At 33.6% G+C, this 117,005-nt stretch overlaps 6 protein-coding genes, 1 long non-coding RNA gene and 1 pseudogene across 9 annotated transcripts; 2 read left to right on the plus strand and 6 right to left on the minus strand.

Moving 5' to 3' along the window:
- Positions 1-4,930: 4,930 nt before the first annotated feature.
- LOC147410394 (uncharacterized) lies at positions 4,931-9,276 on the plus strand. The gene is made up of 3 exons (XR_015176570.1): positions 4,931-5,278; positions 5,735-5,805; positions 8,674-9,276. It is a non-coding gene; the product is annotated as an uncharacterized LOC147410394 (long non-coding RNA).
- A 2,148-nt stretch (positions 9,277-11,424) lies between these two features.
- Positions 11,425-28,652, minus strand: LOC147410395 (uncharacterized). The gene is made up of 7 exons (XM_086434894.1): positions 26,705-28,652; positions 24,841-25,274; positions 23,857-24,018; positions 22,442-22,517; positions 14,897-15,052; positions 13,003-13,170; positions 11,425-11,951 (listed from the first exon to the last, which is right to left on the minus strand). The coding sequence occupies exons 1-6, from the start codon at positions 28,565-28,567 to the stop codon at positions 13,048-13,050; spliced, it is 2,814 nt and encodes a 937-aa protein (XP_086291020.1). The 5' UTR covers positions 28,568-28,652; the 3' UTR covers positions 11,425-11,951; positions 13,003-13,047.
- A 4,193-nt stretch (positions 28,653-32,845) lies between these two features.
- Positions 32,846-38,616, minus strand: LOC147410396 (MOB kinase activator-like 1A). The gene is made up of 7 exons (XM_086434906.1): positions 38,423-38,616; positions 35,795-35,843; positions 35,584-35,692; positions 34,558-34,651; positions 33,638-33,771; positions 33,393-33,556; positions 32,846-33,110 (listed from the first exon to the last, which is right to left on the minus strand). The coding sequence occupies exons 1-7, from the start codon at positions 38,446-38,448 to the stop codon at positions 33,039-33,041; spliced, it is 648 nt and encodes a 215-aa protein (XP_086291032.1). The 5' UTR covers positions 38,449-38,616; the 3' UTR covers positions 32,846-33,038.
- Positions 37,056-37,262, minus strand: LOC147410397 (small nucleolar RNA U3; annotated as a pseudogene).
- Positions 38,617-46,192: 7,576 nt separating the features above from the next.
- LOC147410398 (auxin-binding protein ABP19a-like) lies at positions 46,193-47,035 on the minus strand. Its single transcript, XM_086434917.1, has one exon. The coding sequence runs from the start codon at positions 47,013-47,015 to the stop codon at positions 46,380-46,382; it is 636 nt and encodes a 211-aa protein (XP_086291043.1). The 5' UTR covers positions 47,016-47,035; the 3' UTR covers positions 46,193-46,379.
- An 8,130-nt stretch (positions 47,036-55,165) lies between these two features.
- Positions 55,166-66,510, minus strand: SLOMO (F-box family protein). Its single transcript, XM_086434931.1, has 17 exons — positions 65,613-66,510; positions 65,044-65,308; positions 64,820-64,952; positions 64,089-64,185; positions 63,792-63,989; positions 63,446-63,716; positions 62,978-63,076; positions 62,779-62,867; positions 62,589-62,688; positions 62,322-62,492; positions 60,212-60,364; positions 59,745-59,905; positions 59,434-59,632; positions 56,805-57,250; positions 56,629-56,692; positions 55,683-55,769; positions 55,166-55,545 (listed from the first exon to the last, which is right to left on the minus strand). Exons 1-17 carry the CDS (start codon positions 66,056-66,058, stop codon positions 55,465-55,467), a joined length of 3,060 nt encoding a protein of 1,019 aa, XP_086291057.1. The 5' UTR covers positions 66,059-66,510; the 3' UTR covers positions 55,166-55,464.
- Positions 66,511-85,538: 19,028 nt separating this feature from the next.
- LOC147410400 (growth-regulating factor 1-like) lies at positions 85,539-89,271 on the plus strand. 3 transcript variants are annotated; one of them, XM_086434949.1, is made up of 5 exons: positions 85,539-86,247; positions 86,655-87,054; positions 87,158-87,275; positions 87,354-87,648; positions 89,012-89,271. In XM_086434949.1, the coding sequence occupies exons 1-4, from the start codon at positions 86,076-86,078 to the stop codon at positions 87,633-87,635; spliced, it is 972 nt and encodes a 323-aa protein (XP_086291075.1). In that variant the 5' UTR covers positions 85,539-86,075; the 3' UTR covers positions 87,636-87,648; positions 89,012-89,271. The 3 variants fall into 3 exon arrangements, with proteins under 3 accessions (XP_086291075.1, XP_086291072.1, XP_086291080.1); XM_086434946.1 differs by having other exon boundaries at positions 85,541-86,247; positions 86,652-87,054; XM_086434954.1 differs by having other exon boundaries at positions 85,545-86,247; positions 86,652-87,054; positions 87,167-87,275.
- A 13,911-nt stretch (positions 89,272-103,182) lies between these two features.
- Positions 103,183-107,188, minus strand: LOC147410401 (AP2-like ethylene-responsive transcription factor ANT). The gene is made up of 8 exons (XM_086434963.1): positions 106,689-107,188; positions 105,962-106,592; positions 105,546-105,628; positions 105,184-105,272; positions 104,996-105,069; positions 104,740-104,790; positions 104,484-104,560; positions 103,183-103,908 (listed from the first exon to the last, which is right to left on the minus strand). The coding sequence occupies exons 1-8, from the start codon at positions 106,897-106,899 to the stop codon at positions 103,364-103,366; spliced, it is 1,761 nt and encodes a 586-aa protein (XP_086291089.1). The 5' UTR covers positions 106,900-107,188; the 3' UTR covers positions 103,183-103,363.
- Between the last annotated feature and the right edge of the window lie 9,817 nt (positions 107,189-117,005).

Here is a 117,005-nt window from a genome sequence, read left to right on the forward strand (position 1 = left end):
AAATAATTGTCCCTGAGTTTTCTTTGAGTTTCAATCCAGTTTTTGTCATTATTTAAATCTAGTAGCCGAGTTTGTCAATCAATGTTTTCAATTCCAATAAAATATAGAAGCTTCTGATTATCATACGTGTAATAATGATTTGAGCATAATATCTAACATGAGGATTGACTTAGAGCTCACTAATCAAACTTAATAAATATTGGAATTAAAGAGTACACTTAAGAAGTGTAAATGGGCACTACATTTTCCTTAGCAGAACATGAGAGAGTAGTAAACTTACTTGAGAAATTCAACAATGTTTCTTGCATGATCTCATAAGGATATATGGATGGATTGTATAAAAATATAGATCAAGACATAAAGTCGAGTGATTTCAAAGTCAAAGATTATTGGTCAAAAATGATATAGCTTAAAGCATCGACAAAGACACTAAGACTTACAAGTGGATCTACCAGGTTTCTCACTCAAAGAGGAGAATTTTCATTCATAAGAGAATAAAAGATTTTCTCAAAGTTTTAGAGTTAGAAAACTCAATCATACTCGATTTCACAAAAGAAGACTGAAGAATATTCATTCTCAAAAGAAGACCTTGTTCGACAGAGCAATTCAGATATCGAATTCCTGAAACTTTGACCAAGTCAAGCAGCATTCACCAAAGGAGGCCTTCTTTGGTCGAACAATCATCCTGTCTTACCAAAAAAGAAAAAAAAAAACCTTCTTTAGCCCTCGCAGCCTTTTAAAAGAAAAATAAAAGCAGTAGCCTCTTCTTTCTAAACCATACCGACCAACCTTGGGAGGGAATCTTAGTATGAACTACGTTTTGACCTAATCCCAAAAGGAAAAAAGAAATATTTGGGGTACGTAGGCAACCTGAGAAGTTACTTCAGGCCCGGTCATTAAAAGAAAATGTATTCTCCTAGGAAAGTGTCATCCAAAAGAAAAATCTACTATTGAAATGTTCAAAAGAAAGAATGCCAAACTAAGGGCATTAGAAAAAAGAATCAAAAGAATTGATAAAAAGAAAAGAATGCCAAACTAGGGGCATTTAAAAAAAAATCAAAATAATCGATAGAAAAGAGAGAATATCAAACTAGGGGCATTTTGGGAAGTTGAGCCATATATCTTTTCTTCCTAAACCATATCCTAAGCCCACCTATTAAGTCCTCCTGAAGGCTAATTGACTCGGTTAAGGTGCAGGAAACTGAGAAGTTGTCGAGTTGGTTATACAAGATCATCAACAAAAAAAAAAAAACAACCCGCTAAGTCGAAACCCTGAAAAGGCGGCTTAGGCAAAATTTAGGGCATAACCATAAAAAAGAAAGCCTGCTAGGTTGAAAACCTGAAAAGGCGACCTAGGCAAAAATCAAGGCATCATCAGAAAAAAAAAAAAAAAAAACAAGCCCGCTAGATTGAAAACCTAAAAAGGCGATCTAGGCAAAAATTAGGACATCATCAAATGGGAGGAAAGGTCCCGTCAAGAAGAAAAATTCAAAGGAAGCTTGTGCAGAAACTGCAGAACCATTCAAGCCACGATATTTGTCTTTTAGCCAAGAGCTCACATCCGACAAAGACAATATTGAAGTCGAAAAAAATCAGAAGTCATCTTGAACATTGTAGGATCTTCAAAAGTATGTTTACTTGTTCAAGTGTTCGCTAATGGAAGATGTAGAATCATCAACCACTTTGAAGAGGAAGATTTTTATTCTAATATTTATCAAGATTTTTTAAGTCCAGCTCAAGCATTTTTCAAAAGAAATTCGAAAGAAAATGATCAATTCTTTATTACGCATATGATAATCTTAAGAGTCTTAAATTTAAGAGAATGTCAGTTCTTCTATCTATCATACATCAGAGTCCATATTTTTCAAGCGTAATCCATTCCATCAGTCTCGTAGTCAAGTCCCAGTTAAAGCCAACCTTGAAACTAGGGACATTTTTGAAGGTCATTTAATTCCAAAGTTTTTGTTCTTAATCACATGATAAAAAGAAAATCATACAAAAGCTTAAAAGTCCGGCGAAATCCAATGATAATTACGAATCTAGATGCATGATAAGCCAATAAAGGCCTGATCTTTCAAATTTTGAACTCGATTTTGAATCATATAATCAATTAATAGGATTGTTTAAGTTCCTATAAATCTAAGCTCGAGAAACGTGGCTTAGTAAATTCGAGTCTGAGAAGCGAGATTCCAACTTTTTGAATCATAGAATGAATAGGCTTTTTGAAGTGCCTACAAACCTAAGTTCGATTCCGAGAAACGAGACTCCAACTTGTTGAATCATAAAATGAATAGGCTTTTTGAAGTGCCTACAAACCCAAGTTCGAGTCCGAGAAACGAGACTCTAACTTTTTGAATCATAGAATGAATAGGCTTTTTGAAGTGCCTACAAACCTAAGTTCGAGTCCGAGAAACGAGACTTCAACTTGTTGAATCATAGAATGAATAGGCTTTTTGAAGTGCCTACAAACCTAAGTTCGAGTCCGAGAAACGAGACTCCAACTTTTTGAATAATAAATAGGCTTTTTGAAGTGTCTATAAACCTAAGTTCGAGTCCGAGAAACGAGACTTCAATTTTAATAGGATTGTTTAAGTTCCTGTAAACCTTAGCCAGAGTCCGAGAAACGAGACTCCAGCTTTGTTTGAAATCATATTGAATTAATAGGATTGTTTAAGTTCCTTAGCCTGAGAAGCTTGGCTACAATAGGCTCCAGTCCGATAAATGAGACTCAAACTTTTTCAAACTCTAAAAAGAATTTCAAATAGGATTTAACGAAGTTCCTACAATGTTATAACTCCAATTACCTTTGTTAAACCTTACTATGATTGTTTTCGTTGCATAAGTGCATCTCAATTTTGAATCATTATTGTCAGTGAGAGAAGATCTCTAGGACCTGGCACATTTTTACTCAGTTTCACACAGCATCACACCATTGCACACACGTGCACTTTTGCATTAGTCAGGGAGAATTTTCTAAAATTCGAGGATCTGACATCGTCAGTGAGAGTTCAAGCTCGAGGACCTAACAACCTTTTAGTTCGAGGAGAGTTTTACCCTCAAGGATCCGAACGTCCCGACGAATTGCTAAATCAGGCTGCAAAATGAACTGTCACTAGCTTTGGCATTCGGATATCGCACTATCTACCAAAATAGATTTGCTATCTAGTTTGCTTCAACCCTCTGCCAAAGAGGGGCATCTGTAGACACCCCATTTTTGCATCCGCCTGATTAATCAACTCGTCAATCCGATTGCAATGATTCCCAATGATGGATGTGTATTCCATTGCTTTATTTTGTTACCAGATATGTTTCAGAAATCCGGATGAGGTATCTCAAATTGACAAAACCTTAGAAACCACGCTACGATAGGAAAATACGACCCCAGAAACATAGAAATCATCATCTGCAAACCAAAAGAAGCTTCACGATAAAAATCACTAAAAATTGACCAAATTACCAAAATACCCCTAACATCAAAACAGCCCTAGAGCCTACATTACGCTTAGGAAACACTCATTCAAACACATAAAATAATAAATCATTTCGCTAATTTTCACAGAATTCGACAAAATTACGAAAATGCCCCTCATAAAGTTCACGACCATTTCACACAAAAATTTCATAAATAACACAAAATAATATTTCCATTGAATTCCTTACGAAAAATCGATTCTAAAACATCCTAGAACATTAAAAATTGACTTAAAAACGTGTGAAAAGTCCTCTCCGGGGGTAAAATGGTAATTTCACAATTTCATAATTAAAAAATTCAAAATTAATAAATAAAACATTAAATAATTAAAGTGAAACATTAATGAAATTAATTTAAAATTTTGAACCTAAAAAATCGATTATTAATCGGACTCTCAGGCAAAATTGTTGAGGGTTCGTGGGATATTTCTTAAGGACCCCTCCATTTGGGGGTCCAAAGAATTAAAGAAATAATGGAGGGGGGTTCTCAAAAATTAAAAGTAAATCAAGCAAGACTAAAGTCAAGGTATTAAAGTCAATCAAGTGAGACTGAAGTCAAAATTAAAGTCAATTAAGCAAGACTGAAGTCAAGATATTAAAAGTCAATCAATTAAGACTAAAGTCAAAACATTAAAAGTCAATCAAATAAGACCAAAAGTCATAATAGAATTCTAATTAAATAATAACTCTATCTAATAGAGTTCTAACTTAAAAACAATTCTACCTAAAACATTCTAATTAAAACACAATTCTACCTAAAATAAGTCTAACTAAAACACAACTCTAATTAAAAAATCTCTAATTAAACACTAACTCTATCCAAATCAACCCTAAAAAACATCTATAAATAGAGGTGCTCATACCCTATTTTCGTATAAAATCATAAATCCTAGGAGAAGTAAGTCTAGAAGCTCCCCTAGCCCCCCATAAACCTTAGTTTTGGAGTCCCAACTCCTTACCTAACATCCCTCCTTCAATTTTAGTCTAGAAAACACCTAAAATCCCTCCAAAAACACCTCCAAATCCGCAACAAACTTGAAGAGTTCAGATTCAAAACAAGGAGATACCTTGATCTAGGAGATCCGAAGTCAAATCCGGAGACAGAACGAAGCAAGGGAGTACAGTACAAGGAGTTCTTTTTGTCAGATCTGAGGGAGCAAAATCCTTGCTATCGGAAAGGTATCAGTTTTTTTTTATTTTTATTTCTATCTAGGTTTTTAGCAATGTGATTTACTTGGAAAGTTAGTAGAGACCGGCTTTGGCCGGGCGGGGTTGGTGCCTAACACCTTCCAACCCCGTAACGTGATCCCCGGACTCTTTTTCTCTTTCGTAGATTAGTTTGCCTTTTTTAGAATCAGTTTGGTTCCTAGACCTTAACAACTAGGTGGCGACTCCCAAACCTCAAGGGTCAAAAGCGGATCCGCGCACCCCACGGATCGAGGGCGCTTTCAGATATTTTGTGAAGAAATTGACTATAAAATCCTTCAATGTTGAAATAGAAACCCTAGTTTCGAGAAAGATATGGAAGAGAGACGACTCTAGGGTTTCTTTGTTTCTTTCGATCATCTTCGAAGCCAATTGACTCTGAAAAATCTAATTAAACTTTTTCTTTCTTTGATTGTTGAATACTCTATGGTGAGTGTCTGTTATTTCTATAAATCTTTGTTGTTTTTCTTCTCATTTTGATTTTATTACTCTTCTGTTATTTGAGAGCATCATCCTCTGAAGGAACATTGGTTGCAGCGTGCTTTTCAACCTTATTTTTCAATTTAAAACTGTCCAATTCTGGTGATTTGATCTGTATCAGGTATGTTTAACCCCATAGAATCAATGGATATGTTAAGGTGACATGATTATTAGTACTGAAAAAATTGAAACATTTCGGAAGAGATTTTCATACTTTTTTTCTTCTAATTTTTTATTTTTGGTTTAATTTATTTTTAATGACCTCCAGACAATATTTTGAGTTCATTAACGATTCAAGGTGACTTTCGATAATGAGTGCAGAAGTTCGGAAGAAATTTCATATTTTAATCCAAATTTTAGTTTTTAATCTGTTCATAATGGCCTAAATACCTTGTTTTTGAGTTCATGAACGCTTTAAGAAATTTTCTTACCTTAATCCTAATCTCTCTATCCTCCGGTGTTCATTTAGGTTTCTCTCTCTCATTATTAGTTTTGGTTATCGATTTCATGATTGAAGTATCTCTGAATTGGAAAACTTCAAGCTTTTGTTTCTAAGAAATGTTTTTGGGAATTTCAGGGTTTTAGTTCGTCTATTAGGATTTCTGAACCCCTTCAATGGAGGTATTAACAATGAAATACAACTTGTAGGTAATCTCTCGAAAGTATCTTGTTATGATTTCAAGGTTTTTTTTAGGATGTTTATGATTCGAGATTAAATTTTACTTATTTGTATTAAATTCAGTTGAGATTTTATGATTTTGGAATAATTTTTGTTGTTTTGTATTAAACTCAGTTGAGGTTTTTAAATTTGGATTGGGAAAACTCTTCTTCAAATAACATTGGCTAATGATTATAAATAATAATAATAATAATAATAATAGTAATAATAAAAAGTTCCTTAAGCCTATTTTCAAGCATGTTGTGCCCTTCACCTCCCCATGGTCGGATGAGCAGTAAATCCCATTGTTACTGACTTTTAACTAAAAATATTATGGGTGCTTGGCATTACAGGAGAGTCTCTTGGGTAAACAAATCAAGTTTTTCAAATCTCTTTTCAATTTAATGGCTATATGCTTGTTGTTGCAAACATCTTTAAAAAACACCTAACTTCTCTCTACAACACCTATAGGAAACTCTATGTCCCTTCTATGTTTATGTTAGTATTGCTTAATAGTTGTATTCTTGCATTCATCATAATCATGAGTTTTATTGGGAGAATTTCAACACAACTATTCTCAGTTCCAATGTTTAAGTAAATCTACTACGTATCTCTTTTTTATGTCATTTCATTTCATTAGCATAACGTTAAATGCGATCATAATCAATATGCACATATGAATCTACATGGGTCATGTCACTGGTTGTTATTAACATGTTGGCATGGACCTGGGTTTAGCTTTGGTCTGCTATATGGTCATTTGTTTCTTGATATTACAGTAATTTCTTATATATAAAAAATACACCCACACCCACACTGTACTCCGCAAAATGCGAGGTAACCAGGTAACTAATCAGATTTGAGAGGTAACCCAGTAAGTTGTCTAGTTCTTGGCTAAGTAGGGTGTCCTATTGATGCAAGTTCATAATAGTTCTGATCTCTTATAAATCTTATTATTGTGTGGTTTCTTGTATTGAATTTACTTCCACGCATGTTATGTTAATATTATCTCCTGCCTGCTATACAAACCCAATAACCTTATTTAAAACCTTGATTGATTTATTCCAGTAGAGGCCTCAAAGATGTTCTTCATGGAATGATGGGTGAGGTAATAAGAAAAGTTCTGAACGGCACATTCTTTGGTAGAATTAGAAACCAACAAAAGGCCCTTTATCTATGCCCACCCTATCTCTTTGACCAAGCATTGACCATTACTTTATGATCTTAACCCATTAATCATAGAGAAGGATGAAAAGAACTTACATGTGCTCGATGGATGTGCCACTTATTAAGAATTATTATACTTAATTTAGCGGTAGTAACCGTGTTACTATTATGTCATTCCATAATACATAACCCCTTCATGCATTGTGCTCACTACACCATACATCCAAACCAACAAGGTGCATTATTTTTTTCTTTCCAAGTATTCTTTGGTTTGTTGTTGCTTGGTCCTATGGACTGGCTCTTGAATTGAAGGAAATGGGTAGGATCAATGGGTTGTGCTTGATTGTTGATCTTTTATGCTTGATAGTAGTTTTTAAATCCTTGTTTTATCTGATTTGGAATTTGGAAAGTGACAGACTCATTGTAAGGAAGTTCTTTTATTTTAGAAATTGATGCCTGCTATTATTTTATTTCATTCTGATTTTTAGGCATCTCTCTGCTTTTAATCTTACTTCCCTTACCTTTGGGTATACATATAATGTACAAATGAATCCCTATACTTTGTAAAGCCAAACCACAGTTGAAAAACCTTCTAGCTAATAATAGTCTCTATTGCAATTTGTCTTCTCTCCTAACTTAGTCTTGAGGGGCAACTTAAAATGAACCCAAATTTCTTGCTGGGATTGTAGGACTCTATGCTTGGCGATGTGTTTCTCTTCTCATCTTTTAAATTTTGAGCTAAAGATGAGTTTTTGTGGCACTTGTTATGTTTCTATAAGTTCAGAAACATTGATTCCTGGCGTCCTAGCTCAACGCCTGTATATGTGGCCTATCTATGCAACATCAATTTGGCTGATTGATGACATAGATTCTTTTGTTCAATGGCATCAATTTGGCTGATTGATGATATACATGAAGTTATATTCATGCACATCAACATAGGACAAATTTTGGCTCCCTAATGTTGGCTGTTGAATGGGACCCTACATGTGTGTGTGCATATATATATATGGCTAAGTACTAAAATATATAGGCGATGTTCTGAAAATTGGTATGCATATAATTGTTGCGTTCGTGTCCTGGCATTGTTGATTGTGCCATTTATCTATCTGTTATTGTCTTAATGATTATAATTTTATTTTCTATGGGATTAGAGTTGGGTCATTGTAAGTACCCCAATGTTGTTCTGCCCACTAAGCGTATGTTCATTATTCATCCTCTTTTATCTATAGTGATAACATATGTTACCGTTCAGGTTTTTTATGTGTGTGTTTGTGAAAGTGTCATTTTCCACATCATGCCTAAGGCTTACCATGTCTTGTTTATTATTTAGGAATCACAATCATTGAATTTTTGATAAATGTTGGATGCCTGTAATACTCTCATCCATGCCTCAATATAATTTTCTAAAGACTTGTAATATACCGTCTTTCTTTTTGTGCAACACATTCACTCCCTTCTCTATTCAGTGGAACTACAGGTCTATGTTTCATTCCTTTTTATTCTTATCATTTTTGCTGAATTTCTCATAAAATGCTATAAATTCAGCAAAAAGGATAATAAAAAGGAGTGAAAGATGATAAGCAGATTTCCTGATAATGAAGAATAAATCAGCAAAAATGAATTTAAAGTAGCTGTCACCCATGTAACATCGAACAAGAATCAAAATTTAATACCAATCTACAAATTAGTTGGTCACCTCAGAAGTAAGGAGCACTCTGTCACTTCTATCCATGAAGAGCAACAACTTGAGGAAGATGCCATCACCTCAGAAGTGAAAGGTTTGCTGGTTGACTCGGGTTTCTCTAGTGAACTCCAAAACATCAGCCATGCTTTGACACAAGTATCAACTGAATCAAGCAAGTGCAAAGAGAAAATTCAACCCGATGAAGATCCACAACAACACACTATGTACATAAGGTCACAATCACTTTCACTGGCTAGTATCTTCAGTTAGGGTCTCTACCCACAACGAACCTCTTTATATGATCGGATACGTGAGGGAGAGCAAAATTCAAAGGATCCTTTTGGATTGTGGATTTGCAGTCAACATTATGTCAATTCGTACCATGAAATAAATTGGCATCTCAGTGGATCAGTTTGCTCGTAGTAAATTGATGATTCAAGAATTCAACCTAAGTGGTTAGAGAGTTATTGACATGATAAGAGTGAAGCTCTCTATTGCGGATTTAGAATTAATAGCGCTCTTTCATGTGATTGATTGTAAGACTTTGTATCACTTACTTCTTGATCGGTTATGGCTTTAAGAAACTAGAGTAGTACTGTTTACGTTACACCAATACTTCCAATATTATCAAGATAGTGTGCAAAAGCACATAGTAACTAAAGACCAGTCGTTCAATAAGATGGAAGCCCATTTCACCAATGCAAAGTTCTATTTGCAAGATGATATCATTCAAGAAGCGCTCTCAATTTCGATACCTTCCTCTAATAAACAAAGAGTAGACAAAGGTAAACATACCCCCACTCCTCAATTTCAGAAGGAAATGGTAGAAAAGCACAAACCAGAGATTGTGCAAACAAGGGTAAGTCAATCAAAGTCAAGTGCATCACCTACAACTGTGAAATCGACTCCAATACTCCGTTACATACCACAATCATGACGGAAACTAGGGTAATCTCCTTTCGAAAAGACTTTGTCAGAACTCAAGTCAATTATCTTTAAAGTTAAACTGAAAATGTTGAAGAAGAGTTAACATTTCCGGTTATACCTTTTGTGAAATTTAACACTGTAAGGCCACCCATCGGAGGATTTACCCCATCTACATCAGTCGCAAAAAACCATAAAGACATCCCTCACAAAGGTAGAGTCCAAAAGTTGGTTCGGTTCTAAAGTTACAAAGTTATTTAAGATCATCGATTATGAAAAAGGTGAACCTGTACGACTGGAAAAAGTACCACCAATCGATCAAATTCACAGCTTAACTGTAATGCAAGTCAAGCTGGTGAGAGAGTCTCATTCACATGAGCAGGTTTAGGTTATATTTCAAAGGCCCCTATCAAAATTTCAAGGATGAAGACAACTTCTTCGCAACATACTACAATGAAGGTCATCATTGGGTCTGAAGAAGAAATATCAATTCCTTGCACATTTATTTTTAAACATGTTTCACAATCAACTGGCAAGGATTCCCACTTTAATAACCTCAGTTGCTTGCTTACCAATGATCATATTTGTATGCCAACACATTTACCTCTTTTACGAACTATTCCGTTCAGCATATTTGTGTGATATCTTCCATGGACAAACTTTATTGATCATGGTGATGATGATTCCATTGAAGCGCGTGTTTCTTTTAAAAAGAAACAAGGAAGTTATTTTACTAATTTCATTATTTTCTAAATTGCATAGTACTTGATATATTAGTTAATTATGTGATTATTGTTTTTCTTATTTTATATGTTTCTAAAAACATTTCTTTACTTGAGTCGTAAGTTGGGTTGCTACATTATCTTGTATCCATACTTTTTGGTGACCAAGAATTCTAAAAATATAGACAACACAAGAGAATAATTTTCTTGATTTTTTTCACAAAAATCCATCATCTTCCAAGTTTTTAAACCTATTCAACTTGATCATCTTTAATCCAACGACTTCAACCTTTTGAAGAAAATCTTTTTTTTTTTTTTTTTTAATTTTAATCATGCATAAAATAAGGAGTTAGTACCATACTTATTTAAACAAAAATAATCTTATTCATAAGCTAAGATTAAATATCTAGCGAGTAACATGCTTACTTTCCTAATAAATAGAAATCTCTGATACCACAACATTAAAAAGAGATCCAAAAAGAGGCATAAGTTGGGAAGCTTATCTTCCAAATCCTCCATTTTTTCAGCCCTCTTTTTTAAACTCAAAGAAGCTTGCCCAAAGGATGATTATCATTTCTGATCATCATGATTCTCCCAATATTGCATATAAAGCATTTTCTTTTACAAACAAAACTCTTCAGAGGACAATCAGTTACAAATGTAGTCTGACTAAAATACCTTTGGTTCAATATTTTATTGAGAACTTGTTTAATGGGTTATTGTCATTCCAACTAAACAAATACCTTTGAAATTAAACGATTCCATACATTTAGCAAAAAAAATTGCTTCCATTTAGACCACGTGGATTGTCACATTGATTCAAACAACAACTCATCCCTCTACAATTAATGGTTTAGATCAGGTTGGAAATTTTTTAATTTAGATTTTTTTTTTTTTTTCAAATGTCTTGGAATTTTATGCTCTACAACCATATGGCAACCAAATATACGATTGGGTGCTATATGATTTCATAACCACTATTATATTTGAATACATGGTTGATAAAAATTAGAGGTTTCATAATTGATTATTTATTTTGAGGATTTTGGCTGTTTGGTTTCAGTAATACGTTCAAATAATTGATAATGACAAACAAATAAAAAAAGTCATTCTATTAATAGAAAACTTTAGTTTCTCATTACTGATACTAAGAATTAACAGATAATTTGACTAATTTTTTAAACAAAAACAGCTTTCATTTGCCAAACCGGTCAAAATATAGTTATTTTAAGAGCACTGATTTGAATGGTAGGAGTGTTTCTAAACAAGATTTTCCCACTCATTAAAGCATCAGATTCCAATTGATTAATAGAAAAGAATATCTTTCAATTTTCCACCAAAACAGATACCCCACCCCCCACCCACCACCCACCATCCATCATCAATATCTCAAACTTCATGAATACGCCCAAATCCTATCATCTACTCAGGAATAAAATCTTCCAACTTTCTGGAAGGATTCTCCAGATAGCCCTTCTAATAAACTGTGATTAGTAGTATTAACTTATTTGAAATCCCAGACGAGTCTTCTTTCCAGACAAGATCAAAAGAAATTCTGATAGTTGTTTATGATCGATCACCCAGAAGATTAGCAATGGATAGCTAGCCGGGACAATCCAAAATGTTGGTCTCTCACCTACAAAACACAGAAATTAGAAAGAAAATCAAGATTAGATTAAGAATCTCTTACTAATGGGGGTATAATCGTAATTGCACACGCCAGAAGCATCTATAACTATTCGCGTAAATGAACACAAAAAAGGCCTCTCCATCATATGCAGTTCTCGAAGGAGCTATAGTTGTATGGGTGGAAGGCCTTCTTCCAATGAGAAACTAGTGGCCATATGCTTGGCCCTTCTCGCTGTGCTCTCACCACTTTATATTGACCAAGAACCATCAATCGAATCAGAAGACGATGTCCAGTTCATCAACGTTGCTTCTTGGCTACCACTGCTGGTAGTGGTCTTGATTGTGTCCATCTTCGTATCACGTAAGTTAGACCAGAGTTTTACAAGGTTTGATCCTAACTGGATACACAGAGTAGGAGGTTCTTCATGTGGGATCATCTTCCTTCTCATGATGCTTGCATTGGTCTTGAAATGCAAAGGTTTTCTGAGGAATTGGGATGGCTGAAAGAGGTCTTGTGGGGGAAAAACTGACTTGGAACCCCAGGGAAGAGAGTTGTTAGATTGTTTATCTTTTCACCAATGTTATTGTAATACTGTGTTTAAAGTAACAAAGCTTGTAACATTCAGCTAGCTATCACCACAAAACTGTTTCTCGTTCGACAAAAAAAATTTATGTAAGTATCATCCATATTTACAAAAGAAAAATAAATGATATTTTTGCATTTTCTGCAACATCATCTTCCTTAATATAGTTTAATCTCGATTGCTCAATTTAGCAAAATAAACATTCCAGCGTCAGAGATTTAGAGGAAGCTGGATGTCCCTACAACAAATCAGAGACTAACTTCAAGCACCATTTCAGGGAAGATAAAGTCAAGAATACATTGTTGGTTTACATATTTGAATGGGTAGAAAGACTTGATTTTTCATACAAAATATGGTGGTTCATTTATGGGATTTCTATATGCAAATCATGTCTTAAGCATGAGCTTCTTTTCAAAAAGAAACACAGGCGTATTTTCTGAACAAGAAGGATTGCAAACTAACAGCATCACACACCTGGGAGTCATGCAAACTTTGGGATTATGTATGCCAAGGCACAGATTAATAACGCAATGGGGCTTCCGGACGATCAAGCACATTGAGATGTTCTAGTATTGGAGTCAACTTTAATCCAATGATCCGCACAAGGGGATTTGAGTGGCCATTAAAAAATGTGTTTGTAATCTGTCAAGGAACAACAAACCATTGCATCTTAACATCAGTCTACATTAATTTCTTTGATTACCTACTTCAAATTATTTAATCATTTCCCAACATTTAAAGAAATAATACATCGAACATGTGTTGATTGAGAGGCATATTCAGAGAAATCCTAGGTATATTTTAAGAGGGAAGCAGGTGGGACTAGCATGAGTACTAAAAGGCTTACACTGGCCCTCTGATTAACAAGTGTCCTTCTGAGAGCACTTAATCCAATAAACCTTATATTGCTCATATACTACAGACAAACAAGACATAAAGGAGCTCTACTTACATAATTTGAGCTAGAATTCATTTCATAATATATTAGAAGTAAGAATCAAAATTTTCGGAAACAGATTGATTGGTCAATCCAAATAAACTCTGGGACTATAGTTGGGACCACCAGATCAGTAAGACTGTTGCAAGTGGTGCATCCAGGAGGCAGCCCACCTATTGGACCATTCACTTTTTATGAGATGCAAAAAACACAAATTCAGTGACCCTCCAATCACAAATTTTTCCATGCTCAAATTGTTGAAATATATTATTATATATTATCGAGAAGTTTCCTGTGCTAAGATGAACTCTCGAGTCTTGCCCCCATAAAATTAGTGATTTACATATGAATTAGGCTGGCATTAGCAAAAGTTAGTGTGGCAATAGAAGCTCTCTAAAATAATCTGAGTAAAAATATCTGGAAAATTTTCTAGCCCGATTCCTAGAAAAATCCCTATACTAATAATTGTTGATTCCATTGACATGGAAAGCATGCACATGAATTGGGAAGTTGACATAGTACAAAAAGAACCTCAAACAGAGATGTGGGTAACCATGTGAATTCGAGAAACAAGGAAAACTATACCAATTAGACAAATTGCATTAATTTTGGACCATCTCTCTACTCTTTTTCTTTTTTCTTTTTTCTTTTTTTAATAAGTAAAAGATTTTATAAATATCAAAGGAGAAGAGTACAAAGGAGGCCGAGATAGCCCCCAAACAAAAAAAAGGAAAATAGCAACTAAAGAACAAGCATAAGCAAAATTAAGAGTTAAAACCATAGAATGGTTATGACAAATTTAAAGGTAGCTTTTTCAAATCGGTGATTGTTTGTTAGTTCCATCAGCTAATAATTTAAGGAATGACGCAACTTTTGGACATTCCAAAATGATAATCATTTCCCACATAAGTATTTCATCTACATCAGACAGGAAATTCTGTATACCTGCCCTACAACGAAGTAGGCATATTGGGTATGCCTGTAGCTAGTCAAACACCAAGATTTACCTATGGTATGACACCTGATAATCAAACATGCTCATTGTACCAGTATTGACATGATGAAGTACCAAATTGGTCACTGTGATTGTAAGCATACTTCGATGTAAAAGTTTTCTCAGGTCCTACTGTGCTACTGATTACTTTTCAACCCTCAGCAGTTTCCTTATCAGTTTATCAACAAAATATATAGATAGTAAAATGTAGCAAAGATTATTGTATTAAGTTTTGTAACATTACAAGCTACATAAATCTATCATGATGTAACACTGAAAAAGATACTTGAAAATATGCATCTGGGCCATTATAGCATAATCAAAAATATTTTGAAGGGATTTTAAAGCATGCTTTGATACCAGTCGTGTTTCATAGGTCAGTAAACCAGTATTTAGCTTGCCAAAATAATAATTGGCCTGTGATCGGGAGCGCTTACCTGAGTGCATCCAAACAGTTTGAGCACCCTCAGCGATGAACAGTTATCCACGATTAACCCTACTGCCTCGTCAGCCAAATTGCGGCACCAAGACAGATCCAAACTTAGCAAATTTTTTGAACACCTTGCAAGTGATATAGCTGTATTGTGGCCAACCTGCAATAAATCACTCATGAGAACGTAGGTAAACTTAACTTTGTGCTGAAAAGGCCAAAGGTGAAAAGCTTTACAGCCTGAGCTGGTCAGAGCTTGGCCGGCAAAGTGAAGGGACCAGAATCCAAGCAAAACCATTGACAGATAACAGACAATGTGTGTGTTTTGTCCCCTTAGATATCATTTTATAACTCACTGCATTTTTCATCTCCCTCGGATGTAAGACAAGGTTTTGTAAAGGAAGTGATACTCTTTATAGGTTTCAACTTTGAATCTTATATTGGTTACAATTTCATCTTTAAAAGTTTTAGTAGCAAAATATTAAAAAGTCCCCAATTCAAGTTGATTTATTGGTAGGAAATACATTTGGATTATTGTCAGTGAGACCATTCAAGGAGTAGGTGTGGAATACAATTAGAGGGAGGGATAGTGATAAAACTATAGGACTGGATGGATATTATTTTGTCTTTCTCAAATATAGTAAGACAGTGTTATTGGAAATAATCTAGTTGTTATTTTAGTTCTAGTTGTTTTTTTGGAAATAGTTTTTTATTTATTTCTTATATGTAAGGGCAGTTTTGTCTTTTGACTCTTTTTATTATTATAAATTCCTGTCAAGCTTTCAAATTGAGACTTGAGTTTATTCCTCTCAATTTCTTCTTGGTATCAAAGCCAAGGAATCCCCCCGACCCCTTCCTTGGTTCCTCTCCTTCTCTTTATTCACTAAACCCCAACCTAGAGCAGCCTCATTCGATCTTCTACCCTTCGAGGGTCTTTTAATTTTCTTTTTTTATTTTATCACATGCTACGATAATCTTTCTGCGCTGTGTTTCTACCCTATGTTAGGGTTTGTTCATTCAAATCAACTTTTTTTCCGTGATAATCACTACGATAAGTGGCTGTTTTTGTGGTGTGTGATAGCAACTAAACCTGGGACAGTAACTAAGCCACAGCAGTGGCTGTTTTTTTGTTCTGCGACAGCAACTTCTAGTAGGATTCTGCCTTGCAACAGCACTGAGAGTGCTGGGACAGCAACTAAGCCACAGCAGTGGCCGTTTTTTTGGTGCTGCGACAGCAACTGCTGGTAGGATTCTGCCCTGCAACAGCACTGGGAGTACTGTTGGGATGATTTATTACCTAAGACAGCAACCCTTGGGAGCTTTACAGCCTGCAACAGCAACCATTGCTCAACTTCTGCCTTACGACAACATTGGGAGGATCAACAGCCCTGCGACAGTTATTGGAAGACCTATGGCAACATCTGCACAGCCTAGAGAAGCTTGCGATTGCACCTAGGGTGCCCGTAAAAATTTTTTTTTTTTTTTGCCCTCCAAATTTTTGCTTCAGACCTCCCTTCAAACCAAAGCAATGTCTTCGGAACAAGCAATTACGATTTTAACTACAAAACTTGGGTCTAACTATTCAGCCCAATTAAGTACCGCTGCTCTTCTCGATGGTTGAAACTTTCAGTCATGGTCTCAATATGTGCGACTCTACCTAGGTGGTAGAGGGAAATCTGGATAGCTTTTTGGGACCATTACTAAACCACCACTTATTGATTTAAATTTGAATCAAGGGAGATCGACAACTGCAGTATCCTTGTATGGCTATTAAACTCCATGGAGCAACGCATCTATACAATGTTCATGTACCATGAGACTATCCTATCTTTATGGTCACTACTTACTCAAACATAAGCACATGCCAGGAATGACTCGAGGATTTGTGAGTTTTATCGAGACATTACCCAGACTACCCAAGGGACTCAGAGTGTAGCAGACTAGTTTGGATTCTTTCAATCACATTGGGAGGAACTTTCTCATTATGAGTCTATGACTAAATTGTCTTCAGAGGCAACCGATCATGTAGTTAAGAGGATTGCTCAATATCAAACCTACCAGTTTCTTATGGGTCTACGTCTTGAGCTTGAGACACTTTGGACACAGATCCTCAACACCACTCATTTACCTTCTCTATTTGAGATATTTGCGACCATTGACAATGATGAGCGTCATCGTAGTATTGTTCGTACTCAGACTCAAGTCCTTGGCATTCTTTCTGCTCCAACTAAAGATTAGATAGCCTTAGTTGCCAACTCAAATTTCTCTTGACTATCGTACCCCTGGACCAGGAAATCGTAATCTTGGTAGCCATAGTCGTGGTAAAGGGAATGGCTACTTGCAGTCATTGTGGAAAAACTGACCATGAGAAGGCCCGTTACTTTCAGCTCTATCCTCATTTGATACCACGTTCTCCCTCCATTTCGTCTTTGGGACAGTCGGCTCCTCGTGCCACTATAGTGGAGTCATCATCTATTCCTTTCATTGATCCTCCTTCACTTGGCACGATTGACTTGCAACAATTACAGACTCAGATTGCCACTATTATCTGAAATCAAAATCTTGCTCACACTCACTCCTCTTCCACTGTAACTTCTGTTACTACATCTGTTTCTCATGTCACCCAGTCTGGCTCTGATCCTCTGACATGGGTTATTAATTCCAGTGCCTCTAATCACATGACCGGTGAATCTAACCATGTTACTTCTTCTATTTTCTTACCACTCATAGGGAGGTTCTCCTTGCTGATGGATCTCTTACACCTATCCACAACAAGTGTATCATCCCCTTATCCTCTAGGATTTCACTAAATTGTGTGTTTCATGTCCTTCACCTATCTCTCAATCTTTTTTCTATGAGTAGTATTACTAAATCTCTAAATTGCTCAATTATTTTTTTCCTATTCACTGTATTTTTCAGGACCTGATTTCAAAGAGGATTTTTGGCATGGGTTATGAGAGGGATGGGCTATACTTGTTTCAATCTCAACCTACTGTTATTCCAACTTTTGTGCTTCCTTCCTCTGGGAGTCACATGTTTTCATCTCAAACTCTAAACTTATGTCATGCTCGTTTAGGACATGCCAATTTTCAACACTTATGTTCTTCGTTTCCTACTTTAAAAAATGTTTGTAGTGACCATAAATTTCAGAGCTCCATGTGAACTTTCTAAACGCGCGTACTTATATTCCTTGTATGCATCAATTTAATGCAATGTTTGATTTAGTTCATTTTGATGTTTGGGGCCTTCCCCTCTTACTGCTTTTAATGGTCATAGATATTATGTTACGTTTATTGATAACTATTCTTATTGTACTTAGGTTTATCTGATGCATTATCGCTCTGAAGTGCTCCCTATCTTTATCAATTTTCTTAAAATGATTCAGACTCGGTACAATATTACCATTAAATCTCTTAAGTCTAATAATGGAGGGAAATATATATCTGATGGGATTCACTCACATCTTCATGAGCAAGGTATACTTCATCAGTTGACTTGTCTTTATACTCCTGAGCAGAACGGGATGACGAAACGTAAGAATCGCCACCTCATGAATATTGTTCGATGTCTTCTTCGAGGAATGCATGTTCCTAATGCATATTGGAATATGACAATCCTCACTGCGACTTTTCTTATTAATCACATCCAGAGTTGCACCTTAAAGGGACAAGTGTCCCTCCATGTCCTTCAACCTGATAGTATATTTTTCACCATTACACCTTGAGTCTTTTGGTGCACGTGTTTTGTTCTGGACAGAATCCCTAACCGCACGAAAGTGGATGATAAAGTTATTCGGTGTGTTCTTCTATGTCAAAAGGATATCGGTGTTGCGAACTAATTTCTCACCATGTTATACACTCCTGATGTTACTTTCTTTGAAAATGTTTCATACTTTCGTGCCACATCTACTTTGCAGGACTCTTCTATCTTGCAGGACCCGTCTCCTATAGTATTGCCTTCTCAAATCTTTTCTCCATCATTGCCGACGCTTAAGGTCTACACTCGTCGCTCTCACTCTCTTCCACCTATGCCAACCTCTTCTTTGGATTCAAGTACATCGCCTCCTACCTCTACACATATACCTGTCCTTACCCCTTCTATTTCTGACTCTCACTTGCCTATTGCCATTTGCAAAGGTAAGCGAGGGTGTGTGACTGATCACCCTATTGCCCAGTTTGTATCTTATCAGGATCTTTCTTCCTCGTACAAGGCATACCTTGCAACCATTGATTCTATCTGCGTTCCTCGGTCCATATCAGAGTCTTTGCGCGATTCTCAGTGGACTAGAACTATGACTGCTAAGAAGGATGCTTTGTAGAAAAATAATATTTGGAAACTTGCTATCCTTCCATCTGGGGAGTGGACCATTAGTTGTAAATGGGTCTTCACTGTGAAATATCTCGTCGATAGGATTGTTGATCTGTATAAGGCACACCTCGTTGCTAAGGGGTTTACACAAACTCCTAGAAAAGATTTTAGTGCCACATTTGCTCTGGTTGCCAAACTTTCCACTATTCGACTTCTTATCTTTTTAGTTGCATGTCACTCCTGACCAATTCACCAACTTGAAGTGAAGAACGCATTTCTGAATGGTGATTTGACTGAGATTATTTATATAGATCCCCCTCCTGGGTTTCGTCTTCAGGGGGAGTGTTCTGAAAAGATATGCCGCCTTCTTAAATCTCTGTATGGCCTAAAACAGTCCCTGCGAACCTGATTTCAGTATTTTTCTGAGGTTATTTTATCTATAAAATTTTCTAGATGTCACTCAGATCATACTTGTTTTATTCGTCGAGGAGTTGATGGTCGTTGTACCATTGTCTTGATTTATGTGGATGATATTATTGTGATTGGTGATAATGCACAATGGATTAATAGAGTTAAGATGTTATTGGGTCGTGCTTTTGAGGTTAAGGGCTTGGATCCACTCAAGTACTTCTTGGGGATAGAAGTGGCCAGCTCTAACCGTGGTATTTCGCTATCTCAGTGTAAATACACATTGGATCTTCTTCAGAACCCTGGAATGCTTAGTTGTCGTTCTGCTTCGTCCCCTATGGATCAGAATCATCGTCTTCAGATCGACTCTGGTGATCTTTTATCAGATCCTTCTTTTTATCAGAGCCTTGTAGGTCGTCTGATTTATTTGACCAACACTAGACCAGACTTGTCCTTTGCTATTAGTATGGCCAGTCAGTTCATGCATACTCCGCGTATTTCTCACCTTAATGTCGTTTATCGTATTCTTTGCTACTTGAAATCTTGTCCTGGTCTTGGATTTTTTTACTCTTTCACTACTCAATCTCATTTTTCTTGTTTTACAGATGTTGATTATGATGGTTCTCTCACAGATAGGAAATCTACCTCTGATTTCTGCATTTTTTATGATAATAACCTTATCTCGTGAAAAAGTAAGAAATAGAATATAATTTCTCGTTCTTCTACTGAAGCTGAGTATCGTATTATGGCCCTTGGCACATGTGACCTACTTTGACTTCGATTTTTACTGACAAAGTTGGGATTTCATGTTTCTGGCTCTTCTACTTTATTCTGTGACAACAAATCTGCTATCATGCTTGCTACTGATTCAGATCTTCACGTAAAAACTAAGCATATTGAGGTTGATATTCATTTTCTCAGGGAGAAAGTTCGATCTAGTGATCTTCAGACAATCTTCATACCTTCTTCAGATTAATTTGTCGACATGCTTACAAAGTATGTTGGTCCTTCTATCACTAATTCTCACCTTGTCAAGTTAAGTTTAATATATTTGCCTCAGCTTGAGGGGGATTGGAAATAATCTAGTTGTTATTTTAGTTCTAATTTTTTTTTTTTAATAGTTTTTTATTTATTTCTTATATATAAGGGCAGTTTTGTCTTTTGACTATTTTTATTATTATAAATTCCTACCAAACTCTCAGATTGAGACTTGACTTTATTCCTCTCAAATTCTTCTGGTGTAAGGAGAGGACTTAATGTTGGTGAAGAAAGAATTCCAGGAAGAAACCTATCTCGATTATGTTTCAAATAGCACATTTATTTTGTTAGACTCTAAGAAGACGCTTTTTATGATATTAAAATTTTGAAACTGAGTAGCCTGGTTGTTGTAGCACGTACCATTAGGTTGCTAAAATGTCAATCTCAAGCTCAGAGTAGTATTACCTTCCATTACTAGCAAGGAACAAGGAACTTCCGTGAGAGGTAAACAAGTTATACCATCAACTTATTCCAAAGATGGCAACCATGGGCCTTTGACACTAGTAATAGGATTCTATGAAAATCAGTACCAATTGAGTTGGTGGGGTGGGCCTCGAGTGTCTTAGAGTTAAGGACGGTTATCACAGCACCCTTCCAATTTATTTATTCTTCTTTCTTGGTGAACAATTTCTTTACACATAAAAAAAATTTGTAGGGATAAGTGTATGAATGTTAGAAATCTTTCCGTGTCATGAATTTAATGTAGAGAAAATGTATGAATGTTAGAAGTCTTTCAGTGCCATAAATTTGTTCCATCTTCCTGAGATTTACTAGTAGAAAATCCCACTAACAAACCTCGACAAAAAAAATTTTAAAAAAAATTCTTGAGTAGATGTCCAATTGCTTCAAGAGCTGAAGAGATTCCCTGCTGCTATCAACAACAGAAGCCTTATGCTCTTATTCACTTTATCCACAATTTGTAAGCTAGAGACTCAAAGTGGTTGTTCAATTGTTGTCCTATAGGACAACTTCCAGAGGTAAACTAGGGTAGTTTGTGACAACACAGCCTTTTAATTTGAAGAAATTTACCAGTCTTAGAACAAATCAGTCCTAGAATGCAGCAGTCCCTTCCCTAAATCTTCAGAGACGTAAGAAGAGGTGTTGGTGATTTCCATCACTATAGTTTTGTAGGCAAACCTTGCATCGCAACATAAAAGGAGCACAAGAGTGAAGTTTGGACCTAAAGGAACCATTTGGCCTAGAAGTCTGTTCTAAGGACAGCACATGGTCTTCTTTTATAATTATAGGTAGCCAGCTCATATTCTTAACAAACATAAATGTTGAACATCTTGATCCTGCATGCTAGACAATGAAACCCTAGACAAAGGTAAAGTGGGGCAGGTTTGAGCTGGTCAGGACATCTCACAATCCAATTTTGGCCACACAAAGATACAATCATAGATTTCAATTTAAAAAGAAAATGACAGTGAAAAGCTTGATTGTCTGTCTGGTGACTTTAATTGGATCTTGCAATTTCAGGAAGAGAATATGAGATACATATATAGAATTCTCACGGTTCTCTATGTTATAGGAACAAAACTACATTAAGTTTTTAGTTTAAACAAGGACTTTGATAATGATGGTAAAAATGGGGAAGGGTAAAGCAGGTCTAGTTATTAAATCAAACCAGATTATAATGATACGAAAAAACGAGAAAAATGATGAGAACTTGTGAAAAGGGAAACAAAAAATAACCATATTATAATTATATCTACATATTGACAACAGCAAGTTTCTTCTGATTTATAAATAGACAAAAAATCAAGAAGAAACACAATACTTCACGTAATTGCCATACCCTCTTAACATTATTGAGTGAAAGTTCTTTTAAGGACTCCCCAGAGGCTTCGAGAAATGCAGCAATAGATTCATCACTGTCACACAAATAAGTTTGTACAGTTACTTTGACAGAAAGAGGGAAAAAAATTGATAATTAACAGAAAAATGAAAATCAAAGGACATAAAACTTGAACCGCATGAGAGTGAAGACTACATTAACTAACCCATGACTATAATAAAACCATGCAGTTATCTTCAAGGTATAAAACCTCAGTTCAAGGCGATGTTTCAGACAGGAGAAAAATCGATAGTCTCAACCGAAATTTTTTGAGACATTCAATGTTTCAGGGTCAAAGTTTTGTTATGGTTTCCACTGAAACTGGGATGTTCTGCCAAAACGGTACATAATTTTGAATGATGGTTATCATACAATCCTTTCAGAATAAGTTGTAACCAGCCAAGAAGTAAGAGGACAAGTACCTCGATCGAACATCACTCTGGAATCATTTTTATAACATGTGAAGTTTAGTGACTAGGATAAAATGGGTTAGACGCACTCATAAACGAACAAAAACAATGGGGACACACCACAAAAAAGGAAGCAATGTAGCTCACACACGAGGTTTCAGAATACATGTTAGGGGAATGTGCGTGGGGCATAGACTACCAGTTCATAAAAAATAGTCGAAAAACTCTGTCAGGCAAGCGAATCAGAAGTGTTGCTAAAATCTGACAACCCAATCCTCCATTTGAAACTCTGTAGTGCCAATATTTCAAGGTCTAGAAAACCCACCACATAACCCTTCTCATATGACTAGTCAATACTCTTATTAGACATGATAATAACCCTTCTAGAGATACATCAAAATTATTCTTAATTTCTTATATATTTGCTGAATTCCATGGGCCATACAAGTAACTGGACACCCATTGATAGAACTAAAGCCTTCAACATAGCATAATGACACCAATGAGCTTGATACCAATGCAAAAGGGCCCCAAAAATCTAATTCAGCATACAAGAGGAAGACCATCGAATACTTAGGAGGTGAATGCTAGATAACAAAAATTAAACATTTTAATGTGCAAATAAATCAATCCCTAAAGGTTATTTAATGTATTCACTTTTTTCTCTTATCGATATAACTGAAATGTCCCAATCCAATTTACGGGTGAATATAAAAAATTGATGGACATGGAGACAGATGGGGCAGATGAAATGCCAAGTTAACTTTTTGATTAATGGCAAGCGTATGGAAACAGAATATAAATTTTAGAGCTATAAGAGTAAGATAGTTTGTTTTCTTCTTAACAGGTTATTGTTAGCTACTTGGACACTCGCAAACCGCCTCAATCATCCATGAAGATTGATATAGATCATGCATTCATGGAATCTGTAAAGTGAAAACTACTATATCCAGAAGTATCAAAAACCTGAATGCATTGCGACAAAGTTTGAGTGTTTGAATTGATTGACATCCATTAGCAAGATGACCTATTGCAACATCAGTCAATTTGTGCAAGTTAACAAGGTCTAGAGCACATAATCCAGAGCAACTTTCAGCAATGACTTTCAGGGAAGTATCAGTCAATTTCCTGCATCCAATGAAAAGCACTTGGCAACATTAAAGGATGGTGAGACTATATGCATCTTTCCGACTATAATGTGATTATGAGAGGAGGCAGAGTAGAAGTGGTTTGACACCAAATTTTGGATTACAAAAATCCCCCCACTTTAACATTTAAATTTAAAATAATGATGGTCATTTTGGTCAAAAAACAAGAAAATTGCAATCACGCATCACTAAAATCATGTTGGTTAGTTTTAAAAATTACAAAAAAAAAAAAAATCCTTTTTACTATGTAATCTTCAAAACCATCCTTTAATTTTTATTTTAAATTACAAATAAGCCTTTCAGATACATGTGCATTTGCACATGCCACCTTCTAGTATTATTAAGAAATTTTGGCTTTTCTAGAGAAATTTTACCTCTTCCACAGCATGTTTTGTCATTCAGAAAAATGTACTATGGAACCTAAATGATGAAACTGTTGCAGAAGAGTAACACATTCTCTGAAAATCAATTCTCTTTTCTGTTCTTTTTTTATAACTATTTTTTTATGAATATAGAAAATACAATCAAAAGGAGGTCGAGGAAACCAACCTCAATACAGAATGAGGTATATTATGCTCAGAATATGTTAAATTCCCATAAGAAAATTCAAATTTGTGAATTACTACGAAATATATTATGCCCCCAAAATTTGCTTGTAAAAGGAAACAAAAATTCAAACCAAAATAAATGAATTTTTTTTTAGCAAGATACTCACTCTTTTATAAAATCATATTAGGTAATACGGGAAATTTTAAAGAGAAATCCCCTTAAATGTACGAGGATAACGAATCAAGGAATTTACCCACAATTGGCCAAAACAAGCTCCTTCATATTTGAGCCACATACAGTAATGAAACCATGGATAAAAGCATCACAAACAGTTTGAATGTCTGCTACAGACAACACTTCCAGATGTTCTAGCTTCTTCAATGCAGGGAGAATTAGCATTGCATCTATGCTTTGGCAATCATCGATATACAATTCCCTCAGTACTGTTCCCAAAGAATCAGCAACATTGTTGATCCCAATTGAGGTTAGAAGGGAGCACTGGCCCAAGTTTAAAGACCTTAGGGCAGGTGCTGAAGCAACAAGTGCATTGAGTCCAACATCTGTAATGCGGCATCCACCTCTCAATGATATAGAAACTAATGCAGCCAAACTACTTGGTGAACGGGCTAAAGTAGCACGCAATATATAATCAGGCATACAGCGTCCACACTGGTCGAGTTGTAGAACCTAATTTCACCAAATGAGACAAAGTTTGATCAGCCAGAATGCTATATGTGAGAAGAATCTAATAGTCTAAAAACGACAAACTAGGCAGATCGTGTAAGATCCAGCCCACAGAGAATTAAAAAATGGCATTGAAACAAAAATATCAACGTCTCAGTCTTGTTGACTTAAAGAAAGGAAAAAATGTACCCATCTTGAAGACTTGGCAAGATATCTCAGAGAGACATCTCAGCAAGCCCTCCAAAAGAGTATCATTTCAAATAACTGCCACAACTGGGCCAAATGATTGCTGCAAAAGCTAGTTTAGGGATTTGGCTATTGGCAGACAAAATTTTAAAAGAGCAACACAAAAGGATTTCTGATTTGTGTGGGACCACATGTAGTAAACTGAGTAAATTTCCAGCTAAGCATCCCATTCTTGAGCAAAGATAGGCATCTCAAAATGCATATTATGTGTCGCCAAATAACACAAGTTGCTAGATTTCATTCTCTGAATGGAACAAAATTAAGGACATGACCACAATAACAAGGATAAGCTCCTGTTTGGTAATAATGCTGATGTAGTGAACTAATTAACTAGTTTATCACTTTATCCTAACTCACCATCTGAGGTCTACAAGGAATGCATTAAACCAATATCATTTGTTTCATGCCTGAATCAAGTGACTATGAGCCATTCAGCATAAAATTTAAACATTTGTGCAGCTAAACATGTTAATCCTAGTAAACAAAAGGGTGCCATCGAAATAAATATGTGATTAATAAAGGAGAACTATTTTGAAAACTAGAGCGAATCAAACGACTGAACCATTCAGCATTAAATTTAAATATTTGTGCAGCTAAATGTGTTGATCCTAGTAAACTAAAGGGTGACAGAGAAATAAATACGTGATTAAGAAAGGAGAACCATTTTGGAAAAATAGAGTGAATCAAGTGACAATGAGCCACTCAGCAAAAAATTTAACTATTTGTGCAGCTAAATGTGATGGTCCTGGTAAACTAAAGGGTGACAGAGAAATAAACAGGTGGTTGAGAAAGGAGAACCATTTTGGAAAAGAAAGTGAATCGAATGATTATGAGCCATTCAGCATAAAATTTAAATAATTGTGCAGCTAAATGTGTTGATCCTAGTAAACTAAAGGGTGACATAGAAATAAATAGGTGATTAAGGAAGGAGAACCATTTTGAAAAATAGAGTACAACTGCCACACTACTTACTAAACATACAACCCACATTATTATAATTTCAACATGGAAATTGTATAGAGTAACATTCTCTTGCATAAGATAGAGAATTGTACTTATCAAAAAAAAAAGATAGAGAATTGTACAGTTTCAGGGGCTTCATCTAAGAAACATTCTTATAGTTTAAACATAGAAACAAAACAATGGTACAAGAAATCAAAGCCATCAAAAGAGTAAGAATAACGTACAGTTAAGTTGTTTGTGTCACAAGCCCCAAAAATTTTAGTGGCCTCTTCCTCTGTCATCCACGAACAATCCTTTACACATATCTCCGAAGGAGACCCACGACCAAGGAGGTCAACAAAATGACAATCCATCCTCCGGGAATCACATAGTAACTGACTGAGTTTATTTCTCATGCCATCCGGGACATCTTTGAGCGATGTGATAGCTTCAGCATTCTTAGCAAGAATGTTCATGGACAGATCTCTCAGCGAGGGAACCAAGGGCCTTGAACGGTTCTGTCCTTCATTATTCGAGGGTTTCCATTCAATCACCGGTGCAGGATTGGTCACACCTGAAGTGGAATTCATCTGTCGACCGTTCTGTTTTGCGGCTCTGTCCCTAATAATCTTCATTGCAGTAGAAAACGGACCGGGCCAATCTTCGATTTCCTCGTTAGGTTCTGGCAATGGCGCAATGTAATCCTCGTCTTCAGGTTGGAAATGAGCGAAACGAGACGCACTTTGTCGGGCTGCATCTTGAAACCTTCCCCTATCTAACCTTCTTCTCATCGCCTTCATCCTAACTCTCGTCTTCGCAATCTGCCTTTCATGCTCCACTGCTGAAATTTCCTGCAATTGTACCAAACCTGAAGCCGCATCAGGAATTAAACCCGAAACCGCATCCTCGAGTAAATTCTCTTCTTCAGGTTTCAAGTCCAATTCCACGGGATCTATACCGATCGACAACCAAGTATCCTTAATCAATCTTCCCTTCCCCTTTTCCTCTCTAGTATATCTTTTTTTCACATTTGAAGGACCCATTTCATCGGCAATTGTGTTCGGGTTTACTTCCAATATTACCACATCATCATCTTCTTCAATTGCATCAGCAAATTTTCGCTCTCCTTCTTTATCTTTCTCTTTACTTTCTCTCTCACTTGAAGCTAATTTCTCACCAACATTGTCGATTCCATTTGAATCAACCCTAATTCCCTCAATCTTTCTCTTGGAAATTCTTGCTCCTGATCGTAAATTAAAGAACCCTTTGTCACTTCCATCAGAATTCCCTAAATCCAAAGGCGGTGAATTAAGATCAAACTCCAATTTTCTCTTTCCTTGCCCCTTTGTAGAACTCCCAAGCCTCTCACTTCTCCGCCTTGGTCCGACTTTCGAAATTACAGAATCCAGTGCTACTTCTTCTTTTTCCCCATCTCCATTTGAGCCCAGTCCATCAAAAACCCTAGTCCTCTCCCTTGAAACACTTTCCTTCTTTTTCATAGAATCAAAAACTATACCTTTCTTCAATCTCGAACTCGAAACCCTAGTGTTTCTTTTCCCTTGATTCTTCCCCTTCTCGTCCGAGTCCTCACTGCTCCTACTCCCATCACCTACACTCAAATCCACACCATTTTCCACAGAAGTAATCGAAATCTTACCCGGATCATCATCCACGGAATCAAAAGCCCTACCTTTCTTCAATCCCAAACTCGAATCCCTAGTGTTTCTCTTCCCTTGATTGTTTCCCTTCTCATCTGAATCCTCACCGTTCCTACTCTCATCATCTACAATCAAATCCACACTATTTTCCACAGAAGTAATCGAAATCTTACCCGGATCATTATCCATTGCGATCTTCGATTTCAAAGCAGTTTGCAATCGAAGACTCCTTCTCACACCGATCCTCAAAGAAGAAGAATTGGGATCCGAAACAACCCTCGATCCTAGAAGCTCTGGTTTAGGTTCAGTAGAAGGAGTTGAAGACAACATTGTAGAATCCGGTTTAGCTTTTTCTTGGATTATCAAAGGAGTCGAGGGTTCGATTTTGCGAGATTTTAGGGTTTTGGGATGACACTTGGGAACTATTTCTCGAGATCTTAAGATCGTCATTTGCTAGTTTCAGAAGAAATAAATAAGAAGAGTGGAGAGACACAAAGGATGAGTGAGTGAGGAAAAGGTGGCGCCGCGGTCAGTGTGTCATGGCTTCTAAAAGAAGCTTGGCTTTCCCGCGCAAATTAGGGTAAATGATTTGGTGCTTTTATATCGATTTAAATTATGTGTGTCGTTAACTATCAATTAATCTTAAGTATTGATTCATTTCTTTATCTACCAAATTTGGCACCTTTGGATGTCCTCTATTTTTTTTTTCAATAGAAAATTATGAACAATTATCGCAAAGACCTATTTTTTAAAAATATGTAACAAAAAATCTCTTCTAAAAAAATATGAACTCCTTAGTACCCAATTTATCAAATATTAATCTAAAAATGATTTTTGAAGCGAAAATACTATAATTACTCTTTCAATGATTTTTGTTTAAATAAACATATTTATTTGAAAATATTTGAGCAATTCCTATGTTTTATAATTAATGACATGCCCTTTAACTACGGTCATCTCTTATAGATCAATTTAAAAAAAAAAAACTTGTTTCACTTACCAAAACTAGTAATTTTTAAATCAAATAGATGATGATGACGATGGAGATGAGTATGATCAACTTCAAATTGATTTGGTCTATGAATATTAGATTTATTAAAATATATAAATAATTTAAACATAATTTTAAAACTCGACTTGAATGTTTATCGAATTGATTCAACTCAAAAATTAGCAAGTCAACACAAATGGTCAGTACTCTTTAGTAGGGGACTATTCGGAATATATTCTCAATAAAGAATCCCTCAAAGTCATTCTCCCTATAAATTATGCTAGGGATATACATTTTAGGTTTTGGGAAAATTCGAACGAAAAATGATCTTAGAAGAAAAATATGAGGAATTACGACTAGTTGCTAGTGATTTTGACTTCATGCAAACAAGTTCCACCTTGCAATCTCAATTGAGAATAAATTTTTAGATCGATATATGATATGGTGTAATGGAATTATTATCGCATTTAGTACTTTTTTTTAATATTCGGCTCATTGTCGAGCCACTTTGGATAAGCTCATTATTTGTTAGCAAAGGAATAAGAAGATTGTTGTTTTTATTAATTTATGTATCTTTGTTTGGTTGGTCTTTCTGTAGTGAACTTTCTGTATATTTCAAATTGTTGTTTTATTTGAAAGTGTCTTTTGTTGACTGTACTGTGAATGAGACTTCAATGAGTTTTAGCAATAAATTTACATTAACTAAATATTTAATTCAACTTATGTATGAATATAAGTATGGTTTTAAAACTCGTTTTCATGTCTCGTCTCATCCATGCTCAATACCGAGTTGTCTTAGGCGAATTATCTAGTTTCGTTCGATTCGTCTCGTTCAATAACGAGAAAATGATTTTAAATCATTTAAAAAATCTAGAAAATTTCTGATTTTATTTAATAAGAACTTTTATAGGTAAGAGAAAAAGTGAGATTATTTTATTTGGAGGAAGATAAAACAAACACTCTACAATTTAGAGGAGGAAGATGAATTTTTTTATCAAACCCCTTTCTTCTGTAGTTCACTTGGTTGAGAAGAGAAGAAAAAAAAAACGATTTAGGAGTGTGAAAGGATAGGGTTTAGAGATGAAAACAGAGGAGATCTTGTTCGTCTAGAAAATCTCGGACGATATTTTCAATATCTCATCCAATACATATTGCGTGTCTCAACTTTAGGCGATACCAAGATGACTATGGCAATATGTCTTCTTCTAAGACGAGTTTTAAAACCACAAATTAATGAATATGAGTCACTTGCCATTCCAACCCAGTTTCAACAATTCACTTCTCAGGTTAAAAAAAAAAAAAAAGAAAAGAGTATATATCCTCACGAATCTAACTTTTGCATTTTCTTGAAAAATTTTCATGTTGAATAGACTAATAGAACTTCTTCTTTTGGTATTTCCTAATTACAAGATTTTCTAGGAATTTCATTTTTCAAATAAAACATTTTTAGGAAGATCATACATGCTCAAGGAATAATTTAAAATCCCCATGAAATTTTACAAACATGATTGATGGATGACTTAGATAGGTAGGACAATGGAGCATGTCCCCACCTAAATAATTGCCTCAGATTGCATGGTAAGGAAGTACTTTATGAGGTTGATTTTAACATCTAGTAGGAAGAAAATTTAGTAAGACAGACATGAAATGATGGTCGAAGCCACACATTATGTCCCTTTTTTTTCTTTTTTATGGTGTGCTAGGTTCCACATCAAAAGTGTGTTTTGGAAGTAAACAGCCTAGATTTGTCAGTGGGGCTTCCATCAAATTTTTTCTTTTTTTGATAAATTAAAATTTATTGACTAGAAGAAAAAGTCATCGAAAGAGATACGCTGACAACTACTCCTTAATTACAGTTTCCCACCTAAACATAAGGTCTTCGAAGAAAAAACCCCTAAAGTCGTAGAATATGAAGATAATTTAGAAATACCCTCCGTGTTTCGATGAATATGTGAGATATCTTTTTTTTTTTAAATTAGTGATATGCCCCTTGATCCCAATCTCAACTAATAGAAAATAATCTAAATACCATTCTTTTCGATCTCTAATGAAAAATCCATGTTTTTTCTTCTTAAAACCAGTCAACGTCAACTCTTCCTTGAAAGTTACTTAAAATTTTTCAAAAAGTAATGATTTTATCATTATTTGATCATCATGCCTCATCACAAATTGTCAAAATAAATCGAAAGTTATATCTAAATCTTTGGAAGTAAGAAAAAAAAATTTGTGAGAAAGAGTATTTTCTAGGGGTGCACCTTGGTTCGGTTCAGTTCGGTTTGAGGTCAAATTGGAATCGAACCGACATATGTCGGTTCTACTAAATAAGAACCAGAACCGAACCAAATTTCATTAGAACCAAACCAACTCAAACCGAATGCAAGTCGGTTTGCTTCGATTCGGCTCCACGGATTGCAAATATTTTATAAATTATAAGTAATATTTTTTAATGAAAATATAAACATAAAATTTTATATAATAAATCACAAATCTATCTACAAAAAGTCATTAGTTTCTCCATAAAAGATCACTAATCTATGTACTAACTCTTAAAATAATTCTTAATAATTATTATATACATATATATATATATTTATTGCATAGGAGTTCGATTATGGGTTTGGTTCGGTTCTATACAAGCTTGATTCGAGAACCGAACCAAATTGATCGGTTCTCCATTTTCATAATCCGGAAAGAGTATTTTCAGTACTTTTGAGCTTTGGTTAGGGTGTGAGGGATGGTTAAGAACAAATTATATAAACTATAGTTAAGAGATAGTTATTAACTGAATTAAATAGTTTTTCTTACATTTATTCTATTATTCATAGTTTTGAAGATAATAATTATAAGATAACTCATCGCATAGTCCATTATCACCCTTTTCCTTGTACAAAGCTAATTATATTATTCAAAAGTACTAAAATAATGCTAAATGCACTTTTTTTTTTCCTTTTGAAAATCGAATGCGCCATAATCATGTGAGACAAAATCCAAATGTAATATATATCTGGGTCCCTCTATACTTATTTTTTATTTATATTCTGACTTGTGAGATCCATATGGATAATATTTTAGATTCTCTCATGCCTTACATCACTTGATGTTTACGCTCTAACTTGTGGGATCCATATGGATAATATTTTAAACCATCTTACGCAACGTTGAATCCCTTTCAACATTATGATCAGTCACCAAAATTCAAGACATTCTAATATTAACATCACCACTTAATTTTTTTATTTTTTATTTTATAAAAAGTCTTAAATTAAAAGAACTGCTATTGCCACACCAACTTTGCTAATGTCACACTATTTCCTATGCAAATCACCAAGGGTGAATCTTCATTTCGTGAGCTGACTATGACAAAATGCACTGCTCATTTTTATTCTCAAAACATGCATTCATCATTTTTATAACCTACGAACTTGTGAGTTTGTGACTATTAATATCTATGAATTCGTAGATATACCAGTGAATTCATTGACTATAATATAAGTGACGAATTCACTCGAAATACATGTTTTGGGAATTAAAACGAATAATACACCAAAACTGGAATTTGGACAAAAGTTGCGCACATTTTTTGGGGAAAATCCCAATCACCAAAGAATTGCACACAGTTGGTGTGGTGTTAGCAAAAGTGGGTGTGGCAATAGCAGCTCTCTAAATTAATTGTTTAAATGAACAAACCAAATCAAGTCAAGTTTAATGAAATATGTATGAAGGATTGGAGAGAGAGAGAGAGGAATAACATTCACCGAATCAATCAATCTGCCAAAACAGGATGTTCTAAAAAAATGTGTGCACAAAATTAACAATAAAGAATAAAAATAATCCAAAGAACAACCATCGATGAGGCAGATTGAACACAAGTCCAGTCATTATTTGAAATGCCCAGTTTTTGTACTGGTCACTTCCACTGATACGAATCTCTCATAATGAAAGGATGGACTCGATGAGGTCGTATAGAGGAGCAAGTTCACTCTTGTCGATCAAACGGAATTCCTGCATCACATAACAGTCACCTTAAGACCATGAAGACTAAATTTGGATCACAAGTTCTTGTCATCGTTATTTCAAGAGTTCAAACACTTATAAGGCCCTGGATTCAATGATGTTCTAAACCCTAAACCATGTGTAACCCCTTTGACCAATTTGTGTTTCACTCGTATTAGAAGAACCCAAAGAAATTAGAAACAATTCTAGACCAAATCAATCAGAATTTCTAATTAATATTTGGGCAAAGAATCATTTAAATATGCATCAAATTGAACAGTGCGAACTCACCCATGTGAATAAAATAAAATGTTTAAAGCAAGTGTTGAGATGAGCTTCTTCTTTGAGACTCACTATCTTCTGAAAATGTGAGTGATAAATGTGGGCATACACTCGGAACAAACGTTTGAAGATTGTCTTCACAACCTCTTGGAAATTATGAGGAAATGGTGTTCCTGCAGTGGATAACAAGTCAAAATCAAAATTCTTTAATTGAGAAACATTAGTGCTTAGTTATATCAAGAAATTTTACATACCCAATTTTTGAGGAAATATTGACTCATTGTCAAGCTGAATTTCAATCCAGTCCATCAGATATTCTACATATTTTGGTGCAGAAACCTCTATGGGTTTCTTTATTTGAACCCCGTCAGCCCATCTATACTCGTACCTGTGGAGTTTTTTTCATTTTCCGTAGAGCAATTGCTCATCAATACTTAACAAAAACTTGCAATTCTGAGAAAATAGTCTCTGTAATTTATCCAAAGTAATGTATATATACTCAACATGCTTCATAAGGTAGAGAAACAGACAATTCAGTCGAACTTTTTTTTTTTTGGATAATTAAAAGTTTTATTTGATTTTGAAAGGATGTCGAGATGACCCACCAAAATACAAACATACTGAGCACATAGAATCCTATTTAAAAACAAACTCCTCAACAAAAAAACAAAAAAAAACCCACCTCAAAGTCCAAATAAATCTAATTTAAATAAATTAGTAAAACACTAGTCCAAGAAAACATAAATGGGCACATAGTATCCACTTCTGCATATTTCATTTCCTTGACTATTCTCTTTTACATAAACTTTACAATGATTATTGATCCATGTTATTAACCTTGTTTTTATATGCACTATTATTTCAATTTTATGCTTGTACACTAACTAGAGTAAATGAAAAGGCCTTGCATGCCCCATCCAAATAGTTAGGATAAGGCTTTGTTGATTTTTGATTGATAGAGTTCTGAAATTTTCTCTATCTTGATTAGGATTGCCTAGAAGTGCAAAATGGAATAAAAAAGATCCATAAAAATCTATTTCAGATCAAAGAAAGCTTGCATCTTAGAACAATATATACTAGGGAACCGAATCTTAGACAAAAATTCCAAACTGCACCTCCTTTCATATATTAAAATCGGAAAGAGAATTTACAGGAGGGTTTATTAGAATGATACTTTGGTCCCGCAGTCATTGTTGGACAGCTGGATGATGTGCAGAATTCAGTAAGAGTTCCGTACAGAATATTCACCTGATTGAAGAAGTCTACCGCTGTAAAGAAAGAACAAATAAAATGCATTAAAATGCCAAGTTGCATGGCCATTTTGCAGAAAATCCATAAAAATCAAAACATTTATAAAACTAAATAAACAAACTTGAGATGTTATCAGGCACAGACAAAAAGCGTCAAGCACAACCACCCTAGGAAACCAGACTCATAAAATTCTCTTAAACTTGGTAACATATATTTTTTCTTTTAACAGGTAACATTGAAAGATATATCAGTACATATATATTAATTCACAGAAGCATAACCTGCAGAAAATGTATCTAGATAAATACAAAGACTTCAAACAACACAAAAGTGTATAAATGATAATACGCAACAGTAAAACAAAAGGAAAAAAATATCAATGTTGCCCACTCCATTAGTATTCCTTCAAGAGTCTTTACATGTAACTACTATTTGAGTCTGAAATGGGAGTTTTTTGAAGACATGATTTTCCTAATTCTTTTAGAAAGCTGCTATTGGCACCCCAATTAAAAATAAAGGAAATAAGTGAATGGTTGAGAATAAGTAAAAGTTGGTGTGCCAATAGAAGCTCTCATTTGTTTTTTGTTTTTTGTTTTTTTTTTGTTTTTTTTCGTTGCTAGATTTCTATTTTTTGGGTTTAGGATTATATATGAGCCTAATCATAATTGTAAATAACTACTAAAATTGTTTCAACTGGAGCGCTATAATGTTTTGTAATGTTGAGATTATAATTAGAGCCAAACCTTTGTAATGTTTGAGGAGTGTGTTTTAATCTTTAATTGGGGTGTGATAACTAATAATTGGGGTGCGGTGCCAATAGCAGCTCTCTTCTTTTAGCCAAGCTTGAAATAAACAATTTTTTTTACCAAGAGAGCACATATAAATGCATCAATGTTTCAGTAACACAAATACCCATAGAGTAAACAAAGTACGAAATTAAGAATTATACTGTTTACAGCCAGCCACTCATTAGGATCTTCTCCAGGGGGGAGTCGTACCGCTTCCCTCAAGTTCCCACTACCCAAGGTAGCATCAATGTGTCTTTTTAGTTGTGCTCCCTGCATGAAATAAAATAATGTAGGGGATCAACAAAAATGAAATAGATTAATTAAAGAGATGTAGCAATAAAAATGTAAAAGTGGAAGGAAAGTAGTCTCTACCTTACTTCCTGAAGGAGCATTCTTTTTGGGCCGAAAAGTCTTTTGGTTCCTGATTCAAATGATCGAAATTTCTTTAGAAATGATGGTTCAGGAGAAGTACAATAGCACAGAAGAATTAAATCTTCCAGAACTTTGACATGCAGATAAGGAAGGTGCCACCTTGTTGAGGTGCTAACGTCTGTGTGTGGCAACACCCCAGCTGGGATCAAAACCCCATCATCACATTAAAACTTTTAAATAATATAAAATACCCCCATTACTTTATAGCTATGTTACATCGATTCTTCTAAAAGGCTGAAGTACCCATTTCATTTCAGATTCAGGTACTCCATAGACTCTAGTGAGATATTTATGATTTTTTTAAAATAATTTCCTAGGCTCAAGATATTGATTAGCACTTACATATATCATGTGTTTTATCCTTATTGGTTGAAATTTTCTTTGTAGCATACATAATACCAAACATATCTATTCTCATCTATAGGTATATGATACATAACTATATAGTTATAGGATATTCTGTCTCATAATCCATTATTATCCTTACTACTACAAAAACAAATACGTTTAATCTTATTTAAGAGCGTAATGACGAGACCTGTGAACCCCAATTTTCATGGTTGCTGAATCCAACACTCTGTACCCATGTCGGACTCTACACATGTACCCATGTGTCCATGCAACATAGATTTACCAACATCCATAAAAAAAACAAAAAATGTTAAAGAGCAAGTTCACATTCCTCCATCAATCAGAATTAAAAATTAAAAAATAAATAAATCCTTTTCAGTCACTCAAGAGATTGGATTACAATAGTTTCCATCCACCAATAAGGTCTTGGTTAGGAAGCTCAGAAAAATCAAGGTCATCTATGATCTATCTCACTTCATCCGAGTCATTGATCCCAATAAACCTACAAATCACACTCTTATTCCAAAATGATTTCCCCAATGCTAGCCAAGATGGAATTTCCAAAGGAGCTATCATCTTCAACTTCAAAGCATCACAGACATGACTTTAAACCCATGAAATAAGACCTATACCAAATAGTCTAATACTCTTACAGATGATTATAGAAGAAAACCATTACAGATCCAAGCCTATGAACCCCATAGAGACCTTCAGCCTCGAAATGCACTTTGTTTTGTCACCTCTCTTATAAGAAAACCAATGCTGGCATCAAATAAGGATGAGAAAGGAGGCAGTAAAGTGTCATATATTGTTGTTGCAATATGATTACCACAAACAAATTAATTACTGGAGTCTATCACACAACCATGTGACCATCTCAATGAAATTCTGAGAATGATCCTCTATTGCTTGCAGTCTAATAATCGACCACCAACCATTAATCATGTTATGATTTCACAGTCATGATTTATCAACCAAACTTAACTTCTTATCTCCTAAGCACTTGAAGGTATGGATGTACAAACCAATAGAACAGATCCTCTTCAAGTAAGGTCAACAAATACAATTAAACTACAAACATGCATTGTTCTCCGAGAAAGGTATGGATAGCCAGCGAAATTTCGAGAAAAAAATGAAGATATAATTAAAATTTATACCAATAAATTTAAGTACTTAGATATCTCCACAATTTACCAATTGAATCAACCAATGTTATTATCAAGATTACCATGTCCTGATATTACCAAATGCATCAACAAAAGTTTCCAAATAAAAAAAATATATTAAATTGAAATTTGACGCACCTTCTCTTAACTTATATCTCGGGTGCTTAAGACCACAATTACAACAGACTTAACACACCACAAATCCTTGGAAAATAACAATAGCATTCCCTAACATTAATGGAAACAACCTTCAAAGGTATCTAAGAAAGGACAGAATGAACGGAAGACCATAAACCAGTTTGGTAAAGACCTCATAATTCATAATGGAAAACATAGAAAATGTATAAGTCTATTATATTAACTTACAAAAGTTGAACTCACAAAGCATCATGGGCACAATACACTGTTCCAATATCCCATCTTCAAGCACGTACTATTGTACCAAATTTAACTCAATAAGGCATAAAAATTCCATACTTCATTGTAGTTTGTTGCAATAAAAACCACTCAAATCCCATGACCAACAATTTTAGCCTAATTTCAATTAATTTTCTTTTCTCCAATTAGAATTCAAAGACCCAACCAACACACTAAAAGAATTCCAACTCATCAAAATTTTCCCACTTTCCATAAATTCACAATAACCTATTAGAAACTAAAAGGAAAATCGAATTACAAGAGCTAAAAAATGGAAAATTTCTCTGAGAACATCAACAAACAAATCATAATCAATCCACGTTTATCAAATGTATATTAGAACTTAAAGACCCAACACAATAAATAATCCCATTTCATCAAAACTCATAAAAAAAAATCAAATCCAATGTCCACAAATTCACAATAATCTATTAGAATAAAAATGAAATTCTAATTATGGGTTCTAAACAATGGGAAGTTTCTCGGAGAACATCAACAAACAAAACACAATCAATCCACATTTATTAACTATATATATATAATCCTTCAATCATCACTAAGTTAACTAAAAAATAAAAATAAAAAAATCAAACAAAACCCAAACAGATAAATTGACATAAGAGATTGTGGGTACCTGCTTCCAAGTCCAAAGAGGCTCATGTTGGAGAGAAATAAAAGAGTTTTAGGGTTTGGGCTCTCTCTCTCTCTCTCTCTCTCACCTTGGAGGAGAAGTATTTATAGGTAATTATAGGAGAAAAAAGAAGCCAGACTGGAAGAGAGAAGTCTTAGTAGACACCCTCTGAAACCAGGTCAGGTCTTCTCCTACCACAGTGCTTGCCAGGGTGGACATGTTTAATTTTTCTGAGGGTATTTTCGTCATTAAATAGTATAATGGCAAACATGTAAATATATAATTGGTTTTAAAAGTGGAGCCCACCACATAAACATGTACAGTAGATATGGGCTGGCCCACATGAAATCGGGTTGTCGTAGAACCCACCAGCACTGAAAACTATTTGGCATTTTATTTGGTTGGATTATTGTCATATCCAAGGTGATTGTTTGGCCAAATTCCAAGGTACAACCAGGCTGTTTTTGAATGTGTGACAACTGTATTTTAGGATTTAATGCATTTTGACAAGGTTGTTTTACCAAACAAAGCCGACTAGAAGCTAAAATTATATTGTCCTAGTTATTTTAAAAATACTTAGCATATAAATTTAAAGGATATATATCTCCTTTTTGGTAATAATAATTTTGTTAAGAGTCGTGATAATATGACACTCTTTGTACACTCCTTGACGTGACAGTGATAGAATAATAGATCTATTTCTTCGAGATACACAAGGAAAAAGATATATAATTCTAACACTGTCATGCCTAGCGATGTATAAAGAGTCACAATTTAGGGTGTCAGTTTATCTTTAGTCTTTTGTTAAATAGAACTAGAAGGTAATATGTGCAACTGCACATGTATATGAAGGGTTAATTTGTAATTTAAAATATTAATTAAAGGATGATTTTGAAAATTACATAGTAAAGGAAGGAAATTTTTGTAATTATGAAAACTACTTGATTCTAGGACTTGCCATTGCAATTTTTTGTTTTTTTTCTTTTTTTTTCATTATACCAAAATGGCCTTGATTATATTAACTTTAAAACTTACAATGAGGACATTTTTGAAATTCAAATGTTGGTATCGAACCACTTCTCCTCCGCCTTCTCTCATTATGATAGTAAAGATATCTTCTCGACTTGCATTTAATTAAATTTATTTCTATATATATATATATAACGAATATCCCCTATCTCTTATGTATTTTGAAAATATTTGTTACATAATGTAGCAAAGTGCAGGGGGATTTTCTATGGTCTAATCCTGAAGGTAGCAAGAAAATGAATTTTTACTGCAAAAAATAAAAATTGATGGACTCATAAATGATAATAATAATTTAATAATAAAGTAAGATCATTTCATTTTGACAAAAGACTTAGACCCAAGCTTTGGGTTGCTATCTCAATCATGATATTCCTATCCCCCAGAGGTAAAAGAAAGATCCTTCCTTTTAGGTAGGGTTGACAACGGATCGATTCAATACCAAATCAGTATCACTCCAATTTTTTTTAAAGATGTACCCCGATCCAAATGGATTAATGAATATGTGAACCAAATCTGATCCGTTTCATTTCATTCTTAATTTGAAACTGATAGGAACAAATGCCTTATTTTCAAATTATCAATGTTCAAAAAAAAAATTAAAAATATAAATTAATATAAAATTTAAAAAAATCTACTTTAAAAGATTAAAACGTTTTATCTATATGTATTTATATGAAAATAATAATATAATTTTTTTTATTGAAATATGTTTGAATCGGAATTTTATAGAATTGGGGTACATCCGAATCCGATCTGAAATTATTTCGGATCTAAGATTTCAATCCAAATCTGATTTTTCATATTTTTCTGATCGGTTCGGATATTGGATATATTTCAAATAATTATCAGCTCTACTTATACTTTTAGGGGTGGTTGGGACTAACGAGGGATTTGAATTCCTAATATTGTGGTTCGTAGTCATGTGCTAATCCTCCGAGTTATAAGTCACATTGCACCTTCACTGAATTTATTACCAAGAGTACCCTCACAAATGAACCTTTCCTGTATATTCAAACCAATTGATAGCTGCCATGTGGCAAAAAGAAGGATTTTTTCCCGCTTTATAGTAGAAGTTTTAGAAAAAGAAACAACATATTTTGGGGAATGATATGATATGACAATCTAGTTGGTTCTTTCTCTATTAAATGAACGGTTTGGATGGGCCATACTGAAAAATCATTTTCCCATTTTAAATGCCCAACTCAAGATTTGGTTGATAGATTTTCAGGACCACAATCAAAGTATATGGTAGATATATACAAATCAAATTAATGTGTTTTTTTTTTAAAACATAGTATCCTCGTTGGCAGAGGACCTGGGCCGATCCATCAAGCAATCCATAGGACAGGCCTAACCTAAATTTTCCTATCATACCCGATGGGACTAATACATGACCACATGTACCGACCCACACAACACATGTGACATTTTAATCAAGAAATGATTTTAAGTTTCGAACTCACAATCTAGAAGAGCAAACTCTAGTTGTTGGTCTTACCATTGAGGCACACCCCTGATGAGTAATCAAATTAATGTGCCAATCACACTGATTGGTTATCATGTGAGTTTAAGTTGATTTGATCACGGTGTCTTTGAAATAGAATCATATGTTGGAATAAATCTGCTGGCACAATTAAAATTGTCCCATCTCCATGTGATAAGTAGCTCCAATTTCAAACTTGCATCAAACATCCAATCACCAACTAAGTTGTCCATGACATAAGAAAATATCCTGTGCTTCCACGAGTTAGCTTGCAATCCAACTACAAGTTATTTGCCATTAGTCACATTTCTTCAAATCATAGACTGTGTTCACACTATGATTGGGTCAGTGGGCCCGAAATAAGGCCAAACACATCAATCAGACATCAAAGATAATGTCTCAATTTCAGTGAAATGATGGAACAACACCTCCTATCTTCATTTAATGGTTATATAAAGAAATAGATTAGATCTTATGTGAATCATATAATGTTGATTGAGTGTCATTTTATTTGCTCTTTAATTTGTGTTGATTTGACTTCCAGCTTTGTGATTCAATTAGTCACCCATTGCAAGTGGGATCATTTGACACAACTTCATTATTAGTTGCAACAATACATGATAAGGGTTCAGACATTATTCATTTCCACCTTTGAATAGGCCTTACATGTCATGAACATGTCAAGAGGATTCGGTCCCGCCGTATTCCAAAGATCCCGACTAAGTCTATATTATCGTCGGGAGGGGATCTCTGTATTACTTTTTCTTATAGTGAAATTTAAATACTATAGAGTTAAAGGTTGAAAAGTAAAATCAACACTTCAAGCATGTGAGGATCATGGTTGTAGATGATTATTTTCGTGAAAAGATCAAATGATAACACATGGCAATATTTGAAATCGAGCCCCAAGATCATGATATAACATCACATCCATCCGAGTCTAAAAGAAACATATAGGGGCAGGGAACAAGAGATAAATGGGCATCATCACCTAACTTGAAATTAGTTCTCGGAGCCAAAGAAACAAATCAGATATTCGAACTCCGAAATATAAGAGATCTAATTGAAGTATCATTTGCTAGAAGCTCGAAAAATCAGGGAATACCCTAGATACATGGAATCTATTGCTAAATTAGTTCAGTGAATCCATACATGATTCAAAAAGAAATACATTCCAATTCAGATCCTAACTCCGAATTGGAAGGAAAATGACATCAGCATGGGATACGAAAAGATCAAGATTGGATCTCTATAAATAAACAGGGGAGAGGATACAAAAATATATGTTTTTTTCTCAGAGAAGAAATTCTATTAATTTTTATACTCAATCTGATTAGGGTGTCAAAGAAGTTGTGTTCCAAGCACACCTAGGAACACAAGAATTACAGATACGAAGCGGACGTTGTAAATCTCAAGGTAATGCAAGAAATTGCATCTACAATGATAAAGGTCAGATTTGAAAAAAAAATTTTAATTTTTTAAACCTGATCCAATGTATTGAAAATGGACGATTCCTGAACTCCAATTTTTTAACCACTGGATATGTGCGTCTTTATGATGTGGCACTCCCTCAACCATTAAAATCCATTGCATGGAACTACAACGAAAAGGTATTATAGATGATCCACTCTCATTATCATCTAACCCAATTGATAATTCTAGCTAACCATCTAATTATCTCACCAAGTCATCTCGAACTTGGACAAGTTTTAAGGCTATTATACGGGTTGGGTATTTGTGTGGTGAAATTTTAAGAAAGGATAAGTTGTCTTTTTTTAGATTATGAATTCTATGGTCTCAATTTTACAATAAACTGAATTTTTTATTACTAGTAATACATTTTAGAAAAAGAATCGAGAAAAAAAAAAGAGTAAAGTATTCGATAAAAAGTTGTTAACTTTTATTTTATTTTTAAAGATATAAAAATAGAAATCAACATTATTTTCTCTCTAAGTAAACAACTAAACATTATATGAAGAGATATCAAAAGATCTCTTGGACGGTTAAGAAATAATAATAAATAAATACCTTTAATAGGTTAATTGTACTAGAGTTTTAATAAGGGCAGCCTTGAAAACTTTGTAAAAAAAAAAAAAAAAAAAGGGAGTATGCTTTCTTTGACAGGCATTTTAATTTTCAATATAGGTGGTAAATATGAAAAGGTTGCAGTTTCGTAAGTTCTTATTGATTTGGTATTAGGGTTTTGTAATTATATAGGACTTATGACATAGTAAATGTATCTGTCGATGTCCGGGTTTTGAACCAGCCCACCGTCCCCATCATGGATACAGGTTCTGGTAGTGTTATTACGTTTGGTTAATAATCAGATGGGGTTGATTTGACCTGATTTATGCTTAGTACCAAAGTTAAGAACTAGTACATCGAGTCATTTGGTCGGCTCCCATTGACAATCGTAATTGTGATGTCGATCTGTGCATATTGTGAATCGTCTTGACTATTGATCATAGTTAATCACATGCATATATGTCTTCCATTCTTCTATCTTTTATGTCTTTTTTAATATTATAATCGGGTATCTCTGTATACAATTGATCGGGCCCATATCTGGCTTTGCCCAATCCATAGACCATGGTCTTGTCTAAGGACTAGTCTCAGGGCACGTGCAATGCCCGCATATCACATGCACCATTATGCTTTATTTTTTTGCATTATTATTGATTCATCTAAGATGATGCTTGCAATTATTTATACTAAAGGTTTTATATTTCTCTTAATTAATATCTAATCCCAACTTAATTACAAAAGGAAAATAGAAAATGGATGATATTTACATGGGATAGTGGTGTATATTTGAGATATGAGATATCTCTTGATCAGAATCTTTTCTGAGATATTAATTGAAAATGACAATGAAAGAACGAAGCGGTAAAGAGAACAAAAAAATCGCACACGAACAACACAAGGATTTAAGTGATTCAATAGTATGCTTACGTCCACAGATCGGAATAAGAACAATCACTATTCTCTCTTAAGTTTTACAACCCTAGAGATCTTTATTTATAAAATTGGAAGTTACCAAAACATATACATCTCCCAAAATAAGAAATCACTAAAAATAGAAAACTCTTAAGAAAATATTATACGATTGTCCTTTTCATATCCCTAAAAAGTTTGGGCCCCAACAAGGGTGCCACCCGCTATAACTCTACGTAGCATAGCATAATACAAGACATTTACACAATACAAAATACCTTCATCTTCAACCCTCTTTTCAAAAATATATGATTTTATCCCATTAAAATTCATCAGCTTCAACTAGCTTTACAACGAAATATTTGATTTATTTAACCCTTGATTCTTTTCCCCCCGAAATTCCATCGTCTTTGATTCTTGATTTATTTGGCAAAGGTACCTAAGATGATAAAAATAATAGTAAACTTTTTGTCTTTGCTTCTCATGGACTTATTCGATAGTTGTTAATCATTTCTCAAAATCCTAATAGTTCCAGAGTCACTCATGGATGTGTTTTTGGGGAAGTAACCCCTTTTTCTATTTTATTTTTTATTTTTTTTATGTCTGGACGGGGGTGGGGGGATCTCTAAAGGATTTTTGGCAAAAGGTTGTGGATGACGGTCGGGTAGTTACTACTTTGATCATTTTTCTGTAAGTCTCTCACAGAAGACCATGGTCAAGAGGGGTATGTCATCAGTTTGAAAACTTCTAGGGGTGTCTCAAATCTCAAATATACACCAAAACCCTCAGAGTTATGTCAAAATTACACTCACACACACACACACACACACACACACACACACAAAATCCCCTTGATCTTTTTTTTTTTTTTGAAAAAAAAAAAAAAAGAAGAAAGACAATAGGTACCTGATACGACTGATACGAACTTAAGATGGAAAATTGCGCCAAAAGACAATAAGCTAGAGGACTTTGTCTCTATTAGAGACATGGTGACTAAAGCTAGTCTTCTTTGATTGATGTAATTTTATCAATCAATATCAGGGTCGATGTCATTTTGAAATCCTTACCCCGAAAGATTAGGGTTCACTGAACAAATCTTGTTACTTTTACTTATATCCCAAGTGATCATGTCCTTATGATTAGGATTTGTATTAGGAGGTGAACACAAACAGCAAACTCACCCCTCTCCCATCCTTTATCTGGGTTTGGTATTACAATGTAGGTCTGCTTGGTAGACTTTGCCCTTCAAATGTTTTGCAATGCAAATAATTTGCGAACAATGATTTACTATTACTTGTTAATCATTGGAAAGTCTCTTTTGATCAATTGATCTTTGCAATAAAAATATTTATTGCTAGTTTGCAAATGATTTGTGCTATTTTTCGTGACACAAATCATTTGAATTTCTTAAGAATTTAATTGATGTAAATCATCTGCATTGTGTAACAAAAATCTGATAAAATTGATTTGTAGCATACCAAACAAGGCCGTGGTCTAAAGAAAACACTATATACATGATAATCTTAATATCAATGCAAACCCATTTAGGTTCATATCTCGCACATAAGTTTAATTTGTTATCACCAAATCTTCATATTGATCCTTAACAGGCTTTGAATCGAAGAATCTGAGTGCACTAAACACAAATTAATATTAATAGTTATTTTATTTGTTTTGTCAAAAAAATAAATCATTGAGTCCGATTCAAACAGACCCTTAAAGGACCATGGCATGATTTGTTAGGACATGAAAGGTATGGGGTTTAATATTCCATCATGACAAGACAGAAGGAATCAAAGAAAAACATGCAAAAAAAAGTTTCAACCATAAGGGAATGGATAACATTATCTTCTCCTTCTGGACTCTCTCTCTCTCTCTCAATGGAAGCCATAATTAAGGGATTATGTGGGGCTATGACCCTAAAATTTGTACAAAATTAGATATGCAATTTTAAGGTCTTCAGACCATTAATTAGTTCAGTCCAATTTGTGAAACACTGCTTTGAATTTACTCATTTTATCCTTCGAATTTCCACACAAAATTCATTTTTTCTACAAAAATAGCTAGATACTTAAAACTCTTAAATATTCAACAAAATGCATTTTAGTTCGAATTATTAGTGATGTACTTATGTTCATCTCGTCACAACATATTGTAGATTTGAACAAATTAATGTATGAAAACACTCAAATTGACGGAAGATGTGATTTTGAATAGAATTGAATAGAAGAACGAGATTCATTCAACTAACTCCAATTTTTTTGGAATAAGGATTATTATTGATACCCAAGTCCCTAAAACTTCAAATCAAACAAATAAAAGCAATATAAACACAAATTAGAACATAGACTAGAAAATCCATAGAGAGAACAACACAAATCACCAATCACCATTGATTAGAACTAAGAATGAAGAATCCTCAGCTCACAAACCTTTATCACTAGAAAAGAGACCAAAGGAAACATCTAAAGAATGGAAAGGAAGAGACAACAGACGACGAGCAGGCCCACGACCTTAGCCGGTACCACCAAGAACACCCTTGAGCTTCTTCACTTGAGCAAGATCAAGGAATGTGGCTTTCACTACCAATTCAGAAGGCAAATCATTAGCAAATAACGCGAAATCGAGGATCTGGAGACCAGGGTTCGGGCTACTAAAACTGACAAAGGCGATCGCCGTAGTACCACCACCATTAATTTGAAAATGCAACAACCCTTGTGGGAAAATCATAATATCTCCCTTCTTAAGTGTCTTGAGGTAAACGGTATTCCCTGAAGAGACAAAACCAGCACATATCGTGCCTTGCGTGACTAGTAAGACCTCGTTTGCGGCCGGGTGTGTGTGGAATGGGACGACACCATCAGGAGCGAGGTCTAAGCGAGCCATGGAGATCCCTAGACCATTCAAGCCGGGGAATTGGGGGGAGAATGCTGGTGTTACCGCAGCTTTGATAATGTTTGTGGTGTTGCCTGCCACACCTAGACCGGAGAACACAAAATCATCAACGGTGACTTTCATTGGGCTCTTACAAGAGTAACCGGCTGGGCCTTCAGGGCCCATCAAGTCGCCTACACAGAAGTCGGCGGCATGAGAGAAAGAGGAGGAAGAGAAGAAGAAGAGGAGAACAAAGAGTATGTGAAGCATCTTCATCACTAGGATGTGGTTAGTAGGATTTGGTAACATTTATATAGAGATAGATGGATGGATGGATGGATAGATGGATAGATGACCATGCAGGATTTCACGTGCATGGTAAGAGAGACAACGTTAGAAACGACAGAATTTGAATTGTGGTGCATGTGATCTTCTCTATCGTACAACAATGAATCCTCTTTTTTTCCATTAGGTGGTGAGTGACAAAACTTCCCTTTTCGAATGATATTCTAAATATTAAGAGAGAATCAAATATAGATTATAATTTGCTAATTTAACCATATGATTACAGATCTGATAGTTGAGAATTTCCCGTCAGATACCAATCATTAAGTGAAAAAAGGGTCGTCAAGTTCTATCGAATTTAGCGGAATTTGGCTAAATTCGACAGATACCGATGCCGAATTTGCCCAATTTACCTATTTTTTCACGTAGTGAGTTGGACACAGATATAGACTCGTAGAAGGATCATTGTAAAGTAAAGATTAATTTTGGGTCACCTTCCGACAACTCAATGGTTGAGATTTATTCTTGGGTAAGTATGATGTGTCTTATTGGAATTTGTATAAATTTTAACTGTTGAATTTAGTGTTTACATGGTTGGGAAGGGATCATGTATTTTCTCACGAGTCATTGGAGCCCGACCCATTAATTTTATTTATTTATTTTTATAGGTAGATAGAGGCAAGGTGGGTTTGACCCCGTGTCAACGCATGGTATTATCGTTGAAGTTCTATATATGCATGATGCATCCTCAAGAAACATATTTTATCTCGATAGTTGGATTTCGCGTTTTTTTTTTTTTTCTCCGCAAGTCAAAAGTCTTGACCCTATTCAAAAGGCAAAAATAGTACCTTTATTTTTTATAATTACCACCCACAAATTTTAACTACTTACCAAGTAAGTGACCAACCATAGTAAAAAAGACAATATTTTGAACTACCTAAATATGATGAAATATAATCGACTTATCTCATTCACCTTAATACAAAGCATATCTATATTCAACACTAATGAACGTAAAATATATATGATGATATTGTTAATTTGTTAATAATTTTTTAGCTAAGCAAGTAAGAATTTATAATTAAAAAAAAAATTAATTTACAAAATTGAAGGAAGACCAATCAAATCTCCCTTAATAGTTTTAATAAATGTTTTAATAGTGCATATAAAGAACAACATGATCTAAATATGTCAATATTGCCCCCATTGATGCATGTTTTAACTAAGAAAACAAAGTTAAATAAAATCATTCTGAATAGCTAAGAAAAGAACAGAGTATTCTTCATCTATCTAAGAAAAATAGAAAATTGGACATTTCTATCCTCAACCCATGGTTTGAGGCTTTCCAACAAACAGATGGTTATAACTTATAAGAAGGAAAACATGGATTTCCTCGAGATTCAGTTTTCTTGGGAATCCTTAGCATCCCACAGTCAGTTTGATAGAGAACCCCAATTGTGGGTTGAGGAAATATAGAGAAAGTGAAGATTTCACAGCTGTTTAGTGCATAAGAGTCCATAGTTACTAAGAGAACATGAGTATGTGGTCCATGAGGCAGCACATGGTGGGAGAGAGAAGACGAGCATAAGAAGACATTTGACAACTAAATGGTGTCACTGCAAGTCTTCCTGTCTTCACTTTAAATGGCAACCATGAAAAAATATGTGGGTTGTAGTGATTCCCCTTCTTCTAGGGTTTATGGACTTAGTTTACAGCTCAAATCAAAAAGTTTTCTCTAGATCATGTTTTTCCAATAATAAAACTTTAATTTTTTTATTTTTTTTATTTTCAATTTTTGACCCTACATGAAGTTTTCATCATATTCTTCTTGACCTAGACTTTTGGAGATAAAGCCCTAACATGAAAATCCAATAATGGAGAAAACCCATACATAAGTTAAAACTTTCCATGAAAGCAAATTAATCAATATATTTTGATCCTATATATTAATTATATAACTAAATTATTTCTACTAATCATATATATATATTTTGTATAACTTTGCTTTTGAGGGTTTTTTTTTTTTTTTTAAACATTGTATCGTCTAATCCATCCTCGGATAGAGAATGTAAAAACTTATTTTCACATCCTAACATGAATCATGTTCAAATATTTTATTCCGTTCATACTAACTATGATATTATACATATTATCTAAACCCAAATCTTCAAGATAAGGCTTTGATGATGATGATGATGATTTTTTTATAGGTAGAAGTTAGGGTTTCGATCCAGGTCATTTGTAATACCATTGACTGACTCCACCTCACCAAGGTTGTGGTTTTTCATAGCATGGTTTTAAATCTTGCCTAAGTCATCTCCGTATCGTCAATGAACAAGACAGATGGACAGTGCGTCTTAGTTGTACCAAATCTCATGAGATAAATGAAATGTCTCAAATGATATTTTGAAAATCTCACCCGACTCAGTAAAACTTGGACGAGTCAACGGGGAATTCGTATATTTTGATTAAAATAATTATTTTTTTAGAATTTAAATATTTATTTTATAATTAAATATCTTCTAATCTACCTTATTTTATAAAAAGATTTGTAATTATTTTCATATGAATATATTTGAACGAATCATTATAAATCGAGTTTAATGATTTATCTCGTTCGAGACAAGTTGGTCATCTATGGACGAGACCAAACATCAAAGCGAGTTTTGAAACAATGTTTCATAGACAACAAGTATTGAACTCATCCACTGAGGGTTAGCTGAGATGGTAAGGAACGATTGGGTCTGCTACCAGGTTGCGTCTTTGAATCTCTACATACCCCTCCACAGATATGTGACTACTTAAATATTGTAACACGTGATAGGGTGTTGGATGGTGCGTGCGGCCCCATGTAGATTAGTCTCATCAAAGGTAAGGATACTCACTAGGCTACCAAAAAAGATTTTATAGGCAGACCAACTCTTACTTACAACGCACCAATCCCTACAAAATAAAATGATGATCTACCTATAGATTGGCATGTTATAAGTATAAAAAAAAAATGGTATGTTAGTAGAAGCTCTAAAAAAACTGAATATAAGCGAGTTTTATAGGGATCCTGTAGAACAATGTCACAAATTTTTTGAATTTTTCCAAAAAATTGTAAAATTCTTCAAATAAGGGAATACTTGATTCAATTTGTGACTGGACAAATTAGTTGAGAATTTACTGATTAATCATGAAATATAAAAAATTTACCCTACACACTCGATTTTATTTTCTTCAATAAGATTCTTAGTAAGATTGAAGATGGAGGATTTTGGTAAAATAAAAATAAAAACATCATTTATATATTCTCTAAAATTTATGAACTTTTATTTTTTTTTAACCTTTCTTAAATTTATCCAAACTAACCGAAGGACTTGGCTATTTGTTCTCACTGCACCCACTAAAGCACATTTTAGGTGGGATGTATGAAACAAAATGGGTGCAGTGGCCAATGAGCATAAAGGTGGGTGCAAATAGAATAACTTGGAACACCACAGAATCATTAGAGCATCCGTACCCTTCTCCCTATCTCTATCCCTATCCCGCTCCCTTCCCTATATTTAAAGAGAGTAGTAGGAAATTTGGCTCCTAATCGCCTCCCTATCCCTGTCACGATTGTCTTCAAATCTGAAATCATTCCCTACATGTGGTGTAGGATTTGGAAAGAATGTTCCATATTTTTTCACACATATATCTCATTAATTGTTACTATATATTCATCCAAAAAATGTTATATGTAGAGAGTTGCTATTGGCACTCCCAACTTTTACTTATCACCCTAATTTAAAAAAAAAATAAGTAGTACAGGTGCCAATAAAAGTTTTCTTAAATTTTTTTTTTCTAGATTTCTATATATATATATATATTTTAATGTTTAGGATTTATATGATCCCAATCATAGTTGTAACCAACTACTAAAATTGTTTGATCGAATATTAGAATGTTTTATAATGTTGAGATTATGATTTAAGTCGAAATTAATATTTGAAGAGTGTGTTTTAATCTTTAAGTGGGGTGTGATAAATAATGTAAAAATACATAAATACATGGCAATTTGGTGATAATTAGAGATACCTCCAATATTTTTAAATTGATGACAAACCTTGACTTCAGCCTTACACCCGAGAATATTATAAAATGATGAAAACGCCCTCTTGACTTATTCAACCGTATGATTTATATGACAAAAGCATACGTTATAATGATGGTGGACCATTCTCATTATTTTAATAAATTTATGTGTTAGAAAATACTACCAAATCCTTCCACGTGGCGTAGTATTGATGGTGAACCATTCTCATTGTTTTAATAAAACTCTAATGTCCAATGGGTCAAGTGAGTTCAAGTGAGAACTCGTGAATCCACTAGGACGAGTCAAATAAAAATATATTAAATTTAAAATTATTTTTATACTTTAAAATAAATAAATAAAAATAATTTTTTTTTTTGTCCTTAATAGATATTAAAAGTAGCCAATAATTAACTCATTTGAAATCATAACCCAACTTTGTGCATTTTTCATTCTGACTCGGTCAATTTGACAAGTCGACTAAGAAAATTGGTTCCTTGAGTTTAAGTGACGAGTAACCTCAAAATCCAATTGAGTCGACTCGATTAATGACTCGATCTAGTTAGAATTGAGTGTGCTATAACTAACATTCTAAAGGGGTGGCAAGGATAAGGATAGCAACAATTGATAGCCACTCATATTTTGGAAGGAAGGGAAAATTTTCATTGTGATATTATCAATTTATCATTGCAGGATCTGTCTCGGACACATTTATGATGGGGGCAATGAGGGTATTTATGCTCCCACAAGAATATTTAGAACTTATAAAATTTATATGCTATTGCAATAGATACTAATGGTAAAAAATAAATTCATTGCTTTTGTCCCTAAAAGAAATTTAAAATTTTTTAAGAGTCTTAGTTGCCTATTAAATTTTGGGTCCCTTCGTGATTTTAAAAATAATCCAAGACCCAAAAGATTCGCTCTGACTCATCTCGAGATTATTCCTGGATGAAATGATGGGACGACAGAGATTTGTCTTCTTATTTTTAATATATAGAATGAAGTTTTAAAATACATCAAGTCAACTCAAAAAATTTCAGAGTATGTTGAATTGGATTTTGAGGTGACTCAGTAGGAACTAATTCGAAGAGTCAACTTAGAAACTTGGACAAGTCAAGTCAAAATTCGGCTGACCTAATTAGAAAATGCACCCATTCAAAGAATTTTGTATCTTGAAAATCCGTAAGTTTTAAGCTCTTTTAACTTATTCAATCTCTTCTTCAATTCACTATAACTTCAATCTTCTGAAAAAAATTCATTCTAATTATACAATTGAAAAATCAATAATCTTCTAACTCTTCAACCAAACCTTTAATTCATCAACTTCAACCTCTGAAGAAAATCCTTTATGCCCAAAAATACTTTTGTCTCTTCTCAAGGAGTTAGGAAGCTTGAATAAGACAACCTAAGGTGAAGAAGATTACTTAAAGGGCACAGGTTTTAAAGATAAAAAAATGATATTTAGGTGCTGTTTGTTAAACTGAAAAAAATAAGTGCTGAATAGCATTAAGCGCTGAAATTTATAAGCGCTGAATTTAAGTGCTGAAAAAGTTGTTTGTTTATATGCTGAATCATATTTGTTACACATTGCTAAAGTTGGTAAATTGTCTTTGTTACCCTTACAATCATATTATACATTATTTGCATGTATCAAATAGCTATTTCTTATCAAATACTATAAAATATATTATTTCTTATAAAATTAAAATACAATTCATTTTTAAATAATAAATAATACTCAAATCTTCACTTTATAAATAATAATTTCTATTTATAAAAGTCCACAAATTTCAAATTAAAAATAATAATGTCATACAAGTCACAAAAATTTGAAATCAACATTAAAAAAACTTAATTTTGGATGAATAATTTTCGATGGAAATGAAGGATGTGTAATTATATAAGTACCCTATGAATTAAAAGGGCAACCCACACCATAGCCAATTTTTTTTTGTTTTATATGGGTTAAAGTTTTTGGAATGAGCAAATTTTTAGTGAGGATGGTCTATATGGTCTAGAGATCATCCACACCAAAAATCAGTCCTTTTTGAAGCTTCTAACTCGTTAATAATAGTTTTCAAAAAAAAAAAAAAGGACGATTTACAGTTATAGAATTTGTTTTGATAGGGTTAGAAGTTTCAGGATGTGTTGATTTTTGGTCAGGATGATCTCCTCATTGTAGAGATCATCCTCATCAAAAATCAACTTATTCAAATACTTTTAACCTATATAAAATAAAATAATTTAGCCATGGTGTGGGCTTATTAATTTGTGGAGTGCCTATATACTAATGAGGAGATCATCCTCACAAAAAATCTACTAATTCCAAAACTTTTAACTCATATAAGATAAAATAATTTAGCCATGGTATGGGTTTATTAATTTGTGGGGTGTTTATATACTTATCCATTGGATATAAGAAGTAATATCTTTTTAAGAATAATGGCATATTTGTCCATGTTCAAAAAAATGATGGGCATACTTGTCCGTGTCGAAAAAACGAAATGCTTACCGCTTCAGCACTTTTTTTCAGCATCAAAATAGTGCTGAATTTTTTTCACTTATTTTCAGCAATAAGTGCTGAAAATATAGAGTAAACAAACGCGCTATTTTAACAAAAAGTGCTGAATTTAATTTTTTTCAGCAATAAGCACTAAAAAATAGCGCAAACAAACACTGCCTTAGTTGGAAGTTGAAGATAAGGGCACTTCAGTTATTAAATATTTGGTACAATTATTTGAAGGAACCTAACAAAGGGAGTGTTTATTTTTCTTAAATAGTCCCTAAGTTTCAGTTAGACCCTTAATAGGTGATTTAGTGAACTTTTCTCAGGATTGAATGCCAAACCATTCGACCTCATTGTTTTCATTATATATAAAAAAAAATAAAAAAAATGTGTACTTTTATCACCTCAATTGAGTTTTGGAACCCCATTCCTCCGCAAATGATTTAAAAAAGAAGAAGATATCATGTTCAAAGATATTTTAGAAATTTTGAAAATATATGTAAAAAACCAAAAAATAATATTTCTGTTATCTGAATTTTCAGTTGAAAATCTATCAAAAATGGTTCTTTAAGATTGAAATCATCATCGCAAGTTTTCAATCAATGTTTCCATGTATTTTAGTCGAAAAAACTCAAAAATTGAAAATGGGTGGATTTTACCAGTGCCAAGTTCACCAATAATAAGAGACCATTAAGAAATAAAAAGTATACTAAATGTCCTATCGGGCTACCGTGCAAAACTTAGTGACTACTTAGAAATAAATCCCTCCACCAGATCCTTTTAAGTAATTTTCCCTAAATGTTTAAAATTGGCTAGAGACTTGCGAACTTTCAACTTAACTATATTAACATTCAAGTCGCGCTTTTGAGTTTTAAAACTGATAGATACACCTTAACAACATAGTTCAAGAAGTTCATAAATGAGACGAGACATGAAATCCAGTTTTAAAACTATAAATCTGACCTCAGCTTCATGTCTCAAAGCACAAGAACCACATTTGAGCAAATATGATCATAAAGTGCAACCATTCTCATCCTGATATCGGGGTCTTAAAAACAAGTGAGGCAGACAGTAAATATAAATTAATTGGAGAAAAATTTAGACAAGAAAAAAGAACTTTTAAATTGATTCATACATATTGATGATATAAAATTGAGCATTTTTATGGATTGATTACTTATAATTCGGATAGGAAGAATCTAAATTCTCTTTAACATTTTTGTTTATAATTCTGACTGATTTAGGAGGTAGAAACGGTAGTTCGGTCTAGCCACAAATTTCTTTAACTCACCAAGTAAACAAAGCAATTTATCTGGCCACTTCGCAAAATAAACAAATCTAGAATAGTGGGGACAACAAGAATTAAATTCCAAAAACAAATGGTTACAATCAACCATCATTTGATTTGAATTTTGAAGATCAAGAAGAACCAGCAAGAGAAAGTCTCACACATTTTTTTTTTCTTTCTTTCTTTAGGAACAAGAATTTAACAAGTTGTTGCTGTCAAAACCCTAATATCAAAAATAAGAATTAAGCAGAAACAACAACAATAAGAACTTACATCACACTTAAATCTACAACAACAACAACAACAACCGAATAATAATCATAAATAAGGTTTATTATCTTCGCTTACATCTTAAGAGAGCTGAACTACTGCACCAATCCACTCCTACTTGTTCTTGCAGATAACAACAGAATAAGTGAAGGAAAATCGGGTATTTACAATAAAGGTGCATCATAATCATCACAAAATAACTTACTAAGCCGTTTGCCATAAGGCCAGCCAGCAGAGTAAACAAGAACACTGCAGTGGAGAAATAATATCAAATAACCTGACCTGAAAGGAAGGACTAGTAGAGGGTGCCACCATATCACGATGTCGAGAGACTGCTAAAGATTCGCTTTAGACTAGGGCACACCGAACGTATTCTTCCCATGCTCACAGAGTTCATCTATTTGGAGAACCAAAAATATAGAGAATTTAGATAAGTGGGAGGGAGGGAAATAAACAACACAAACTAAGTTTTTTTCTTTATTGTTACGTGCCGAATACTTGCAATAATTCTACAAAAAGAGAAGAGTCTCTCACCTTTGAACAGTAACGGATGTCGAGAGTTTCAAGTATGCTACAGTGTAATATAGCAGCTTCAACTGCATCTTCGGAGATACTGCATGACTATTGAACCCCCAGTGGTTGATGAACCCATCAAAGAAATTAAATTAGAATAAGACCATATAAATAAAATACAAGATTAACATCTATAAAACGAACTAAAAAGTAGAGGTGCAACTTGGTTCGGTTTAGGGCCAAATTGGAACCAACACTGAACCGAACCGCAATGCAAATAGAACCAAACCAACCAATGGGTTGCCAATATTCTATAAATTTGCTTGGAAGTAACATATTTTTAATATATATAAACATAAACTTTCATATAGTAAATCGTTAACCTATCTATAGAATGTCATTAACTAATCCATAAAAAAGATTATTAATCTATGTCCTAACTCCTAAAATAATTCATGGTAAATTAATATATATTTATTTATTACATGAGTTTCAGTTCTCAGTTTGGTTTGGTTCGGTTCTATACAAGCCTTGAACTGAGAACCGAACCGAATTGACCGGTTCACCATTTAATTAACGCAAAACTGAACCGCAACTTGTTCCAAATCAGTCCAAAGTTATTGGTTTGGTTCAGTTCTCAGTTTGAAACGGACCAAGTTGAACCCATACTACAAAGGATGACCACATTCTTGAGGGACACAGGCAGTTGACTTTATATGAACAGTCATCAATACAGATGACAGCCCATATAGTGAGTCAGGACCCACCATGCGTAGCGGATCTCTAAGGTAGGATCCACTGAATGGTGGATGCTGATCCCAACATGTCTCACCATAAAGACCCAAACTTTAGGTCTACCATGGAAACAAGCAAGAAAAAATATAACATTTCAAAATTAGATTTTACTTCCTTCAAGTTTGTAATGAAAGTAATATCAAGGACTTCAACTGAGTGGCAAAATGCATACCTGAAGGAAAAGGCTGGTCAATTTCGGACATTCGAGTTTTAGAATTTCCAAAGAGCAACAATTGCTAATTGAAGTTGAATCAAAAGAGTAAAAAGTTCAGTTAAAAAATATTACAAACAAAAAAACAAAATTTAGTACAAACCAACCAAATCACCAAGGAGAGATGAGGAAAGTACCTTAAATTGAGAAAGCTCAGATTAAGGCATGCGACATCAACTTCTTTCAGATTTGCAGACAAAGAAAGGTTTAGGGATGACAAATGGAAACAACGGACCACCACAGGAATAACAACTTTCTTGATGTTTGGGCACCCAACACAGTTAAGATTCTCCAGTAAACGATCGGGATACTCAATCGGCTCTTGGACATCTTCCAAGGAAGATAGATCAGATGAAAGTTGGCATACACTGGAACCAGCCCAATTAAGGTCATGCATGTTCACACAGCCATTCAAGCTCACATGAGTAAGATGGGTACAGCAAGCGAGAAGTTCTTCTATGGCAAACTGACAGAGACTTCCATATGATAGGTCTAACTCACGGAGGGCTGGGAGTGCACCCTCTTTATAAAGAGCTTCCAAAGAGGAATCTGTGAGATATTTGCATGCCTGCAATTTCAGTACCTGAAATAGGAAATTAAAAAAATACAAAGGAAAAAAAATGAGTACTAAATATTTCACAAAGTTAACTCATTTCAAGTACTTTTAATTGCTCTCTCCTGCACTCATCTAATTATTTAAAACATTTCGGTGAAATTATTCAGTAACATTCACAATTTTAAAAATGTGAGCAGTAGCCAATACCATAGTCACCATGTCAGAATATGGGTTTTAAATGGCAAGGGAAAACTTTTGGGGGGGGGGGGGGCAACATGAAAAAAGAATATATATAGGGTCACGTTCACCTTGGGAATAAGCATTTGAGGGTAACCCTTAGGGCACACGTTAAGAAAACCCTATATATAGATATATTTCAAGCCCAATCTAGACCACAAACATGAGGTTGAGTTGTCATTTGGACCAATGGGGCAGTCCACCGTGGCCCAAATGTGGACCTCGGTTCCTGCTTTACACGGTCCCTCGGTCCATGCAACCTTTACCCTATATATATATATATATATATATATATGGGTCACGTTATTACGACCCCCTTTTGGACCCCCTTTGCGACACACCTTTTTGTCTTATATGGGCAAAAATGTTTGGAATGGGCTGATTTTTTGTGAGGATGATCTCTATGGTGAGGGGATCATCCTGGCAAAAAATCATCCCATTCCAAAACTTCTAGACCGTCCGATTTTTGTTGAAAAATTATAGACCGTCCAATTTTTGTAAATCAATTTTGATGGGGTTAGAAGTTTTGGAATGGGATGATTTTTTGCCAGGATGATCCCCTCACCATAGAGATCATCCTCACAAAAAATCAGCCCATTCCAAACATTTTTGCCCATATAAGACAAAAAGGTGTGTCGCAAAGGGGGTCCAAAAGGGGGTCGTAATAACGTGACCCTATATATATATATATATATATATATATATATATATATATATATATAGGGAGAGGTTCCGCAGCCCCTTATGGTGCCACACATGGTGCCAAGCATTTTTTGTAAATCACTTTTGATGGGGTTACAAGTTTTGGAATAGGCTGATTTTTTGTGAGGATGATCTCTATGGTGAAGAGATCATCCTCACCAAAAATCAGCTCATTTTGAAACTTCTAACCCAAGTTTACAAGTTGAAGAACCGTGGACCATCCAATTTTTATAAATCACTTTTGATGGGGTTAGAAGTTTTGGAATAGACTGATTTTTGGTGAGGATGATCTCCTCATCATAGAGATCATCCTCACAAAAAATCAGCTCATTCCAAAGCTTGTAACCCATGTTTTGAAAAATGTGTGGCACCATAATGGGGCTGCTGAACCGCTCCCAAATATATATATATATATATATATATATAAGTTTTTAGTATATATTTTGAACAAAAATACACACTATTGATATCTATGCATGATAACATGCTACTACACATAATTATACATGTGATACTAAAAAAAGAAAAAAGTCAAAATCAATATAGTTTTTGAGCAAAGTAACACATTTGCAAAGGTCCACAAAAATTATAATAACCTGTATAAAATGTTAAAAAAGAGGATTTAAAATGTTAAAAAATGCATTTTTTACTTGTTTCAAAGATACAAAATGCAGTTTAAACACGACTTTTCCAAAAAAGCGTTGTTAAGACTATTGCCAACACTTGATTAAAATAGCAACTTAGCCTGCCACTGCGCAATACTAGAAGGACAACAGCTAAACAAGAAAACATGATTTCCACACTTGTGGATGACTAAAATTCAATGAAAAAAAAGACATAAATGGAGAAATACTAGACACATTGGTGGAGGCATAGTGATAAAATTCTTTGATATTTTGAATAAGTCGTGATTCTTTCAATCAACTATTTAATTCCGACTTATTCGCAAAGTTTTGAAAAACATATTTATAAATTTTGTTAATGTGATTTTTAAATTAATTTTAGTATTAAAAAAACTACATTTTTATAATAAGACATTTTGTAATTTTCTTAATATTACATTTAATATATGAATTATGCATTTGCATATTGTTCATAATAAATAATATATATTTTATTTTCTTCAATTTTCTCAATCTTTCCCCAACTTCGTAATTTTGCCAGTGCTTTCTGAATTTTTTACTGTTGTCAAATTATTCTGGAACCCCGACTTTGTCATTAAAATAGGATGGAGGTATGCATCTATGTGTGCTACAGCATTTGAGAATTACCTTTAACTGCAAACAGGATTCAAAAACTGGCTGCAAGTTAATCAAGAAAGTATAGGATAAATCAAGCAAAGTCAAATGCGCCAAGCAGCACAACGAAGAGAGACCATCAGGACCAACGGACGGGCATGACATCAATATTAGTGACCCAATGCGAGGGCATGAAGCAGTTGTTGCAGACAAGCAATCATCTCTAAGTTGGCTGTAAATGCACACAAAAAAAAAGGAGAGAGAGAGAGAGAGAGAGAAATCAGCTTAAGCTACCAAAAAAATAAGATCATAAAGGAAAACTTATGGAGGCGAGAATAACTCACCTGCAAAAAGAAGCATCTAGAGACATTAATGAGGGACAATGGATGGATGCTTCAGATAAAACACCGCATCCCTTCAACTCCAGCACCACCATATTTGGTGCTTCAATCTGGAGTGCATTTAATTTAGGGCATATCCCTAGATTAAGTGATTGGAGACCAACCTACAACAAACAGCTTTTCAGGTTAGTCAGTCATATCTAAAAACAAAGTTTCACATTAAAAAAAAAAGGTAAATGTTACAAATGGCACTTCAATTGGGTTTAAAAGAATCTAAAAAATGTATAGTTACATCCCACAGTAGTCACAATGGATTTTGGAATCCATGATGTAAGAACCCTTAGGAGAAACCATATGGTAGCTCCTAAGCTACCAAATCGAACCCATCAATTGAAAATTGGTTACATTGTCAAAACTTAGAAGAATATAATTTGGTGTGGGAACAAAATCATGGAAACAATTTTACTTACAGGGCAAAATGATGCTTTTTCAAGATGATCACAACCATCTAAATAAACTTGTTCAAGATATGGGCATGTGAGCTCAAGGGCAGTCATGGCACGGCAACCCACAAGAGAGAGAGTAACTAAAGAAGTGCTGCTCAATCCTACGGCCATCAGACTCTGTATAAAGTAAAATGGTATTTTGAGTGAATCATGAAACCACAACGACATCCATAACGAATAGGACATGGAAATAAAAATAAAAAACTAATCTGGGACTGTATAACCTGGACTTGCACAAATTACATTAACTTTCCAAAAGTAAGCACTACTAAATAGCAACTAAAAAAATTAAAAATAGAAACATACCGAACATATAACTGACCCCAGATTGACTTTACTATAAATGAATTTAAATCAACTTAAGAGGCAATATCATCTAAGATATAAAAATAAAACAACTAACCAAAACGGAGCTGCTGAATTCCATCTCATAAGTGCCACAATGGCTGGCTGTATGGGTTGAAAAATATATAGTGAGCATATTAAAGTGAGTAGTAGTTGAACCTTGTTGTGGACCTCTAGATGGACCAGAAACTTGTGCTGGTGATTTGTATGGTCCATGTTCGTCCTATACACCTATATTGGTCTAGGCTTAGTTATGGACTTACTTAAATGCCAATACCGCAAGTTTTGAGGCCTTTGGGTCTGATATTATAAATAGGTGTCCAACTAGTGAATGAAAAGGGCACAAGTGAATCCCTCCCATGACAAATCTTAGAAAAACCTTTTATATGGCCGGTGCTATTCAGCCGAAAATAACCTTGTAAGTAGAATTCTGTACTTTTTTATCAATAGAGTGTATGGGTATCTCGATTTCTAAACAAAATCAATCGAACCTGCAGCCAAAACCCTAGAATTGAAACCTAGGATCGGATAAAAGGTGTAATAACAAGCAATTTTTTTCTTAAATTTTGGTAAGAAATCAAAATTTATGAAGAAAAATGGGTCATTTGGGGGGAAAGTATGAAAGATAAAATCGAGAAAACCTGTGAGTTTCTCTGTAATTGAAGACAAGGGTATGAAAATCAAAGACTGAAAACGACTTGAATTGTTTAGAATCAAAGACCCGTAATCAGATGAACCCAGACTGGATTATGAGCGGTTTTGCAAAACCAATTTTTGTGTGATAAAGAAGGGTTTTTATTACAAGTACTACCGAGAATGAGAACGAAGGTTCACTGCTGAGATACATGATAAAGTTTAACAAGATCAGCTCAAATTGTCCACAGATCCATAGGCGTGGGCTTTAACAAAACACACACATTAATCTATGCAGAGATACATAGAATACTATAACCAAGGTATTGATATAGCAGGTTTTGCCAAGACTTTGTATATAGCTACTATGCCATATAATCCCACTCAGGAAAGAGGACAAGTGGGCTGCCAGGGATGAACTAAATCATCTGTGCATGTTTAGCCTTGGGTTCTTTAATTTATTTACTTTTGGGCTAATACATAGGAAACTAAATTGTTTGTCAATTAGAATTAGAAAGTTTTTCGTCTTGCTTTTACTCTTTAAGTAGAATTAGAAAGTTCCTGGAGGCACTTCTTTTATTCCTTTTCTTTTCTAAATTTATTAGGTTTAGTAAGAAAAGATTTTTTCAATTGTTTTCATAGTGAAAACAAGAAGCTTAGAAGAAAAATTGCCAAGAAAGGTGGAGAAGGCGGGTATTGAACCCACATCTATGATATTAGACTCACAGACCATACCAACTTACCAAGCGGCCAACTTGGTTAGAATTAGGGAACTACTTTTAAAGTTCATTTAGATTAGGTGTATGAGTATGACTAGTGATAAAAGCAATATCAATCTTTTAAAATTACCAAGCAAGGTGATAAACCAGCTCTCTGGTTTCTTTTTGATGAGTAATATGTAGATTGTAGAGTAAATTAAAATTTAAAAATTCTCAAATGTCATGTATAAAGTAATTTTGGGTCAACTACACATTACCTTTGTCTGTCATAACCATTCTATCCAAGATCATATACTCTATAACATGAGTGTCAAGAAATATGGTATTAAACATAATAAAACGATAATCCATACGAACACAGGAAATAATTCACAAACCTCACAATTGTCGAGAACCAGTGATCTAAGTGTTGGGCAACCACCCCCGTCACTGAAAACTTCACAAATAGAATCCGTCAAGGATTCACATTCAGTAAGGTCAACTTCTTGCAAAGACTGGCATTGCAATGCCAAACTAGTCAAACTTTCCTGCTTTGGCAATACTAATTTCTGCATGAACAACAAACGACTCCTTCAGAGTTCCAATTCTTTAAAGTAATAAATACGAAAAGAACAAGAAAGACAATTATTCTAATGAAAGCAGACCTGAAGTGAATGTGATGTAATGTTGATACGATGGAGTGCAGGGCAATTAGAAACTGTTATAGATGAAAGCACAGGGCTTCGTAAATTTAGATCAACAAATCTGCACAAAAGAAAGAAATGGGATGTTTGGGAACAGTACATTCAAGAATAAAACTATAATGAGTGAGAAAACGGAATTGAGTGAGCATACTTGCGGCAATGTACAAGTCTGATATTCTGCAAGTGTGGTAGATCTAAGGAGACTGATGTCAATAGGCTGCAATTATCAAGCTCCAAGACCTGCAATAAAATAAGAATTTCATTTTTAGTGAGCAAAATCTATGTTACCCGAAGGTACAGAAAAAATATCTAGGGAACACCAGTATCTGGGTCAAGAAGCAATTTCAAACCTCCAACATAAAGCTATGAGATATTGCTGCCATCGAAGCCGAAGTTATGCCCTCACAATTATCAAGCTTCAGTTCAGTCAACATTGGGAGTCTCACAGACTTTCAGAGAAGAGTACAATCGGGTCAGATGAAGATATATCAAACAGGTCATAAAAAAGGATTCCCCCCACCCAACCAACACACACACAACAAAAATAATAATAATAATAGGGTTGGGATCTGTAGACTCATGAAAGTGAATTCATATGTTTACACACAATCCCAACCGTGTAAATACAAAATCCAATTGTCAGAATTTATCTTCGAGATTTGTGTTACATTCTTGGGATAGTTTTTTTTCCTAACCCTTGGATTTCACATGTACAAGGTCAGGATTGTGAGTGAACATATGAGTTCCCTTTCCATGTCTGCCAATCCCGACCCATAATAATGGTAATAATAAAATAAGTAAAACCCTTGAAATCTGACCTCAAGAGAAATGTTCGGGCAGTAAGATGCATTGAGAACGTGAAGATTAGCACAAGTAAAGGCTATTTCACGAAGCGTTTCATCACTAACACATGAACAATTTGACATATCCAAAGATCTTAACAAAGGGCATGATGTTGCCGCCGAACGAATTCCAGCATCTGAGAGTTTGTGGCAGGAGCCTATATCCAATTCATGTAATTGAGGGCAATTAAGCATGGCATGTGCCATGTTAGTGCGCTTCAAGGACAAAATTTCAAGTTGAGGGCACCTGCATAGTATAATGGTTCAGAACAAAAGTTTGTATTGATGAGTTAGGTATCAAAAACTTTGACATATTTGATACCTGATAGATATACGGAGCACACGACACTTTATAATTTGAAGATGACGCAATCTATCATGGTACACAGGTATCTCTTGGTTGCCAGTACCAAGCATTGCATCAGTAACACGTACGCTTTTCAAAGAAGAACAATCTCCTAGGGCATGGAAAAAAGATTCCCCTAGTTGCCCTTTGCTTAAGATTAAAGTCTCGAGATTCCTGAAGACCAAACAGATACATAGAAACACTTAGAGAAACATAGAAGGGGTGAAGATATCTAGAACAGACCAATTCAAACAATCAATAAAAACCAATTACCTCAGAGAGGCTATTGCTTTCATAGCGAGCAAGTGAATTATGGGCCCACAAACATTCACTTCAGTGGCATTTGGATACCGGCGACACATATCCGCAACTGCAAATGAATAGGAATAGTAAGCATTTTACCCGTTTGGGTATCTACACAAAAAATATATAAAAGACATTTATGAGTGTTCTTCAAAAGTCTTAAAGGTGCAGTCACATTTTCAAACAAGTGCTGAGTGAGCTCCAAAATGCATAAGCGGTGTTCAAACAATTTCATTGTTATTAGAGGCATACAGATGCCAAGTGACTTCACTCTGAGGCTGACAGTAAATCCAATTTTGACAAGACATGACAAGTTCAACCCTTGGGTAACACAAAAGGTAGCCTGGTGGTTATCCTCATTGAAGGATTCAGATACATCATCATTATCATTTTATGCAAGAGTCGGGCTCCAGTGACTCATGAAAAAACACATGATCTCATCCGTGTAAACATGAAATCCAACAGTGGGGATTTATATGTATCCAGATATCACAAATCTCGAATTGAGGATAAAATATAACCATTGGATGTTATGTTTACACAGTTGGGATCATGAATTTTTTCCATGAGTCAACGGATCGCAACCCTTTATGTAATTCAACGAAATTAGAGTGTATGCATTTCTATTTTGGCATTCAATTAATTTCTCCAACTAACGCAAGTTAAAGTCTACCATTTAAACAAAGAGAAATAGGACTCACACTGTGTTTCAGAAATCTTCCGGTCTTCAAAATTCAAACACCTCCAGAAGTCTTCATGAGCACTAGCTGTTCGCCACTGTCTACAGACGCTAGCAGCTCGACAAAGATTGATGTGGTCCAAGAAAGAGAAAACCTGCAACAGCCGAGAAAATTAAGTCTAAAGTAACTCTTTGTTTATAAAAATTGGTAACAAAACTTCAGAAAAGACATAATCCTTAGAATACCATGTGCAATAAGTCATCTGTAAGATCCATTCTAACTTCTAAGTCTTCCATTGTGGAAGAACTAAACCTGTATCCATGATCATCTCCCCCACTGTTAGAGTCCATAGAGTTTCCACTACCACCGTTGTTTAAAGTCGAATTGAGATAAAGGACCATCTCATTTTCAGATGGAACAGAAGAACCCAAAGATATATTGTGGCCTCCATCAGCATGTGAGGGGGATATATCGGCAATTGAAGTTATTAAAGATCCATAACAACGTTCCCTGTAAAGAAAGAACGAAAACAGAATCACTTATTAATTTCACAAAAAAGGTCTTGGCTTTGAAAACACTAAACCCATATTCTGTAAATTTTCACAATAAAACAACATGATGATTCTTGGAGTCGACAGGGCGATAATTAAGCACGGTTTTGTGAGATAGAAGTATCAATTACGTGTGGAAATAGTCATTAATCAATGAAAAACAAATTAAGGACCCAAAAAAACAAAATCTTAGAATATTAAAAATAAAGCAAGAAAGTAAACTCCGAGCAAAATGTGATAAAATCATCTAATTGAAAACTCACTGAGAATTCGAGTGAACTTTAGCTCGTTTATGCTGAGAATCCCTATCGCAATTCCCTCTTTCCAAACCCAAAGAAGTATCTACATCCAAGCCCAACCCATCAATGTCGACAAGACCCTGACCACTAGGAGATGAGAACCGGTCAAAATTACGAGAACTCCCAATCGAAAAATCCAATATTGCAGAATTTTCCCTATCACTCTCATTCCCTCCATGATCCCACCGTGGATTATCGATCTTCGGAAGTAATTCTTGTTCAATTGAACCCTCCCCATTGAGAAATCGAACAAATGAGGTCTCAGATTTCTCATTTTCCATATCATTTTCTGAGAAATCCTCAGATTTACCTTCAATCCCAGACCTGAAAATCCCTTCTTTCATGCTTCCACCACTTTCTTCCTTCTCTTCTTCTTCTTTCCCAAAACCAAAACAACAACAAAACCACATACACTCAAAAAAGATCAAAACCTAAACCTGATTTACAAAACCAAAGGTGTGACCTTTACAAACCCTAGATCAAGATCCGATCTTTTTCCTCTCCAAAACCCTTTCTTACAACAGATTTCAACTTTCTCAAACCCCCACGACCAAATCCTCACCCCATTTGAACCAATTCATAGAAACCCTAAAAGAACATCTTTTTTCTTGCTGTTCGACAAATGCTTCGAATGTGATGAAGTAATCGAGACTCCCCTAGGGTTTCTACCTCAAACTGAATCTAGATTCGAGATACTAACGGATCTGATCTGGTCTTCTCTGCTTCGTCATATCTTCCTCTTGGAATCGATCGGCGCTGTAATAGAGTTTTGGAGAGAAAGAAATGAGAAATCTTACTTTATACCAGCAAATTTGGGGCAAACTTGTACGGACAAAAGATTAATGTTTGTAAGAAAAAAAAAACACATTTTTTTTGTTCTGGGGATTTAAATTATCAAAGTCTATATAATTTTGATACCAAAGTCTTCTCTATTGGTCTGATTCCTAGGATGGCCTTAGTTATTCTTGCATATGGACACGTGGCACATTAGTACACGTGGCAAATCTTTATACCCAGAAAAAAATTATATAAAATAAAACATATTCTGAAAAATATCTACAAATCTAACGGTTTTAAGTCAAATTTTTTGGGGTATAAAAATCTCTTTTGGGGATTCTACTTATTAATTCTGAAAATAAAGAGAGTTAAGAAATGAAGTTATCTCCACAAGAAATTATATTGATAATGAATTAGATTAAATTTAATTTAGGTGCTGTTAAGGGCCTAGCCTTAAATTATTCAAATCTATTTGTGCCAATTTATTGATTTTGCTCAATTTGAAATATATTTCTGCCCTAAAGTATAGAAATGAATAATTATATAAAGTTATTATTGTCACACCAACTTTTACTAGCACCACACAAATTATGTGCAATTCTTTATGCCGTGTTTGTCTGTCAAGAAAGTGTATCCAAGATACGGTGGAAAATATCCTATCCATATAAATTTTGTTTGTTTCACAAAAATAAAAAAAAAATGTTTTGCATAACCCATAGAGAGAATAGCGTAAACTAAAAAACTAGGAAAAAAAGAATCCCACCAAAACACCAGGATTCCTCTTTTCCACAATTAGTAAACTTTTTTTTAAACAAAAAAAAAAAAAAAAAAAATCTCAATTAACAACTTTATGTTTCTTTTGTGCTTCTATTTACTCCAACACCACAAGTCTTCTTCAACTCCCTTAAATCAGAATCTCATCTCACACAAAGGTAACATCTCTCTCTCTCTCTCTCTCTCTTGCAATAAATCAAAATGATAATTTAGAAATACTATTTTTGATTTTAGTAACTGTAAATCTACTTCTTTTTTATTTATATACAAAATTTCCAATTTTGTTATACCGAATGATTTTATGCTCTATATTATATTGCATCAAATACCCTATCATACTCTCACAATTGAAGGATCTTGCTTTGAAAACAAAATGTGCTTGGTTAAATAGAATAACAAATTTCGATGTTGATGAGCGGATGAAAACATCCAATCATGTTTGTCGACAGTCATATACAAAATACTAGTAATTGAAAAAAAAATTGTGAATAATAGAAAATGGTGTACAAATAAAATATAGAACACCAATAAAGTAAAAATACCAATAATTAAGGAAAAAAATATACATGTAAAGATCATACTCTCAATAACTAACTTCTGATACTATTTTGAATAAATGATTTCTACTAAGATGGATTTTGAAGCCATGTCATGGTATCCATACTTGTAGAGAAATAGATCCAAGAACATTAATAAAGAAGAAATTTAGTACCTTTCTGCCATTGGTGTTTTTAGTTCTAGTGGGCACATTTATTTTTCTCGTTTATTTTCTTCTTAATATTATTTTAATATTAAAAATGTACATTGAGACTTTTTTCCACAAAACTCCTATTGGTTTGAAATTTTTAGGTAGTACAGTAGACTTCATTGTAAACTTGATCAGTCGTATCGTTTTTATGACTTCAAAGAATCTAAGACCTCTACAATTCTGTATGTGAATAGGCTCTCTGTAATTAAAAGAAAGTAAATATAAAAAACACTTTCCTTATCTATTTAGTAAGATTTTAAAACTTATTAAGGAATGAATAATCTTATAAAAGATTGATTATGATGTATTGCTTTCCAAGTTTTTATATGTTTGCACATTTAATTGAATAGTAATATTTTTTAAGAGGACATTTTACTTTCTATTGAATTTAATTAGGGTGAGTCATTTTCAACAAATATTTACATTTCTTATTTCAAAATTTTCTGACTAGACAAACCAACATCACGATGATATTTAAATTTTATGATTATTGCAAGTCGTTGATATAATTTTTTTATTAGTTTTATTCTTATTCTTTAAAATAGAAAAATAGATAAATAGATAAATAGATAAAGAATCTTATAATAGCCAAATCCCCACCAATAATTAACAAGCAAGGACTAATTGGACACCACCAATGAATCGATGTTTAATAAATCTCATAGTAGATCAAGTACATGATGGAAAACTATTTGATGGTCAATTTAGTAAAAGTGTTTAAAAGAAGATAGTAAAAAAATTTAATACAAAATTTGGACCTTGTTATAATACGAAAATTTTTAAAAATCATAACAAGATTTTAAATAACTACAATGCTATAAAGAATTTACCCAATCAAAGTAGATTTTGGTGGGATAATGCAAAAGAAATGGTGACAACAGATGATAAAGTTTGAGGTGATTATATCAATGTGCATTTTTTATTTACTCAAATTATATAGAACTTTCATAAAAAATTTAACATTATATAGTACTTGATCTCTATTATATGTAGGCACACCCGAAGATGAGAACTTGAAAAACTAAGAGAATGGCTTGCTACAATGAGTTGTACATAATATTTGATTATAGTGGTGCTACTGGAAAGTACAATAGAGCACCCCAAGATATAGATATCAACAACGATGATGTAAAAGTATATAATGGTGAGGGTTTGGGATGTGAGTAATATTTAAATTAAATTCATGATAATGAAGACGTGATTAATAATATACAAAATACTATAATTTTGGATGAAGATATTGATCTATCAAATCAATGTAAAAAAAACGTCGATCAACAACACCATCAAGCTCCCATGCAACTAAGAAGTCACAAAAGAGTATTGGAGAGGGCATGGTAGATGTTATTAATAAGATGGTTGTTTATGTTACTTTTAAATAAGAAAGATGAAAATCAAAATTCTTCAACAAAAAGACAAGTAATTGCTACACTTGAAACTATGAGAAATATTGATCGAGTTATATTCTAAACTTTGGAGTTTTTAGAAGATAATAAAAAAAGCTAAGATTTTTATTGAGTTGAGAGTTAAGAGGTGAATGAAATGGTTGTTGTGAAAGTTCTATAAATCAATTGAATGCATGTGTTGCACAGAACACTTTTTGGTGATACATTTTATAATAGATTTATTACTATATGGATATGTATATCTATTGCATTATTTTTCTAATTTTTATTTTATTTTATTTACGTGTGACTACTCTTTTAAAAGTAAATAAATAATGTTTAATAACTCTTTTGATGAAAAATTAATGATTGATTATTTAATTGGATGTGATTTTTTATATTTGTAAATTAATATACTATGATTTTCTATTTATAATGTTATTTTTTATTTCCTACATATGAAGTTGGTGAAAAAAACCTTAAACTATTATGGACCTCTCTGATGATGAAGATATTGTAGTATCAGTTACAATTACTACTACAACTTTATATGGCATTTATTATCACAATTACATAGTCAAAACACCTTATCTTGATTCAAAATTTATTGGTGCAATGTATGTAAATAAAGTTTTTAATGGTTATGATATACGTTGCAAAGAAAATTTTCGCATGAAAAATATGTATTTTTAAAGATATGTGATATTCTAAAAATAAAAGACTTGTTCATCATACTAATAGGGTAAAGATAGAGGAACAACTAACGATGTTCATAGTTGGTTATAATCGACGATATTGAATAATTCAAGAGAGATTCCAACATTCTGGTGAAACGATAAGTCAACATGTTAATAATGTGTTGAATACAACTGTGACACTAGTTGAAAATTATTTTAAGCTTCAAAGGTCTAATACTCCTGAAGAGATTTTAAAATATTCGAGATTCTATGCATATTTTAAGGTGTGATTTTTTTTATTTATAAATTCTATATAATATTTATTATTATACATTTTTACAAAATTTTGATTATAGGATTGTGTTGGAGTAATATATAAAACACATATTCCAACATTGATTCTTATTAACAAACAAATTCATTATCGTAATAGAAAATTAATGATTATCCAAAATTTTGGTGGCATGCTCATTTGACTTACAATATCAATATGTTAATGTTGGTTGAGAAGGTTCTGCTATAGATTCAAGTGTATTAAATTTGACACTAATAAGGCCCACTAACAAATTTGATGTACCCGAAGGTATAATGCGTATTTTACTTTTATTTAAACTATTAGATTATACATATCACTAATATATTTTTGTGATATAGGTAAATATTGTCTTGTAGATGTCGATTATGCTAACATACTAGGGTTTATTGTTTCATATTGTGGCAATTGTTATCACTTGAAAATTTGTTACTCTTCGTCCTAAATTTTGTAAAGAAATCTTCAATCTTCGATACTGCGAAATGTTGTTGAACGTATTATTGGGATATTAAAAAGGTATTTTTCTATTTTGAAAATAACACCCCCATACACCCATTTGAAATATAAGTGAAAATAATTATAACTTATTGTATCCTACATAATAATATACGAAGGGATAAAAGCAAGGACTTATTTTTTGAAATGGAAGGGTTAAAAAAAACAACAAGAAATTGACCTAGAAACTCATCAAATTCAAACTCAATGTCCAGAAGTCCTTAGTAGAAGGAAGCAACGACAAAATATTAAGAACTTTAGAGGATCAATTGCAGAGGTAATATGTAGTGATTTAAAAAAAAAACATGATGATGAAATATTTTTTATTTTTAGTTAGAATATTATTTTTTATTTTACGATTTTACTTTGTGATACTTATTTTGATGTTAATATTTAATTTCAAATTTGGATTTGAAAATTTTAGTACACCAAAATAGAATCATACCAGTGTCAAACAAATAATATGAATACTAAACCCATATTAGGATTAGTTTCAGACAAACAATATGAAAGTAAATCTGACGTAGGATTTAGCACCATAGGATCAGAGAAAATCCAATTCAAGATATGTAAAACAATTTTTGTCGCGACCAAATAGGACTTGGTGATTTACATAGGAATTGGTGTGGCATTAGTAAAAATTGGTGTGGCAATAACATGTCTCATGATTATAATATGTGATAAATAAAATTATAACACAAGTAATCAAGTCCGGCTAAGCTACCCCATGTGTCTAAACCTCAGCTCAAAACATAAATCAAACATGATTATTAATGAGAGTTGCTATTGGTACCCCACTTTTACTTATTATACCCTAATTAAAAATAAATAAAATAATTATGTTAGGTTTCTATTTTTTAGGATTTAAGGTTTAGAATTATATATGAGCCTAATTATAATTGTAAACAACTACTGAAATTGTTTGAAGGAGTATTATAATATTTTTTAATGTTGAGATTATAATTTGAGCGAAACCTATGTAATATTTAAAAGTTGTTTTAATCTTTAATTAGGGTATGATAAATAATTTACCAAAATTGGGGTGTAATAAGTAAAATTTGGGATGCCAATAGAATCCCTCTTATTAATTGGCTAAGTAATGCTAGTTAGATTTGGTCCATGACAAGGTGGGGTATGCTCTTATTTTTATTATGATTTGTATTTATATATGTATTTTATTTATTTATTTTTTTGCTCAGTAGGGTCACATTATGATCATGTTGGGAGGCAATTGAACTGAAGAGTAAGTTTTGTACCTACCATGTTGATCGCATCACTAAAGAGCAACTCATTGTAGTACTAGAATAATAATATTGTCACTAATGATGAATAATGTATTGTAGGCAACTTATTGTGCAGTTGAATTGTCCAATATGATCTTTCAATACGACTTAATTTTGAAAGTAAGAAAAATGAATGCTGGTTTTAGGTTTCTCAATGGATCTAGTCGTATTCGAAATTTGATTTGTACTGATAAGAAAATTTAGATTTGGATTTCCATAAGTATACAATCCAATAAGTTGTTAGATCAATTTTAGACCAAGCAAGTCCTGATCCGATATGTGATCCAGATGTAATCCAAATGATATTGCAAAAAGGTTTGGAGATAATATTGAGATGTGATAAAACTCAATTCAATAAGGGTTCAATGCCATGCTTATCAAATCAATTTCAGATCCTAGATATATTAGATTAATCCCAAATTCACCAAGATTTGATTTGGATTCGACCATAACAACCCTAGTGGGTTTAACCAAATTCCTAAATGTATTTTTCTCTTCTCATTTGTGTTTGCCTTATAACATTTAGCATTGTTTAGATGTATGCCTCTTGGTTAATATTTAAGGGGTTCTGTTAAGTGTTAAAGTGATATAAATACACTTTAGAAATTAGAATCAAATGGTATTTTGATAAATATATATATATATATATATATATATATACATATATTTTAAGGGCATTTCCAGTACACAATCCAATTTCCAAAGTGTATTTATTGCACTTTAACGTGTGCCCTTAGGACACACGTTAACAAGACCCATACTTAAGATACCCCTATGTTGGCATATCCCTTGACCTTAGTCTTCTATAATAAGTAAATAAAAATTTATGTTCAACCTCTAAGGTAAAACTTTTTACTCTTATGTTAAACTTTAAGATTTATATTTCCTTCAACCTTAAGAATAAGAAAGAATTTTTTGAAAGTAAAAGACAGTGGATTTTTGGGTCGAAAAGAGAAGATTGTTTGGTTAGAGGTTGAAAGACAAAGGTATTGAGGGCATCCCCAATGTATAAAATAACTTTGGTTAGATTTCGTAAGATTGATCATCGAGGATTCTGTAAATCCTAGATTGATTTTTCTATGAGTAAAAAATCTTTACAAGCTAGACTAGCACATATTCATATTACAAAGATGGCCAAACTCCTAATACCAACTATCTTGAAGTATTTGTTGAGGACAATGAAGAAGTGAAGTTGTAACAAATTACATAGGGGATGCCAATTAGGGGTAGCAATCTCAACAAGACTCGCGAACACGACTCAAAAATGACACGAAGTTAGTAGGTTTGGGTTGTTGGAGTAGACCCAAATAAAAAGGGGATCGAATATGGTTTAAGATGTTTTGACATTAATCAAATTCGGATCAAATACAAGTTCATTCCACAAATTTGACTCAAATCTAAATGTTATGTTGATTTTTCTCCTTGGATTTGCCTACTCATATTTACAACATCTTTGAAACTTGAACCCTTCATTCATATTCTCTCAAACTAAAACCCTTCACATTCTCTATGATCTTATACAATGCATGTGCATCTTTCAAATACTCAAATCCTTCGTATTCTGTTTGAAGATTGAAGTGTTTCTCAACTCTCGCATCCTTTGATTAGGATTTTACAAACTTGATCTCGCTTCTTTTGATTGGAGTTTAACAACTTGATCTTAAATTTAGGGCATGTTTACAACTCCCACTACTTCTAAGTTCTAATTTCTAAAATTTGTTCTTGTGTTCCCTTTCAATCTCCTATCCCCAAATCAAGGAGGTTCCCCTATCTCTATAGGCATGGATTGAAGATTTTGACCCTAAATCAAAGTTTGAATATTTGAGTTTTGAGTATAAATGGTGTTAACATAAAGAAAGGTAAGGGGTTTCCAAAATAATATAGCTTTTGTTGAAATTTTTTTTGTTAAAAATATATAATAAAAAAATGAAATATCCAAATAATAGGATTTTTTTTCCATATAAGTAGAGATATATTTTCAAATCTCAAGGATTTAAAATAAGATTCTTGCAAAATCTATGCCATATATATGTATATATGAAGATCTATTGTACAAGTCAATCCCACACAAGTCAGAATGAGTAAATTTAGCCATACTTACATAATAAGATTTCAAAACAAGTAATTCAATTCGGTTTAGTTCATGTCGGGTCAGATTTGGTTTAAATAAATAAATAAAATTCGGATATGGTCCTAAATGGTAGAATCCGAGTTGGATTCGAATATGGATACAGTTTTATATTTTAAATAATGGATATGGATTTGAATATTCACATATTCAACTCGGATCCGACCCGTTTTAAGCCCTATTCGGATTCGGGGCGTTAACCTGCCTAACCCGTTTAGACACGTTTAGTTGTCATTAACATGTAATTTTAAATATATCAACAATTATTTAAGAATTTTTTAAATTACTAATTTTTTTCTAGAATTCCCTATAACTTTTTCACAATACATATTTTTTTATATCAACTTCTATCAAAAATATAAATGGTGTTTTAGGATATTTTTAAATTAATAAATGGTTAAGCTTTAGTTTAGAAAAGAAAAGAAAAACACTTTTCTTAATAAGTTATTTATTTATATTTATATTTTTTTACTCCATTTTTTTCATTAAAATTTTGAGGTATGTAGAGCTTGATTCCTAACATTGGCAAAATGACCCTGAGTAAGATATAATATCTTACCAAATAAGGCTATTATGTCTCATGTGATAATGAAATACATTTTGTTTAGTCAATAATAATAATAATATTGAAGAACACTTTCTTTATTAAGCTAGTATGGAAAGTTTTCACCTCGTGGTATCCAAAAAACATGATCTGATGCCACATGATTGTAAATGATAAAATTCTATGAACTTTGAAATTTTTTCCAAAAGAAAGTTATTTTTCACCATTGAACTTAGTTTACGATTGTGTGTAACTTTGTTTTTAGCAATGATATTTTATTTTTAGTAGTGGAAATGAAATTTATTTATTTTTCAATAAATATTAGAATTTCATTAAATAGTTTATATATGGGTTGGGTCAGGTATACCTATTTATAAATGGATTGGGTTTGAGTTTAAGTTTTTTATATAATTATTAAATGGGTTGAGTTTGGGTTAAGTAAATTTTCATAATACCTTTACCTCAACACGACACGACCCGACCCATTACTACCCCTAATGCCAATATTACGAGATAAGATCTTTAATTTGAAAATAAGGTTTTCCATGCAAAAAAAGATTATTAATGCGTGCTTCATGCGACATTGGATCATCTCCATAAGGGAGTCCCTACCTTTACTTTTGGGTGGATAAAAGGAAGATTTTACAACAAAGCTCCCATGAATTAAGCATTTTTGTATTCTCTCTACCTACTCTGTTAAGTATTCTTCAATCTTATTCGATGGTTAAATATTGAATAATGTCACAATAATTCACCTATAATTTAGGTGTTAAGTATTTCCATTCATTTATAAATTAAAGTTTTACTGATTTTTTTTCCTAAAGTGTCATACATAGGCTGATAAAAGTGTGGATATGGGAATTTCATCATTTTGAAATATCCTTCCACTTTGGGGAATTTTGGACTCGCCACCATTCATATATTTGAAAATGGTGTGAATGGTCACTCGAAGTTGTATTTTTCAAAAAATATGTCATTTTGTCATTTGATGACTCTTTTATGGATAAAGTATGTTTACTCCAACCTTTGATTCAAGGTAAGAGGATCCATTTTATGGAGTAGGGAAGATGTTAGGCACCCCATTCCATCCACCATTGGTGGTAATCTTGGATTCGATTAAAAAATTAAAAAAAATTAAAAAGTTGGATAAATCCTATTTGTATCCCTAAGGGACTTTGATGTTGGTTCAAACCATTGAGGGCACCCTTATTGAAAAATAGACTATTTGATGGTTCAAGTCATTGGTGGTGTGTGCAAAGGTATAGAAAAGGGAAAGAAGTAGAAGAAGGAAGTTGGAGGGGATGTTCTTTTATCCAAACCCACCTTGATCTAATCTTGATCTTCAAAGATGTGCTCATTTTTTCTTTTCTTGATTTTTTTGAGAGAAGGTTGAAAGTTGAGAGTTGAGTGTTGAGAATAAAGAAAGTTGTAATTTGATAAAGTAGTAGTTTTGGTTGGTATTTTTCTTAATTTTTCATTAGAGATTGAGGGTTGAGAATGATGGGATTTTTATAGAATTTGGGAGTTATTTTTAAGGGTAATATGGGGTGAAATGATGAAAAATGATATAATGGTGTGGGGTTTAAGAGAGGGGTGTGTGTAAATTAATGGGGATTAAAGGGTTTTTGTGTAAGAAAGTTAAATGGGTGAGTTTTGACCCAAATGATTTGGATCCTACCCAATCCATTTGGGTGTAGTGTTTGGTGAGGTGAGATGATGGGTGTTTAAGATGATGGTTGTGATTGAGTAGTGTTTGGTTTAAGAGAATGGAGGATTTAAGAGGGTGGTTGATGATATTTTGGGAGGGTGAGGGAGATGATGTCATGTGTCAAAGTGGGTGGAAATGAAGGGTTGAGATGAGTTGATAGGAAATGATGAGTGTTTGATATAAGATGAGGGGTGTAGGTTTAGATTGTAGATATGAGTTTTGCAGGGAATAATAATGGTAGATTAGGGGAGGGTGATGGTTGGTTAGTAGGGAGTGATGATAGTAGGTTAGGGGGAGGTGTAGGTTGTAAGTGTTTGATTTGAGAGAATGGATAGGATAGGTTAGGGAAGAGGTATAGGTTGGAAGTGTGGGTAGATGATATTTAGAGAAAAGTAATGGGATAGTTAATTTTTTAGAGAAAAGTGATGGTAGTTGGTGGTTTGATGAGGAAGGTGAGATGGAGTGATGACATGTGTCATACCTTGATGATGTTGGGTGATTAGTTGTGATGTTGGGCTTGAGTAGAGAATTGGGCTTGGGTAATGTATTGGGTTGAATAGGAATAGATTTAGGTTGAGTTGAATGGGCTTGGGTAATGGGTAGAATAAGAATGAGTTTGGGGATTGAGTTGAGTGGGCTTGGGTTTTTGGTTCGTGTGCCGCGTGAGAAGCCTTGGGCCGTTTATTAAAAAATGAATGACAAAATTCATTGAATTTTTGTAAGTTTAGGCTTCGGAGCCCATTTCAATTTTTACAATTTTTGGGGCATTTTGCGTTGAGGGTCCAATCAAATTTGGGTGTCTACAAAAAAATTTTCAAAAATTATGTTGGATATGCTGATATGGTATAATTTAAAACATTTACGTACATTGATAAATCTACCTATCAATGTAAGAAATTTTGTAATAATTTACTTTTATACCCTTTTACCTTTTCAAAAATTGCACAACCAAATATTTTAAATTTAAATGGAACAAAGGTAATTTTTCTACAAATTTTTTTTTTTACAAAGAAGAATAAATTTATTCGGATACGTAAATACTTTGAAACCATAACGAATTACATAATTAGACCAAAAGTTTTATCAATATCTATATTTTTACCTTTTTTCTCCCTCTCAAAATGAGAAATATAAGTTTTCAAAACTACTTTTTCATGGAAGGTTTGGGAAATATGCTATATAAAGCAAAGGTAGGTTGGAAGTTTTAAAAATTAAAGAGGGAAGGACAATGATATTGAATCTTCAACTTGTGGCATGGTTTTAAATCTCGCCCGAATCATCTCAGTCTCATTCAGCAACGATACAAATATACAAGGTGTCTCGACATTCACATCATCTCGTGAGATAAACGAGATGTCTTAGACGATATTTTGAAAATCTTGGCCGAGTCAACTGGGATTTTGTAGATTTTGATTAAAATAACTTTTTTTTTTCAAATTTAAAGACTTTTTTAATATAAATAAAACTTGATTTTATAGCTAAACACCTTCTAATCTACCTTATTTGATTAAAAAATCATAATTATTTTAATTTAAATCGAGTTAAAAGGTTTGTCTTGTCTGAGACGTAACCGAGTTTTGAAACCATGATTTGTGGTTAACACATTTATCTTTGTGAATAAATCCTTTGATCATCTTTGATACATGAGAAGAAGGTTGTAATACTTTTGAAAGAGTTTTTGGTCTAGCCATAAATTTGAGTAAAAGTAGTTTAATTGGATAAACAAGGGAGTGGTAGGCCAACGCCTGACTTCTTGGGATAAAAGTTGGATAATTTTCAACACCACACTGAGAGATGCCTTTGGGAACTAGATATCAAAACCAGATCAAATCTATATGAGAACCAATTATTGAAAAAAGTTGACAGAAGGTTGCCATCTTTGATGAGAAGATACCGCTCAAAGGGTGATCGATTAACTTTGATCAAAAATGTGTTAGCTAGCATCCTATTGTATGCACCGTCGACCTTTGTGATGTTAGGTGCGTGTAAGTAATTCCTTGGAAAGGAAAGTTAGGAAATTTTTGTGGCAATGATAAGTTCGAGGAACCTAAATATTACTTAGTTTAGAAGGACAAAGTGTGCACCTCTGTGAGAGGAGGGATAGGGGGATAGTGATGTTGGAATGAGGTGAACCAAGCATCGTTTGGAAACTATCTTCAGAGATTTGAGGAGGAAATATATAGCTTACGGAGAAGAATCATTGTGAAAATTTTGGATATTATAAATTTGATTGGATGACTAGTGGAGCAAGAACATCGTATGTTTGTGGCTTATAGTGGGGTATTTCAAATAGTAAGGGAATTTCGAGCAATCATGCTTGAAACCTTGAACCTGGTTTTATGTGTCACTATGAAGCTTTGCCTTGAACATCACAGGCCATCATAAGCCGATCATCTCCCTTCCATGTCCCAAGCTTTAAAAGCACACCAACAGGGCCATGGTCGTAGAGTCCTGTCTAAACTCTCTTGTTGGGTCCAACCAGTCTTCTAGCAACCACGTTTTCTTTTGACTAGAAATTGCCACGTGTCATGTTTCAGTGGGACCTGATCGCTGTTCCACTATGAGGGATGAGTGGGTCCCATCATGAATGAAAAGTGTCACGTTTTGGACGAATAATTCGTGTGCTCTTCTGCGGCTGCTACTGTGACAAACGTATAAATTCCAAGAAATTTTGCCTGGTGCATTGCTGAAGGACAATTCCTGGACCAGCACAGGGGGCCACCCAATACCTGCCAATTATGTCTTTTCGTTAAGCCAATACATCTCAAAGTTTTCAACTTTCTAGTGGGACTTGAACAAATTTCTGATCTGTGATTGAAATCTTTGATTGGGCCAGAAGATTTGAGCCATTTATTTGATCGGTTGGTCTTCTACTAGGAATTTAGATTTCTTCCTAACATTTGGTATCGAAAACCCAAAAAAATATAAATAAAAAATTGTTTCTTCAATTAAAATAAGTCCTCTAATTATAAGATTTCTATAATGAAGAGCAATTAATAAGTTAAAATTAAGATATTATGTAATTTCTTTTATAAATTTTTTTAATGTTATAGTGAACTAACAATTAGTGGTGTGCGACTAGTTGATCCTCTCTTTTTTTCACTAAAAACCTGGTTTTAATGAGTTTAGTAGCTTGGTTTGAAAGAAAAAAATGAATTTGTGATCTTTTTTCAACAAAAGTCTTAGGACTATTAAGAGTCTCCGCCACAAAGTGAATTGAGAACCAAATTACATGTTAAGACTTCAAAGAAATAATGCATAATTAACATTTGAATAATGTTGAAGTGATTGGACCTCACATTATAGGAGCCAAATATGCTTTTTCTCGAGATATGAGTGAAAAAGCATATATGGTTCATATCCACTTTCACGTCAAGATGTGCGATATGAGATCCAATCTTGAGGTCACTCCAATGCGACTCTCAACATTTAGGTGCTTTTGATATAATGGTTAGGTTCGTAGATTCTTTATAGCAAAATGGGATATTTGGATCGAAATCTCGTGGGGTGGTTCAATTTGGGGGGTTCAGAGTTAGTAAATTGACAAATAATTTGTATATCGAACACATAAATAAGAAAACGATGGATTTAAACAATCGATTCAACAATTTGGAAATAATCATGAGCAAATGATCCTGACAAATAATTCATGTACCATGTGATAAAAATTTTCTCATGTGGTCCTATGACATTTATCATATTTCAACGAACTGATCATTGTCATTCTACAAAATTCCAGATGTCACCAAGAGTTAACAATCAATCGTGACTCTTTTTCCTCCCTTTTTTTCCCAATAAGTTTATTGTTTGTCTCTTTCTCTCGATTACAAACTGATGTAGAATAAGTGGCAAAAGATTCCATAGAGTGCCTAGATCGCCATAAGTCCAAGAAAGAGAAGGCCTAGAAACACTAGTAGAAATCATGAGCCCTGGACTCGGAATCTTTCAACGAGATCCATGCCTGAATGGAATCGTCGAGATCTTCAAGATCCATTTACTATGGAATTTTCACTTTTGAGCCTAATTCCTTTGTTTAACTGTAATTTTTAGGTAATTTTACTATTTTTGAAAAAGTTTTATTTTGTTAATAACTTTAGTTATAAAAGTCAAAATGACGTATCATCGATTCTGCCTTATTTTTAGAGTTAACTAATATCTATTTTACTATTTTTTTGTTTGTTTGTAATTTTGTTGTTTTTGACTATTTTTCGTGTTTTAATAGGAATGTAATTTTTTTATATAAAAGTGTCGTAACTACAATGTAGAAATCATCTTCAATTTAATAAAATTTCTCTTCGAGAATTCTTTCTGATGGATTCCAGATTTTCTTATTCTTTCATTATTTCCCGTTGCATCACAATCAGTTCAACTTATTCGATATTTATCATCGTTGAAAAGTGGTGACCATTCCAATCAACTTATATATTTTTCAAAATCATTCACCAATTAGTTTATCTTTCTCTTCATCAATAACTTCTGCAATTCATATCATTTGGACCAAGCGGCCCATTTAGTAGCGTTGGTCTGCACCTTGGTTGATTCGATTGACTCATGTGATTCACTACTAGGGATCATGGTTTTAGGAATATTAGACTATGAAGAACTTTAAACGTGTGATTTGAATAAAACACAACAACGACAAATTTTAATTTCCGTTGGAAATGATCATCGAACACCTTGAAATTCATCCCCTACTCCCATTTACAAAGACAAACAACTTAAACAAAAAGGAAAACCTACTCTTCAAGACTTCAAATTTCAACCTCAAGACTATAATCTTTACCTTGGATAATGGTTTTAGATCTCGACCGAGACTGAGACGACTTGTCTGATACATCTTGGTATCATCCACCAATGAGATGGATAGACAAGACAAACGTATCAGATGGAATTTAAAACCACGGTTCATTTTTCTCATTGTTGAATGAGATGACTCAAGTGTATTAGAAAATTCATCCGAGATGATTAGGCCTAGTTCATGGACGAGGTGACACGTCAAAACAAGTTTTAAAACCATGCCTTGGATTGAATTCAAATTCAAGAAAAAAAAAATTATACTTCTATGCAATGCCACATTTCAATTATCTTTGAATGTTCACTATCCGATGTCCTTTATAATTGTTACCCCGCGATCTCCCCTTAATAGTATTAATATTGGGATGTTTATTGATAGATTACTCGTCCCTATGCTATATTAGCTTCAAATCTATCAATAGAAGAGTTTGGGCCATGATTGGGCCAGGCTTTCTTGAGTTTTAACCTAGTCCTCAAGAGTAGTTGTACCATAGACCAGCCCAGCCACATTCCCCTATGGTGTCTGATTGGCTTATGTTCATTTTACAATAAAATAAAAATAAATAAATAAATTAAATTCAAGCACATTTTCAAGTATTTTAAAATCTTTGATGTCGCTTTTTAATCAATATATGGTTCTAATTTCTCCCCTACTTGAAAAAATGGTAAAAACTGAGAATAAATTCATTCTTTTATATTTATAATTGTTATTATTATTTTTAAAGCATGTATAATATACTTACCGGGTAGGGCCAAACTGGGCATTCTAAGGCCTTAGCATAGCCCAGTTTTGGGATCCTTATTTATTTGTATGGGCCGAGCTGAGTTAACGAGTCAACAGGCCCAATTGACAGCTCTAGGTCTGTATCATTCCACGAAAAATGTCGAAAAAGAAAAGAAGAAGAAATGATGTTTTGTTTTTGAGTAGTGGAAATCACGAGTTAATAACATTAAGAGTGTGTTTGATTGAGCATGGAAAATAAGTGGCTGGGAATTCCATTTTCCATGTATTTGATTAGTTCTTTCCATGAAAAATGAGTTTCCGCCCGACATCTGAAAATCCAATCAAGACTGGATTTCATTATCTATCTTGCCCCATAAACAAATGAAGAAAGGTGAGAAAATGAAATCCACCCCCTAATTGAACTTACTACTCTCTCTCTCTCTCCCCCCACTTCCGTCCTTACTCTACCTCCACCCACCTTTCTTCCTATTCTTCCTCCTTTGCCTCTTTGGAATTATTTTGTATAATTTTCTAGCCACAATTTCTTAATACAAAAATTTATTTTTCTACCCAACCCATTTCCCACGACCATTTCTCCTAGATTTCACATTCCATGGAAAATGAACTTTCATACAATTAATTAAACCAACTAGAAGAAGGTAGGAATTCATTTTCCTTGGAATTGGGATGAGAAAACATTTCCTGGTGGGGCATAAGGTAAATGATTTTATCTTTCCGTCGGAAAAATCAACTATTTCCTATTTGATGATTCGAACCTACCTAGTTGACCGTGGGAAAAATCACTTGGGATAAGAAAATGGGCAATCATTCACTTGAAATTCATAATTTTCAACGAAAATTATTTTTACACACATTTCCATGCCTAATCACACAATCATAGCTACCTTTAAAGAACAAGGAAAACCCACTTCAAGAATTACAAAGAAACTTGATCAAATTGAAGTTTAGGTCACTTTGATTATTGACTTAATTACGATGAAGTTTAGATCCTCCCATTTGATTTTGCAACATAAGGTCTTCATGTCTTCATCCACGATCAAAGTAACTCCAATGTATTTGGGCTCTACATCCTCTCCTAACTGTCACTTTAGAGAGCCAAAGCTGTTTGAAAGTACTCCAGCTGTCCAACACACTCTACATCAGACTCTCTACTTTGAAATATTTTAGAGAAAGAGGGAGAGACAAAAGAAGATAGTGATATTCGCTTTCTATATCTGTTGGCTGTGAAAAGGATGGTGTTGCTCTTATAGGTGAATGAGTTACCCATTGAGTCATCAAGTATAGGACTCAGTGAGTTAGTGGGTACAAATTTAAAACCAATGAAAGCAAGTCTTGTCAGTATTGGAGTAAGGAGTAGATGTCTGTCTCACTAATGCATTGATAGCTAACTAATGCATGAAAAGAGGAACATAACTAATAAAGAACAGATATATCTGAAAAGGAAGATTCCTGAAATAAGACTGAAGGTATTTAGTTTTTTCTTGAAGGGTGAATTTGTAATATCAAAAGAAGGAGGGCAGTGCATGTGTGTGAGCCAGAGAAGGAACAGTGCCAATAGTGCACTTCTCTTACAACACCTGCCACACCACTTTCTGAACAGACAGAGAGAGAGAGAGAGTAGATTGTCTTGATATTTGTTATTTGTTTAAGGGCCAGCCTATTTGCACCCACCTTAAGAACATTTTGGGTTGGGACATATAGAAGAGAGTGGGTGCACTGAACATAAAAGTGGGTGCAAATAGATCGTCCCTTTGTCTAAATATCAAGACAATGAAATTTCAAAAAATGCTTCACTTAAGTGGATTTGTTTGGGGGAGAGAAGTATTTTTAAGGACTTACTTTGATGAAATTATTTTTTGAGATATAAAATGTAGGGCATTTGGTGAGAAAAATCCGCCCTAAACGTTTGTCATTGATTAAAAATCCTAGAAACACTATGGGGAGTTCAATTTAAAAAAAAAATTGAGGACATATTTAACAAAGTAAAAGTAATTTACTTTTATCCCGAGGGAAGCTAGAATATAGTTCGAGGCAATTTCAGCTTTTTGGCACATTTTTGGATTTTACCTTGTGTGAGAATCCAGAAGCCAATTCATGTAAAATGATTATTTGACTCCTAAACTTGTTTCTAAGGGTCTAAAAGAAAAAAAAAAAAATTTCTATAAGTTTCACAAATTGTTATCCAAGCAAATAGATTTGAATGGTCAAGAAACATCATGTAAGTAAATATAGCAAAGATGAGATGAGGATGTTAAGATGGATGAATAGAAAGACTAGGAAAAATAAAATTAGTAACTAACTCCAATAGATGATAAACTAAGAGAATCAATTCTAACCTTTAAACAAGTTTGATGAAGGCAAATCACAATCCCAATTATAAAATAAATATTCAAGTTAAAAATCTCAAAAGAGAAAAAAAAAAAGAGAATAGATAGAATAATAAAAGCGAACATGAATTCACACAATACTGGAAGGTAACATTTGCAAACACATATGTTTCAAAAAGGCTTATCTGTAATATAAAACATTGATTAAACCGTGGTTTTGAAGATTACATAGTAAAAAAGGGATATTTTTATAATTTTGAAAATTAATTAACGTGATTTTAAGAAACGTGCGATTGCATTTTTCTTGAATTTTGACTAAAATGACCCTAATTAAATGGTGGGGGCATTTTTGAAATCTAAATTTTGGTGTCGAACCATATCTACCTTGCTTTTTCACATTATAATGATAAATATATGAAAGACAAAATGAAATGAACGAACATGATTGTTTAACTGATTGCAATTAAGTGCCTAAGTTATCAACATTGATTCAAAAGAGAACCCATTTATAATATAATCCATTTGATCACAGAAACGGTTCTATATAAAATTTTTTTCATAAATCAGAAAACAATTAACCAAGTAATGAGGATAAATGATCATTAAGCTATGATCCTAATAGGTTGGCCCAAATAGAAAGCTACATAGCATCTTATTTGAAAAATACATGCTTCTCATACCAATCACATCTTTCAAAAAACTGTTGAATCTCCCAATTTCCTTTAGAAAACTAATTTTTTAGATTGAAAATTTTGTCATAACAACAAAAACTGTTGAATCTCCAAATTTCCTCTAGAAAACTAATTTTCTAGAAAATTTTCCACTCTTTGAGAAAGTCTTGTAAAAAAAACTGTTGAATCTCTCAATTTCATCTAGAAAACTAATCTTCTAGAAAATTTTCCACTCCTTGAGGGAGTTTTGTCATTACTACCTACCTTCGATTACTGCATTACATGACAAAAGAAATTCTCTAGAACTGGTAAAAATCTCTCTGAAAAATTAATCTCCTTTCCCAAACTAATAAAGTCAAAAATGTAAGTGGGGTTTTAGATGAAATTCAGAAAAAAAAGAAAGAAAGAAAGAAAAAAAAGAAAAGTAAAAGATGAAAGTAGAAAAGAACCAACCGTACACTTTCTCAGGGTTCAGACCTCTATCTCTCTGAAAACACTTCAAAAGTATCAAACTTCCTCTTATGTGTAACCCCATTTGCACTCTTGAGTTGTTATTTTCAGGTTCTATTTTCTTCTCTTAAAACTATTTCCACCAGACTAAGTGTAATAAAATTGGCTCCAGAAATGGCAAAGTAGTCTGAAATAAACAAAATCAGCTCTGAAAATAGCACCATTCTTTGTTTTTTATTTATTTCCAGCTTCACTTTCTCTCTCTCTATATCCTTTTGTTTATGGGTTTCTGTAAAAATGTCAGAAACTGCAGCAACAAAGGCATCAGAGCAGAAACAGAAGCAACAGAGGTACAGTCATAATAAGGGTCTGAGTCTCTCAGACTCAGTAGTCAGTAGAGGTGGAAGCAGTATCATCAGAGCCATTAGTTTCATCCATGAAACAAGATTCTGCAACCAATGCTCTCTGATTCTGGACAACAAACCCCAACTTTCTTCCTTCAACCAGCCTAAACTAAACGTCTCTTTAGCTTTCAGTTTTTGAAGTTCTTTGTTTCTTCTTCTTCTTCTTCGCTTGGAGATTTTTCTATTCTTCTGTCTTAACTTCCTATGATGTTGAGTGCAAGAAACAGGTCTCCTTTCACTACATGTCAATGGCAAGAGCTTGAACACCAAGCTCTCATCTACAAATACATGGAATCTGGAGTACCCATTCCACCTGATCTTATCTTCCCAGTCAAAAGAAGCTTGGATTCTTCAAGGCTCTTCCCTCACCAACCCAGTAAGAAAACTAACAAAACTTATCAAACCCATCTATATTTTCATTCCTCTTTCACAAAATAAGAACAAAATCTAGAGTTGATTCTTAGTTTTTCATTTACGTTTGGTGAAAATAAGATCTGGGTATCCCTCACCACCCAGTAAGAAAACAAAGAAAACTTATCAACCAAACTATATATTCACCCCCTTGTACAAAAAATGAAGAAAATCTAGCTTTGGTTCTTAGTTTTTTATTCATATTTGGTGACAATGAGGTCTGGGTATCCCTCATCAACCCAGTAAGATAACAAAGAAAACTTTTCAAACCCATTTGTATTTTCACATAAAAAGTAGAAAATCTAGAGTTAATTCTTAGTTTTTTGTTTATATTTGATGAAAATGAGATATGGGTGTCTTTGGTTGCAGTAGGTTGGGGTTGTTTTCAAATGGGTTTTGACAGAAAAGCAGACCCAGAGCCAGGGAGGTGTAGAAGAACAGATGGGAAGAAATGGAGATGTTCAAAGGAAGCATTCCCAGATTCTAAGTACTGTGAAAGACACATGCATAGAAGCAGAAATCGTTCAAGAAAGCCTGCGGAAGCCAACACAACACAACCCATTCCACCAATCACAAAGACCATCACCCCTTCTTCTTACTCTCTTTCTTCATCAATGGGTGCTGAAACCTATCACAATCACCTTCACCATCCTTACTACAACAACTCTCTTCATCCCTTTATTCATCCAAATTCCTCTTCTAGACCTCAAAATAACACTACCCATTTGGTTTTGAACTCTGGGTCTTACTCACAAGTTGATGAAAATAACAGGTTTGTAGTGTACTTTGTATGAGAAGTTCAAGTTTTGTAGTGTTTATGTCTTCCATGCGTTACTTCAAAGGTGTTTGTAAATTTTTCTTTCTTATATGTGAAGCAAAAACAGGTATTTTCATGGATTGAGGGAAGTAGATGAGCATGCTTTCTTCTCAATGGATTCAGGGAGTCTAAGAAACTTACCCAATTCATATCTTGATGATTCATGGCGAATGAGGGTGAGTTTCCTCCTCTATTTCTCAATTAAAATTGATATTAGTTGCTCTGTTATTCAAGGTTGTGGTCCTCAATTGTAGTTGCAAAGCCTTACTGATCTCTCCAAAGAGCAACAACAGCAACAAAAAGAGCAGCATTTCTTTGCATTGGGTACCGATTTCAAATCTGAAAGGCTTGTTAAAATGGAGAAAGAAGAGGAACCCTTAAGGCCACTTCGCCATTTCTTCGATGACTTGCCGCCCAAGAACAGAGATTCTTGGCATGATTCAGTGGAGGAAGGATCGAATCAGACGCCATTTTTGACAACCCAACTATCAATTTCCATCCCCATGTCATCCTCAGACTTCCATGTCTCCAATTAAGTACCTAAGAATGGTAATTTAGTGTTCTTGATTTTGGTCCTCTTTATTATCTATTCTATCATCACTTTCTAATGTTTATGCCTTGTATTTTATTCATAAAAAATTGTAGAATATCAACTTCATTGAAAATTCTCAGATGATTATTACATGAATTATAGATATTAATAAACCGAGATATAAAAACTAACCTAATATAAAAATTCTAATTATTAATAGAATGCATCTTATTCTCCACCCGCCTGCAATTGTATGATCCTTTGAAGAAGAAACATGCAATTGGTTTCCTTTAATAACTGATCTTAATCTCATGAAAAAGTTGATGGATAGTTGCAAACAACCGATCGTGCTTGATGGTGGTCATGCCTGTCTGTGAAGTCCATCATTGTCATACCCCGTTCATCCTTGAGTTTGTTGTGGTCCGTGGATCACTAGATCGGGCCTGTCATAATTTCTCCCAAAAGCAAACGAATTAGGATTGTGCGGCTTGAAAAGAAATGAAGATCGTGAGATATAGTATGTGGTTTAGGGAGATTTGTAGACATATAGATGAAGGTGAGATTTTTATTGAATGAAAAGTAAAACAACAATAATAATACAAAAATAAATGATTTAGGTTTGACGATTGTGGTGGTGTCATCATCAAACACACCATGATCGTGCTCTCAATAGAGCCTAGGTTATGATACCATTTGAAAAAAATGAACTTATTGAAAATTCTTATATGATTGTCACATGAACCGTAAGAGGGTATTTATAGATATTACATTATCCAAGATATAAAAACTAACCTAATATAAAGATTCTAATTATCAATGATTCCTAATATAGAATATCATAACTGATATTGCTATATATATTTTTCTCCTTCGCAATGTTCCTTTTGTGATGATATACATTGACAATGATACATTGTATCTCATGCATCTTAATTCTAGACATCTTATTCTCAAACAAAAGGGACTTTATTGAAACCATTGTGTTACACCTTCGCAGTTACCCAATTTGGTAATTATCTGCCCTAGGGGAAAATATGGTTTTTTGAGAAGGAAAATGAATTGGTTATAATTTGGGTAATCAAAAGGATGAGTTGGTGCCCAATTGGGAAACTTAACGATTTTATTAATAAGGGTTGTAATCATAGTCACATAACGAGTTAAAAGGAAGAGTTGGTTTTGGATCAAGAAACTTACAATTTTATAAATAAGAGATCTGATCATTGTCATACATACTGAAACTTTCTCAACACTCATCCTTGGACATAGGCATAGCCGAACCACATAAATCTTGCGTTTGTTGTTTTTTTTTTCTTTTTCTTTTCATAGACATAGCTAGGTCTAGGGATCCTCACTCACACTTAACTTCATTTTGTTGTGCAGATGGTTGAATTTTCAATATGGATATGTGGATCAAAGGCCAAAAAAATACTTCCAGGTGAACACCACTCCCCTATTCTGCCTATCAAATCTGAGAACTCAGCTCAGTTTTTTTTTACAGTGTGTTGTTGAATAATATTTGCTCACAGGAGCACTATTGTAATTTGGTTTTTTATTTTATTTTTCTACTAACCTTGTTTGAATGATTAGTGAACAAATCTTTTATATTTGGATTCTTATATATTATAGTTGGTTGCTAATAAGCATGGATTAAATGGGACTCAAGTAAACACCAAAGAGTGCTAAATTTGTGTCTAGTAGGAATAAAATTATCCAATTTAGACTCTTAAATGGTAAACCTTCCTGCAATGTTTATGCCTCGTATGCTTTTGGGTGACTTTTATCTCAATTTTTGTAACTTTTTTCGCTACGGGCAAATTCAATATCGTACTGCCTATGTCAAATTCATTCAATGTTTCAAAGAGCAATTTTCAGCATTTTCTGAGACTGAGTTAAGGTTGAGAGTTTAGAACCCCTTGTTTTTGACAAAAAAATAGTGAAGATATCTCATCATCACTTGTGGAAAAAGGCAGTCATTGAATCACGTAAATTATTTTATCGTGTTCTTATTTCTTTTGATTTGCTTTATATTTTGATTATAATTTGATGTTTGTTGCACCAAATTTTCTACTCCTTAAGCTTGTCAAGAGGAAAAATGTAAGTGGAAACTTGAATTGCACAAGTTGACTTCACCAATTTTTTCCAAGTTTGGTACTAATCTTAGAGATTGTCATTCTTTCTTCCTCTTTAGATAGTTCCAAGTCTATGGTAATACAAGTAACTCTTTGTTGAAGGTGTTGTGGTTTGTGAAGATAAGATGATACCAGTCGTCGACAAAGAACTATTGTTAATTAAGCTTTAGTTTTTTGTCCTTCCAGTTCCTCTTATGTTGGTAGGTTGCTAATCTTACTCGTTAAATCAGTTTGGATACGTGTAGGTACCTTGACCTTAAGGGAACCATGTAAATCTTTGTGTCATGTGCTTACATTTTTTATTTTTTTTTGCAAATCATTTTCTAGAAAAGATGTTTTAAACAAGTAATCGTCTCAGTTTGGATTGGGCCGATCCCTCGTCCATTAATAGCCCTACTTATGACTAATCAGATTTTTATTTTTAAAGTTGTATTTACTAATCTTAACATTCTTAATTAAAAAAAAAAAAAAAAATCCTAATTGAGAATACTAACTCTTCAATAACTAATAATATTAATCTTAAAACTCCTGATTTGAAATTTTAAAATAATACCTTATTTATAGTCATAAAGGGATAATACTCACAAAAACTAATGTGTTCATCAGCCTGAACCGGTTTTATTACAAAATCCGGTCGAACCTGATTGGACCACCGGTTCATTATCATCAAGTCCAAACCCATTTATTAGCGGTTTAGTCCAGTTTTTTCCCAGACATGTGAATATTTACAACTTAATAACAATCTGAGTTGGAGAAAATTCCTAGCTATCAGTGGGCTCGGCTTCCTCGTGGCCCATTGTACAGGAGGTTTGGATTATGATACTGGGCCCATTTAGAAATTGGGCCAGTGTAGAGACTATTTACGTTTAAGGTTGGACTTGGCAGTTTTCTTTGTCAGGAGCCCAATCCGATAACTTATATTGTATATTATAACGATCTATATCCAATATCCAAATAAGAAACATATGTTTTAAATATGACCTGGCTCGTAAATTGGCTGAATTTTTATAAGCTATGGGGCCTGGGCCCGAACACTAGATGAGATGAACTTGGGCTAGGATTTGTAGGCCTGATTAGGATGATTATTTATGGCCCTCAATATCAACAACCCTAGATAAGAGAGATGGATTGGATAAATCTAAATGTGGGTGCTCTTCCTTCATATACACACATACATTTTATGTGAAAATCATTTCATAATTAGGATGTGATTGGATCCAAGACCTAGAATCGATTTTTAATTCCAACCCAAATGATTAAATATGAATTTCAACCCAACTCGTATCCAACTTATTTTGAATCCATTGCGAGTACAAGTATTTAGACCCTATTAATAGGGGATGGGAAATTATATTGATATGTCAAAACTCTAAATGCGGGCCAAAGTAGAAAAAAAAAAAAACATTTTTTTTCCTCTGATCGCTCTCCATTTGTTTTCTTCTTCTCCTCCTTCGATCGACTATCTCTCTCTCTCTCCATGTTTTCTTCTCTCCTCTAGCTCTGGTTCTCCTCGCTCGAGTTGTCTGAATCGTTGGAGGGTGGGGGGAGTGCCCTAATATATATATATATATATTCGAATTTTAAAGGTGCCCTAAAAATTGGAGGACCCTTAGAGTTTCATGGCGTGTCAATAAAATTTCCCAATAGGGAATGTTGGGTCAGTTATCGCCTCAAAACCATCTACATTTAGAGATATGTATTGGATTGGGTGTATTTCTAAAGAATAGGTCCAAACATTCTTCTATTACTATGGTAATTCACTCCATCAATCAAGTTAATTCATAATCCAACAAATCATGAAAATTGAAAAAAGATTGCATACCATTATCTTGGATGGTAGAATTTTTATTATTTCTTAGATATATGTTTGAAGTTAAAAAGGTTAGGACTACTTTTTTTTGAGAACTTCCATTGGCACTACAACTTGTACTTATTACACTCCAATTAAATTTCAAGAAATATAAATTAATAATGTGAGAATACCATTCTCTCACCGTAGGAAAGAATGTCATGTCTGGATATTTTCTTTTCTTTAATGGAGAGATATCAAAGAGCGAAGAGTACGAGAACAACATCAGGAGGTCAAAGTAGACAATCATTGTTGATGTCAACTTGTTCTTTTTTTATATTATTGGTTATTGTTTATATTTGCAATTCTTGGCGTATTAATCTTGTGCAAATGTTAGGAAGAAAATTTTGATTTGGAAATGTTAATTTTTATTTTAAATGGTGAGTGTAAATTTTTTTTTTGGGTGTAACAAGTAAAAGTTGGAGTGCCAATAGAATTTCTTTTTCTTTTTGGTCACTCATTCTTAGATACATAGTGAAAAAATCTGGGCTCAGTAATAATTCGGCAAGAGAAAGTTTCGAAAAAAGTTGGCAAAAATTGATAAAGTTGGGAAAACATTGAATAAACAAAAAACTAAAAATAATTGTTTAAAGTATAGAAAAATAGAAAAATATAAAAATAATATGTATTTTATATATTAAATAAAAAATACTTAAAAAAATCTAAAAACAAAATAATCCATCATTTAAAAAAAAAAAATCATGATTAATCGTCAATTTTTGAAAAACCAAAATTTTTTTTCTAAAAGATTGATTTTTTTTTTAAAATAATCATGGTTTAATCGACAACTATTAAAATCGTGATTTAATCTTGACTTCTTTAAAAAAAAAACCCAAGCCGTATATTGAAGTGGCACATGTCGTTGTGAAAACAAAACCATTTTCTTTATTGTTATTGTTATTAGCTTTGCCATTATAATGAGAGAAGGTGAGGTAGAAGTGGTTGGACACCAAAATTTGAGTGATTATAAATGCCCCCACTTTTATATTTAAATTTGGTATAATCAAAGGTCATTCTCATATTTAAAAAAAAAAAAAAAAATCATGAAATTACTTAGTTTTCAAAATTACAAAAGTATCCCTTTTTATTATATAATCTTAAAAAGTTATTAATAAATAATTTAAATTACAAATAAGTCCTTTTGCTACATGTGAGTTTGCACATGCCACCTTCTAATCATTATAATGCAAAATTAAGATACGAATAATTTTATTTTTTTATACCTAGACTTAGTTGATTAGTCCCTGTCGAATTGTTTTGAAAGTTTCCATCCCTTAGAAGAGAGCATCGTCAATGTTACCAAATCTGGAGATGGATCTAGATCCGATCTAACTATTATAAGTTCGAACTCCCTCTATTCAATAAAAAGCATCATGAGTTCTATCAAGACTTCTATTGGAGAGAAACCAATAGAACCGATGATTCCTAGCTCCCCTAAGAACATATAGGAGAGAATTTTTCTAATAGAAGATATTATTTCCATCCCGAAAGAGCTTTCAAGAATAATCTCTGATGATGTAACATGTAATTACACCCTCGTGTAATGTTTATTTGAATGAAAGGGTCGGTTCCCTTCAACCCCAACTTACCGATAAAAAAAAACAATTTTTTTCAACAACAACTAAAAAGTTACTTACCTCCAAACATGTCCTAGATGTTCTCAAACTAAAAATCTATTGTATCATAAGTTATCAAAATACTCTTATAAAATCAATCTTAAACTTTTCATTAAATATTCAAAGTACCCTTCACAAGTTACAACACAACAAAAGTCACAATAGTTGGGAGTGGACACTATGGTACCAGGTAGGGCAAGGAGCATGTTTGGCTTGATCTAGGTCACCTAACACCAGAGCATCTCAGACCCTTTACAGGGCAGGGCCCCTAGATATCAAATCAATGTCCTTTAAGCTTTACTTGGAAGGTAAGGGAGGGGTGTCCTTAATCCATTAAAGTACCCCCAAAAAAGAGAATAAAAACAAACAAAAAATGTTAGAAAAGGTAACATTTTGGTGCAAGAGAAGAAAGTTGGGAATGGTAAGCAAAATTGTTGAAATTCGAGATCGAGAGACAATAAAGGAATAAATGAAGGGATGGGCCGTTGTATAGTAAATTGATGTACATGTCCTTTATGTGGATATGTAAGGTGTTTGTCACTAATACCTGTCCATGTGTGTTGCTTCCCTTAAGAATTATTTTAGAAAAATATATTTAAGATTACCTCAATTTGAAAGAACTTTTTTTTGTAATGTCCTCTGTAATAAATTAGAGTTTTTCAAATCCTTTTAGGAATGAAAATGGGCCAAGTTGGGTCAGGCTCAAGTTGGGTCACATCGGACTTGAATAATATCAGACTTGGCCTAGGTCGAGCCACCAAAATAGTTCTTGAGATAAGGTGCTTAGGAGAAAAGTTTAGGATTTAGAGGTGAGCAAGGGCGGATTTAGAGTGGGGGCACTTTCTCCCACAAGAGTTTTCAAATTCTATGAATTAATGTGCTATTGCGATAGATTTTAGTGGTGGATAAAAAAATTTGCTACTACTATCTCCAAAATATTTTTTTTCCACTCTTATTTGCCCCTACATCTATTTTTTTCACTCTTAATTGTTCCCACAATTTTTTTTTTCTCCTCTTGATTGCCTCCCACATGAGCAAAATCCTGGCTCCATCCCTAGGGTTGAGGCCTGATGTGGGAGTAGCTTTGGGTTTGGCTTCCATTTATAAATGAGTTCAAGTTTAGCCGAGATGCATGCGACGGACCAGATTTGCACCTCTACATTGGATCTGAGATAATTTACTTCAAAATCAGTATGATTGATCCCATTCAAGTGGTCTACTAAGTCAAAAATTGATCTAATTGGATATTCTTATCTAGTGATCCATTATCATTCTCTGCTCTTTTAAGATAATTACTTAAACATTTTTTCTGATTGGGATTGTAATGGACCAAATCTTCTCACCTCATTTTCTTTGTGTTTATCTTCTATTGGATTTGGGTAGTTATGTAAAAATAATTATCAATTTTAGATATCTCTTGAAAATGTCTCATATATGTATATAATTTAATAGTTAAATAAAGGGAATGCTAACATCGAAGATCTCACGAGGACGTTAGTATTCTCTACCACATTTTCTTTTTAATAATACTCATATTAATTTTGTCTTTTAGTGAAAAAAAAAGAGTATGTTAGTCTTTTACATAATAAATACATTTATTATCTTGACATTGATTGTCAGAGTATTATTAATAATATATATTTAAATCAAAAGATTAAAATATCCTTAATATTTATTATCTGAACAAGTATTTATTATGTAAAAAAGACCATTACAAATAAATTGGAGAGCGATATTATTGAAATGTAAATCTGGTGGTGGATAATGCTAACATTCTTATATGGCATTCCCATTAAATAAATATATTATGATTTATAGTTCCACTTGGAGTATTTGGATTGTTAAGACATGTTGATAGGATCTCAAAAGCTATCCATCCTGACCTAATATAAGTATGGTCCTTTGTCAGCCCTGGGGATGAGTTGCATGCATTGCATGGTACCAAGTCAACCATACTTATTTCTTGAGATCTAAACTTTGATTTGATTACGATGAATATGCTAAACATAATGGTTAGGAATCACTTGCGAAACATTATTTAAGGTCCTACTAGCCTTACTAACTTAACAAGATCTAAATTCTTATTAGGGGTTGTTGACCTCACCTTGTAGCATTCAAAAACATGATTTGATGCCACAAGGTTGTAGAAAACTAAATTTTATGAACTTAGAAAATAAAATTAAAAAAAAAATGTTATTTTTCATATTTCAATTTCAATTTTAAATCTTGGAGTTCAGTAGTCATCCATTTTCAAAACCGTAATTGAAACCCAAAAAATACTTCCCTTTTCTTTTTTAAACTAAGTTTTTTCCATGTAGTCTAGAGGCATCGTGTTGGATTTCCAATGTGGTAATCCATTTGAGCAAAACAACCCTTAGTAAGGCTTAGAGTCTTACTAAGTTAGTAATGAAAGAGTTCATTTTTTAATTTAGGTCAATTTTAATCTTACCAAGTTAGTAATGTGGGATCAATTAGTTGGTATGAAATTGGTTCAGGTCAATTTTTATTTTATTTTATTTTGATAACCGAATATCCCTATAGATAGCAGACCATCCCATATTTAGGCTTTGCCCAATCCATAGACCATGATCTTGTCCAAGGATTAGTCCCAAGGCACGTACAACGCTTGCACATCACACACACCAAGTAAGTGAGGGTGTGCCCTCAGGGAATGGATCCTCTGTAGCACTCTTTTCCTGTAATGCACTTTGATGATTGAGAGAGTGCCACGTTAACCACGAATTTAAACTACACCATTAAAAAATGCTAGAAAATTGAAAAAAAATTCAAATTTGATTAAAACCATAAGTACAAGAGATTTGGATGGTTATTTTGTATTTTTTAAAAAAATTGATATATTGTAAGTAGAAGAAGAGCTACAAGGAGTTATAGGAAAAGAGTGCTACAAAGGATCTGTTCCCACACCCTCACAAGTGGCCCCTAAGGAATTAATACTCGTACTTGGTATCAAACTCATGACCTATAGACATTAACAACTTATTGTTCCGAAATTGCCATTGAGCCAACCCCTCGAGGTTAGGTTCTGGTCAATTAATGATTATACCTAAATTGTTTAGACCTGATCAAATTTATAATTTTAAGTCTGGACCCTATCCGATATGACATGTTATTTCTAATGAACAAAAAAAATTCAAGAGACCTACCATGGGCGCCTCAATTTTTTATTTATTACATCCTAAGTTCTTAAATGATTTATTAGACCCTAATTAAAAATTAAAACACGTCATTCAAACATTACAAAATTTCAGTCCAAGTTATTGCAAAGCATTATAATACATCCAAACAACTTCAACAGTTTTCTATCATTAGGATTAGGCTCATATGAAATCCTAACTCTAACAAATAGAATTTAAAAAGGAAAATGAGAGAATTTCTATTAGCACCCCGACTTTTACTTATGCTCAAGCTAACTTGATTTATTTTATTCTAATTGGGATGTAATAGGTAAAAGTTGGGGTGCCAATAACAACTCTAAAAAATTAATGATTTGGTATTTATCCTTATTCAATAAGGTTGGATTTTACTTCTAATTTGGATCTGACATGTGATATGCCGATGTACGAGATAAATTGAATTTGTTCAAACTATAATAATGAATGGATTTGAATCGATTCAATTATGTTCGATATTCAAATAGAAGATTATTTAGCTCTAAACCCACATGCTTTAATTTAGTCCCTAATATATCAAAATATTTCTCGATCTTGAATTCAAAGATTACTTAGATGAAGATGAAATACCTAAAACTTGCTTGTGTAGGCTTGCTCCACATAGGAGAAATACGCCTAGCTCCATGTAGTCCCTTTTTTCTCGAGAATAGACAAAGAAGAAGAAGTGTTCTCTTGCAGACCCTTCACTCTTACCTCTAAAAGCAATCGTTTTATTTCAAGTTACATGTGATAAAAGTATATGCAAAGTGAAATTCATATGTCCTAACTACTTCTACGGCATAGGGACGAATGAGGTGATAGTAGTGCATTTTTGGGACGAGAAATAGATGATAATACGATTGATATGGTATGTCAGTCAATCAATCGAGGAGTGAGATACGACTCAACCCATGGCATATGCATGTATAATAAGATTAGGGATGACAGGAAATGAGTATGATATAATTATGTGGAATGACACAACCATGCAAATATATATATATATATATAGGTCCCGTTCGGCACCCTAAGTTTTACCACACACTTTAACAAACGCGTTTTGTCCTACATGGGTTAGAAGTTTCGGAATGGACTGATTTTTGGTGAGGATGATCTCTATGGTGAGGAGATCATCCTCACCAAAAATCAGCCCATTCCAAAACTTCTAACCCCATCAAAATTGATTTACAAAAAATGGACGGTCCACGATTTTTCAACGTGTAAACATGAGGCTAAACATTTCGGAATGGGCTGATTTTTGGGGAGGATGATCTTCTAATCATAGAGATCATCCTCACCAAAAATCAGCCCATTCCAAAACTTCTAACCCATGTAGGACAAAAAACGTTTGTTAAAGTGTGTGGTAAAACTTAGGGTGCTGAACATTTCCCATATATATATATATATATAATATATATATAATATATATATATATATATATATATATATATATATAGGGTCACGTTCCTAAGACTCATATTGAGACTCACATTGCGACACACCGTTTTGTCTTATATGGGCAAAAATGTTTGGAATGAGCTGATTTTTTGTGAGGATGATCTCTGTGATGAGGGGATCATCCTGGCAAAAAATCATCCCATTCCAAAACTTCTAACCCCATCAAAATTGATTTACAAAAATTGGACGGTCTATAATTTTTCAACAAAAATTGGACGGTCTAGAAGTTTCATAATGAGCTGATTTTTTGCCAGGATGATCTCCTCACCATAGAGATCATCCTCACAAAACATCAGCCCATTCCAAATATTTTTTCCCATATAAGACAAAACGGTGTGTCGCAATGTGAGTCCCAATATGAGTCTTAGGAACGCTGTTCATATATATATATATATATATATATATATATAATTTCCATAGGAATGGTCTCAAATATATGGGAAAACAAAATGTAATTTGTAACACAAATATATTCCCAAAATCCCAAGTTCATTCCGATCAAGACTCAAGACCATAATAATCGGATTGAATTCTTTTCGAATTCGGGTTCTACATTCTATCTGCCAGACTGCCACCCTAACTGCTCATTTCCTTGGACCATAGGCCATTGCAATGCGAATCAAACATGAAAATATGGGCCAAAAGCCTTTTTCAAAATTTTGTTATATATCTTACGTGTGACACAGGCAGCAACAAGAGTAGGACTAGCCTGACTAACTAACGACTTTTTTTCCCTACTAAGTTAGTCAGGAAATAGTTAGGTAGCTAACATTCAAAAAAAAGGTTGGGGAGTAGATGAGCAAACCCTAACCCTAAATCTCTGGGGCCTATGTTGTTGGTAGGGTGTGGGGGCAGCTGTGATGGAGAAATGTCTCTGCATGAAGTATCTTGTCCTATAGATTTTGCATGCGTCGTAGACTGTCATTATTCGAATCTATCTCCTCTCTCTCTGTCTGTCGCGACCCGTACGGTTCTTCTTGCCCTTTCTCTGTCTACAGATATATTTAATTTTTTTCTTTTTTTAAATAAATAAATAGATTATTTCAACAAACAAACAAAAAAAAAACAAATTCTTTTAAATGTGAGGGCACGCAATTTAAGGCGTTTTTTCTCTCTCTATCACAAGAGTCAAACATATTACGATACTTTGACTTTTACGTATAGCCTGGTGTGACTCGTGAGGCATAGGATAGTAGCACAATTTGATAAAATATGAGTCTCTACTGCCACACCAAATGTTAGTAATAGCACCTCAAGATGTGTAATTGGTATCAGTCACACAAATCGGTGATTTTTTTTTTTGAAAAAATCGTGTTTAAAATGCGACTTTTATCCATTTTTTTTTAGGAATAATTTTAATAATTTTCTCTCTTTTTTAAATGTGGGATTTGATGCATGATAGAGTTTGATTATTTATAAATGCAGAAATATGAAATTTGAGGACAATAATTTGATTTTATGAATTTTTATTAGATATATGTTTTTTCATAAGTTTTTAATTTTTATTTTCATCATTTTCTTTTGCTTCTTGCTTTTAACATTTTTTTCCAAAGTTTTCCCCTCTTGATTTAAACATGTACTCCGACTTTGTGACTATGCTTAGTATCACATGAATTGGGGTGCCTTTTGTAAAAGTTGATGGGCAATTGAATACCTCTAAAATAATTCATCTTATTGGAAATCAAGAATAATTTTATTCATGTTTAAATTAAATCCATAATCAGAATTATGTTAAGTTTGGATTGCAGGGAATACTGGTTTGGGAACTCCAAAACGTATGGAGCATTATGCTCTCTTGTTTAGTATTATGACAAGGAGAGTTAGTCATAAACTGTGATTTAAAAAAAAAAAAAATTAGGATTGTAATCTTGTTAAAATAAATGTTGATTAATATTTATTTAAAATTGATTCAAATAAAATTAATTTAGTTTATTTTAAAATGATATTTGAAAATTACTTTATGGTTAGTGTACTTTTTGTTAAAGAAAAGTAAGTATTTTTAAAAAGAACATTTCTATTGGTTGATATCTTTCCACATGAATTGAAATTTATAAAAGTTCTTTTTGGCACATTTTTCAATATTTTGTAAAATCCCACATTGTTTTTTAAATGTTTTGAAGGGATTTTTAAACCTATAAATAAGAACATATTCTCAACTCTTTCTTCATTCCAAAGACTCTCTCATTGAGAGCTCCTAATGACTTCAAGCTATATGAAAATTTAATAATTCTTTTTTATTATATATATATATATATATATATATAAAATAAGAAAGAAAGAAAAGAAAGAAAGAGAGAGAGAATAAATTAAATATTTAATAGGGCAATCCAATTTTGGATAGCCACCAAGGCCGATCCGAAAGGTGTCGAAGGGGCCTAAGGGTGCTTAATGAATTTCTTGATCCGAATAGGTACCTACTAGTTCAATTGGGTTTCATACCTATTGAGATCCAAAAATCATGTATGAATGAGTGTGACTTTTATAATTGTTATCTATTTATGGTGATCAATTCTGTTAAAAAAAATAATTAAAAATTTTCTACAAAAAGAGGCATTCGTGTATCCGAGATTCTGTGTGACAGATTTTTTCAAAATAGTGCAAATTTTATGAAAATATACAGTTGTGTTAGAACTGGACTCTGTTGTATCCTGAAGACAAGTTCGCCAGAAACCCATCTGCATCTTCGTGATGAATCGAAGTGGGGGCATCTGTTGTCTATAAGACAACGTAGATTACTACGTACTTCAGAGCAAAATTTTTAAGTTCTATTTTATTCTAACAAATCTATGGATAGATCTCTTGATTAATTTAATTGTTTGATAATGTAGTTCTCCTCGTATCCAATAATGAATTCTCTCTTTCAATTGAAGAATTAAAATCCCATAAATTAAAATCAATACCCAATCATGAAAATTTGCGTCAACCATTTCATGAGAAAATCAAAGTGTAGGACCTCGGAGTCCTGAAAAGGGATCTTGACTCCGACACTCGAAAAATATAGTTATAACTATTCTGATTTGAGGAGCTTGAAGGTACTGATTAGTAACGAGTATTGTTCATCATTTGACATAATATTTATTAGTTGATTCCGATGCTAAGCTGATTGGAGGTTGTAGAGGGGCCAGTGAGTCCTCATGGTGGAGTTAGTGGTGTGTTGATAAGCATTTTAGACACACATCTCGAGGATGCTAGTTAGACGCCAGCTAAGGAATGCACGTCAACAAAGGTGTGCCATGAAGGGCAATGGTTTTACCAATAGGTGTCGACGTCGATACAATAGTAGGAACCATTGGTCACGCTCTTTCAGAACCTATGGTATAACCATGCCCTGCGTCCAAGGCAAGGTTGATGTAGGTGCTAAGGGGGGAGCTTTCAAGCTTTAGGTTTGGTGGCCATGAGATAAGAAGCAAGTTGGTGTTAGGGTTAATGGGTGACATCGTCAAGGGATTATGGTCTTCTGAAAGCCTGTTGACACCCTCTTTTCCCCTTATAAATCCTTAAGAAAACTTGTTGTCTCGGAGGAAACTATCAGTCATGCTAACATATCCTTTTGTCAACCCTAATGTCTATTGTCCAAGGTTGACCACTATGGCAGAGAAGATCAACCTTGGAGATTGACTTTGCTTACCTACCGTAAACATTCGTTGCTTAGGCAAACAGAGAGAGAGAGGGGTCCCTTATTTAAGCAAGATGGTCCCATTGATGGGACAAGGGATTCCAAAGCTTAAGGGTCGAAACTTTACCCAAAAGTCTTTAGGATCTTCCATTTTTGAAATTCTCGTCTCTTCCTCAATGCCTCCTAACCTCACTCCCTCCTTTAGAGTCGAAACTGACAATCCATCTTGCCCCCTTTCCAGGCGAACAATGTTTTTAGGGCCACGTGTTAATCTCATTGCCATCAAATCTTAGTCAAACCCCCGAATCTAACCACATAATCTAAGACCTTATCCACAGGACGGTTCTTCATGTGAACATGGTGTAATATGTGGATTTACCTCAATATTTAGAGAATCATATAAAAAATTGTGTTTACAGTGTAGTTGTTATTGTATAAATGTCTTGTATTCTATTGTGCTACATAGAGCAACAGGGTCCTGTTGTCTGGTCAACGGGCGGGAGCAGAGTCCTCATCCTGAATTTCTTAAGAGGTATGAAAATGATAATCGTGTAATATTTTCTTCAAGGATTTTCTATTTTGAAGAATTTTACTTATTTTGATAACTCTTGATTATATAAATAGAGATCCCAGGATTCTAAAATGTATGAGAAAATAATAATTGTTCTTGTTCTATTCCATAGACATAAGCATATTGTTGAACTATGTAAATCCTTGTGTTTTGTGCGAATGTGTTATCTTTACCATTTAATTTTTTCACAGTTACATCTAGTTTAATTAATTTATTTATTATTCTTGGATCGATATCACCCACCTGTAAGTATACCAAAGAATTTATAGAACCTAAAATAAACCCCTCAAACGGCAAATAACTAGATTGGGGTTATAGCTTCTCGCCAACTCCCCAATGCATTCAGGCAAATAATCTTGTCAAACCGAAGGTTTCAAATCTGCGCATCATGAAAAATTTTACTTGGTAGGATCACAAATCTGCAAGCAATCCTCAGGTGCATGGTTTACTTGAAAATTCAATTTTGATTATTATTTTTTTTTTTGCTAAAACACACGAGATAATACCTAACTCTTATCCATAATATAAATTCAAAATGTTTTTTTTTATATTATTTTGCTTATTGTGGAGATATCTCCACTTTTTGGGGAGGAGACTAATCCCATGGTCACATGCACTATCCTTTCGAAAAGTCCCACGTGTAACTGACTTGAGTCGAGGGTCAACCGGCCTGAAAGGAATTCATTCATTGGTTGATAGGGGTCTCAAACACTTGACCTACCCTTCGTGAAGAGCTTACCAAGGCTTGGCTTGCGCTACGCCAACCCCTTGGGTTATTTCAAAATCTAGCGTCACTTTTTGATTAATAAAAGATAATACCCTATTAACTTGAAGTAGAAATTTAATAAAAACCAAAAAGCATATTTTTACACAGAGATCAGGGATCAAAGGAGAATATTTTGTTCATCCATTTCACTCGATCCAAAAGGAAAGTCTAGAAAAGACACTAATTTCTGAAAATTAATTTCCACGATCAACAGAGAATATGTTGTTCATCTATTTCACTCGATCCACAAGGAAACACTAGAAAAGGTACTAGTTTCAAAGAGACAAATAACAAAAATATTTTTCCGTTCTAGGATATTATCAAGCTGTCCTAGAAGCTCATAGATATGCAAAGAGACATCAAAGGAAACATACCAATTATCAATCTCTAAAAGATCGGACAATAAAATCCCATTATAATCATGTTGAAGTGCAACAAGGAAACATGATTATAAGTTAGATCTAATGAAATCCTGAAGGCTTCATATACAGAGAGAATTATGTTAAACATTGTGTTCTACTGAATGTTCAGAAATCCTTCTCTTGAACCAGAACCTTTCACTCATTCCATAGAGCAAACATTGGAAGCTGATGAGCCACAGATAGGTTTGTGGGCCGACCCATCGCCATCCAATTCACATTGTCTACCCCACCATTGCTTGCATTATGTTCGTCACTGCCACCACTTTCATACTTTGGAGCAAGCGAAGAGAAGAAAGCATTAGAGTAGTCTCCCCCTCCTCCATACTCACCCTGTGAAGCAGTGGAAGGTTTAGGACTCCCTGGGTTCGAGTCATTGGCATTAGGGTTCTGTTGTTGCTGTTCATCTATATTGTCGTTCCATACCATATCCGTCAATTCTTCGGCTGACTCACCATTTGTCAAGGCAAGAAGATGCTCAGGCGGGGCCGAGTCACGTTCATCAGGGACAATAGTGGTGGAATCTTTTGGTGAGTGCTTCGCGAGGTCACCTCCAATAAGAGTGCTGCTTGAGCAAATTCGCTTTACGTCGTATTTGCTGATGTCAAAGTTGGTTACCGCACTTATCCCTCGGAACTTGATTGCTGCAATATCATAGGCTTCTGCAGCTTCCTCTTGAGTGCCTGCAAAAAAATATATATATAAAATAAATGATCAAAATCCATGTCTTAATTGGGGTCGGTAGATTAAAATCCTATTTTTCCATTCAACACTATTTTGAACCATATGTTATAGACAAATCATATTTGATAACTATGGCATTGCCAAGTTAATATTTGATTGTGACCATAAGAACCCAAATAGTATTTATTTCAAAAATAATAGAAAAAACTCTTAGCTAGATATAAATTCTTGACTGATCAAATCTAGATCTAGTGCATCAGTGTACACCTTATTATAATGCATCATAACTAATCCTCTATTAGCTCCACATTCAAATAAATCACTCCAAATAGCTAGCTAGGTATGATAGAGATGGCGACAAGAAGCTCAAACTTGATCATTTCTAACTATACTAATTAAAAATTAAAATACAAAACAAGCCTAAGATCAACATAGGGACCAGCACACCCTAGTTAACTTCAATAACAAATTGGTGTTTGGAATTTGAAGAATTTTAGAATCATATAAGGAGTGTCTGGTAGACATTTCTATTAGAAAAGCAACATCAAATTGGGAGAGAGAAAAACAAGCTCACTAAATGTTCCAAGGTACAAGTCTTTGTTCCCTGCAACCCTTCCAATTCTAGCTTGCCACCTTCCATGCTGATGGTGTCTGTAATTATTAAAAAAAATAGATCATGTTGGCATGGGCAATTTTCATTAAAATTATTTAAAAAAAAAATACATGTATTATATCATATATATAATGTTGCTCCATTATTGCTAAGGATAATGTAAAGCTGTCAACAAGTAAGTAATGGAGTCTTTAATAATAAAGTTGTTCAGCAGAACCTCGTCACCCCTCGGTATACAGATGCTCCCCTTGAGAAACCACTGCTTTTCCTGAAAAACCAAATAAAAACAACTAAAGGTTGTTAATTATTATATAGCATCAAATGATTCTGTGGTGCAACATGACATTAATTTATATATACTCCTTGCTCATCAAACACTAAAATAGACTCTTCTTTGACGAGAATGAGATATAGCAACAAACTCCAATAAAGAATTGTCCACTATGTGTGTGCGAGAGAGAGAGAGAGGATACCTTCTTAAGTTGGCTACAAATTCCTGTCTTGTCATGTTCTTCATCTCTTCAAGCTCTTTCTCATATGTGCCCAGCTGAATATAAAAAGAAAAATTAAATAAATATAAAAGCTGGTTTTGATCATGTTGATCTTCCATAGTTACAAAAGGAATGAAGAACCTTTACATGAGAAAAATAAACCAACTCACAGGGAAATTTATATGAGTTGAAGGACCCCAGTACTTAAGTGCAGCTAAATCATAAGCCTTAGCTGCCTTTTCTTCCATATCATACCCACCTGCACAACAACCAATGTTACTTAATACATTGTTATAGATGCACAGTATCAAAAATCCTTTGTTAAAGAAAGATTTATCAGAAATTGAAAGAAAACTGAAAAGAAATTTCCAACTTACCAAGATAAACTGATTGAGTGCACAAGGAGTAGAAACATAAATCAGGTCCAAATCAAATAAACACAATGGCAATAGGTGTTAGTTATATAAAATAGACCCTTGAATCAAAAATAAAGATGTCAATTAATTTAAAAACGCAAAGAGAAAGAATCTACCTTGCCTTCCTTTCCTTGTCTGTCCTTCCTTTCTGCAACTATTGTCCCACAAATGGGCCTCATATCTTCCAGTCCATCTATGCCTAAAAAACTCAAAAAAGAGATCAAATAACGAACTTACCACTTTTTCAAGGTCATAAAACCATGAAAATCTCAAGAAAACAGTAGTTGGAAGCTGATTTTTTTTTAAAGGAACTCTATTAACTCAATTTCTTTTCAATAAAAATCAATTTAAAAAATAACCCACAATACTTGAAACTTATTAATTTATTGAGAATAAAAATAACCCACAATAACTTAGTTCTTCTTCAACATCAGGAATAAAAAAATCAAAGATAACCCACATCATAAAATCATGAAATTGTCAAGAAAACAATACTTGAAACTCAAAAAACTCAAAATGAAACAAGACCCACCTTGTAACACCTCGATATTGAGATGTTCTTTGACCAAATGTGTCAATTGATTTACGAGGAACAGGTTCTCTAGTCACAGACTTCCCTAACTGTCGTTTTCTATGATCTGATGAAATTTGTTGAGATGAAGCAGCTTGTGAAGCGGAACTCATAGAGAGGGAGAGTGACTGAAGGTTAGAGTTGTTTGGTTCAATAGTTGAAGATTTTTCATTTGAAGTAAATGGTGTTTGACGCAACCATGACTTGAAACCAGAAATTGAAGTTGGACTCTCAAATGGGTACATAGAACTTTGACTATAAGGCATTATGGCTTGTATTTGATGATTTTGATCAATCTCACTATAGTGATTATAGCCTTGGTTAAATGGAGATTGGTTGGTGATGAGATTACTATTATCTTCTATTTCTATCTCTCCATTAGTGTTGTTGAAGGTTGGTGATGGAGGGTTGTTCATATTGATTCTACCACACCCACTATTATGATTTTGTTCTCTATGGTGAAACATTTGTTGTTGTTGTGCATGGTAGTAAATATTGTTGTTTTCTTGAGTTGCACCCAAGAAGTCTTCAAGCTTTGGTCCTTCTCTCTCTGCAGTAATTGTAGTAGATATAGTGTTCTCATACCTCCAATCTACAAAAGCAATAAAAAAAAAAAGAAGATATGAACTGAGAGAGAGAGAGAGAAGTAGAACTTCAAGTGGTGGTGTTGATGAAGTTGCTAATGTACCTTGACCACTGTTAGAACGCCTAAAAGGTTCAACAACACAAAGGGATCCATCAGAACGCAAAGGCATAACAGACATGTGAGAGGAGAAACTTCCCTCAACTTCACTTCCTCCGCCTTCACCTTCACCTTCACCTTCACCTTCTCCACCACCACCAAAGCCATCATTGATACTAAGGTGAGGAGTCAGAGAGAATCCCAACCAATTACTCATCTCTTTCTTTCTCTCTCTCTCTCAAATAAAAATCACAGAAACCCAAATCTTCTCTCTCTTTCTCTCTTGGGTTTTGGAGTTTTTGAGCTCAAATTTCAAAGCTTAGTTATGTTAAAGAGAACAAAAACCGAAAACACGAAAGAAGACCCAGAGAGAACCACACCATCATTGTGAGTTTTTTTTTTTTCTCTTTTATCGAAGTCTGTATCTATCATAGATTTGTAGATAGAGATGTAAACTTGGATTCTCGTCCTCTAAAACTTTCTTTGAATGCAGTCTCTCGGACTCCGTTCCACTTCATTTGTTGTGGAGAGAGGTGCCTTTAAAGATGAGAAATAAAAACTCCACCGTTGTAAATTGCAATACTGGCCGACTTACCAAAAGTAATACTATTGTACTCCATGGAGTAAGGTATCATATCCAACTCCACAGTTTATTGATGCTCCACGTGGTATGCCTCAGGATGAGTATTTTCTCACCACCTGTTTCGATCAAGATATAGGTGTGTTTAAGTCATTTATAGATGCAAATTGTGTTGAGCAAAAGTTGGTGTGACAATAGAAAGTTCTCTAAATTTATTAATTCTTAAAATATTTTAATTTAATTGATTTAAGTTATTTCTCTTTTTATATAGATAATAGATAGATATATTAAAAATCTAATCCAATATTTGTCTAATTAGATGGAATTCAATTCTGTCTACCTGATTTGTTTTTTTTGTTTTTTATTTTTTTATTATGAATATGTATACATTTTTATTTATAGATTGAAAAATAGTATTAAAAGGAATTGCCTATGATTGAATAGCCAAATTACAAAATCTGCTTAAATTAGGTGAAAGATTGCCACACCAACTTTTGCTAATGCCACCCAAATTCATACTAAATCATCAAAGATTTAGCACACATTTTGGGTGGTAATAAAAGCACTCCTTAAAAATGAGGTTTTATTGTATTTCTAGAAAACATTAACTCAAATTTCTAATCTAAGAGCTAATTCTAGGAGATCAAAATCCAAACCGAGTCAAATTGACTCAGTAGAGTTTTAAAACTACATATAAATTCACTCGATATTTAATGAAGGGATGAATTTTCTTGATGGATCAGATGATCAAAATCCAATCTAAGTCAAATTTACTCGATATTTAATGTTTTATTGCACATGAATTGGTACACGTAAGGTATGTGGGAGAGCATGGGAACATTTATGATCCCAGTGATGACTTGATGGAAAATAAATTGGTTAGTTGTTTGCCTTAGTGGATTTTGTCTGGGAGTTGGATCTTCTTTTTCCACCTAAAAGGTATTTTTTGGTGGGTAGTCTAGAGTTTTTCGTTTTTGAAGTAACCAAACACTATTAAGAGATCCTGAAAATAAGTAAATAAATAGATAAAACCATTAAAATCCGGTGAATAATCTACTAGAAATCCACCATCTTGCATTACTCTTGTGCTAATAATTCATGAGAGTTGCTCAAAACCACCATAAATGTTTAACCCAAACGTCATTTTTATAACACTAATGCTGGGGTGACATTGGATTTATTGCGATTTTGATATTTCTGATGTTGTAGATGCTTTTTACTTGCATCTCGATTATGTGCACACCCCTCACCCCACGACATAAATGTGAGAATCGCACTAAATCCCAATGTCACCCCAACACGACTGTTTTTGTTAGTCCCAACTTTTTTTTAAAAATCTTTTCTTAATCAAGTGGAGTTGACTCTGCCGAATAATTGTTGAATATGAACTTGCTTACAACACATGCTCAAAAGTCCAAACCTTATATCCTAAGAATTTGGGGTCCAATGGTCAGGTTTTGTTATTACACTTTTTCTCTAGTCTTATTGCAACTTGCAATACCAATTTATGTGACATACTAATTGATTTCGCTAAAGGTCTCAATGGAATCTATATGATTTGGGTATCAATATACTTTAAAAGCAAAATTTGTTGTTCAATTTATTTGTTTTGAGTTACTCTATGTGTTATTTGTATTTTTATTTTGAGGTAACAAAGTGTAGATGCAACAAAATCTTGCCCTACCTCATGATTCGTAACCACTTTATTGCTTCTCCCCTTGCCCATTGGAATCCTCTTGGGTGTGTCTACATTACAGGACCTTTGATACTCAAGATAGTCCACATAACAACTTTGACAAAGTTTCAATGCAAAAGAATTGCGTTACCCTTGTGTTAGAATGAGTGTGGCCTTTTTATTTATTTATTTATAGAGAATGGGATAAAATCTCAAATTTTACACATTTTTAAATCCATCATTATTCTAATTAAGTAGGACTTTAAATAGGTCAGATTTTATTAGAAATCCGAGTGATCCAAATCCAAATCTAACGAGTTTGGTTCTTCAAGTATATTCGAATTAAAAAATGAGTTGGATATGGGTTGATGTCCCTTAAGCCAACTCGGATCCGTGTTATGTATAGATCCATCCCTATATTCGTCTAAATCTAAGTAATTTATTATTTTGTAAATTATATTTTATATTTTCAAGGTTTTTTTTGTATAACCAATAAATGAGAGGCACCGTGGCTAAGTCTCCCTCAACAAACGAAGAGATTTTGAATTCAAATCACACTTTTAGTGATTTTTATTGAAATAACCTTGAACGATTCAACCCGAATCAATTAATTCAATTGGGTCTGATCCAGATATTGGTTTGATAAAAATAAAATTATTCAAATATTATTTTAGCTAGTAGGATCCGAATAAAAAAATTCGGATATGAATGTGAATATACTCATATCCGGCCCAAACTTGACCCTTTTTGAGTCCTATAATTAAGTAACCTTACTTAAATTGGAATTTATCCCTTTTAGAATCGCAATCCATTTAGAATCCTTCTAATTACAAGCTCAAATCCCTATAAATCAAAGATTTGCAATTGGAGGTCATCGTTTAATCTTATGGCTTAGAAAAATCATTGAGTGCGTCAATAAGGATTTCACATGTTTTAATTAGAATTGTAAGAGGAGGCTAGGCCATAAACAAAATTCAGGCCCAAGAAATGCAGGTTAAAAACCCTAAAAATAAGACCTAATTCCCTGGGAATAGTTTGCCAATGGATCAGATCAAGGTTCATATGTAGCCAATTTGATAAGATTTAAATTGAACCCATAATTGATCCAATACGAATTTGATTGGATTGAGGTATTTTTAGGGATGTCAATTGAGCCAGTTTGTTCGCTAACTCGATTAACCTTGTCGAGAAAAACAAGAGTTAGGGCCTTCATATTGAGCCAACAAAGGTAGGTTGGGTACAATAAATTTCAGCTTATCAAATACGGGCTTTAATGAATGTTTCTCTAGTAAAACATAATAATTGCATAATATAATTTACGATTACGATTTAACTCACCTATAATCATTATAGGTTAAATAAGGCATTAGTTTCAACTTTTGGATAATCTTCGCAATTACAACAAAAAGTTATTTTAGAAATATATATTTTTCACAAAACTGTTAAATTCTAGTCATTATATTAGACCAGATCCTATTTGGCCAAACTAGGGCTTAATCAACTTATAGCTGATAGGGGTATTGGGCGCCTAAGATGAAGCCCACCTCGTTAAGTTTTGGATTAAGGCTCAATGAAGCCCAATTGGAACCCACCCATTGACAACCAATTTTTCTTTTATGGAATCTTAATATGATTTGATAATGGATAATGCTAAAGTAACGTTGTGAGAGGACATCATGGGGAACAGTGTGTAGGAACATCTAGGAATCATAGATGTTCCTACACACTTTCACGTCGGAAATGTCCCCCACAATGTTAATCCAGTGTGACTCTTTTATAAAAATCACATATGGTGGAGATAAGATAAAAATTATTTGATAAAAAAAATTTATTAATAAAATTCAATTTTTATACAAAATAATCAATTCTTTACATTTTATTGGATCAAAGACCTTGGGATGAGAACATGATTGATCCTAGAATCATATTATTTTTTGGATCAGATCCTTATTAAAACCAAATCCCTAATCAACATGAAAGTTTTTAGATTAATACAAATTGGATTTTGGGTTTGAACTGATCCATTGATAGTCCTAGTTAGGGGTGTAACTTGGTCCAGTTCAAATCGAGAATCGAACCGAACCAAACCAAAAGCTTTGGAATGATTTTGTTCAGTTTGGAACAAGTTGGGATTTGATTCCGTTTTCAAATCAAGCTTGTATAGAATCGAACCAAACTAATAACCGAACTCTTATGCGATAAATAAATATATATGTATATAATAATTATAATGAATTATTTTAGAGTTAGGATATAAATTAATAATCTTTTATGAATAACTAATGACTTTTTATGTATAGAATAATGATATTATTATATAAAAATTTATGTTTATTATATATTTATTTTTTTATTAAAAAATATTACTAACAATTTTTAGAATATTGGCAACGCATAGAACCCAACTGAACCGAATCAAATTGACTTTAGTTCACTTTGAATTGATTTGATTTTAATGAAATTTAATTCGGTTCTGATTCTTATTTAGTGGAGTCAAATTATATCGATTCGATTTCAATTTGACCTCAACCCAAACCAAATTGGACATCTAGTCCTAGCCAAGGTTATTCCGGCCTAGAAAGCGAGTCTTGGTATTAAAACTGGATTAGGAGCCATCGAACAACCTGTGAATTATATTTTCCAAAATACCCTTGTCATGGAATTTTGCTAATTATTTTTCTCATAATTTGTATTCCTATTTGTATTTTATTTTTAAATTAAAAAAAAAAACTTAATCTATTTTTGGACCAAAAGTATGAAACTGAAAGGTAAACGACAGAGATCTGAAGAATTATTCAAAATTTTTGTCAATAAAAATACAAATGTCTCTGAGCAGCCGTTTCTTTGTGTCTATCTGCAGTGGCAGTGGCAGAATGGAACAGAATGACAGTGCATCAGGGAAACATTGGCACGACTAACGATGCTTCTGCATATTTATTTCACAACAATTATTTTTTTAATTTTAATAATAATAAATTACGAGAGTTACTATTGACACACCATTTTTTACTAATTCCACACCAACTAAATTAACAAATCAATAGTTTTATTTATTTTTATAGATCGAGTGTACTGGGTACTGGGTAGAAGTTGATTGATTTTATGTGATACTCATTACGAGATATATTCCTTGGGCTGGGCTGCAGTTTTAAATTTCATGGGCCTTTGTACTTAGAATTTATCAGCTAAGTTAACTGACTCCTGCTTCGACAGCTTATGCTATTTGGATCTAAGATTAATTATCACTCTAATTTAAAAATGTGCAAGTTGAAGGTTCTTAAAGAGAGATGATGTTAAAAATAAACTTTTGTCGATAGTAAGTTGAGATTTATATAATTTAATTATAAAAAAAAATAATTTTAAGCAAAACTTAAATGCCTGAACAATTTCTTTAGAGATTTGACAAAGATGAAGTTAAATGATAGAGGTGACTCCTTGTATCGATTTGACCTATTTTCTTCATAGTAAAATTGAGCTTCAACGCTCGTACTTCAATGGACATAACTTTTGGGTGAATCATGTAAAATCTCACGTTGTATGTATTGTGTTCGTATTCTTTGTTGTTTATCTTCTTTATATTTGATATTATTAATTGGGTTATCTTTTATTGCTATTATCAAATAAGGTCTTGGAAGATGTGGCGTATAAGGTGTTTGGTGAAATACTCATAGGTGTTTGATTAAATTATTAAGTGAGTTTTACAAAGGGTGTTCACATACACAATATAATTATCAAGTTTTGTTATTACACTTTTTCTATGGTCCTATTGCAACTTGCAATACCAATTTGTGTGAAATACTTATCCATTTCACAAAGGTTTTAATGGATTAGATATGATTTAGGTGTCAAGATACTTAAAAAAGCAAAATTTGTTGTTCAATTTATTTGTTTTGAGTTACTCTATATGCTATCTTGATATAACTAACTGTATATGCAACAACATCTTGCCCTACCTCAAGATTCATAGCCACTTTATTGATTCTTTCCTTCCTCATTGGAATCCTCTTGGTGTATCTGCATCCAGGGCTGTCAACGGATGCTTATTGGTTTGAATACAATAATATCCGAATAGAATTTGAATCCGGTTATCTTATCAGATATCGGATAATATTCAATTAGAATTTGAATAATTTGTATATAAAAAAACATAATTTTTTCCTTATCCAATTGACTTTTCATTATTAACTTTTTTTATATTATATATTATACTGTTTATATAATAAATAAATCGAATAAAATAATATATATTATATTATTTATATAAAAATTTAATCAAATAAAATATAATATATATTATATATAATATATTATTTCGAATCAGATATTATTGGATTCGAATATATAAAATTATCTGAATTCGAATCCGATATCCGAAATTTTTGATAATATTTGATTTTTCGAATTTGAATCAGATTCAAAATTTTGATAATATTTGATTTTTCGAATTCGAATCAGATTCGAATTTTTGACTATCCATTGACACCCCTACTTGCATCACAAAACCTTCAATGCTCAAATTAGACCAGATAACAATTTTGACATAAATTCAATGCAAAAGAATTGTATACCTTTGAATAGAATGAGCGTGACCTCTTTATTGAGAATGGGATAAAATCCCCAATTTTAGACGTTTTCAAATCCATCCTTATCCTAATTAAGTAGGATTTTAAATAGGTCGGATTTTATCCGATATCCGAGTGATCCGAATTCAAATTTAGCGGGTTTGGTTCATTCAAGTATATTAGAATTTAAAAACGGGTTAGATATGGGTTGATGTCCCTTGAGCCAAGTCGCATACAAACCCATCCCTATATTCGTGTAGGTTTGAATTATATTATTTTGTAAATTATATTTTATATTTTAAGTGTATGTTTTTTACAACTAATAAGTGTTGGGCGCTGAGTCTAAGCCTCTCACCCAACCAATCCGAATAAAAAAAATATGATTTAATTATTAAAAAAAAAAATTGATTTTAAACAAAACTTAATGCCTTATCAAGATTTCTTTACTAATTCCAAATTTTTGGGACACGACTTTCATGATGATGATAACATTTACTGATCATCTATCTTGATAGTTTAGGTTGATCTAATGATCGTATTTTGGTTTCCCATAGTTACCTCTTGAGATTTAATGGGCCATGTGATGGATCCACCTGGATCTTGGCATGACAACCACTGAATGCTTAAGCCCAAGCCCATTCCATGTGCTAGTCCGGTCGGGCGGGGCCAAAGAAATCAGATATGCCCAAGCCTGGTCTGCAAACAAGATTTTCTTATATATTTATATAGTCATAAAATGTTATCAGGTCAGACTGGACTGCTAGACAAGCTTAGTTCCTAAGCCCAAGCCTTGCCCAAAACACAACTGAACCTAACCTTGTCTCGCCCAAAACTGGCCTAATATAGTACCCGAATGCAGTCTACAATTCGCCCAGCCCATTGATTAAAGGTTGTTATCAATTTGTGGTTTAGTTGGCTTCGTCTGCCTCTCTTGAATCTGGACCCATATAAGGGAGACCACATTGGGAGTTGGGGTGTCAGTGGGCACCCATTTAATCGAAACAGAAATCCCGGTTCCAGTTCCCTTTTTATTGGAACTAATTAGAGTTGGGTCTAAAATGGAACCGGACCGATAGGAACCAGAACCGTTAGGTTATATCCAATGAGTACCTAGAACTGATTTATTTTATAATTTCTTTCATACTGTAGATGATTTAAGGAAATTTTATTTTATTTTAAAATACATGCATGTTATATAAAATTCTTCAAATTTTCACATAAATTATCGATTAGAGCTTAAAATGAGTTCTCTTCTTAAAATTTATTACTTTTGACTAAGATAAATTTTTATTTTTGAAAAAAAATCATTAATTTGTATCTTTAATATAATAAATTATAACTAAGTTAATAATTTTGTTGATAATATGTTTATTTTTTTTTATAGAAAAAAAAAAGATTTATAATGATTTGAAATACTTCTTTTCTCATTCGATTCTTCAGAATCGGAATTGATGGGTACCCGTAATTTTTGGCAGTTCCGGTTTCATTTATTTTGGAACGAACCAAGAACCGGAATCAAACTAAATATAATGGTTATCGTTCTAAGTTCCCTTATTAGGATCCGACCCATTAACACCCCCTAGTTGGAAGCAAAAGATTTGTCTTATATTAAGTTTCGGATTGGACCGATTAGTTTTAGGTTTTTGACATAACGACCACAATTTTGTTAGCTGGACGAAAATGTTATAAAGCCCATTTTCCTCATTAACATTTACCATTGGCTTGCTAATGTTTATCATACCCATTGGTGGGCCATTACGTTGAATATTTCTCCAATCCAATGGTTAGAAATAACTATTTAACTATTTTTTGGGTATGAAGTCCACCAAGGAATGAGCCCAAAATTCATGGGGTTGTGGGTGACAACACTGTTTTTTTTATGATGGGGGTGTCCGAACTTACGTTGGACTAGGGGGGGTTAGAAGGGCCAGGGCCGGAGCCAAAGTATATGAGTCCCTCCTCCGGGAATGTGAAAAGCCCACACCGCCGAACCAAAAGAGGTGTTTGGAAGCAAGGATCGTGCAAGATATTTTCGATTGGGATTTTCTTTTTCCTGTAATGGTGGGAATATGTGATGGATATGTCTTCTAATGGACGGATTTGCCTCTCATGCCTCAAGATTCACAACATAAATAATAAAATGCTGTTTGCTTTTTTCGTTGCCATGAAACCTCGCCCATTTTTCTAACACTCTATTTCTAAAGTTCAACCTATCGAATTTAGATTTGACTACTGCCTTGGTCAATTGTGCATAGATCCTAGAGATTGCATTTAAATTCAAATCATTTCTATTATATTATTTTTAGGGTATATATTTGTAAAATGAGATATTGATCATAGATCTATCTCGATGAAGGTGTCAACTCAGAAGAGAAATTAAGAAATCTCAAGGTGACACATGTACGCTAGAGGATTGGATTTACTTATTTGACTCCTACGATGACAGAATCCAATAAAATAACAAATCAAGTTTTGTTACCAATATGACTATATCAAAATGATGAGTAAAACCATAATATATATGCCAATATGTTTGGATCAAGGACCCCAAAAGAGGATCTCGGATGTGTTGGATTCAAACCCGTTTTAATGGGCTCGGCTCCTCTTGGAAGCATATATCCATTTTAAAAGATTTAAATGAGACATAATGAGTGGTGTCCCTACAATATATTACCATATTATCTATTAATCTACCAAAAGTCGCTTATTCTAGTTAAACTATGTTGGACAATTGATTGGGTCGAGTTTGGGGCATGGAGATTCAACCCATTTCAAGCCCTTAAAGGCGCCTGAGCCTGAATTTCGGGGGGTAAATATAAGAGTAATCCATTATAAACCAAGCCCATACTTGAACTGACCGAGTCCTAGCCCATGACCAATCTAAATGGGTATGGACCAAATTGGGGTATTTTTAATCTTGATAAAAATTGATTATAATTTTTTTTTTTTTATATTATCTCCCACTTGTGGAGCCATGTTGATAACATTTTCAGTACGATGACCGTGGGAGGATAAAATCGACATCTCATGTTATCTCTTGGCATTCACGTGGCTTTATTTGACTTGGATTCTCTCTAATCTGGAAATGATCGCAATAGGAAAGGATTCTCTATTTATGGATATGAGAGGAGAAAATGGGGAGAGAAGATCATGTAAAAAGGAGATTCAAAATATAATGAAACAGTTCCCCAAACCCATGGGGAGGGGACGTAGGCACGTTTGTCGAACCACATAAAAAATCTCTTTCTGTTCTTTTACTTTTTCATTAATTTTGTGATTTATTTGTTAGATCTTGATCCAAATCAAGAGAGAAATAATGCCTCTACGGTGACTATAGCATAAAAACCATATAATCTTTGCTTGGCCAAGTCTAATAAGAAATTGGTGCTCTAGCCCCAATTAATTTTTGCTGGGAGGGGGGGTAGGTGGGTGTAGCTTAGATTAGTAGCTTAACCCTCATTATCCGTTCTGATATCTATTTCGTACCATGTGTCACCTCGAAATTT

Source organism: Akebia trifoliata, chromosome 1, assembly GCF_017979445.1.
Source record: "Akebia trifoliata isolate Shusen 1 chromosome 1, ASM1797944v1, whole genome shotgun sequence".
Classification (NCBI taxonomy): domain Eukaryota; kingdom Viridiplantae; phylum Streptophyta; class Magnoliopsida; order Ranunculales; family Lardizabalaceae; genus Akebia; species Akebia trifoliata.

Excerpts from the sequence above, each read along its gene's own strand:
- LOC147410396 (XM_086434906.1), bottom strand. The coding sequence starts at position 38,448 with ATGAGCCTCTTTGGACTTGGAAGCAG. Across the intron at positions 35,844-38,422 it reads CTCTTTGGACTTGGAAGCAG|GAACCAAAAGACTTTTCGGC; the intron begins GTACCCACAATC and ends CATTTGAATCAG. Across the intron at positions 35,693-35,794 it reads ATGCTCCTTCAGGAAGTAAG|GGAGCACAACTAAAAAGACA; the intron begins GTAGAGACTACT and ends TATTTCATGCAG.
- LOC147410400 (XM_086434946.1), top strand. The coding sequence starts at position 86,076 with ATGATGTTGAGTGCAAGAAACAGGTCTCCTTTCACTACATGTCAATGG. Across the intron at positions 86,248-86,651 it reads GCTCTTCCCTCACCAACCCA|TAGGTTGGGGTTGTTTTCAA; the intron begins GTAAGAAAACTA and ends CTTTGGTTGCAG. Across the intron at positions 87,055-87,157 it reads CAAGTTGATGAAAATAACAG|CAAAAACAGGTATTTTCATG; the intron begins GTTTGTAGTGTA and ends TTATATGTGAAG.
- LOC147410398 (XM_086434917.1), bottom strand. The coding sequence starts at position 47,015 with ATGAAGATGCTTCACATACTCTTTGTTCTCCTCTTCTTCTTCTCTTCC.
- LOC147410401 (XM_086434963.1), bottom strand. The coding sequence starts at position 106,899 with ATGAGTAATTGGTTGGGATTCTCTCTGACTCCTCACCTTAGTATCAAT. Across the intron at positions 106,593-106,688 it reads GCGTTCTAACAGTGGTCAAG|ATTGGAGGTATGAGAACACT; the intron begins GTACATTAGCAA and ends TTGCTTTTGTAG. Across the intron at positions 104,561-104,739 it reads GTATACCGAGGGGTGACGAG|ACACCATCAGCATGGAAGGT; the intron begins GTTCTGCTGAAC and ends TAATAATTACAG.
- SLOMO (XM_086434931.1), bottom strand. The coding sequence starts at position 66,058 with ATGTGGTTTTGTTGTTGTTTTGGTTTTGGGAAAGAAGAAGAAGAGAAG. Across the intron at positions 62,868-62,977 it reads CTCATAGCTTTATGTTGGAG|GTCTTGGAGCTTGATAATTG; the intron begins GTTTGAAATTGC and ends ATTTTATTGCAG. Across the intron at positions 62,493-62,588 it reads TTACATCACATTCACTTCAG|AAATTAGTATTGCCAAAGCA; the intron begins GTCTGCTTTCAT and ends TTGTTCATGCAG.
- LOC147410395 (XM_086434894.1), bottom strand. The coding sequence starts at position 28,567 with ATGACGATCTTAAGATCTCGAGAAATAGTTCCCAAGTGTCATCCCAAA. Across the intron at positions 25,275-26,704 it reads GTGACACAAACAACTTAACT|GTTCTACAACTCGACCAGTG; the intron begins GTACGTTATTCT and ends TGGTGAAATTAG. Across the intron at positions 15,053-22,441 it reads CACTCAATAATGTTAAGAGG|GTTGGCCACAATACAGCTAT; the intron begins GTATGGCAATTA and ends GATTTATTGCAG.